The sequence below is a fragment of the Arctopsyche grandis genome, chromosome 8, assembly GCF_051622035.1.
Source record: "Arctopsyche grandis isolate Sample6627 chromosome 8, ASM5162203v2, whole genome shotgun sequence".
NCBI classification, from domain to species: Eukaryota; Metazoa; Arthropoda; class Insecta; order Trichoptera; family Hydropsychidae; genus Arctopsyche; species Arctopsyche grandis.
This window is the reverse complement of record NC_135362.1, coordinates 29,715,810-29,859,988: the sequence shown is the minus strand read 5'-3', so window position 1 is coordinate 29,859,988 and position 144,179 is coordinate 29,715,810. Positions and strand designations below refer to the sequence as shown.

The 144,179-nt window shown below is 32.7% G+C and overlaps 16 protein-coding genes and 1 pseudogene across 21 annotated transcripts in view; 12 read left to right on the top strand and 5 right to left on the bottom strand.

The window, feature by feature from the left end:
- The window catches only part of LOC143916090 (uncharacterized), a 19,265-nt gene extending 14,321 nt beyond the window's left edge, over nt 1-4,944 (bottom strand). Inside the window, exon 1 of one of the 2 annotated variants that reach the window (XM_077436988.1) lies at nt 4,789-4,944. In XM_077436988.1, coding sequence (XP_077293114.1) covers nt 4,789-4,815 — 27 coding nt within the window. In that variant the 5' untranslated portion in view covers nt 4,816-4,944. Of the gene's footprint in view, nt 1-4,691 lie in introns of both variants that reach the window. The other variant, XM_077436990.1, reaches the window with a different exon arrangement.
- Nucleotides 1-6,095, bottom strand: part of LOC143916109 (uncharacterized) — a 373,187-nt gene extending 367,092 nt beyond the window's left edge. The window contains exon 1 of the mRNA XM_077437025.1: nt 5,942-6,095. The gene's annotated coding sequence lies outside the window, so the exon portion shown is untranslated. The remainder of the gene's footprint in view (nt 1-5,941) is intronic.
- Nucleotides 6,096-8,010: 1,915 nt separating this feature from the next.
- Nucleotides 8,011-18,445, top strand: LOC143915244 (general odorant-binding protein 28a-like). Its single transcript, XM_077435795.1, has 6 exons — nt 8,011-8,169; nt 16,377-16,586; nt 16,659-16,820; nt 17,948-18,068; nt 18,143-18,222; nt 18,298-18,445. The coding sequence occupies exons 2-6, from the start codon at nt 16,530-16,532 to the stop codon at nt 18,319-18,321; spliced, it is 444 nt and encodes a 147-aa protein (XP_077291921.1). The 5' UTR covers nt 8,011-8,169; nt 16,377-16,529; the 3' UTR covers nt 18,322-18,445.
- A 2,537-nt stretch (nt 18,446-20,982) lies between these two features.
- Nucleotides 20,983-23,161, top strand: LOC143915243 (cdc42 homolog). Its single transcript, XM_077435794.1, has 6 exons — nt 20,983-21,026; nt 21,117-21,206; nt 21,289-22,526; nt 22,598-22,707; nt 22,804-23,004; nt 23,075-23,161. The coding sequence occupies exons 3-6, from the start codon at nt 22,343-22,345 to the stop codon at nt 23,159-23,161; spliced, it is 582 nt and encodes a 193-aa protein (XP_077291920.1). The 5' UTR covers nt 20,983-21,026; nt 21,117-21,206; nt 21,289-22,342.
- A 4,654-nt stretch (nt 23,162-27,815) lies between these two features.
- Nucleotides 27,816-28,612, top strand: LOC143915935 (cell division control protein 42 homolog). The gene is made up of 4 exons (XM_077436755.1): nt 27,816-27,999; nt 28,070-28,179; nt 28,257-28,454; nt 28,523-28,612. The coding sequence occupies exons 1-4, from the start codon at nt 27,816-27,818 to the stop codon at nt 28,610-28,612; spliced, it is 582 nt and encodes a 193-aa protein (XP_077292881.1).
- A 413-nt stretch (nt 28,613-29,025) lies between these two features.
- On the bottom strand, nt 29,026-29,746 carry LOC143915934 (cell division control protein 42 homolog). The gene is made up of 4 exons (XM_077436753.1): nt 29,738-29,746; nt 29,433-29,664; nt 29,264-29,373; nt 29,026-29,172 (listed from the first exon to the last, which is right to left on the bottom strand). Exons 1-4 carry the CDS (start codon nt 29,744-29,746, stop codon nt 29,026-29,028), a joined length of 498 nt encoding a protein of 165 aa, XP_077292879.1.
- A 580-nt stretch (nt 29,747-30,326) lies between these two features.
- Nucleotides 30,327-31,150, top strand: LOC143915933 (cdc42 homolog). The gene is made up of 4 exons (XM_077436752.1): nt 30,327-30,510; nt 30,571-30,680; nt 30,786-30,983; nt 31,064-31,150. The coding sequence occupies exons 1-4, from the start codon at nt 30,327-30,329 to the stop codon at nt 31,148-31,150; spliced, it is 579 nt and encodes a 192-aa protein (XP_077292878.1).
- Nucleotides 31,151-41,031: 9,881 nt separating this feature from the next.
- Nucleotides 41,032-41,991, top strand: LOC143915932 (cell division control protein 42 homolog). Its single transcript, XM_077436751.1, has 5 exons — nt 41,032-41,053; nt 41,139-41,369; nt 41,429-41,538; nt 41,623-41,820; nt 41,905-41,991. The coding sequence occupies exons 1-5, from the start codon at nt 41,032-41,034 to the stop codon at nt 41,989-41,991; spliced, it is 648 nt and encodes a 215-aa protein (XP_077292877.1).
- A 7,314-nt stretch (nt 41,992-49,305) lies between these two features.
- LOC143915931 (cdc42 homolog) lies at nt 49,306-50,119 on the top strand. The gene is made up of 4 exons (XM_077436750.1): nt 49,306-49,489; nt 49,552-49,661; nt 49,752-49,949; nt 50,033-50,119. Exons 1-4 carry the CDS (start codon nt 49,306-49,308, stop codon nt 50,117-50,119), a joined length of 579 nt encoding a protein of 192 aa, XP_077292876.1.
- Nucleotides 50,120-53,529: 3,410 nt separating this feature from the next.
- Nucleotides 53,530-54,354, top strand: LOC143915930 (cell division control protein 42 homolog). The gene is made up of 4 exons (XM_077436749.1): nt 53,530-53,713; nt 53,774-53,883; nt 53,987-54,184; nt 54,268-54,354. The coding sequence occupies exons 1-4, from the start codon at nt 53,530-53,532 to the stop codon at nt 54,352-54,354; spliced, it is 579 nt and encodes a 192-aa protein (XP_077292875.1).
- Nucleotides 54,355-57,410: 3,056 nt separating this feature from the next.
- Nucleotides 57,411-58,221, top strand: LOC143915929 (cdc42 homolog). Its single transcript, XM_077436748.1, has 4 exons — nt 57,411-57,594; nt 57,657-57,766; nt 57,857-58,054; nt 58,135-58,221. The coding sequence occupies exons 1-4, from the start codon at nt 57,411-57,413 to the stop codon at nt 58,219-58,221; spliced, it is 579 nt and encodes a 192-aa protein (XP_077292874.1).
- Nucleotides 58,222-61,670: 3,449 nt separating this feature from the next.
- Nucleotides 61,671-62,496, top strand: LOC143915928 (cell division control protein 42 homolog). Its single transcript, XM_077436746.1, has 4 exons — nt 61,671-61,854; nt 61,915-62,024; nt 62,128-62,325; nt 62,410-62,496. Exons 1-4 carry the CDS (start codon nt 61,671-61,673, stop codon nt 62,494-62,496), a joined length of 579 nt encoding a protein of 192 aa, XP_077292872.1.
- Nucleotides 62,497-66,393: 3,897 nt separating this feature from the next.
- Nucleotides 66,394-67,205, top strand: LOC143916105 (cdc42 homolog). Its single transcript, XM_077437018.1, has 4 exons — nt 66,394-66,577; nt 66,640-66,749; nt 66,841-67,038; nt 67,119-67,205. The coding sequence occupies exons 1-4, from the start codon at nt 66,394-66,396 to the stop codon at nt 67,203-67,205; spliced, it is 579 nt and encodes a 192-aa protein (XP_077293144.1).
- Nucleotides 67,206-71,938: 4,733 nt separating this feature from the next.
- Nucleotides 71,939-72,745, top strand: LOC143915927 (cdc42 homolog; annotated as a pseudogene).
- A 5,374-nt stretch (nt 72,746-78,119) lies between these two features.
- Nf1 (neurofibromin 1) lies at nt 78,120-126,672 on the bottom strand. The gene is made up of 63 exons (XM_077436955.1): nt 126,345-126,672; nt 121,377-121,520; nt 121,114-121,303; nt 120,910-121,028; nt 119,065-119,164; nt 118,732-118,982; nt 118,517-118,616; nt 116,659-116,801; nt 116,364-116,557; nt 116,181-116,289; nt 115,948-116,109; nt 115,682-115,875; nt 114,266-114,449; nt 114,003-114,189; nt 113,477-113,521; nt 113,240-113,339; nt 108,721-108,850; nt 108,491-108,644; nt 108,343-108,415; nt 108,092-108,263; nt 107,873-108,015; nt 107,682-107,790; nt 107,493-107,599; nt 107,304-107,420; nt 107,050-107,234; nt 106,854-106,968; nt 106,589-106,775; nt 106,332-106,513; nt 106,024-106,250; nt 105,776-105,950; nt 105,573-105,687; nt 105,377-105,501; nt 105,115-105,306; nt 104,916-105,038; nt 104,702-104,840; nt 104,464-104,628; nt 104,153-104,392; nt 103,899-104,079; nt 103,718-103,824; nt 103,566-103,642; nt 103,295-103,488; nt 93,883-93,986; nt 93,738-93,788; nt 93,520-93,606; nt 93,272-93,443; nt 93,060-93,198; nt 92,833-92,991; nt 92,680-92,759; nt 92,472-92,605; nt 92,256-92,396; nt 92,090-92,169; nt 91,840-92,018; nt 91,644-91,768; nt 91,403-91,571; nt 91,260-91,321; nt 88,759-88,833; nt 86,955-87,035; nt 86,748-86,874; nt 86,590-86,665; nt 86,417-86,504; nt 86,244-86,342; nt 78,851-79,028; nt 78,120-78,774 (listed from the first exon to the last, which is right to left on the bottom strand). The coding sequence occupies exons 1-63, from the start codon at nt 126,402-126,404 to the stop codon at nt 78,704-78,706; spliced, it is 8,493 nt and encodes a 2,830-aa protein (XP_077293081.1). The 5' UTR covers nt 126,405-126,672; the 3' UTR covers nt 78,120-78,703.
- On the top strand, nt 81,640-84,750 carry LOC143915118 (cdc42 homolog). Of its 5 annotated transcripts, none has more exons than XM_077435553.1 (5): nt 81,640-81,858; nt 82,644-82,888; nt 82,965-83,074; nt 84,077-84,274; nt 84,520-84,747. In XM_077435553.1, exons 2-5 carry the CDS (start codon nt 82,705-82,707, stop codon nt 84,604-84,606), a joined length of 579 nt encoding a protein of 192 aa, XP_077291679.1. In that variant the 5' UTR covers nt 81,640-81,858; nt 82,644-82,704; the 3' UTR covers nt 84,607-84,747. The 5 variants fall into 5 exon arrangements, with proteins under 5 accessions (XP_077291679.1, XP_077291678.1, XP_077291682.1 ...); XM_077435552.1 differs by having other exon boundaries at nt 81,747-81,862; nt 82,652-82,888; nt 84,520-84,746; XM_077435556.1 differs by lacking the exon at nt 81,640-81,858 and adding an exon at nt 82,273-82,375 and having other exon boundaries at nt 84,520-84,750.
- Nucleotides 126,673-130,599: 3,927 nt separating the features above from the next.
- Nucleotides 130,600-131,272, bottom strand: pen-2 (presenilin enhancer, gamma-secretase subunit). Its single transcript, XM_077436375.1, has 3 exons — nt 131,156-131,272; nt 130,967-131,071; nt 130,600-130,889 (listed from the first exon to the last, which is right to left on the bottom strand). Exons 1-3 carry the CDS (start codon nt 131,214-131,216, stop codon nt 130,750-130,752), a joined length of 306 nt encoding a protein of 101 aa, XP_077292501.1. The 5' UTR covers nt 131,217-131,272; the 3' UTR covers nt 130,600-130,749.
- Between the last annotated feature and the right edge of the window lie 12,907 nt (nt 131,273-144,179).

Here is a 144,179-nt window from a genome sequence, read left to right as displayed (position 1 = left end):
CACGCGAAACCGAATTCATCTTTTTCTTTTTAAGATTAAGCCAATCAGTTTTGTTCTCATTCAGCATGTTCACTTTGATATTGTATTAGTAAATGAACAAAATGAACAGAAAATTAAAAAATCCTAGTTGAAGAAAAAATTCAAATATGGTCATAGAATTGTGAATAGGTTTTTGAGCTATTTTTCCTATTATGCTGTACATTAACATTAGAATAATATAATACTATGATTACTAACCAAATTAAATTAAATTTTAAAATAGAAAATGATCAGTAGATCAGTAGCTATTAAAATATATATAAGATGTATTGTGAACATAATTTCGTAACAATTAAAAGCATTTAAAAATCAAAAAAAAAATGTGGTCATAATTTATTTTAATCGATACTGTATACTAAATTTTTTTGTTAGTCTTGACGTCAAGTCGTACGAGGAGTTCATAACTACATAGGTATGAGAATTGTTCTTATGCCTTTTTTTGTAGTTATTTATTAAAAAAAATTCGTATGTATGGTTTATTTTGTTTACACGAATTGAAAAGCATTTGTGAATGTTTTTATCAATCCAGGATACATTTTATTTAGCAGTTGCAAACATGTTTCGTTACAAATTTATCAACGCAAAAAGCAGACGAGTTTCCATTACTCAATTATATAACTACACATCGAAAATGAAAGTCAAAAATTATCATTTTATATTATTATTAAATAATCGCTCAATATATTTTAATATTTAATAAAAAATGAAATTTTGACCTTTAGCGTGTATCTGAATTATGCAAGATTTTTTCCGACACATTCATTTTCATTCGTTCGACTCTCGAATAACTTTTTCTTTCATACAATAATAATAATAAGTAATACTCAATTTTAAAATTTAAATTTATATTGATAAAAAGTATTAAATGATAAAAACAAATGTAAGAAAATTTGCTTTTCAATTGTTTTCGAAATAATATTTCAAAACACAAATATGTACATCAGTGGCGTAACTAGAAAAAATATTATATTTTATAATGAAAACTTCTGTCAACTGCAACTATAGAAAAAAACGGCCAATAAGCATGCAAATGTTAGCAAAAGGCGCCCCTTCAGTTCTTTTTGCTCGCTTTCAAAGTCACAAATTCAGCAATTATATCTTACAAAGACATTTTTGAAGCTTCTTCATGTTCAATCTATATTATATCTAATTCACTGAGCCTGAGTTGACTCAGCGAATTACTTTTATAGTCTTTTATTAATTTGAAAAAAAACTATAGTAAATCACGTTATCGAATATTTGATTTAAAATAAAATAATTATCCGAAAATTTCAAACGATATCAACTACGAGAATGTGACTCACAATACACAAATGAAACCAAAATATTTCATTAAACATTATTTTTTTAATTTAACATCGGGTTTATAAATCATTGCAGACAATTATTATTACTGTACTGTATTATTTTCCATAATGGAAAACTATTAAACGTCGTGAGAAGGAGTACAAAATCGTCAAAATTTGGCACGCAATTTGGAGAATAAACTTTTGACTAGTGCTTTCATTAGTCTTATGAATAATTTTAAGAAAATCTTTACGATTTTTATTTGAAAAATGAGTAGTATTTTAATTTTAAACCCTTTTGTGCCCCTAAAGCTAAAAGGCCCGCATGCACCGCATGCCTTTGCGGGGTCTACCTCACGGCACCGAAAGTGAAAAGGTCAAAAAAACAAATATCAGAAGGCAAAGATCGAAAATCGAAAGATCTTAAGTCGAAAGATCAAAAAAAAAGGGTGCATGGTAAACGGTACTACAATAATAAATCGCCGTTTTAAAATCATACACATGAATTCAATCAATTCTATAGAACGATTAAAAGTCATAAACCTTTTATTGGGTCAAAATAAATTTCCATTATGTCAAAAGCTACCAATAGCACGCCACAGTATGCATGTATATATGTATGTAGTATGTACATTTGTAATAAAACTAGTGGAGTATATAAATATAGTCTGAAAAAACACGCAGCGCAAGATATACCATATTTTTTATCGGTTTCAATTTTTATTTTTATTAAAATTCAACAGGAAGTAATGAGTGGACCACATATGAAGGTCACCCACTCTATATACAAGTGAACTTAATCACATTACGATGTTTCAATTTGCGTTGCAAGTAGCAACATTGCTACAAGATGACGTTGACCTGATTGCTTGTGCATTTTCTTTTCGATCACAATTTTGTCAATGCAAATGCTTCAAACATTTGCTTGCGCCACATCGATCATTGGGTCACGGACATGGTAATTCTAGCTCTTGGATATCGAACCCATGGTAATAATTGCGATGTTAAACCATCATTCAGTAAACGAGCCGACCAAGCTTATTATCATAAGAGCTACTCATGCGAAGGACGAACCGACTGAGCTACATTGCACTAGAATTCTACCAGCAAGTGCTGGTAGAATTGTAATACTGTCGGTGAAATTATAGTAACCTCATTGAAGAGGATGTGACTGAGGAGTTGAATTAAACGATGATTAAAATTACTATTTTTAGATGGGAAAGAAAAGCGTATATTCTAGTTGAAGCATTGGCACAAGATTCATAGATAGACGTATTACATATGTATGTCACTAGTAGGTGTTTTTATGTGAAAATATGTGACACATATTGAGAAATGTAATCAAGGATTTGAAAATTCGAGTATTTTAAATAGTCCTTCACACTTTTCTTGACATACTATGAGGTCACTCTAACATCCTATCGGAATTGGAACCATCATATGTATACATATACATATATAATAGGTTGTGGCTATTTGCAGGTACCATATATGTGAATTATTGGCTATTTGCAGGTACTATATCTGCGACAGGCGCAAAGCCTTCTGCGCATGCGCGTTAGAACTTTAGACCGATTATAATTTCTTACATTGAATGTATGCTAGACTTGTCTAATCAATCCTTCATTATACATGAGGCAATTAAATTTCGCACGTTATTATAATAGATTTATATCATTTAGCTAGTTCGCGGCTTGTACTTGTATGTAGGTATTATACGTTGTATATGATAATATTTTTCTAACAATTAATAATATTAACTAATTTGGATTATATTTTTTACTCTACGTCACTTTACGAGTTCGAACTAAATTTTAAGAGGCTTAAAACAAAATTTTAACAGTAAACACGCTGACAGTGACAGTTCACGCGCATGCGCAGAAGGCTTTGCGTCTGTCGCAGATATAGTACCTGCAAATAGCCACAACCTATATAATATCACTATTCTGTGTATCTGTGTAAGATAACGCTCGCCGTACTATAATAGTCGTTTCGATTCGACATACATATGTACGTTACAGCTAAAACATTGCCAACAAAACTTACAATATAATATACGAATGTAATAACGAAAGAAAAAAAAGGTCTATATATATATATATATATATATATATATATATATATATATATATATATATATATATATATATATATATATATATACTGTTTGCTACCAATGTTTCTCCTAGACTAATATACAGCGCTAAGTCTCTGAGCATGGGTCTGGGTCACTGCATCGAAAGTGACTTGAACGAAAGTCGAAAGATCGAAAATAATATATGCATGGTAAATGGACCAGAGACTTTCAGACATCGTCATAAAAATCGCGAAAAAATTCGATTTTTCGACATTCGTTCAAGTCACTTTCGATGCAGTGACGGTCACCGCTAGGTGGTTTTTACCTTTTTTTCATATTAAACAATTAAACATAAATATATTCAAAAGGAATTTGAAAAAAATTCGACCGCGTGCGGATCGAACACAGGACCGACACACTTATTTTATTTATTTTTTATTTAATAACTTAATATGCCAACACCCATGCAATGATATTTCGGTTCGGTGATTACTGGTCACAAATTACTCGTCACAAAGTCACTAAAATCTCTATAACGGAACATCTGGCAGCCGAAAAGTCCATCATACTAACGATAACTATCATAATAACGAGAACTTGAGTGCCAAATATTGTGTATTCGCGATTTTCATGGCAAAAATTGTCTTTGTGACCACCCCAATGTGACGAATAGTCCAATTACCGATATTTCATCGGGTACAACACTAGTAAACAATAATTGTATCACAAAACACTAATGATATTTATTAATTGGCATATTTGACTGTAACTAGTTAATGAATTGATCTTGTGGATGAAAAGGAAAGCTAAGAAAATAGGGAAAACATATTTTGCAAACGACAAGACGTTTAAATTTATGTAAAAAAAACTACTAAATACCCTAATTAGTGTAGACATGCTTTGGATACCTTTGTGCTGGTTCCATTTTTGTCACCATTTAATGCATTTTTGGAAAACAATGAACAGATTTCGTCAAAACTCAAGCAAAATTACACAGCGACTTAAAAAACCTCTCACTATCGTATACATTCACAAACGATACACTAAGAGAATGGTTACATTAACAAAAAACAAGATGCCAATACTATGCTTGATCTATAGAAAAACTTTTGTAGAAATATCACAAGCCACATTTCGTTCACTAAAATAGTATTTAAACATTGTATGTTTGTATGTGAGTAATATTTTGCACTCGAATGTTAAGTATTACAACTCTTCACTTAGCACTTGTTACACAATCGAAAAATAGGGTATATAAATATTGGAAAGTGTCATTGGAATTGAAATACCTTTTAAAATGAGCGAAAATGCGTAAATGAATGTGCGATAAATGAGTCGCGTGTATGTTTAGTATTCTGGTCTCGGCGCGAAAGTGAAAGCACTCACCGCTGAGCGAAGTGTCCGAGGGTCCATCGGTGTTTGCCGAGGACAGGTAAGTCTCAGGCCCCCATCTTCGGGCTCCAAAGAGTAGAGGGGACCCCCCTCTCTCCTCAGCACCTGCTCGGGGAGTTTCAAGGTGCTGGCTCCCCCCCAGGCGACCCATGATCCTCGTAACCGTTGACCAATCGCCAAGTTCACCGAACTTGTTGTCACGGTTAATGTTGTGTAATTTTCATCAATCGTTGATAATATCATAGATTTTTATTTGTGTTATAGGGGATGAACGAATGAGACGACTGGCATGTTAATGCACGTGTTTATTATATGACAGCTGAAGACGGAGTTGGTAGCAGCTCTCCGAACCCAGCCGGGTTGGTCCCCACTCGCAGGAAGGCAACCAAACTCGACCATGTCGTATAAGCGAGCCGCCACATCACTCCCCCCCCAGCATCAGCGATACCAAAATTACAAAGAAACAAATTTTACAAAAGAAAAAAATTATTGTTACACAAAGAGAAAAAATTATTACGTGGGGAGAAAAAAAATTGTTGACGTGGGTCATCCGCTGTGTACATAGGTGTACCGCCCTGAATGGTCGGTAGATTCGAGGGCGGTGACGTCGCGAGCAGGACGGTGGGTGGTCCGATGGTCGCGCCGATCAATGCGATGCTGCGGCGGCGCCGCTCTTCCGAGGCTGATGTCGGTTGGTGGGGCGGCGGGGGCGGCAGGGGTGGCAGGGGCATCGATGTGGTTAATGATACTCCGAGCTGGACTGTGAGTCGTTGTGGCTCGTGGAGGTGTTGTAGCGCTACCGCCCGTCTCGGCGTGACGACGCTCGTGGGGACGGACGGGGCCTTGATGATGATGATGATGATGATGGTGCTGAGGTGGTGTATGTCTTGTGGTGCTGGATGACCGTTCTATGTGTAGTGGATCGCGCATGACTCCACATCCAGCTGTCAAGATCGTCGTCTCATTCGCTCCCCCATTTTTTAAAAACACCTGTCGTCGACGTTGTGGCTGGACTCCAGTCGATAGGTAGATAGGTAGGTAGCCGTGTCTGCTCGTTTATTGTCACCCGCGGGCCGCGACGCGTGTTGATGGCGATGGGGGCGCGGCGGGTAGCTTCCCCGCCTGGCTCGGCGAGGCAGGGATGAGCGGCATGTTGAAATTGATCGAGGCTGCGTGGCTCGATGTCGGGGGTCACCAGTATAGGGGATGAACGAATGAGACGACTGGCATGTTAATGCACGTGTTTATTATATGACAGCTGAAGACGGAGTTGGTAGCAGCTCTCCGAACCCAGCCGGGTTGGTCCCCACTCGCAGGAAGGCAACCAAACTCGACCATGTCGTATAAGCGAGCCGCCACAGTGTGATCTTTAAAATTTGAATTTTGAAGTTGTGAATAAAATCCATTGAGGATTATAAAAGGGAACTTACAAAATTTTTAGCATTTAGTTTGTTTCTTTTGAATACTATTGTTAGTGCATATATATTTTTTTATTTAAAAAACTCAATACCAAGGTATAATATAAATATACATAAATAAAAATATATAAAGCATGTAAGAAATATGTATAATAAAAATTATATCGTACCTTGAAGTAGGATGTGTTCGACCAACTCAACACCACTGGCATTGAAGAGATTCAAGGAATGTGCCAGTAAGCTAAGGAGTTGAACAGCTCTCGAGAGGAGCGAGTTCATGAGCATGTTTGTTCTAGCCCTAGGGGGCAACAAGATATCAGGTTTTCGTAAAATCATGATTTTCCGTGGCCAAAAGTTTTAGCTTCTCCAGGATAGGGGGATTGTGAATCTTTCCTGTTAATAATTTTATGAAATGCTTTCCAAGAAATAAATCTCTTCTCTTTGCTTAGAAGCTAAACCCCATTATATAGATAAGTCATCATCAGCAAGTTAAATGAAGCCTCTCCGACACGCTTCTATTCGTCTTTGTTTGTAGCAATTTTCATCCTTCTTACACATACATTTTTCTAATTTCATCCACCCATCTCCCTTGTAGCTTTCCATTTTATATTCTTAATGAAGTACCATTCAAGCACTTCCTAAGTTCTTTATTCTACGAGTGGCTGCGTGACCTGTCTATTGCGATTTAAATATCTTCACTCTCGCCAACTACTACAACTATCAACTGCTCTTCTCATACTTTTCACTCACATATTCCATTTCCTATATCTCCCCATTATGCCGAGCATACAGCGTTCCATACTTCTTAGAGAGCAATATAGATAAATAGCGCTAAGAGTAAAACTTAAGAATCATCCTTTGTTGTATAAAAACCTCTCCACAATACGTCCATTCGTCTTTGTTATGAGTAGTGGCCGGATCCACAGCGCGCCGTTTATTGTTCAATTGTTGTAAATGCTATTGTTCAATTGTTGTAAAAGGTTCACCCAACCTTTTTTTTGTATTCTAGCTTTTTAAATAGAGCTAAACCGCTTCGATTTCTGGAAAAAGCACGGTCTCTATCCGCAGTCTAGTTGTGAGCAACTTTCATCCATGCTATTCGACACATTTTTTCCCAATTTTTGTCTACCCATCTCTCTTGTTAACTATGTTACACTCTTTTACATTATCTTGGGTACCATTCAAACACTTATCATGTCCACCTTTTGTACATTCTTGTAGCTATTACATGCTGCTGTGTTTCAGTTTAAAATAATCACAATTTACTAGAAAAAGTTTGAGTTTTTCAACAATAAATTTAGATATTTGTGATAGTGTATAAATAGTAAATAAATTATGAATATGTAAAAACTCTATTAGAGGCCAAACTTTGCAAAATGGCATAATTTTAAAACGATCGGAACAATGTGGGAAATATTACCTGACCCAATAGCGAAGTAAAACGTAATAAAATCTTGTCAAAAATTCAAATGATACGGAATCATTGGAAAGCTTACAAAAATATTTTTTGACTTATTTCAATTAATATTTAGAATTTATGAGGATTTGGAAGTCTTTGCTACATTTCTAATGGTAATTGGACCATTCGTCACATTGGGGTGGTCACAAAGACAATTTTTGCCATGAAAATCGCGAATACACAATATTTGGCACTCAAGTTCTCGTTACTATGATAGTTATCGTTAGTTTGATGGACTTTTCGGCTGCCAGATGTTCCGTTATAGAGATTTTAGTGAATTTGTGACGAGTAATTTGTGACCAGTAATCACCGAACCATTTGTAATGCGTTGTTGGTAGTCTGACATTATTTTAGGTTGGTAGCTGTAAAGTGAGGTTATGAATTGTGGTAAATGTCATCTTGTATTTGTAAACAAATGTCAATATGTCAGATATTACCAGATTTTATTGCATTTTCAAAACTTAACACACCAATAGATCCTACGCCATTTTTTTAAATGTAAGTTAATCGATTTTATTTTTTAATTCAAACTCGCTTAATGATTTATATTATTTGGTCAGGTTTTCGAAATGTGAGTGCGATTTTACTTTATCTATGTACGTAGTAACAATAGATGAAGTTTTGTGATCATGCGAAAATTCGAACTCGAGATTTTGACTGATTCGAACTCAGAATCGATTACTGATCACGTTTTCATGATCTAGAAAAAATGTGTGTGTGTGTGTGTGTGTGTGTGTCTGTGTATTTTGTGGATTTTTTGAACACCGTTAGTTCTATCGAACTGAAACTTAATATCGGCTACTGAAATTCTTATCGATTCGACGTAAGTTTTTTTCAAATTTTTAAGTTGACCGGAAATGGTACCTCCCCTTATAGGTATCCTCTTTTTTTCTCAAGTTTTTGAATTCAATTATCTCCCAAACCGCTAACTGAATCGGACTGAAACGTTTTTTACATATAATAGAAATAATAATCTTTATAAATTTATTTTTTGAAATATTTTTATCTGAACCGAAAGTAGTACTTTTGCTCTAGAGAATCGATGTTTTTTTATGTTTTTCTCAGAAACCTATTTATTTAGTAAAAGTAACTATTTATACTAAAATTTTCTCCGTAGTAAGTATTTATTTGACTAATTTTAGACCTTAAAACATTTACAAGGATAGTGCTCTTTGTCATGGAATCTTTGCATGATCAAACTTGACCCGAATTAAAGCTTTTGTACTTTTGTATGTAAAATCACATTTACTATGTTTGACATCGTGTACAATTTTACCAAGTGGCCGATTCTCTAAAATATTTTAACATACGCCACCAGATGACGGGTAAAACATAAAATATATACATGCATATACGTACGTGTATTCTCCTTTAAAAATCAAATGAAAATTAATTGAATTTTCATTTGTTGAAGATTAATTGAATTATTGTTATGAAGATTAAGTGTCTTTTAGAAAATATGAAAAAAAATAATACAAATCAAATATAATTTGTATTTAATTGCAACCGAATCAAGGATGAGATACTTTTCAGTTGACTATAGTTTGTAGTGTTTATTTAGCCTTTTCGCCTCATTATGTTTGTACCATACTATGGATAGTAATTTAATTTTTTATTACAATAACGTATTATTGTATTGTTTGACAACACAATTACACCTTATTATAATACAGCATTGTAACTACGTATATGCTATATTATATTTTAATATATAAACGCCAGTTGTGCAACATTACGAAGATCCAACATTGATTAGGCACTCTTGCTTTGTATATAATTAGTTATTGCAAAAAAATTCAAATAAAATATAAACGAAACCCAAACTGTCATTTAAATACAGTTTAGTACTTGTCTATTTATAAATAAATTCATGCTCTATCAGATATTACAACAAAACGATCATATTATACGCGACATGTTTTTTTTAATAAATGTGTCGAATCATTGCTGAGCGATTTTGGTTTTTTTTTTTATATATACATACATATACCTATATATTGTTCCTATTATTATCAATTGCTGACAAAATCAACGAAGCGATGGCAATGCGATGCCAACAAACCGTGTTATATATATATTATTTATTTGTAAATTACCATCAGCAGCGAATTTTGTCCAATTGTGGATTTCCCATTGACAATGAAATGATGACCTTCCTGTACATGTATCAGTTGCAATGTCCTTGAAATCCATTATTTCCATCAGATACGACGAAAATTCTGAAAGAATCATTACAATGCTTGGGTCAAATTGATGAACTGTTCTTGACACGTGTTCTGTATTGTCATTCTATTGGTTTCCGTGGGTTTCTGGAAATCTGTTGTTCAAAGTCAAAAGTTTCCGGGCACCCGTTGTTTGGTATACAAATGTTTAAATAACTTCGAAAATATTCATAGTCGAGTACATAGCAGTTATAAGGAAGGACCTTCTTTTCCGTTATGCACTAGCAAAATTAGCTGTTAGCCATTCAATGTGAACTGCACGGCTGCACTCGATATCATTCTGAGTAAAAACTCATAATCTTTGTTGTCTAGACCTGGAAATATCCAAAGGAAGCTGAAAAATTGTCATTTTTTTCAAACTCACAAACTTTCAGTATCTCCCAGTTTGGCATATTCTTCGATTCAAAAAGTATTTTTATTTCGGTTTTACTCGATTGAATTTTTATAATTTATTTTTATTTATATATACTAGTGTTGTACCCGATGAAATATTATCGCATGGGTGTTGGCATATTAAGTTATTAAATAAATAAAAAAAAACACTAGCAAAAAAAAAGTTTTTTAAAAACAAGGCTCTTCTATGTTTTGTATATAAAAATATTAAGACAGTATATTAAAAAAATATATATTATATATAAAAAAAAAAAAATTATATACATATGTACATATATATGTATATAAAATGTACTAAAATATAAAAAATAAAAAGAAAATTGAAACAATACATCAATAAGAAATGTACGAAAATACGATGATTAGGAGTTCAATTAAAAGTATGACCCCGGCTTAAATTAGTGTAATTAAATATATTAATTAAAACCTTGGGTCGCGTAAGTATGGAATGATATAAAGCTTATGACGCACGTGGTCGAATTTTTTCCAAATACATTTAAATATATTTAATTGTTAATATGAAAAAAATTGTAAAAACCACCTATCTACATACATATGTATAAACAACATAAAACACCAATAGAAAAATGAATTAATTAAATAAATTTTCAATAGATAGCGGTAAATGCTCAAAGACTAATTTGCCTAGAGGAAACATTGGCAGCAAATAGTATATATAGAAGTTTTTTCTTTTTAATTTATTCGTACGTTTTTTGACAGTGTTTTAGCTGTGACGTGTTTACATATGTATGTATGTCGAATTGAAACGACTATTATAGTACGGTGAGCGTTATCTTACACAGACACACAGAATAACGATATTAGATATATGATATGATGATATTTAAGTTTATAGATTTAGACTTAGATTTAAATTTGATGTAAAACTTAAGAGGTTCAATTTTTTTAATCTTTAATACTTGTATGGACTGATCTCCCGTGTCTTTTGATGGCAACGTGGTTCGTTTTATGGTTTACTTTAATTCTTATTCTTAATTCTTATTCATATACTGCACGTGTTGCTTGTTTTATGTCAATCAATAGACACGGCAGAATTATTAAAAGTAATTATTTTGATTGTATATGTATATTAGCATGTAGAAATCATAGCCTTGACAGTTAATTTTACGGACGAAGCATTTTGTAGTTTTATTTATTTATATCCTTGTCCTAATTTTATAATGGAAACAGCCTCAATATTGTCAAATTATAACGTATTAACTACGAATATTCATCATTGTCGGGGGAAAAGTTAGTGGTCGTAATACGCATATCAATTGTGGAGAATTCTAGTGAATTTCTACAATAAAATATTGAAAGCGATATATTTTCAATGGTTATTACGGATGGTGTCAATTAAAAATGATCAGATAAGGCGACCATATTTACTGTGGATACATTAAATGACTCACATGTGATGGTAAAACAACAAACTAATTTCCAATGGGAAGCAGTTTATTTTATTCAATAAATTTTTATTTTTCATTTGCGTTTAGTTTTATTCGAATATTGCTACCCATCAAATTATGTTTTTTATAGTTTTTATTTAATAAATTTTAATTTGAAATTTTTTTTATGTATCCTCCAATGCTTATATGATATTATGTATTTTCATATTTTCTATGCATCATCGTCATATATATATACATATATATATATATATATATATATATATATATATATATATATATATATATATATATATATATATATATATAAATATATGTATGGATAATGCTCGTCGTATGATATCGAAAAAAAACTTCTATATATATACTGTTTGCTATAGACGGCGCTAAGTCTCTGATGATTTGCCGCCATCTATTGAAGATTTATTTAATTAATTTATTTATCTATTTGTGTTTTATATTGTTTATATGTAGTTAGGTAGGTAGTTAATATTAAATTAAATGTATTTGGAAGTTGTTCGAATAAAATACGACCGCATGCAGATCGAACACAGCACCGACACATTTCTTTTAATTTAATAACTTAATATGCCATAATCCATGCGATGATATTCATCGGGTACTACACTAGTGTATAAAATATCGCTATTCTGTCTGTGTGTGTATCTGCGATAACGCTCGCCGTACTATAAGGACGAAAACACACAGCGGTGAACGGCACATCGTGTGCATGGTTCCTCGTTGTGGGTGGTCTCCTACATTTCTTCAAATATGGGATACACCGTTATCGATCACTGTCAAGCAAGGATAAATACAAGCATACAATTTTAGCGAAAAAGGTCCAGAGGGTCATTTTGGGGCGAGGTGTGCCGGGCGTTCCATGAACCTGTGCATTTTTTTCACATGTTTAAAAGTATCTAATAATCGTAAGTGAAACGTAAAGGAGGTTTGTGAAAAAACCACGTGCCACATTCATCACTGTGTGTTTTCGCCCTAATTTTTATTTTATTTTATTTTTATTTTTATTTTTTACATACAAATATACCAGGAAGGCTTAACAGGTAAACCCCAAATGCGCCTTCCTGGTCCACATAATTATTACATAGATACATGTAAATCTAATGCAAGTAATAGTTGTTTCGATTCGACATACATATGTATGTACGTCACAGCTAAAACACTGACAACAAAATGAACGAATATAATAACGAAAGAACATATGTATATGTTACAGTGAAAGCGTATTTCAAGTGAAAATATATTTTCACCAATTCAAGCAGTGAAAATGTATCAAGCAATGAATTTACAACGTTTAACTGTATAAATTTAACCCTAACAACCCAATCTTGAATTAATAGGGCCAACCCTTACTTAACCTAACCTATCCTAACCCTTAAATAATACCAAACCTAACAATCTAATCTTTAATGAATAAAACCAACCCTGAAATGATGAAAAACAACCCTGAAACTGGTTATGATTTCATTGAAACGTCAGTGAAAATCTATTTTCACTTGAAATATAATTTCACTGTGACATATATACTATTTGCTACCAATGTTTCTCCTAGGCAAGTCTCTGAGCGTTTAGCGCCATCTATTGAAAATTTATTTAATTAATTTTTCTATTGGTATTAAAATATTGTTTATATGTAGGTAGGTAGGTAGTTTTTACCAGTTTTTTCACATTAAATATAAATATTAAATTAAATATATGTAAAAGGTATTTGAAAAATATACGACTGCCTGACGACCTACATATTTCTTTCAGTTTTTTTTTTTTAATTACTAGCCATAACCCATGCGATGATATTTCATCGGGCACAACACTAGTTTATTGTAATTTTGTACTTCAGTTATGTCACAATGATAAAATTAGATGTGTTGTAATAAAAAATAAAACTTATTTAAATCCAAAAACATATAGTTTGTTTATTATTTCTTATATGCGAGCACACTACATACCATACAGTATTTATTATTTAAACGTATAATTACAATGATATATTATACGTAGATCACAAACTACACAACGTGAACCTACGTAATTATATATCATAATAAATTATTATCTGTGCATGTACTTCTTCAAATTAGAAGATTGATTTAAGAACTATTATCAACTCGTATGCCACATTAGAAGTTACATTGTGGTGACTTTTACGTTGAATATTAATAAAAACGAAGTGCATGCCTAATCCGAAAATGTTATAAATATGAATTCTTTCCCACCCAAAAACATGTTAAACAAATCATTATTTCAAATGAATATGCTGTTGATCTAATGCGAATCGTGACTACAACATTGTTGATTGAACGTAAAACACATAATTTGCTGTTTGAACCTTGAGATTTTGTACGACAATGTGATGATTTACAGATTTTGTATTGTAAAGTGGTGTTTTGTTGTCTCAACCGGTGATGATTGTAGTCGGACGAACTCATTTGCCATCCGCAGATGATTATCAAGCCCAGAATTATGAAAAATATACATACTAATCGGAAACGGGACATCGCAAGTAGCATTTCTATTTTACGACACAATATGTATGTGAGCATTAAAATGCGGAAATTTCGACCAGCTTAGTGAACTTTTTATGTGACCGGGTTTTTTCAATGATATTTTATAACTGGAATCACTTATTGTTAAATTAGCACATAATGAAATGAAATTGTCGTTGACAATGATTTTAAAAGAGATAAGTTCGAACTTTAGGTTACCGAACCCTGATGTTTTAAATCTACGTCATATACGTATACTAAAGTATATAATAAGCGTGTATGTGATTCAATTTTGCTTGCGTTCAAATTTAAACAAAATTGATTATTATTTTACACATGGTTGTAATCTGAAATACAAATCTGTCACACCGATATTTTTATGGCAGGGAAATATGAACCTTGATAAACATATACCAAAAGTAAGGCATATTTTTCTTCTTCTTTTTGTGCCTTATCTGTATTGGACAATACTGTATATATATATATATATATATATATATATATATATATATATAGATATATAGAGCAAAGATGAAGATAGATCTTCTAACCCTTTATATCAGTAATGCACAGCCTTTGTGACATCTGGTCAAATTTATCTAATTTTGATTTTATATTCAGACAGAGTCAGATTTAGATGAAGAAATACTCTAGGCTAATGTTTATATACATATACATACGAGCAAACTTAGGCTGTGGGAAAACAATAAGTAATGTAGGGGGCTTCTTTTAGAAATTTGAAAATATAATATGCCCCCTTGTAAAAATACTTAAAAGTTAGGTAAAGTTTTTGAAGCAAAGTTGATTTTTGATTATAAATAATAAAAAGCTTGTAAAAAATAAGCATTCTAAAATTATATTTAAATTATATTTAGCGAGCAGGGCCTGCTCAAAGGAGCAGCATACTAGGCACGTGTCTAGGGGCGCCATAGACAAAGGGCGCTGCGAGGCGCCCCCATTTTTGTTTTTGATTATTAAATTGAAAAAATAATTTGGTTTTCTTTGAACTTATAAAACATTTTATATTCAACTTAATTTTTCTACTCGAAGTAGCAATACTTGTAAAATATAGTCTACGAGGAACGCAGGAAGTTGACTCTAAAATATCAAATATTTTTATACACGAGCAAACTTGGGTTGTGGGGGTACAATAAGTCTAGAGGGGAAAATAATAAGTAATGGAGGGGACTTTTTTTAGAAATTTGAAAATATAATATCCCCCTTGTAAAAATACTTAGGTAAATTCAAATTAATAAATTAGGCTAGGCAAAATTTTTTTTTATTTTTATACATAAAACGTGCCTATTTTGAATAAAAATTCTAAATAAAATGTTTCGTTTTTCTCTTAATATATTTTTCTTCAACATAAAATTTCTAGAACTTTCATGAAATTTATTGTTTGAAATTTTAGGGAGGGGGGGGGGCTGTAAACCAATCTGTCTAGGGGCGCCATATACCCTCGGGCCGGGCCTGCCAGCGAGTATACATAGATTCACTATTTGCTCTTGAAAAGTTCTATCTTCTTCGATTTTCATTTGTGTATTAATGTTTACTACCATTATAAATAAACAGGTAGAAATTTAGTTCAGTTTACTGGTATATCGGTATTGCCAGAGAAATATAATATTAACATTTCTCTGGGTATTGCAATCCCTAGTGCTAACAGGGATTGCAATTTTCCCTGAGAGTCGACATTAAAACGTAGGGCAAATTTGTAGAAGACCAAGATGGTATTCGTACCGTCATAATTTATTACAACCTGATACAATACCTGACCTACTGATCTCTACATCATATTTTTATTCCTCGCTACGGTTTACCTTACCCATCGCTAAATATATAGTAATTATGAAATAGTGTGTTTTGTTAGTTGCGGCTTATCCTATAATTTTATAATACGTAGTTTATATGTATTTTATCGTTGATGCTTTCAGCAATACTGTTCCAAGTGTGAGTGTGCTAATATATATTTAATTGAACGGCCACAATTGAATGAAGTCTGTGCGAGCGTGTGTGTACGGTATACATTTGTTTTATATAATTTTGTATAATTTATATTCACTGTGTCACAAAAATTGCATTATAATTGCGCTCGTCTTATCATTCAAATAATTGTTTTGCCATCTCGAATTGTCTACGGACTTCAGTCGTGGGTGACCAATAATTTGCTATGCCCACAGTTGACTTTTCCATCTGACCACTTTTTAATGGTGTTAGTGTAATGGATAGTGGATATACGGCGTATATAAGCGGCGTTCGATGGAAAAATGTAGTTAGTTTACTGCGGACATCCTTCCAGTTAAATTAGCAGTTCGGTAACGGTGGGTTCAATCATGAATAAGGTTTCGATTGTAGCACTTTGCCTAGTGGCAGCAGCTTTACCGGCTGTGGTGGGTTTGAACTCTTTTTGAATATTTATATAATATTGTTTCATGTTAACTAACAATTCTGGTCTGTTTCAGAATGGAATATTCGACAAGGACAAGTTCATGGCGATCGGGGCAAAGTGTAAGGAAGAAAATAAGACGCCCGACGAAGAAGTGCAGAAAATCTTGAACAAAGAGCCGGCAACTACTCCTGAAGCCAAATGCATGATGGCTTGCATCTTCAAGGAGATGGGAATTGTAAGTTATATCAAAGTATTTTAGAGTTAATACAATTAAATATTTTTCTTATTTTTATAAAAACTATAAAGTATTATAAGTGATATAAATTGAAATTTATTTTTTTATTTCTTCAAATTGTAGTAATTAATTATTGGAATATTTTAAAATTCAATAGTGGTTCAAATTTTGACTTGATAATAACTAATTATTATTATTTTTTTTATTTATAATCAATTTTTATATATTTTTCTATAATTTTTATAATCAATGTATATATATATATATATATATATATATATATATATATATATATATATATATATATATATATATATATATATATATATATATATATATATATATATATATTATATTATATAATATAAACCACGGACTTATTATTCAATATTGTAATTGAAAAAACATATATGGGCATATTTAGATTCACAGGTCTAAGATTTTTATCGACTCTCTAAATATAATATAAGTACATTCAAAACCTATTATTCCTAATGTATAAAATATGTACATATATCGATTTTATTTTTATTTATAATTTTTGATGAGTTGTTGCTAAAACCTTTTTATAAATATTTAATAGATCTTTCAATTTATTAAAATGCAATCATTGTCATGATAAAAGACAATTCTTCTTCTTATATATAATATAAACATACACAGCAAGGGCGTCATTTCAGCTTTTCACAGGGAGGGGCAAAATTTTTTGACCGAAGTTTATAGGGGAGGGGGGGTGTATTATATTAAAAAAATGAGTGTATATAAATTTTAACTATGTATTTTATTTAATCATTTTTTATTTATATATTTTTATCACTAAAATTAATGGTGAGATAATTTTAAAGGATAAACGATTATTTCAAATATCTTTCGAAGCAAGACAAACAACAAAACAAAATATATTTGGGTTAACAGTTTTTTTTTTGGGAAAAATCGACGTGTTTATAATTGAGAGAGCCGGCCCTGTACATATGTATATAAGTAACTCAATAATAAACAAAAGACAAAACATATTATAAAAAAGACACTTATTTAAAAAATTATCAAATCATATTCGAAGAGCGTTTTATTATTATTAATATCATTTTGTAAGACTATGATCTTGATATAAAATTCATGATTTTCAGTTGACAGCTGATGGTAAATTCGACGCTGAAGCCAACGAGAAAGCCGCACAAGAAGCATTCAAAAATGACGAAAAGAAAGTCAATCGCGCTAAAGAATTTTCAGACTATTGTAAAGACAGAGGTAACGATTCAATATGTTTTTAAATAATATGAAGTTTTCATATAATATTAACTTGACTATCGTAATATATGTAGTGAATGCTGTGGAAGATGATGAGAAGGGATGCGAACGTGCTGGAGTTATGCATGCTTGCGCCATGGAAAAAGTTAAAGAGGTACATGCAAATAATAAATATATAATATTTAAATTAATACAATTTTAATCAATTTAATTATGTATTATATTTCAGCTGGGTCTTAGTGGTCCGAATTAAATACAGTAGAACAGATTTATTATCTACACATCCAACGAATTTTAAAATTGTAGATATTTTCAAAATATGAAATACTGATTTATATTTGGTCTATATTAATAAAACTAGCACTTTTTTTTAATTTAATTTAATTTTATTTTAATCTTTAATTTATACCAGGAAGGCTAACAGGTAACCCCACTGCGCCTTTCTGGCTAGAAACATTGTACATTTGATACAAATATTATATTATTAGTATTATACAAAGTACATAAATACATATCAATAAATAAATACAATCAGTACATAAATACAATACATAAATAATATTTAATATTAAAAATGCTGCAAATTTACAAATTTGACCATAGATGTCTCATCTATGGTCAAATTTGTAAATTTGCAGCATTTTATACAATTCAGATAAATTCAAGATTGCTGAAAACTCGAGGTTTGGCGAGAAAATGGGTAAGGTTGTCAATTTGTTTGAACTGTTTCAATGAAAATCAGATTAATTAGCAAACTCTGGTAGAAAAGGATCGAACTGGAGTCACAAATCCAAGATCTGGCCAGCAGCAACTGGAGGGAATTTCAGGCAATAACTCTCAAGACCTTATAACATCTTTTGAAAAAAGAATTATAATTTTCTTTGAAAATGCCTTACATTTATGACATACTTATAGAATAAATTACGAAACTATTAAAATTATTTGTTTCTGCAAATAATAAACGATATTTTGCCTTTTAAAAGGAATATTTTTTACTAAATTTACTAAAAATAGCAACAACAAAAATTCTTATAAGATTTTTATTAGAAGATCGCCATAAATAAGATGACAAGTAGCTCCCAATCTCAAAAAGGTTAGATACCCTTGCTCTATAGGAACATTTTTTACAATTACACAATATAAAAGGTCTGGCCAGCAGAAACCAGTGGGATTTGAACCCATGACCACTCTGTTCAAAGCATTATATGTTAACTACTAGTTTGTTCTGCTGGTTGTTTTTTTTATGTTTATAAATGTTTTTATTATCTTTATTTTCAATGCACGAATAAAGAGCATGAAAATGTATGATACGTTTTTCTTTCTCCTTTGTATATTTTTATATACTATTTTAATTTTGTTCAGTGTAAACAAAGAATGGGATTTATGGATTTTATTTTTAATTTTTACACTTTTGTTATTTTTTTTTTCTCTCTGAATGATGTATTATTTTCCTTTTGTTACTTTTTTTTTATTATTTTATTTTACCATGTTTTCTGCTTTTGCTTTTTTTCCTTTATTTACAGTTTACTTGTTTTTTATATCATGTTTTTAGGTTCTTCCTGTAATGCCACAATGGTCCAAAACTATTAAATAAATAAATAAACATCATTTAGGATTAGCGGTGTATCCCAAAAATACACATGTACACATTTTTTAAAAACCATAGAATACAGGAGGTCCACGCGCAGCCAGCGCTCCTTCCAGAATGATCTGATATGAAGTACCTCCTTAAAAAGGTACAGCTTCACTCACTACAGCTTCCCTGATTCGTTTGTTTCTCCATTGTATAGGCACGTAAAGTTTTAAGTGAGTCTCATGCTCTCGCGGTTTAACGCTCTTAGGGTTTTAGGAATTCTACCGACCACTTAGAGTCCCGCTAGGCCAATTCGGGGATCTTCATTGCTAGCCCTCGAATACACTTTAGGCAGCGGCTAATACCCATAATGTTCCCACGTTACAATACCATAATACTTTATCTGTTGATTCTTCGCATATATGTACATATGTATGCAGATAAAGTAAAAAAATGTACCGAAGATTCTAAGTCTGATAATAAATAACACAAAATTTACTATGTACATGCACGTGTACATATGTAGTATGTGGTGCTTAGCACAATCATAGATTAATTGAAAACTATTTTGTCCATCGATAAGTAATCAACATGATAAGATAAATGGATTAGTTATAACTATTATTTCTAGGTTGTCCAAGTTTCTTTGAGACAAAAACAGGACATCGAGATGTTAAAAATGGAATGGGGGTCAAAAAATTAAAAAAAATGATTGCATAGAGACCGGTCACTTTGAATTAAACTAATCATAATCGACTCATTTAAATTGCAATACCATTTTGCAATTGCAATGACTGTTGATCGCTTTTTTGAAATAGTAAAAAACTCAAATCATTCTCAAAAATAAAAAAGGATTTTTTTTCAAATTGTTTAAGATCGATGAAACATTTTATTTAATGTTACTTCGATATGGAACATATATTAACTTTATCTGTATTCTTCATTCAAGCTATTATTTGAAGTCAATGACAGCTCATCCTTGCAGTATAAAATGAATGTACACATGTTTTACTATATATACATATGTCACCAGTACGTTGATTTAAGACACACATGGATTTCATTAATCATCAATGAACATAAAAATTAAAGAATGGCAATTAATAACACTTCAAACAAAATTTATTTTGTAATTTGAAGCGCAATCATAGATTATAACATATTTATATGGTGAGTAATTTTTTCCCACCGATAAAAAGATAAAAAAATATGATAAGATAATTAAACATGCTTAATCTATTGTTTCACACGTTTTAAATTATAAAATTTGATAAAACAGCATCAGTAACAAAAATGACACTGTAATAATACATAGACTAGAGTAAAATCAATGAAACAATCAAACACACTGATATATTGTATTTGACATTTACATATATTTACCTGTAAGATCTCTTCTATGCATATATCATACCTTCATATAATATATGTATATATGTATGTATTGTTAAATTACTTTATAATTCTGGGTGCAGTGGATATTATTTGGTTTCATCTGTGAACGATTGGAGATAGCAACTCTCCGCGGCTGTAGCAACCTGAATTCCACTCAACAGTATTACAATGTATGTATATATAAGAGTTACTTTGTAATTAAAAATCATTTGGATACATTAAAATTGCAAGTTGATGCTTCGTAATGCATAGTCAAGATGTGCATGCAGGTACAAGCGGCGCAGGTCTTCAATGAGGGATGATTAAAACCTTTTCACCATAGATATAGAATACCATAGATACGCCCTTACGCTCTAAGCCAATCACCCTGTTGGACCATGCACACACAAAAAAAATTACAGATCATGAACACTCTCTCTCTCAGTAGCTAGTTAGCTTCTAAGTAGGAAGGTCGATTGACATTTTTCGAAAATGCCAACGTGTTCAGTGAAATTGTGTTACAATTACTCAAGAAAACATAAAAAGGCGGATGGCATCACATATCATATGTAAGAATTAATATATAATGTCTTCAATTATAGTAGTATTTTAACATTAATGAAATATCGGCGCGATTCTATGCACTGATGGAACAGTGGTCGACAACCTCTGCCACAGGTATCTTGTTGGCACTGAAGGAAATTCAGAAATCGACATTAAGTTTAAAACTACAAACAATGAACTAAATATTAAAGTGTCAGCTTTAAAATTGATCCTTGTGGAAGTTACTAATGTTTAAATATTGTAATAGTTAATGATGGTTTTATTAGAGTAACATACATTTGTAGTTTAATATAGTGTTTATAGCTAAATATTTTTTTCTTAATATGGCTTTATTAGTTTGGTTTACTGTCACGCGGAGTGTCCAATAAAATAAAGTTATAAATAAAATAAAACTTCAGTGCATGTACATATGTATATAAACTGGTTGCTGACCACTGCGTTCTTTCCTTTTTTCACCACTTCCCCGCTAGTTAAACCCCCTTCACCCCTCAGTTAGTGGCGACAAGATCTCCAACGAAATTTGTATGTAATGGCATATCTAGGTTATTCTACATCTATGCTTTTCACCAATTGAAAATTGCTTGGATGTCAATGAAGGCTATGTTGAAAAATAGTTTAAGATACAAGTTCATAAAAAAACAGGAATTTTGAGTGGAAATAACGATTCTCATTAAAAAAAATAGGGGTAAAAATTTGTTTTCAGTATGATTTCATAATAATTCCAGAATATTATCAACATAATCTCGAACAACACTGTTGAAATATGTCGAATAAAACAATCAAATGCGTGGTGATAGGAGATGGAGCTGTCGGCAAAACGTCGCTTTTGATGAGTTATACTACAAATGTATTTCCAAAAGAGTATTTACCAACGATATTTGACAGCTTCTCCGCAACGATTCAGGCCGAAGGAAATTCTTACACTTTATACTTATTCGATACAGCAGGTACGATCAGATTTGACTCTCGAATTTAAATTTAAACCAAACCAAATATTGAAATTTTATTCACACTCCAGGACAAGAAGGCTATGAAAAGATACGACCGTTGATTTATCCAGGCGTAGATGTGTTTCTGGTCTGCTTCAGTGTCGTTTATCCAGATTCGTTACAAAATGTTAAATCTACTGTAAGCGTTCACATATGATATTTGTATGTATAGGTACATGTGTAAAAGTTTAAATTATTTGAAGTTAAATATAATAATTTCTTATCTGTGGCCCAGTGGGTGCCAGAGATCAATCATCACAAAAAGAACACTCCGTTTTTATTAGTTGGCACTAAGACGGATCAAAGGAATGATGAACAAGTTATAAAAAAATTAGCGATGAAAAAGAAACAAAAGGTTATCCAGCCCGAACAAGGAGTAAAGATGGCTAAAGAAGTGAAAGCCGTGAAATATGTTGAATGCTCGGCTCTGACACAGGTTAATTTCTTTTTAATAACATGTATTTGTAAATGAATTTTATTAAAATATAGTTGATATTTTTTTTTAGGATGGTATACCTGATGTATTTGACCAAGCAATTCTGGCCACTTTAGTTAAACCGAAAGTCACCAAAAAGAAATGCAGTATTTTATGATATTTACTTCTTAATATATAATTTGATGTAAAATATAAATAATTTGTATATAAAGTTATTATTTTGAATAAAAACACCAATATTTTTTTTACTACCGCCATCTATGTATAAAATTAATGACTACCAACTGTCACCGAGATTAAAAATCTTCGGACCTGAAATGCTTCTTATACGATATTTTATCTCTATCGTAATGGCGGAGGCTCCATTTACTTATATTGATGACCAAAATGAGCAATATGGCAAAGTATGAAAACGATCGGATAAGAGGTAAACTTTTTCCTGAATTGTAATCGTAAGTGAAACGTAAAGGAGGTATGTAATAAAAAATCATTAAAATTGACAATGTTTATACACTATTTAATTAATAATGAAAATTGACAAATTTTTATTACATCAAAATTTTGATTCCTCCTAATCATTTTGATATTTTAAAATAAATGTTAGAATATCGTATATTTATTTTATTTTTCAATTAATCATGCACACTTGCCTAACAGATTGCTCCAAAGCGGCGAGTGTCAGAGTGTGCTAAACAGATTAAGACTCGAGAAATTATATATTACATATATTGAATACATAATTATTACATACATATGTACACATGCAAATCGAAACAACACCTCTCATCTATGGTCAGACTTTTTACATTCAATAATCATCCACAGAGACATCTATGGAGAGAAATCTGGCGAAACCTGAGATATAACAATAACTCAAGGTTTGCAATAGAAAATTGGAGAGGAAAAGCCAATTTTACAGGAACCGTTTCAATGAAAATTAGAAAAAAATTCTGATAAAAAACGATCGATCTCGACAAACCAAGGTCTGGCCAACAACGAGACTCTGGTGGGAATCGAACCCGTGACCCCTTGCATGAAAGAATACAACACTCACCGCTAGACCACGCTGCTGGTTTATTTATTTTTAATGCACATATTGATTTTATAACGAACAACCCAAATCAATTTGATTTTAAAAAATTAATAATAGATAGGGTGAAAACACACAGCAAGGAACGTAGTTTTTTGGTTTAACACATGTTTTTTTTTAAATACTTTTAAACATGCGAAAAAAATGTGGCATGCCCAGCACATATTCATGGCGCGCCCAGAACACACCATCCCAAAATCACCCCCTGGAGTGTTTTCAGTAAAATTGTATCGTTGTATTTATCCTTGCTTGACAGGGATCGATAACGACGTATCCCAGATTTGAAGAAATGTATGGGAACCCCCACAGCGGGGAGCCAAGCACACGACGTGCCGTTCTTCCCTGTGTGATTTCGCCCATAGCAGTTTCATAAGAATTTTTCAACTATATATTTTATTATTTTAAGGCATTAGCGACTCATCCATAGGGGCTATGTTCCAGGATAGAATTAAAGTTTTTATTGTACATAATATGCCGTCAAAAATAAAAACACATTTTATACTGAAGGAGCTCCAGCTTTGCACAGCTGCCACGATTTGAATATCATAATGCCATTTTAATCACAAATATCTACATATATTAATATGGGAGTTTTCTAGATAGATAATTTAGTACCAATAGCTAATGTTAATTGATGCATTAATAAAAGTAAAAACCCGTATTTAACCCTACTGAAAAAAAATTATAAATAACAAAAAAAACTTAGCTCGAAATACACTGATCTGAAAATAATTTTCAAAATTCCCAAGACAAAATTTATCATGTAACTTAGAGCCCAATTAATTGTTGATTGTAGAGAAGTTTCATCTATCGATAAGATTAAAAAAAATATAGCATGCTTTTTTTTAACTATTATTTTACACGTTTTAAAGTGATAACTGTGATAATAGGGCATACGTCACAACAATCTTTTTGTTACTGTTCATCAAATATTGGAGAATTCATCGTAAAAATATATAGATTACTAGTGTTTTACCCGATGACATATCATCGCATGGGGTGTTGGCATTTACATAAGTTATTAAATAATAAAAAATAAAAGAAATGTGTCGTTGGTCATGTGTTCGATCCCCACGCGGTCAAATTTTTTTCAAATACCTATTAAATATATTTATATTTAATTGTTTAATATGAAAAAAAAAATGGTAAAAACTACATATAAACAATATGAAACCGATAGAAAAATTAATTAATTAAATACATTTTCAATAGATGCCAGTAAATTCTCTGCCAAGCGGAAATATTAGTAGCGATCAGTATATATAGAAGTTTTTTCTTTTGTTATTATATTCGTATATATATTTTGAAAGTGGTTTAGCTGTGACGTACATATTTATGTATGTCGAATTGAAACGACTATTATAGTACGGCGAGCGTTATCTCAGACAGACAGACATAATAACGATATTATTTCGCTTAAAGAATTTTTCTATTTTAATATGTGTACTGTATTTTCCTCCGAATGAATCTCCTCCGAATTATAAATTCATTTTTTTCAAATTTTCAAAATAATTTTAATGTTTTGGCTGGCAGGAAAGTCATGATCTTGGATGATTTTAATCCTAGGAGTTTGAATTTTGTTCCTAATGAATTAATTTTTATGTCAGAACTATTTAATATGAGTCAATTGAACTCAATAACTAATTGTAATGATTTATGTGTTTATGTGTATATGCATGTATAATGTTTGTAAATAAAATAAAAAAATAAAAAACTTCTTAACTTCTTGGTGTAAATAAAATAAAAAAATAAAAAATAGAAATAAATAAAATATTATTATATATGATGATGTGTAAAATAAATGAAGCAATGTAATGACTTTTATATGTATCTGTAAAATATGATAAAAAATGTGTCATTTACAGTACACTCTCGATTATCCGGGCTAATTCTGGGGAGGAAGGGCACGGATAATTGGAAAAACACGGATAATCCGAATCATCAAATTTTGACTTGGTTTCGAATATAATATCAGATTTATAACACAATTTTTTTTCATAATTTTAATACTCATTATTTATTTAAAAAAACGCTCATAGTTAAGCAGAAGAGGCCGTAAGTAGTAAGTACTAGTGTTATTCCGTTTTGAATGACTAATGTAACCACCGGTATCGGACCCAGACCCCTTCTTCATTTATAGTGTCACGGGAAGATTTTTCGGGAAGTTGACGGGAAAATTTTTCATTTCAGTTCCCTTAAAAAAACAAGATCTCTTTGCTTTCCCAATCATCAAAAGTTTCATTTCACGAGTTCCTGATGCGTTTCCGAAACACATGACAGTTTTCTTTGGACGATTTATGCCCAGGAGCGGACTTTTCTCTCATTGAAGCCAGCGTTTTTGTCGGCAAGCACTTCCAGTACAGGCCTGTTTCATCTGCATTATATGTAGATTTGATCGGGTTGCAAATATTCTCGAAATTCGGTGCAGAATTCATCAGCAATTGAAAATAATTAAACATAACACGGATAATCCGCGCTCGGATAATCGAGAGTTTTTTATCTATATATTGAAAATTACTTTTCAATTATGGGTCTAATATATAGTATTTGGTTTTATCTGCAATACGGATTTTAGAATATTAGAGATACTGTGAATGATTAGATATAGCGACTCTCCGTAAACATGCCAGTCTGAGTTGGCAATCTCCACACTGTATAACAATATATGAGAGTTGTTTTTTAATTAGAAATCGTTTCGGTAAATTCATTGTAAGTTCGGAAGGCAACCTTAATTCCTCTAGTCATAATGGGCATTAAGGAATAATCGGTGTAGTTCTTTGACGAGGGATTATTAAACCCTCACGAATTCAAATATGTTTGAATCTCAACTAGTGTTACATTGAAATATATTTTCACATGTAATTTCATTATTAGAGCAAGAATTTTGTGTTATGTGGGCTCTTCACTCGCCCGTGAAAATCGCGCCGCGACTCGATGAGTGTGTTGACATGTTTTTACTACTTCTTACTAACCCATTAGCGCCAGTGGCGTAGCTAGAAATTTTGGGCCATGATGCAAAAATTTCTCCCCACTTCCTGGCCAGTTTGTTCGCTCCAGATTTTATTTCTTCATATGAATTTCGTAATTTACTAGCATTCTCATATATACGATTCAACATCAAAGTGGTTTCGTCTAAACTTTAAAGTAAGATTTTGTTTCTGAAATGTTTTCGCAGTCGAGCGGCTCCACGCCTGATTTGTTATTGACTCTCCTACTTAGCTTATACGCAAGTGTATAACAGTGGCGTACGGTGAAATTGTTTCAAATCGAACGTGGGCCGTGATGGTTTGCATCATTCTGTGAAATAGGTAACTACTCCACTGGACTTCGCACAGATTTCCCCGCCAATAACGGGGAACGTAGCAAACCGGTATTCGACAGCTCAGCGACAAAAGATTCACGTTTTCACCGTGTGTGTGAGTCGAAATGTGAGTGTGTGCGTTTCGCTTCGTCGTCGTGACGCGCCCCTTCGTCGCGAAAAAAAATACGGGGAACGCCACAACGCGCGAAACTTTGAACACTCACATTTCGACTCACACACACTGTGTTCGCGGCCAAACACGATGCGAGTGAAGAGCCCGCTATAAAAATAATTGTTATTAGTTTATGACAAAACCATTCTTATTTAAAAATAAAATTAAAGTTTGAAATTTGTTTTTAGTATGATTTCATATCAACTCCAGATTATAATCAACACAATCCCTTACAACACCATTGAAAAATGACGAATATAGTAATAAAATGCGTGGTGGTAGGAGACGGAGCTGTCGGAAAAACATCGCTTTTGATAAGTTATACTTCAGATGAATTTCCAGAATACTGTTCACCAACGGTATTCGATAGCTACACTATGCAGGTGGATTTCAAAAAAGATACTTACAATTTAGGCTTATTTGACACGGCAGGTATGATCATGTTTGATTCACAAACACCAGTATAAATTAATAAAATACTAAAATCTAATTTACATTCCAGGAAATGAAGGGTATGAAAGGATAAGGGCGGTGATGTATCCAAGCACAGACGTGTTTTTAATCTGCTTCAGTGTCGTTTATCCAGATTCGTTGGAAAATGTTAAAGAAGTTGTAAGTACTCATAGATAAATGCATACAATTTTTAAATGTCTATATTCAAAACTTATAATCTCTTACCCGTGACTCAGTGGGTGCCGGAGATCTTAAATTTCAACAAAGACATTCCGTTTTTATTGGTCGGCACTAGGATAGATGAAAGGAACGATCCAAAAATTATCAATAAACTAGCGGAAAGAAGACAGAAAGTTATTGAACCTGAGCAAGGGAAAAGGGTCGCTAAAGAACTGAAAGCCGTTAATTATGTTGAGTGTTCGGCTCTGACAAAGGTAAGTCTGTTTTAGTAACATGTATTTTTAAATTAATTTTATTTTAATGTATTTGTTTTTAATTTTAGGAAGGTTTAAAGAATGTTTTCAACCAAGCAATCCAGGCTACTTTAGTTAAACCGAAAGTCTCCCAAAGATGCAGATGCAGTATTATGTGATTTTACTTTATAATTGTTATATTATATTTGATGTGAAATATAAAGAATTCATTAAAATTGAGAAGATATATATATTTATATATATATATATATATATATATATATATATATATATTTTTTTTTTTTTTTGTCATGTTATAGCTTTTATTCTTTTCTTTTTCATTTGTTTATATTGTATTTATCTTTTTCATTTAATTTTCTTTGTAAAAATCTGTAATTGGACTCGGATGTTATATATATGATATATATATATATATATATATATATATATATATATATATATATATATATATATATATATATATATATATATATATATATATATATATATATATATATAAATATTATATTCATGTTGAAAAAATAAATAAATATTATTTTTACTTTACTAATAATGCACTCAAAGAAAAAGATCACATAAGACTGCATAACTTTTTACTAGTTTTCCGTTTTATATTCCCTAATTCATTGATAATTTTGGGATCGTCCCTTTGATCTATCTTAGTGCCGACTAATAAAAACGGAGTTTGCTTATTGAAACGGGCGATCTTTGGCATCCACTGCACCACAGAATAAGAAATTAAAATATTCTTATTAAAATTATTGATAATTTTGCACGTCTATAATATATGTATGTATGGGAATGCTTACATACGATTTAACTCTTTCAAACGAATATGGATCAACGACACTGAAACAGGCCAGAAACACATCTGTGTTTGAATAAACCAACGACCTTAACCTTTCGTAGTCTTCCTGTCCTGGAATATAAATTTTATTTTATTTTATTCAGTATAAATAAAATCAAATACGATCATACCTGCAGTATCGAATAAGCAGAGATCGTGCTGTTCTCGTCCAATATTCAACACTACTATATCGTTGATAAAGAGGTTCGGGTCGTATTCTGTCGGAAATTTATTAGTAGAATAGGTCATCAACAGTGTCGTTTTGCCGACTACGGTATCTCCTACCACCACGCATTTTTTTTCTTTTATTCGCCATTTTTCTATTCTGTTGTGAGGGATTGTGTTTGTTGGATTGATTATATTCTGGAATTATTATGAAATATTATATATTTATTCTTTGTTTTTATGCATGTCTACATCTTGTTGTTCCCCCCACCTCCACCATTTCCTGGATCCGCTAGTGTAACTTATAGTCCAATTAATTATATATATATAAATGATAGCATCTCTAATTCACAAGGAATTTCTAATATCGACAAGACAGATAATAAGATAAGATAAATTAAAACATTTTAATCTATCGTTTTACACATTTTAACTATCATAACGTGAAAACCGGCATCAGACACGACAATATTTCTGTAGTTCATCACATATTGAACAGTTAATTGTTAGAGTATATATAAAACATAGATTAAGTGTAAAATAAATGAAGTAATCAAACACAATAATAAAATATATTGATGTGACTATTATAAAATATTATATTAACTAAAATATTTCATGTATTGTAGAATTACTTTACAATTATGGGCCCAGTATATATTATTTGGTTTTATCTACAATGTAAAGGCAATGATTGGAGATAGCGAGTTGGCAATTTTCACACAATTGTATAGCTATTTTTAAATTAAACTCTAAATAAAAATAAAATGATAGTTAAAAATATGTTTTGAATGTGATTTCATAATAATTCCAGAATATAATCAATACAACAAACACAATCCTCACAACAGCATAGAAAAATGTTGAATCCGACAATAAAATGCGTGTTGGTAGGAGATGGTGCAGTCGGCAAAACGACAATGTTGATGAGTTATGCTAATAATAAATTTCCAGAAGAATACATCCCGACCATGTGTGACAGCTATGTAACAATGGTGCTTATTGGAGGAGAACCACACGATTTCAGCTTATTCGATACAGCAGGTATTATCATATTCGATTCAATGTACTGAATAAAATATTTAAATTATATTTATATTCCAGGACAGGAAGAATACGATAGGTTGAGGCCGTTGAATTATCCAAACACTAACGTGTTTCTGGTCTGTTTTAGTGTTGTTTATCCAGATTCGTTTGAAAATGTTAAATCTAAAGTAAGCATTCATATGCATATATACATATGTACATATAGATATTATAGGCTTGAAATTATCAATAATTTGAATAAAATTATTTTAATTTCTTATTCTGTGGTGCAGTGGGTGCCAGAGATCGCTCATTTCAATAATGAAACTCCGTTTTTATTGGTCGGCACTCAGATAGATCAAAGGGACTATCCAGAAATTATCCATCAATTATGGAAACTAAAACAGAGTGTTATTCAGCCTAAGCAAGGGGAAAAGTTGGCTAAAGAACTGAAAGCCGTTAAATATGTTGAATGTTCGGCTCTGACACGGGTCAGTTGGATTTAATAAAATGTATTTTTAAATGATTTATTTATAAAAAATATTGAAATGTAATTTTTATTCGCTTTTAGGAAGGTTTACAGGACGTATTTGAAGAAGCAATCTTGACCACTTTTACAAATGGGAAAACCACTAAAAAGTTGTGCAATTTAATGTGATTTTTTTCTTTTTAATATATTATTAACACGAACATAAATATATTCAATTCTAATATCGATAAGATAGATAATGCGATAAGATTAAATAAAACATTTTAAACTCTCATTTTTCAATCTTTAAATATCATAACGTGATAAATCGGCATCAGAAACGACATTCTTTCTGTAGTTCATCACATATTGAACAGTTATTTGTAAGAGTATATATGTATAATACATAGATTAAGTTAAAGTAATCAAAGACAATAATATAATATATGAATGTGACTATTATATTATATTACATTAACATGTTAAACAATATTAAAATATTTCATATGTATGTAATGGTGGCGGATCGTCCTAATGGGCTGCCGGGCTGCAACCCTCCTATAAAATTCTAAAATATATGTTTAATAATACATTTAATATTTTATTTATTAATGAAATTATTTTTATTAGTTGGATGGACGAACTATTGGGGCCTTTGACAGAGTAAATATTACTTACAATATTACCCGTATGCAAAAGGGTGATATTGTAAGTAATATTGACTGTGTTGAAGACCCTTCTAACTTGTATGGTGACAGATGCATTAAAGGGGTTTGGTGCAAGCGCTCGACAATCACTAGACAGACTGAACGACAGATAAACTGGATGGCAGCTTTAAACGCAATTCTCGTCTTCTCGAATGATAGATTGCACATCAGATGACGAGTAACCTTTCGATGTGCACAGATGCAATTATTAAAATGGTAATTATTTAAATTGAGTTGGATCTTTCTGGCGAGTTTAATAAGGCAATATTCGATAAATTCTGAATCTTTCCTTATTAAACTCGCCAGAAAGATCCAACTCAATTTTAATAATTACCATTTTAATAATTGCATCTGTGCACATCGAAAGGTTACTCGTCATCTGATGTGCAATCTATCATTCGAGAAGACGAGAATTGCGTTTAAAGCTGCCATCCAGTTTATCTGTCGTTCAGTCTGTCTAGTGATTGTCGAGCGCTTGCACCGCACCGGAATTAAAGTGCTGTTGCACTGGCTGTACAGTGTTACAGCGCCGCCCTGGAACACCGCATAGTCCAGAGTGAACGAGACACACGTTTTCAACTGCAGATAGCTCTTTCTCTTTCACTCACATACGTTAATCTTTGCCAGTTCATCGCCTCTGGGCTGAGTTTATTTCCAACCTCACCGCAAATAGAGCAAAATCGGCAGCACTATCGACATTCACCTGTCAGTTTGTCTAATGGTGCGTACGCACCAAGCCAACGAACGGCCCACAGGCCAACTTTTAAAACCAGTAGCGTACAAAATATCGAAATAAAAATTAAATTTATAAATTGAAATTAAATATCAAAATTAAAACTATTATTATTATATTAAAATTAAATTCATGTATCAAAATAAAATTATAATCATTATATTAAAATTAAAATTAAATATTGAAAGTTAAAACAGAACATGCACAATTTAAATAAATTTTCGAGATTGCCCTAAAATTAGACCATCAACAATCACATACAGGTAATCCTCGACTTAAGATGTTTTAACTTACGAAGATACGCACTAAGATCGAAAAAAAATCAAAGAATTATTATTTTTACTTCCCCGTAAAGCACAGCTACTGAGAATATATGGGTGATCCAACGATTTTTGTTAACCCGGGGTGTTGTCGGTCACATCAAACGGATTTTTTTATTCTTCAATTGTTTCTCTCGTCGAAATAAATCAAGTAATTAAATCATTTCAGAGGTAAAATTTATCGGATAATGTGTGATTATTAATTTTATTTCGACAAAAGAAAAAAAACCCTTTGACAAATCACCGACAACCGACACAGCGTTTTTTTATGAATTTTTATCGATCATCGACGTCGAAATACAGTAAACATCGTGACGACTTTAAAAAATTATATCAAGATTTTTTTTCGCTCGTAAGCAGAGAAATTATAATATTTCTCTGGTTTTAAATGCGTATCGTCGTAATTCAAAACATTGTTGTAATTCAAAACATCAACGATGATCTAATTTTAGCTCAATCTCGCTCTTTAGCTTAATTTTGATATTTAATTTCAATTTTTTAATTTAATTTTTATTTCAATATTTTGTACGCTACTGGTTTTATCCTGCTGATTAAAAAAGTTGGCCCAAAATCGTCGTTGGTTTAAGCACCATAAGATTTCGCGCGCTCAATCTTTCATTTGATTCGTTGGGTCGTACGATCACACCTTTATTCGTTTCTTTTATACATTTTCGTTACTCTTAATTGATTGTGTCCTCATCAAATCTCATCAAATCCTCGGTGAGTTGGTTTTTTCTGTCTTAAAAATAATTGTCACAACTCCATAATGACCCGGTCTTCGTGACGACCCAGAATGTTAAATTACAGAAAACGCAAATATCGGAAGGCAAAGATCGAAAATCGAAAGATCAAAAAAAAAAGGGTGCATGGTAAACGGTACATACTCACTTAATTTGCTCGAGCAGGATACAACAGGAACAAGAGAAACATGCTTTTCCTCCCGTATTAATGTGCGCGCGCAGAATACGGGAGGAAAAGCCTGTTCCTCTTGTTCCTGTTGTACCCTGCTCTCGCAAATTAAGTGAGTATGTACCGTTTACCATGCACCCTTTTTTTTATCTTTCGACTTAAAATATTTCGATTTTCGATCTTTGCCTTCCGATATTTGTGTTTTCTGTAATTTAACATTCTGGCTCGTCACGTAGACCCATAATGACCACAGCAAAACCGGAAAGATGTTTTTCAGCTCTTAATAGAATTAAATCGTTTTTGAGAAATTCTATGGGGTAGGATAGATTAACCGCATTGGCTATGATTAGCATAGAAAAATAAATGATTGGGGAAATACCGGACTTAAATAAAAAAAGTTATTGAAAAATTTGTGGAACTTAAAAACCGAAGAATGGAATTTAATTTTAAATAGAAGCTTTTTTTCAATTTTTCACCACCCCTTTAATGGGTGGTGAATTTTGCTTGGTTTTTTTTCAGTAATACTTAAATCCACATGTAAGTGGTCGTATGCCAAAAGCTGTGCTTATTTTGTTCTGTTATGACATGATAGAACAATCATGGTGACATTTTTTAGACATTTTTTCAGTGCAGCCCCGCCACTAAAAATTATCACGAGCCGCCACTGATGTAATGTAGAATTACTTAACAATTATGTGCCCAGTATATTACATGTTTGGTTTTATCTATGTACAACTAGCTGAACCCGGCATGCGTTGCAATGACACAATAACGCATGCAATTCCCGTTCCCGTTCCCATTTGTCGGAAAAACGCAGGCAATTTGAAATTATTCAATTGTTTATTTATTTTACCCTAACAACGCAGGTAGAGACGCGAAAACATTTGAAATTATTGCGTTGCAATGCCACTCATTCCCGTTTTTCCCGTTTCCGTTCCCGTTTTTGGGGGATTTTTTTTTACAGAAACCATTGTGGACATGCACACACTAACTCTTGTAAGTTTTATCACTATCAGTTGAATGGTATAGAAACGCATACGCAGTGCCGGCCTTACACCCCATGGCGCCCTCGGACAATTTTTTTCTATGCGCCCCTAGAAAAAATATTACTAAAGATATCAGATTTTGAATTCGTGGCGAGCTTAATTTGAAGATCGGCACAATATTTACAAAGTTCGTTTCTTTCCGGTAGATTGTTTACAAAATACAAAAAACCCCACGTCTTTGAATATTCGTTCAACTGCTCGAATCTTTCTTTCAACATCACAAAAGCTAAGGATTCAAAAACTCGACCTCTAACTATTTCTCATGACAAATGATTCGTTTGTGTATTTGAACCTAACTCGTTTTGTGTATTTTCGTCAAATTGCCGTTTCACTTTTTAATCGTTACTTTATTTAAATACCGACTCTATTTGTACTTCCACTGCTAAATCTTTAGCTCAAAAATGACTGTTTTCGCTTCCCATCATGTGTCAAATTATTTTTTTAAGGAATATAACTGCACGTGATCAGTTAGAATCTTAAAGTGATATATTAAAGCTGAAAATATGGTAAAAAAACTTTGGAGAATACATTTGTGATGTTACAGAAGATTTCTCAGCGTCATATAACACAAGATTTAAATTGTGGATGCCACAGTGAAATGTGAAACAAATTTTTTTGATAAGCATAATATAAAGCAATAGCATAACATAATATATTTTTCAAGAGAATAGACAACCGAAATGATGCTTTGGCCCTACAAGATGATTTGTTCAGACTAGAGGCTTATTGCAGCATAAATAAGTTGGAAATTAATGTAGCAAAATGCTCCTGCATAACCTTCACCAGAAAACTATGTCCAGTTGACTTTCCTCATTCAATTAACGGACATAGACTCACAAGTGTATCGGAAATTAGGGATTTGGGAGTCTTTTTAAACTCTGATCTATCCTTTAGTAAACATATTGACAATGTTGTAGCTCGAGCGTCGAAGGCCCTCGGGTTCGTCATCCGGTCCTCCAAATGCTTTACTTCTATAAAATCATACAAAATACTATATTGTGCATACGTAAGAAGTATTGTTGAGTTTGCATCCCAAGTTTGGAACCCAGATTACTCTGGTGCAAGAGACAGATTGGAGCGCATTCAGAAGAGATTCCTGAGGTACGTCAGTAGCCGTTTTGGATTAACCTATACTTCCTATGAAGATGCTTGTAGGTGTCAGCATCTACTTCCTCTTGTCAAAAGAAGGGAGATAGCTGACATCTCAACAATTTTGAACATCCTTAACGGCTCGATTGACTGTCCTCAATTATTGAGCAGACTATCATTGCGTGTACCAAATAGAATGACTAGATGTAATGAGCTCCTTTACATACCTAATACTTTTTCTAATTATGGAAGAAGCTCATTCATCTGGCGTGCAAGCTCCACCGTCAACACACTAATCTTAACAATTTCTATGTTTGACTTATTTAATATTAATGCTATACAAGCTAGAGTAATTATTGCAAATTTGTTTTTCGATGATTAATTTTAATGAAAGTTTATGATTATGATTATGAATTTTTATTTTGATGTATTTATTTTGTCTTTTTGTTTTTTGTTATATATTATATTTTTTATATTATTTCATAATTTTTATCATATTATTATTCTTATTATTCTGATATTTTTATTATACTGTTATTTCTATTTTTTTTCTTTTTTTGTTTTCTTTAACTATCTTACTCTGTTATCATTTTTGTTTCTTATTTTAAATGTTTGAGCTTTTCTTTTTTTACCTATATGTGAAAATTATTAATGGTTTACTTAACATAATTATATTTTTTTTACTATCAATCTAATAAACTGTAAACTGTAAATTTTCCAAATAAATAAAATAAATAAAATAATATAAAAGGGAGTGGGCCTTCGCCCAATGAATAGAATTTGCCGAGTACAAATGTTTGAACTAAGAACATAGAGGCACATTTAGCGCTCTGATCTAAAATTTTGTAGCGCCTTCGGTGCCCTAATTTTAAATTTTTAAGTGCCTTCGGCGGCATCAAGTGGCACCCTAAAATCGGTAATGCGCATACGTGACAGACAAACAGACAAACATTGATTTATAAATATACATATATATATATATATATATATATATATATATATATATATATATATATATATATATATATATATATATATATATATATATATATATATATATATATATATATATATATATATATATATATATATATATATATATATATATATATATATATATATATATATATATATATATATATATATATATATATATATATATATATATATATATATAAATATATGTATATATATATATATATATATATATATATATATATATATATATATATATATATATATGGAGTTCGGTCTTTCGTGTCATGTGAGGAGGACGTGCTTCTGCGTTCCTCCCGCTATTACTCGCTTAAACCCGGCTATTGCACGAAATTTAACTTAACCATCTAATCACTTATTTTACTAATTGCATCCTAGTATAATTTAAGTGTAAAAATAAACAGCAAATCGGTCGTAAAAAGCGGTTTTATATCAGTTATTTCGAAAAATATTGTGCTAATTTTTGTGTCAAATCGGTGTCAAACGAGATACATCTCCCTACCTGAATACAAAAAAAGGGTCCTTCGCCAGCCAAGTCGGTCCCACAGAAGCAATAAATCTTCCACATAATTGCTTCCAGCCAAAAATCTTTAACGAACTTTACTTAATAGCAAACAGAAACGGTGTTTCCCAACTGTCTATCAGTTCTTTTTCATATTTAAATTATATTAAAGTAATTCGTGTAATTTTATATACTTTACTAAAGTTATTATTAAAATATTAAATTGCAAACCGCACTCACATATATAAATCCGTTGTCTCCAAAGAGGCGTCTCACGATAAAGATCTGTAAAAAAGTAGTATAACAATTGCTAATCTATTATTATCATAACTAACTACTTTCACTTACAAAGTAACCCTGTTAAATGGCATGTAATAACTCATAAGTGATCCAAGTGATACCTAGGATGACTATATGTCAAAGCTGACCACAGAGAAGAGTTTATGGCGGTAAGAACTCACTCCTTGAATGGAAATCTCTCTCAAGTACCGCCTTTTTCTCAACACATCTTGGATAAATGCGAGAAAAATAATATCCAAACCTCCAACAAGGTAAGAGTGACGATGGATGATAGCTTAGCTAATAGAAACCTGTATTTAGCCACGTACAATGTAAGAACGTTATCGAGTGAAGGAAGTGTGCTTGCATTAGAGAATGAACTAGAAAGTATCAAATGGGATTTAGTAGGACTTAGCGAAGTAAGACGAAAACAGGAAAACCAAATAATCCTAAAAAGTGGTAACTGTCTCTACTGGAGAGGGCTACCAAATGGTAGAATAGGAGGAGTAGGGTTTCTTATCAATAAGAGAATAGAAAGAAATATTATAGAAATAAACGACATATCGGAACGTATATGCTATGTAGTATTAAGAATCTCGAGCAGGTACACTTGTCAAATCTTCCAAGTGTACGCCCCCACATCTAGCCACCCAGACGAGGAAATAGAAGACTTCTACGAAAAACTACAGGGCGCATACGATAATAGCCGCCACCACTTTAAAATAATCATGGGCGACTTTAACGCAAAAATAGGACAAAAGGCAAACACAGAAAGAGCAGTAGGCAATTTTGGTACCGGCCAAAGAAACGACAGAGGCGATCGCCTCATAGAATTCGCAGAACACAACAGGCTCTTCATCACTAATTCATTTTTCAGGAAAAACACCAACAATAAGTGGACTTGGGAGAGTCCTAAAGGAGACAGAAACGAGATCGATTTCATCCTAACAAATGCCCTGCACTCCGTTAAAGACGTTAGTGTTCTAAGTAAAGTAGATATAGGCAGCGATCACAGATTAGTCCGTGCCAAGATGGCCATTAATATAAATTGCGAACGTAGGAAATTAATAAAAGGATGCAGTAACTCTCCAGATTTCGCTCAACTAAGGTCTAGGAAAAAGGAATTCGAACTCGAACTTGGAAATCGATACGGGAAATTAAACCCAGAAGCAGACATCGAGGAATTGAACACTGTAATTAGTTCGGTTCTAACCTCAACAGGTAAGAAATTAGGTGGTTTCAGGAAACAGATTAAATTAAGCAAAATTTCAGCGGAAACAAAAAACCTAATTAAGCATAAAAGGAATTTAGATAGGGATAATAATAAGCAAGAATACAATCTAGTAAATAAGGAAATTAAGAAGAGAATAGTCAGGGATGTCAGGGATTTTAACAGCAAGCTAATAGAAAATACCATTAAGAATAACCGTAGCCTGAAAAAGTGCAAACAGGATCTTTTCTTAGGCAAAAACCAAATGATCGCAATCAGATCAGAGAGCGGAGTAATAATTAGGAATAGAGAAGAAATCATAGACAGAGTTTACACGTTCTATGCAAAACTATACGAGAACGACAACGGCCAATTCCCCACTCTGGAATCGACACACGGCCAAAGGGTTCCTGCAGTATTGCCTAGCGAAGTAGAGGCCGCGCTAAAAACTGCAAAGAATGGTAAAACCCCAGGGGAAGATAATATTCCCATCGACTTACTAAAATGTGGCGGCCCCCCCCTAATTAATATCTTAGCTAGGCTTTTCAGCAAATGCATCCAGAACCAAGCTATACCAGAAGGATGGAATAACGCAACTATCATTTTAATACACAAAAAAGGCGACAAAAGCGATATCAAGAACTACCGACCCATTAGTCTACTTTCAGCGGTCTACAAGCTCTTCACGAAGGTTATTACAGAAAGGCTGAAGAATATCCTCGACGAGAACCAACCTATAGAGCAGGCAGGGTTTAGGGCAAATTTCAGCACAATGGACCACCTCCAAGTAGTTGGCGAACTAATCGAGCGCGCCAACGAATATCAACGGCCACTGTGCCTAGGTTTCGTCGATTATGAGAAAGCCTTCGATACAGTTAGTCATAATGCAGTACTTAACGCTCTAAAAACACAGGGAGTGCCGGAACCCTATGTGGGACTGTTAGCTACAATATATAAGAATGCCACAGCTTCAGTTAAAATTTTTTCAGGTACAGATAGATTTAGCATAGGAAAAGGAGTAAGACAAGGAGATACAATCTCGCCCAAGTTATTCAATGCGGTGCTTGAGGGAGTTTTCAGGAAATTGGATTGGGATACAGCCGGAGTAAGCATCAATGGTCGCTTTTTGAGTCACCTTCGGTTCGCAGACGATATAGTTTTAGTAGCTCGTGATTCAGCTGACCTACTTATCAGACTAACACAGCTGGACAGGGAAAGTAGAAAAGTAGGATTAAAAATTAACGTAGATAAGACTAAACTAATGTTCAATAGTTATTGCATGCCTGATAGCATCCCCTTAGATGATAAACCAGTAGAAGTAGTAAATAATTATTTATATTTAGGTCAAATAATTGACATGTCTGGTAGTAAAAATGAAGAGATAAAGAGACGTATGAAACTGGGGTGGAGTGCATTTGGACGGATGAATGCTGTTTTTAAATCAAAAATGCCACTCTGCCTGAAGAAAAGGATCTTTGATCAATGCGTTTTGCCAGTGATGACGTATGGATGTGAAACTTGGACACTGAACGCCAAGATGCAAAATAAAATCCAATGCACTCAAAGAAGTATGGAACGCTGTATGCTTGGCATAACGAGGAAAGACAGGAAGCGGAACACGTGGGTGAGAAATATGACAAGGGTAGTGGACATAGTGGATAGAGTGAAGAGATTGAAATGGCAATGGGCGGGTCACGTAGCTAGGAGGATGGACGAAAGGTGGACAAAAGAAGTGCTTGAATGGTACCCGAGAGAAGGCAAAAGAGTAAAAGGAAGACCGCAAGGAAGATGGGTGAACGAAATTAGGAAAATGTGCGGAATGAGATGGATGAGTGTTGCGCAAAACAGAGACGAGTGGAAGCGTGTTGGAGAGGCCTTCATCCAGCAGTGGATGGCGAATGGCTGTAAATGATGATGATGATGATGATATATATATATATATATATATATATATATATATATATATATATATGTATATATATATGTAGAGTTCGAAGATATAGGGAGGATTGCGGGAGATATAATCAAAGGCGATGTTGGTCCATCAATGTACTTTTATTGTACATTAAGTATACACACGTGCGCATATGCACCTACCGGTGGCCGTCCGGCCAGCGGCTCTACTACCAACTGTCAGTTGGCGTCACACTTCTGCCAACTCCCAAACAGTGTACACTCATATGTACCACTGTTTGTACATCACTCCTCAACATTACTCATTACATAATTCACTCACACACATAAAATCCCACATATGTATATATATAGATGTAAGGGCAATGAAGACGTGGTTTATCGCCCGTGAGAATTGTTCCCTATCATTGGCTTAGCTTAGCAACTCTAAATAAAATAAAATGTTTTGAGTATGATTTCATAATAATTCCAGAATATAATCAATCCAACAAACACAATCCCTCACAACAGCATAGAAAAATGGCGAATAAAAGAAAAAAATGCGTGGTGGTTGGAGATACCGTAGTCGGCAAAACGACACTGTTGATGACCTATTCTACTAATAAATTTCCGACAGAATACGACCCGAACCTCTTTATCAACGATATAGTAGTGTTGAATATTGGACGAGAACAGCACGATCTCTGCTTATTCGATACTGCAGGTATGATCGTATTTGATTCTATTTATACTGAATAAAATAAAATAAAATTTATATTCCAGGACAGGAAGACTACGAAAGGTTAAGGTCGTTGGTTTATTCAAACACAGATGTTTTTCTAGCCTGTTTCAGTGTCGTTGATCCATATTCGTTTGAAAGGGTTAAATCGTATGTAAGCATTCCCATACATACATATATTATAGAAATTGTCAATAATTTTAATTCAAATATTTTAATTTCTTATTCTGTGGTGCAGTGGATTCCAGAGATCGCCCGTTTCAATAAGCAAACTCCGTTTTTATTAGTCGGCACTAAGATAGATCAAAGGGACGATCCCAAAATTATCAATGAATTAGGGAATATAAGAGAGAAAGTTATTCAGCCCCAAGAAGGGAAAAATTTGGCTGAAGAACTGAAAGCTGTTAAATATGTTGAATGTTCGGCTCTGACACGGGTTGGCTGTATTTAATAATTTGCATTTTTAAATGATGTATGTATTTAATAAAAATAATGAAATGCAATTATTATTCGATTGTAGGAAGGTTTAAAGAACGTATTTGACGAAGCAATCATGACCACTTTTATAAAACGGAAAACTAGTAAAAAGTTATGCAGTCTTATGTGATCTTTTCCTTTGAGTGTATTATTAAATGTAATATATTTACATATATATTCAATGTATACAAATATAAAGTAAAAATAATATTTATTTATTTTATTTCTCGGGAAATTGGAATGAAATGACAGGTGAATAAAAGTCACGTACATACATATAATGCATGAATGCATGAATGAAAATGTATATTTTTCAACATGAATATAATATATATAATATAATATAATATAATATAATTCATTTGTATACATATGTCTATGCTTACCTACGCATGTAGGCTTATACGTCTATCTTTACGCACTCTATCAATTCTGCCCATATATTATGGTTTTTGTTTTCATTATTAATTATTGGTTCTTTCTTATATTTCTAAACGCACTTTATTTTCAATTCTATCATCAATTGTCATCTAAATCATTGTTTATTATTATATTATGAACAAATACTTGCCAAAAAACTATATAATTCGCTTTATTAATTTTATTTTAACTCAATTGGTATCACGAGTGATGGTTTGCTCGGTAATTCCGTATCGCTTCTATGGATGCAAGTTTGTATGTGTATGTATATTTATATTCATATACACATAACTGCTGATATTTATGCTTCTGGATATCTACACGTCTATCACTACGTACTCATCAATTGCCAATTCTATTTACGTTTTACAATTTATCTTATTTTTATTACATTGCTATATTTTATCCTGTGTACTTTCCATGTTCCTTATTTCCATATGCTTTATCTTCCTACTCTATTGATCCGTTTCATATTTTTGTATGTATTCATATGGACATGTGTATTTTCGTGTATAATTGTATATATGTGTATATGTGTTTATATGCATTTGTATACACATATATATATGTGTACCTTTTTTTTATTATTTTTCTGAGACTACTTAATGGATTCTATTAATTTATATTATCAAAATGTACGTGGTCTCCGTACAAAAACTGATATTTTTTTACTAAATATAAACATGTCCAATTATGATATTATTTTGCTTACTGAAACTTGGTTGATGGACACTATAAGTGATCAGGAACTCTTTGATGAAAGATATATAGTGTGGCGAAGAGATCGTAATTATGTTAGCTTAAACCAAAAACGTGGTGGTGGTTGCCTTGTGGCAACTAAGCGTGAACTTGGAGTTGTTTCACGTCCAGAGTGGCACTCTTCTGCGGAGGATATCTGGATATCTCTCACTTTACGCAGCACCACTAATCATCGCAAACTTCTCAAATTTCATATATGTGTATTGTATTTATGTTCTGAGAACATAGGTAATTCTTTTAATACTCAACTTACTAATTTTCTTGAAAACATGTCTACTATTTCAACTAACTACCCGGATGATAGATTTTTAATCGTTGGAGATTTCAATCTAAGTAACATCCAATGGTCCCAGGATATCTCCAGAGGAGGACTTATACCTATCAATTCGTTAAGAAGCACCGAAATGACTCTTATTGATGCATTACATTTTTGTAATTTTAAAAAATATAATGGAGTACTTAGCTTATTCGGCCGTATTCTTGATCTAGTTTTATCAAATGAACATTTGGTAGTAGATGCCTGTTTAGATCCTCTCGTTCCTGAGGATCCTTATCATAAATCTCTTTTAATTACTGCTGATCTAACTTTTTATCGATCACTTAGATCTAAACCTTATACTAGATTCCTTTTTGATCTTGGTAACTATAACGAGATTCAAAATGAATTAAACTCTGTTTCTTGGTCTTATTTACATACTGTTTCTCTTGATGATGCTGTAAATTCATTTTATAATCTTATATATAATTTAAGGGATAAATATATCCCACAGAAACATGTTCAAAGTAGAAAATTTCCCGCTTGGTATACTGCACCCCTAAAAAAAGTCCTGAAGGAAAAGTACAAATTTTTTAAGAAATTCAAAAATTATAACAACCTGGCTGACCATCATACCTTTGTACTATTACGCAATCGGGCAAAAACTTTAGAGAAAGAATGTTTCAAAAATTATATGACTATAGTAGAAAACGACATTTCCTTGAATCCCAAAGCATTCTGGTCCTACATTAAATCAAGGAACAAAAACAACGTCCTACCTCATATTCTGTATCATGGTGACATTACTGCTGGTACGGGGGTGGACATTTGTAATTTGTTTTCTTCCTTCTTTTACTCGACGTTTCTTAAACCGGTCTCTAATCAATCGACTTCCTCTTATCCCTTACCAACCAACGTCTGTTCTGTCACATCTTCCTCTGAAATTGGATCAATTGAAATTCGAAGTGAAAAAGTATTAAATATTTTGAAATCAACTGATATTCATAAATCAGCAGGCCCAGATTTAATTTCTCCAATTTTTATCTCAAAATGTGCTGAAAGCCTAACTTTACCACTAACCATTATCTATAAAAGATCTATTAGTGAGGGCCTTGTACCTTGTATCCGGAAATCAGCATTCATATCTCCTGTACATAAGAAAGGAAAAAAAAACGAAATTTCCAATTACAGGCCTATATCAAAGCTATGTATATTTGCTAAGATACTAGAAAAATTAGTGTACGACCAACTTTTTCCAGCTATCTCGCAATCTCTTAGTATGCAACAACATGGTTTTCAGAAAGGACGCTCAGTTACAACAAATTTACTACTATTTAATGATTTCGTTACTAATGCCATGAACGATCGGTCTCAGGTTGATACTATATATACAGATTATAGTAAGGCATTTGACAGGATTGATCACGATATTCTCCTTGAAAAACTTTTACAGATCGGTATTCATGGGGCTATAGATGGTTCACCTCATACATTACACGTCGATCACAGGCTGTCTTATTAAATGGATTTATATCGAAATGGATGAATATTCCTTCTGGTGTTCCACAAGGCTCCCTCTTGGGACCTCTATTATTCAATATTTTCATCTTCGATATTGAAAATTGTTTCCAGAATTCAAATGTACTATTATTTGCTGATGATATGAAGATTTTCAAGAGAATAGACAACCGAAATGATGCTTTGGCCCTACAAGATGATTTGTTCAGGCTAGAGGCTTATTGCAGCATAAATAAGTTGGAAATTAATGTAGCAAAATGCTCCTGCATAACCTTCACCAGAAAACTATGTCCAGTAGACTTTCCTCATTCAATCAACGGACATAGACTAACAAGGGTATCAGAAATTAGGGATTTGGGAGTCTTTTTAAACTCTGATCTATCCTTTAGTAAACATATTGACAATGTTGTGGCTCGAGCGTCGAAGGCCCTCGGGTTCGTCATCCGGTCCTCCAAATGCTTTACTTCTATAAAGATTCTTGAGGTACGTCAGTAGCCGTTTTGGATTAACCTATACTTCCTATGAAGATGCTTGTAGGTGTCAGCATCTACTTCCTCTTGTCAAAAGAAGGGAGATAGCTGACATCTCAACAATTTTGAACATCCTTAACGGCTCGATCGACTGTCCTCAATTATTGAGCAGACTATCATTGCGTGTACCAAATAGAATGACTAGATGTAATGAGCTCCTTTACATACCTAATACTTTTTCTAATTATGGAAGAAGCTCATTCATCTGGCGTGCAAGCTCCACCGTCAACACACTAATCTTAACAATTTCTATGTTTGACTTATTTAATATTAATGCTATACAAGCTAGAGTAATTATTGCAAATTTGTTTTTCGATGATTAATTTTAATGAAAATTTACGATTGTGATTATGAATTTTTATTTTGATGTATTTATTTTGTCTTTTTGTTTTTTGTTATATATTATATTTTTTTTATTATTTCATAATTTTTATCATATTATTATTCTTATTATTTTGATATTTTTATTATACTGTTATTTCTATTTTTGTTTTCTTTAACTATCTTACTCTATTATCATTTTTGTTTCTTATTTTAAATGTTTGAGCTTTTCTTTTTTTTTACCTATATGTGAAAATTATTAATGGTTTACTTAACATAATTATATTTTTTTTACTATCAATCTATGTAACTTAATAAACTGTAAATTTTCCAAATAAATAAATAAATAAATATATATATATATATATATATATATATATATATATATATATATATATATATATATATATATATATTTATTTATTTATTAAATATATTATATATATTATCAACATGAATATATATAATATATTTAATACAAAACTCTCAAAATTGTACAAAAATATAATTTACATTATACATCACATGCATGATGTACAAACCAATAACAATAATGTCTGCAAAAATAAAATAAATATATTCAGGGCCGTAGAGAGAAAATCCGCCCCCCCCCCTTGACCCATTTTAGTAAAAAAAAAATTTTAAATATGTAAAAAAAAAAGTGATGTCGGTATTTCAATTAATATTGTTGTTAATTAATAAAAATATATTTCATATTAATTTATATATATATAAATTCAATACAGTGAAACAAATGAAATTAATTAAATACAACAATAAACTGTAACAACACATAAAATAAAAATTAAATAATTAAAACATACAGTATACACAACGTTAAAAATAGTTTCATTTTAAAAAAATAATGCAGTCGTACATGAAATAAAAATGACCACTTAAACGAAAGCCATGTGAAGCGTATAAGAGGTTAGTAAAAATTAAACATAACATAAAAGAACCGTAAAATATCAACTTTTGTTTTGCGCAAGTTTCCATACATTTCCGCTCAATTTGTATCGCTGTCATACAAGCTATTAGTATTTCATAATCTGTATGTGCGGTTCAATATCAAATTTTGTTTTATAACCTTCTTATATACCTCAAATACATAGACAAAGGGGTTTGGTGCAAACGATCGAAAAGCCCCAGACAGATTGAACCACAGATTAACTGGATGGCTGCTTTAAACGCAATTCTCGACTTCACGAATGATAGATTGCACATCAGATGACGAGTAACCTTTCGATGTGCACAGATGCAATTATTAAAATGGTAATTATTAAAATTGTGTTGGGTCTTTCTGGCGAGTTTTTAATAATTTAATAGGGAAAAATTCGGAACTAAAGTATCAGAAGCACCGAACGTATACAGGGTAAGTATGTCGGGACTTCGGGTAGATTTCGCTTAGTGTAAGTGCGAGCAGTGCGCACGCATAAGGTACACTTGTCGTTAATCTGTGGTTCAGTCTGTCTGGCGCTTTTCGATCGTTTGCACCGCATCGAGATAAAGTCATGGGTTGGTCACACCCGATTTTTTTTTGAATGTGAAAGTAGATTTTTATATTCAATATTAGCAAAATCACAGAAATCTTTTAGTCTTTCTGTTCTGACAGTGTATATTCCAAGTGTGAGAAAATTATCGATTCAAGATAAATTGATTGATGCCTGATACACATTTTTATCTCCCTTCTACACATAGTTCTCCAGAAAGTATAAGACAAATAGTTCATTGTTGAATATTGTTGCAGTGTTGTACCAGACTGTTAGGTCCAGACATCGATTTTTTGTTTATAGTTTATGCTAATTCCGAGTTTAAAACTTCTGTAGTTATTTAAAAAGTAGTAAACCGGGACATTTGGGCGTCCCGAGAGGTTTGTTCGGGACAACGGGACACGAGACATAAAATTGGTGACAATCCCGATTAATCGGGACGCCTGACAACCCTAATTATGTATAATATTAGCAATAATTTACAATATAATATGTGTGTATAAAATCTCAATACATCTGTTGATAGCAAATTATAATTACCCCTATCGGTAGGACTTGGCAATCTCGTATACTTACTCATTTATATTATTGGATTCGAATAAACCTAAAATCAAATAACTCGCTTTAATATATTTATAAGAATTTTAAAACACGTCGAAAAACCTCACTTAAATAAATATTCTTCTTCTCTACCGAACGAAGACGAAAGTCGTCATTAATATGTTTTCGGAAATGCGTACGTGCTTGCATAAACCCTCCATTGACTTTTATTATCGTCTGCGATATTTTGACAAAATACTAAAAGTAAAACGTTATTTGCATACCAAGTTCAAGCCCAGGATGCTGACATTCTTGCTATAAATAAGTACTGGCCAATAATTGCAAATATGGAGCTTTTCAGAAATGTGATGCGTTTATTTAATGCTGATTTATTTAACGCTGATCTGATAGTAAATTTCAACTATCCTTAAGATTGAAAATTTTATATACATAACTTATAGTCCAATTAATTATATAACTGATAGCATCTCTAATTCACAAGGTATTTCTAATATCGACAAGACAGATAATAAGATAAGATAAATTAAAACATTTTAATCTATCGTTTTACACGTTTTAACCATCATAACGTGAAAAACCGGCATCAGACACGACAATAGTTCTGTAGTTCATCACAAATTCGACAGTTAAGAGTAAGAGTACATATATATAAAACATAGATTAAGTGTAAAATAAATTAAGTAATCAAACACAATAACAAAATATATTGATGTGACTATTATAAAATATTATATTGACTAAAATATTTCATGTAGGTATATGTATTGTAGAATTACTTTACAATTATGGGCCCAGTATATATTATTTGGTTTTATCTACAATGTAAAGGCAATGATTCGAGATAGCGAGTTAGCAATTTCCACGCAATTGTATAGCTATTTTTTTTTAAATTTAAAGTTGCTTGAATACATTAAAATTGCAAAGTAATGCTTCGGAATCAGGGCCGTACCCACCATACGTACATATGTGTGTAACGCACACAGGCAAAACGATTGTCTTGTTGAATACTTGTGGATTGCTGTTGCAAGTTACAACTTGTGACACACGCGAACTATAATTCGGGGAAATAACGGGATAGCAGGTATACTTAGCTTCGGTCCGCACAGAGTTAGGTATTTTATGCTACATATATTATCTCTGCGACTGACATTGCCATTGACTTTAAGGATGTTGAGTATTGATTGGTCATCGAAAGAACAATTTCCTAGATGTGGGATTGGGGGTAAAAACACGAATGAACTTGAAAATGTTCAGCCTCTCTAGTCATCTGGTCCTGTTCAGAACTAAATGTTTTGGTTTTCTGGTTATTTTTTATTGTAAAAATTTTCAACACCAGACCCAGAATTAATATGATTTATACTAATGCTAATAAAATCAAAGTGCGGCCGATTTAAGTTGCACACAGGCGGCTGAACTCCAAGGCGCGGCCCTGTTCGGAACGAAACCTCGAAGTTAACTTAGAAAAAATTAGCTTAGCAACTCTAAATAAAAATAAAATGACAGTTGAAAATATGTTTTGAATGTGATTTCATAATAATTCCAGAATATAATCAATACAACAAACACAATCCTCACAACAGCATAGAAAAATGTCGAAGCCATTAATAAAATGCGTGGTGGTAGGAGATGGTGCAGTCGGCAAAACGTCAATGTTGATGAGTTATGCTAATAATAAATTTCCAGTAGAATACGTCCCGACCGTATTTGACACCTATGTAGCAGTGGTGCTTATTAGAGGAGAACCACACGATTTCAGCTTATTCGATACAGCAGGTATTATCATATTCAATTAAATTTATACTAAATAAAATATTTAAATTATATTTATATTCCAGGACAGGAAGATTACGATAGGTTGAGGCCATTGAGTTATCCAAACACTAACGTGTTTCTGGTCTGTTTTAGTGTTGTTTATCCAGATTCGTTTGAAAATGTTAAATTTAAAGTAAGCATTCATATACATACATATATTATAGGCGTGGAAATTATCAATAATTTGAATACAAATATTTTAATTTCTTATTCTGTGGTGCAGTGGGTGCCAGAGATCGCTCATTTCAATAACAAACCTCAGTTTTTATTGGTCGGCACTCGGATAGATCAAAGGGACGATACAGAAATTATCAATAAATTACAGAAACAAAAACAGAGAGTTATTCAGCGTAAGCAAGGGGAAAAGTTGGCTAAAGAACTGAAAGCCGTTAAATATGTTGAATGTTCGGCTCTGACACGGGTCAGTTTTATTTAATAATATGTATGTTTAAATGATGTATTTTTTATAAAAATATTGAAATGTATTTTTTTTTTCGATTTTAGGAAGGTCTAAATGACGTATTTGACGAAGCAATCATGGCCACTATTATCAAACGGAAAAGCACTAAAAAGTTATGCAGTGTTATGTGACCTTTTCTTTTTAATGTATTATTAAATTTAATATATTTATATACACAAAAATTCACTTGTATACAATTAAGTTATTAAAATTATTGAATTTGAACTGAAATTCTTTTTAATTTATGACAATTTTATTAGAAATGTTTGATTTTCTTATATGAATTAATTTTTTACACAAATATCGTTTACATTATAAATCAAAACTAAAAGTGTTTTGAATTACATAAATTAAAATATCATGTATGATTACAATTAATTATAGGATATCGTCTACAAAAATGTTAAAATATGAAGAAGAAAATCCAACGATCGATTACAATGAAGAAATAACAATAAACAATCACAATCGATCGATTTCAACAAATTTTAACAATTTAATAGTAAATCATTTATTAGTTATTACTTATCACAGATATGGAAGTACACAATTCAAAATCAACAAAAATATATAGTATGTACTTTTTACTTTTAAGTAAAAGTATCAGAAAAGTATAAAAGTATTAAACGTTTTATCATCTGGGTTTTTTATCGTCTGGATCACTTATCAGGTGGACATTTGGTCGGGTGGATCTTCTTTCGTGGCACCTTTATCGTTGGATCTTATATCATTGGACCTTACGTCGTGGATCCCAAATTATAATGACCTCTATCGGTAGAACTCGGCAATGCTAAGCTTCCAAGACATCCACCTAGATGTGAACCGAGAGCAGCCGAAGGTTTTTCTCAGAAAATAGCTTTCTGTACTATAACATGCGAGCTATTGACGATTTTAAACAATCTTAAAATTGTTGATAATTTTTCCTAATTCATGAAGTTTCGCAGGACAGCACTTTGTAACGATTACTCTTTTTTTCTTCTAAATCTTTGAATTTTTTAATAAAAAGCCTTTCGGTGTTTTCTCTTATTATCTCGTGTAGATGCTTTCTAATATAAATAAAGAATGAAAATAAGTAGAAAATTGGAGTTCCACAATACGCTTATTTATTATTGATTATTTTTTTAAAGTGCAATTCATGCAAACTTTATTTTACTAAAATGAAAGAAGAGATCCTAAAGTTTCATATCACATAAATTTTATTCGTCTAAAATAAGTACAGTACGCTTAAAAACATTAATTTGTTCAAAAAAGTAAAGAAAATCTGAGTGAAAATAGTAGGGTTTGTTGACAGGTCGAACATGTAAAATAAAATTTTAAAATGTATGTACATATGTGCATCGCTTCTAAGCAATTCACAAACAGCTCTGAACTCTCTGCCGTACAATTACGCTGAAAAGGAATATAGGACAAACACTATACTACTAGGCTTTTTATTCTCATTTATATTATTGAATTCGAATAAACCTAAAATCAAATAACTTGCTTTAATATATTTGTAACAATTTTAAAACACGTCGGAAAAACCTCACTTACATAAATCTTTATTTTCAAAGCTGAAAAACATACAAAAAAGGTTAAGTATTTTGTGGGTAGCTTTCTTTATGAGCTTCTGTCGTGGTCACATTTTTCTATCTAGATTTTCATTTGCAGTTTTATCGAGTGGCAGATTTACTTCGCTAGGAGCCGAAGGCATTACAAAAAATGGGTCTTCTCTACCGAATGAAGAAGAAAGTCGTATTTAATGCATTTTCGAAAATGCGGACGTGCTCGCATAAACCCTCCATTGACTTTTATTATCGGCTGCGATATTTTGAGAAAATACTGCAGCTTTATATACATAGTTGCCATGGTTTAAATCACATTGTGAGAGGTTTCCCTTAGCTGATGCATTAACGAACGCAAAATACACTGATCTAATAGTAAATTTCAACTATCCTTAAGACTGAAAATTTTATATACATAACTTGTAGTCCAATTAATTATAAATATATATGTTAGCATCTTTAATCCACAAGGAATTTCTAATGTTGATTAGAAAAATAATACGATAAGATAAAATAAAATATTTTAAACTATCATTTTACACGTTTTTAACTACATATCAACCATGGCGAGATAAACTGACATCAGACCCGACAATCTTTCTATAGTTCATCACATATTAGGCAGTTAATTGTAAGGTATATATAATACATATATTAAGTGCAAAATAAATGAAGCAATCAATTACAATAATAAAATATATTTATGTAACTATTATATAATATTATATTATATTAACATGTGTTGATAACACTAAATATTAAAATATTTCATGTATTGTAGAATTACTTTACAATTATGGGCCCAGTATATATAATTTGGTTTTATCACCCCGACTATAATTTGGGGAAATAACGGGATAGCAGGTATAGCTTCGGTCCGCATAGATTTATGTCTTTTATGTTATATTATCTTTGCGACTGACATTGCCATTGACTTTAAGGACGTTGAGTATTGATTGGTCATCGAAAGAACAATTTCCTAGATGTGGGATTGGGGGTAAAAACCAGAGAAATGTTATAATAATAGAAGTGGCTTTAGGCGTCATATTGTTGTCAAGTGACGATTATCCACAGACAATCTTAAATAATTTTAGCATCAGTTGTATTTGATGCTTGGTGCTCGACGTATGTCCGATAAAAACTGATCTGTTCGTTTATATTACTCGTAAGATGGGCAAGCATCGTTAAAAATTGCACAGTGCATTCAAAAACACACAATAAACAACATGGGATATATTTTTATAAGTAAATTGATCCGATTGTATTCCGTGCGTTGTAGCGTATTTATAGAGACGTACCGCGTAATATTGACAACAATTATTTATTCGTAAGGGCCCTTCTATTATTATAACATTTCTCTGGTAAAAACACTATTTTTTCATGGATGAACTTGAAAACGTTCAGTCTCTCTCGTCATCTGGTCCTGTTCAGAACTAAATGTTTTGGTTTTATTTCTGTTTTTCTGGTTAATTTAAACAGTGATTAAAATTGTCAACACTAGACCCCGAATTAATATGATTTATACAAATGCTGATAAAATTTAAGTTTGCACTCCTAGGCGCGGCCCTGTTCGGAGAGCAGCCTCGAAACTTAAAAAATTAGCTTAACAACTCTAAATAAAAATAAAATGATAGTAAAAAATATGTTTTGAGTGTGTAAGTTTGAACGCAACCTCGAAGTTAACTTAGAAAAAATAGCTTAGCAACTCTAAAAGTCTGACCGCACTATGCGTCTGCGACACGAACGGCAGCGTGCGGCCAAATATTGTTTGTATGAAATTGTATGAGATATAACGCACTACGCGTCACGCGACAGAGTTTCCTTTTGTATCAACTTTGCCGTGTTGTGTCGTGCTGCAGCAGTCGACGGCCGTATAGTGCGGTCAGACCTTGAATAAAAATAAAATGATAGTTAAAAATATGTTTTGAATGTGATTTCATAATAATTCCAGAATATAATCAACACAACAAACACAATCCTCACAACAGCATAGAAAAATGTCGAAGCCATTAATAAAATGCGTGGTGGTAGGAGATGGTGCAGTCGGCAAAACGACAATGTTGATGAGTTATGCTAATAATAAATTTCCAGAAGAATACATCCCGACCATGTTTGACAGCTATGTAACAATGGTGCTTATTGGAGGAGAGCCACACGATTTCAGCTTATTCGATACAGCAGGTATTATCATATTCGATTCAATGTACTGAATAAAATATTTAAATTATATTTATATTCCAGGACAGGAAGATTTCGATAGGTTACGGCCATTGAGTTATCCAAACACTAACGTGTTTCTGGTCTGTTTTAGTGTTGTTTATCCAGATTCGTTTGACAATGTTAAATTTAAAGTAAGCATTCGTATACATATGTTATAAACATACATATATTATAGGCGTGAACATTATCAATAATGTGAATACAAATATTTTAATTTCTTATTCTTTGGTGCAGTGGGTGCCAGAGATCGCTCATTTCAATAAGAAAACTCCGTTTTTATTGGTCGGCACTCGGATAGATCAAAGGGACGATCCAAAAATTATCAATGAATTAGGGAATATAAGAGAGAAAGTTATTCAGCCTGAAGAAGGGGAAAAGTTGGCTAAAGAACTGAAAGCCGTTAAATATGTTGAATGTTCGGCTCTGACACGGGTCAGTTTTATTTAATAATTTGTATGTTTAAATTATGTATTTTTTATAAAAATATTGAAATGTATTTTTTTTTTCGATTTTAGGAAGGTCTAAATGACGTATTTGACGAAGCAATCATGGCCACTTTTATCAAACGGAAAAGCACTAAAAATTTATGCAGTGTTATGTGACCTTTTCTTTTTAATGTATTATTGAATTTTTGATATATTTATATACTCAAAAATTCAATTGTATACAATTAAGTTAATAAAATTATTGAATTTGAACTGAAATTCTTTTTAATTTATGACAATTTTACTAGAAATGTTTTGATTTTCTAATATGAATTATTTTTATACACAAATATCGATTGCATTATAAATCAAAACTAAAAATGTTTTGAATTACATAAATTAAAATATCATGTATGATTACAATAAATTATAGGATAGCGTCTACAAAACTTTCTTATACGTAGTTCGCTTTGTTAAAATATGAAGAAGAAAATCCAACGATCGATTACAATGAAGAAATAACAATAAACAATCACATTTTGGTTGATCGATTTCAACAAATTTTAACAATTTCATAGTAAATCATTTATAAATTATTATTTATCACAGATATGGAAGTACACAATTCAAAATCAACAAAAATATATAGTATGTACTTTTTACTTTTAAGTAAAAGTATCAGAAAAGTATAAAAGTATTAAACGTTTTATCATCTGGGTTTTTTATCGTCTGGATCACTTATCAGGTGGACATTTGGTCGGGTGGATCTTCTTTCGTGGCACCTTTATCGTTGGATCTTATATCATTGGACCTTACGTCGTGGATCCCAAATTATAATGACCTCTATCGGTAGAACTCGGCAATGCTAAGCTTCCAAGACATCCACCTAGATGTGAACCGAGAGCAGCCGAAGGTTTTTCTCAGAAAATAGCTTTCTGTACTATAACATGCGAGTTATTGACGATTTTAAACAATCTTAAAATTGTTGATAATTTTTCCTAATTCATGAAGTTTCGCAGGACAGCACTTTGTAACGATTACTCTTTTTTTTCTTCTAAATCTTTGAATTTTTTAATAAAAAGCCTTTCGGTGTTTTCTCTTATTATCTCGTGTAGATGCTTTCCGGTTCATAGACATGACAGAATCCTCAGATACTGGAATATAAATAAAGAATGAAAATAAGTAGAAAATTGCAGTTCCACAGTACGCTTAATTATTATTGATTATTTTTTTAAAGTGCAATTCATGCAAACTTTATTTTACTAAAATGAAAGTAGAGATCCTAAAGTTTCATATCACATAAATTTTATTCGTCTAAAATAAGTACAGTACGCTTAAAAACATCAATTTGTTCAAAAAAGTAAAGAAAATCTGAGTGAAAATAGTTATGAATGTATGTGCATCGCTTCTAAGCAATTCACGAACAGCTCTGAACTCTCTGCCGTACAATTACACTGAAAAGGAACATAGGACAAACAATATACTGCTAGGCTTTTTATTCTCATTTATATTATTGAATTCGAATAAACCTAAAATCAAATAACTTGCTTTAATATATTTGTAACAATTTTAAAACACGTCGGAAAAACCTCACTTACATAAATATTTATTTTCAAAGCTGAAAAACATACAAAAAGGTTTATTATTTTATTTGGATTTTTCTTTGTGAGCTTCTTTCGTGGTCACATTTATCTAGATTTTCATTTGCAGTTTTATCGAGTGGCAGATTTACTTTGCTAGGAGCCGAAGGCATTACAAAAAAGGGGTCTTCTCTACCGAAAAGAGACGAAAGTCGTCTTTAATGCATTTTCAAAAATGCGTACGTGCTCGCATAAACCCTCCATTGACTTTTATTATCGTCTGCGATATTTTGAGAAAATACTAAAAGTAAAACGTTATTTGCATACCAAGTTCAAGCCCAGGATGCTGACATTCTTGCTATAAATAAGTACTGGCCAATAATTGCAAATATGGAGCTTTTCAGAAATGTGATGCGTTTATTTAATGCTGATTTATTTAACGCTGATCTGATAGTAAATTTCAACTATCCTTAAGATTGAAAATTTTATATACATAACTTATAGTCCAATTAATTATATAACTGATAGCATCTCTAATTCACAAGGTATTTCTAATATCGACAAGACAGATAATAAGATAAGATAAATTAAAACATTTTAATCTATCGTTTTACACGTTTTAACCATCATAACGTGAAAAACCGGCATCAGACACGACAATAGTTCTGTAGTTCATCACAAATTCGACAGTTAAGAGTAAGAGTACATATATATAAAACATAGATTAAGTGTAAAATAAATTAAGTAATCAAACACAATAACAAAATATATTGATGTGACTATTATAAAATATTATATTGACTAAAATATTTCATGTAGGTATATGTATTGTAGAATTACTTTACAATTATGGGCCCAGTATATATTATTTGGTTTTATCTACAATGTAAAGGCAATGATTCGAGATAGCGAGTTAGCAATTTCCACGCAATTGTATAGCTATTTTTTTTTTAATTTAAAGTTGCTTGAATACATTAAAATTGCAAAGTAATGCTTCGGAATCAGGGCCGTACCCACCATACGTACATATGTGTGTAACGCACACAGGCAAAACGATTGTCTTGTTGAATACTTGTGGATTGCTGTTGCAAGTTACAACTTGTGACACACGCGAACTATAATTCGGGGAAATAACGGGATAGCAGGTATACTTAGCTTCGGTCCGCACAGAGTTAGGTATTTTATGCTACATATATTATTTCTGCGACTGACATTGCCATTGACTTTAAGGATGTTGAGTATTGATTGGTCATCGAAAGAACAATTTCCTAGATGTGGGATTGGGGGTAAAAACACGAATGAACTTGAAAATGTTCAGCCTCTCTAGTCATCTGGTCCTGTTCAGAACTAAATGTTTTGGTTTTCTGGTTATTTTTTATTGTAAAAATTTTCAACACCAGACCCAGAATTAATATGATTTATACTAATGCTAATAAAATCAAAGTGCGGCCGATTTAAGTTGCACACAGGCGGCTGAACTCCAAGGCGCGGCCCTGTTCGGAACGAAACCTCGAAGTTAACTTAGAAAAAATTAGCTTACCAACTCTAAATAAAAATAAAATGACAGTTGAAAATATGTTTTGAATGTGATTTCATAATAATTCCAGAATATAATCAATACAACAAACACAATCCTCACAACAGCATAGAAAAATGTCGAAGCCATTAATAAAATGCGTGGTGGTAGGAGATGGTGCAGTCGGCAAAACGTCAATGTTGATGAGTTATGCTAATAATAAATTTCCAGTAGAATACGTCCCGACCGTATTTGACACCTATGTAGCAGTGGTGCTTATTAGAGGAGAACCACACGATTTGAGCTTATTTGATACAGCAGGTATTATCATATTCAATTAAATTTATACTGAATAAAATATTTAAATTATATTTATATTCCAGGACAGGAAGAATACGATAGGTTGAGGCCGTTGAGTTATCCAAACACTAACGTGTTTCTGGTCTGTTTTAGTGTTGTTTATCCAGATTCGTTTGCAAATGTTAAATTTAAAGTAAGCATTCATATACATACATATATTATAGGCGTGGAAATTATCAATAATTTGAATACAAATATTTTAATTTCTTATTCTGTGGTGCAGTGGGTGCCAGAGATCGCTCATTTCAATAAAAAACCTCAGTTTTTATTGGTCGGCACTCGGATAGATCAAAGGGACGATACAGAAATTATCAATAAATTACAGAAACAAAATCAGAGAGTTATTCAGCCTAAGCAAGGGGAAAAGTTGGCTAAAGAACTGGAAGCCGTTAAATATGTTGAATGTTCGGCTCTAACACGGGTCAGTTTTATTTCATAATATGTATTTTTAACTGATGTATTTAATAAAAATATTGAAATGTATTCTTTTTTCGATTTTAGGAAGGTTTAAATAACGTATTTGCCGAAGCAATCATGGCCACTTTTATGATATCGAAAAGAACTAAAAAGTTATGCAGTGTTATGTGACCTTTTCTTTTTAATGTATTATTAAATTTAATATATTTATATACACAAAAATTCACTTGTATACAATTAAGTTATTAAAATTATTGAATTTGAACTGAAATTCTTTTTAATTTATGACAATTTTATTAGAAATGTTTGATTTTCTTATATGAATTAATTTTTTACACAAATATCGTTTACATTATAAATCAAAACTAAAAGTGTTTTGAATTACATAAATTAAAATATCATGTATGATTACAATTAATTATAGGATATCGTCTACAAAAATGTTAAAATATGAAGAAGAAAATCCAACGATCGATTACAATGAAGAAATAACAATAAACAATCACAATCGATCGATTTCAACAAATTTTAACAATTTAATAGTAAATCATTTATAAGTTATTACTTATCACAGATATGGAAGTACACAATTCAAAATCAACAAAAATATATAGTATGTACTTTTTACTTTTAAGTAAAAGTATCAGAAAAGTATAAAAGAATTAAACGTTTTATCATCTGGGTTTTTTATCGTCTGGATCACTTATCAGGTGGACATTTGGTCGGGTGGATCTTCTTTCGTGGCACCTTTATCGTTGGATCTTATATCATTGGACCTTACGTCGTGGATCCCAAATTATAATGACCTCTATCGGTAGAACTCGGCAATGCTAAGCTTCCAAGACATCCACCTAGATGTGAACCGAGAGCAGCCGAAGGTTTTTCTCAGAAAATAGCTTTCTGTACTATAACATGCGAGCTATTGACGATTTTAAACAATCTTAAAATTGTTGATAATTTTTCCTAATTCATGAAGTTTCGCAGGACAGCACTTTGTAACGATTACTCTTTTTTTCTTCTAAATCTTTGAATTTTTTAATAAAAAGCCTTTCGGTGTTTTCTCTTATTATCTCGTGTAGATGCTTTCTAATATAAATAAAGAATGAAAATAAGTAGAAAATTGGAGTTCCACAATACGCTTATTTATTATTGATTATTTTTTTAAAGTGCAATTCATGCAAACTTTATTTTACTAAAATGAAAGAAGAGATCCTAAAGTTTCATATCACATAAATTTTATTCGTCTAAAATAAGTACAGTACGCTTAAAAACATTAATTTGTTCAAAAAAGTAAAGAAAATCTGAGTGAAAATAGTAGGGTTTGTTGACAGGTCGAACATGTAAAATAAAATTTTAAAATGTATGTATGTGCATCGCTTCTAAGCAATTCACAAACAGCTCTGAACTCTCTGCCGTACAATTACGCTGAAAAGGAACATAGGACAAACACTATACTGCTAGGCTTTTTATTCTCATTTATATTATTGAATTCGAATAAACCTAAAATCAAATAACTTGCTTTAATATATTTGTAACAATTTTAAAACACGTCGGAAAAACCTCACTTACATAAATCTTTATTTTCAAAGCTGAAAAACATACAAAAAAGGTTAAGTATTTTGTGGGTAGCTTTCTTTATGAGCTTCTGTCGTGGTCACATTTTTCTATCTAGATTTTCATTTGCAGTTTTATCGAGTGGCAGATTTACTTCGCTAGGAGCCGAAGGCATTACAAAAAATGGGTCTTCTCTACCGAATGAAGAAGAAAGTCGTATTTAATGCATTTTCGAAAATGCGGACGTGCTCGCATAAACCCTCCATTGACTTTTATTATCGGCTGCGATATTTTGAGAAAATACTGCAGCTTTATATACATAGTTGCCATGGTTTAAATCACATTGTGAGAGGTTTCCCTTAGCTGATGCATTAACGAACGCAAAATACACTGATCTAATAGTAAATTTCAACTATCCTTAAGACTGAAAATTTTATATACATAACTTGTAGTCCAATTAATTATAAATATATATGTTAGCATCTTTAATCCACAAGGAATTTCTAATGTTGATTAGAAAAATAATACGATAAGATAAAATAAAATATTTTAAACTATCATTTTACACGTTTTTAACTACATATCAACCATGGCGAGATAAACTGACATCAGACCCGACAATCTTTCTATAGTTCATCACATATTAGGCAGTTAATTGTAAGGTATATATAATACATATATTAAGTGCAAAATAAATGAAGCAATCAATTACAATAATAAAATATATTTATGTAACTATTATATAATATTATATTATATTAACATGTGTTGATAACACTAAATATTAAAATATTTCATGTATTGTAGAATTACTTTACAATTATGGGCCCAGTATATATAATTTGGTTTTATCTACAATGTAATGGCAATGATTAATAAAGGAGATGATTTAACACACCCGAACTATAATTTGGGGAAATAACGGGATAGCAGGTATAGCTTCGGTCCGCATAGATTTATGTCTTTTATGTTATATTATCTTTGCGACTGACATTGCCATTGACTTTAAGGACGTTGAGTATTGATTGGTCATCGAAAGAACAATTTCCTAGATGTGGGATTGGGGGTAAAAACCAGAGAAATGTTATAATAATAGAAGTGGCTTTAGGCGTCATATTGTTGTCAAGTGACGATTATCCACAGACAATCTTAAATAATTTTAGCATCAGTTGTATTTGATGCTTGGTGCTCGACGTATGTCCGATAAAAACTGATCTGTTCGTTTATATTACTCGTAAGATGGGCAAGCATCGTTAAAAATTGCACAGTGCATTCAAAAACACACAATAAACAACATGGGATATATTTTTATAAGTAAATTGATCCGATTGTATTCCGTGCGTTGTAGCGTATTTATAGAGACGTGCCGCGTAATATTGACAACAATTATTTATTCGAAAGGGCTATTCTATTATTATAACATTTCTCTGATAAAAACACTATTTCTTCATGGATGAACTTGAAAACGTTCAGTCTCTCTTGTCATCTGGTCCTGTTCAGAACTAAATGTTTTGGTTTTCTGTCTGTTTTTCTGGTTAATTTTAACTGTGATTAAAATTGTCAACACTAGACCCCGAATTAATATGATTTATAAAAATGCTGATTAAATTTAAGTTTGCACTCCTAGGCGCGGCCCTGTTCGGAGAGCAGCCTCGAAACTTAAAAAAATAGCTTAACAACTCTAAATAAAAATAAAATGATAGTAAAAAATATGTTTTGAGTGTGTAAGTTTGAACGCAACCTCGAAGTTAACTTAGAAAAAATAGCTTAGCAACTCTAAAGGTCTGACCGCACTATGCGTCTGCGACACGAACGGCAGCGTGCGGCCAAATATTGTTTGTATGAAATTGTATGAGATATAACGCACTACGCGTCACGCGACAGAGTTTCCTTTTGTATCAACTTTGCCGTGTTGTGTCGTGCTGCAGCAGTCGACGGCCGTATAGTGCGGTCAGACCTTGAATAAAAATAAAATGATAGTTAAAAATATGTTTTGAATGTGATTTCATAATAATTCCAGAATATAATCAACACAACAAACACAATCCTCACAACAGCATAGAAAAATGTCGAAGCCATTAATAAAATGCGTGGTGGTAGGAGATGGTGCAGTCGGCAAAACGACAATGTTGATGAGTTATGCTAATAATAAATTTCCAGAAGAATACATCCCGACCATGTTTGACAGCTATGTAACAATGGTGCTTATTGGAGGAGAGCCACACGATTTCAGCTTATTCGATACAGCAGGTATTATCATATTCGATTCAATGTACTGAATAAAATATTTAAATTATATTTATATTCCAGGACAGGAAGATTTCGATAGGTTACGGCCATTGAGTTATCCAAACACTAACGTGTTTCTGGTCTGTTTTAGTGTTGTTCATCCAGATTCGTTTGACAATGTTAAATTTAAAGTAAGCATTCGTATACATATGTTATAAACATACTTATATTATAGGCGTGAACATTATCAATAATGTGAATACAAATATTTTAATTTCTTATTCTTTGGTGCAGTGGGTGCCAGAGATCGCTCATTTCAATAAGAAAACTCCGTTTTTATTGGTCGGCACTCGGATAGATCAAAGGGACGATCCAAAAATTATCAATGAATTAGGGAATATAAAAGAGAAAGTTATTCAGCCTGAAGAAGGGGAAAAGTTGGCTAAAGAACTGAAATCCGTTAAATATGTTGAATGTTCGGCTCTGACACGGGTCAGTTTTATTTTATAATATGTATGTTTAAATGATGTATTTTTTATAAAAATATTGAAATGTATTTTTTTTTTTCGATTTTAGGAAGGTCTAAATGACGTATTTGACGAAGCAATCATGGCCACTTTTATCAAACGGAAAAGCACTAAAAATTTATGCAGTGTTATGTGACCTTTTCTTTTTAATGTATTATTGAATTTTTGATATATTTATATACTCAAAAATTCAATTGTATACAATTAAGTTAATAAAATTATTGAATTTGAACTGAAATTCTTTTTAATTTATGACAATTTTACTAGAAATGTTTTGATTTTCTAATATGAATTATTTTTTTACACAAATATCGATTGCATTACAAATCAAAACTAAAAATGTTTTGAATTACATAAATTAAAATATCATGTATGATTACAATAAATTATAGGATAGCGTCTACAAAACTTTCTTATACGTAGTTCGCTTTGTTAAAATATGAAGAAGAAAATCCAACGATCGATTACAATGAAGAAATAACAATAAACAATCACATTTTGGTTGATCGATTTCAACAAATTTTAACAATTTCATAGTAAATCATTTATAAATTATTATTTATCACAGATATGGAAGTACACAATTCAAAATCAACAAAAATATATAGTATGTACTTTTTACTTTTAAGTAAAAGTATCAGAAAAGTATAAAAGTATTAAACGTTTTATCATCTGGGTTTTTTATCGTCTGGATCACTTATCAGGTGGACATTTGGTCGGGTGGATCTTCTTTCGTGGAACCTTTATCGCTGGATCTTATATCATTGGACCTTACGTCGTGGATCCCAAATTATAATGACCTCTATCGGTAGAACTCGGCAATACTAAGCTTCCAAGACATCCACCTAGATGTGAACCGAGAGCAGCCGAAGGTTTTTCCCAGAAAATAGCTTTCTGTACTATAACATGCGAGTTATTGACGATTTTAAACAATCTTAAAATTGTTGATAATTTTTCCTAATTCATGAAGTTTCGCAGGACAGCACTTTGTAACGATTACTCTTTTTTTTCTTCTAAATCTTTGAATTTTTTAATAAAAAGCCTTTCGGTGTTTTCTCTTATTATCTCGTGTAGATGCTTTCCGGTTCATAGACATGACAGAATCCTCAGATACTGGAATATAAATAAAGAATGAAAATAAGTAGAAAATTGCAGTTCCACAGTACGCTTAATTATTATTGATTATTTTTTTAAATTGCAATTCATGCAAACTTTATTTTACTAAAATGAAAGTAGAGATCCTAAAGTTTCATATCACATAAATTTTATTCGTCTAAAATAAGTACAATACGCTTAAAAACATCAATTTGTTCAAAAAAGTAAAGAAAATCTGAGTGAAAATAGTTATGAATGTATGTGCATCGCTTCTAAGCAATTCACGAACAGCTCTGAACTCTCTGCCGTACAATTACACTGAAAAGGAACATAGGACAAACAATATACTGCTAGGCTTTTTATTCTCATTTATATTATTGAATTCGAATAAACCTAAAATCAAATAACTTGCTTTAATATATTTGTAACAATTTTAAAACACGTCGGAAAAACCTCACTTACATAAATATTTATTTTCAAAGCTGAAAAACATACAAAAAGGTTTATTATTTTATTTGGATTTTTCTTTGTGAGCTTCTTTCGTGGTCACATTTATCTAGATTTTCATTTGCAGTTTTATCGAGTGGCAGATTTACTTTGCTAGGAGCCGAAGGCATTACAAAAAAGGGGTCTTCTCTACCGAAAAGAGACGAAAGTCGTCTTTAATGCATTTTCGAAAATGCGTACGTGCTCGCATAAAGCCTCCATTGACTTTTATTATCGGCTGCGATATTTTGAGAAAATACTAAAAGTAAAACATTATTTGCATACCAGGTTCAAGCCCAAGTATAAATAAGTTATGGCCGATAAGTACAAATATGGAGCTTTTCGGAAATCTGATGCGTTTAGTAAAATAACGAACGCTTTTTTTTTTCAGAAAGTGATTCAATTATCCAGTTTTAAATGAATATGTATATTGATGAATATGTATATTAATGCCCTTAAACTTAAACTTCGTTTGTGCGTCTGTTTAAAAGCACACTGTACGAATTTCATCAATATAAATATTTAACAACGCCAACAATTAAACAGGTAAATTCATTTTATACTGGAGAAGCTGCAGCTTTATATAGTTGCCATGGTTTAAATCACATTGTGAGAGGTTTCCCTTAGCTGATGCATTAACGAACGCAAAATACACTGATCTGATAGTAAATTTCAACTATCCTTAAGATTGAAAATTTTATACACATAACTTATAGTCCAATTAATTATAAATATATATGATAATATCTTTAATCCACAAGGAATTTCTAATATTGATTAGACAAATAATACGATAAGATAAAATAAAATATTTTAAACTATCATTTTACACGTTTTAACTACATAGCACAACGTGATCAACCAGCATCAGTCCCGACAATCTTTCTATAATTCATCACATATTGGGCAGTTAATTGTAAGAGTATATACATATAATACATAGATTAAGTGTAAAATAAATTAAGTAATCAAACCATTGATGTATAATACACTAGATGGGCCCTGACGTGTGATTTTGGTCGGAGATCTTGTCTTCACTAACTGAGGGGTGCGGGGGGTTTAAGTAGCGGGGAAGTTGGGGAAAAAAACGTTTTTTTCCCTACGACGCAGCGGTACCTACCTACCTACTGAGAGAAACTGTGCATGCGCCAAAAAGGAGACCAGTATATAGCGTGAGGGCGGATCTAGTGTATTATACATCAATGAATCAAACACAATAATAAAATATATTGATGTAACTATTATATAATATTATATTATATTAACATGTGTTATACTAAATATTAAAATATTTCATGTATTGTACATAGAATTACTTATGGGCCCAGAATATATTATTTGGTTTTATCTACAATGTAAAGGCAATGATTAGAGATAGCGAGTTGGAAATTTCCACACAATTGTATAGCTATTTTTTAATTAAAAGTTGCTGGAATTCATTAAAATTGCAAGTTAATTCTTTGGAATCGGGGCCGCGCCCACCATACGTACAAATGTGATTCGATTGTCTTGTTGTATACTTGTGGATTACTGTTGCAAGTTACAACCTGTAACACACCTGAACTATAATTCGGGGAAATAACGGGATAGCAGGTATACATAGCTTCGATCCACATAGAGTTATGTCTTTTATGTTATATTATCTTTGCGACTGACATTGCCATTGACTAAGGATGTTGAGTATTGATTGGTAATCGAAAGAAAAATTTCCTAGATGTGGGATTGGGGGGTGAAAACCAGAGAAATGTTATAATAATAGAAGTGGCTTTAGGCGTCATATTGTTGTCAAGTGACGATTATCCACAGACAATCCTAAATAATTTTAGCATCAGTTGTATTTGATGCTTGGTGCTCGACGTATGTCCGATAAAAACTGATCTGTTCGTTTATATTACTCGTAAGATGGGCAAGCATCGTTAAAAATTGCACAGTGCATTCAAAAACACACAATAAACAACATGGGATATATTTTTATAAGTAAATTGATCCGATTGTATTCCGTGCGTTGTAGCGTATTTATAGAGACGTGCCGCGTAATATTGACAACAATTATTTATTCGAAAGGGCTATTCTATTATTATAACATTTCTCTGATAAAAACACTATTTCTTCATGGATGAACTTGAAAACGTTCAGTCTCTCTTGTCATCTGGTCCTGTTCAGAACTAAATGTTTTGGTTTTCTGTCTGTTTTTCTGGTTAATTTTAACTGTGATTAAAATTGTCAACACTAGACCCCGAATTAATATGATTTATAAAAATGCTGATTAAATTTAAGTTTGCACTCCTAGGCGCGGCCCTGTTCGGAGAGCAACCTCGAACTTAAAAAAAAAGCTTAACAACTCTAAATAAAAATAAAATAAAAGTAAAAAATATGTTTTGAGTGTGATTTCATAATGATTCCAGAATATAATCAACACAAAAAACACAATCCCTCACAACACCGTGGAAAAATGGCGAATAAAACAATAAAATGTGTGATAGTAGGAGATGGTGCAGTCGGCAAAACGGCACTGGTGATGAGTTATGCTAATAATGAATTTCCAGTAGACTGCGTCCCGCGGGGCTTTGACAACTGTAAAGTAGTGGTGAATATTGGACAAGAACCTCACGATATTTGCTTATTCGATACAGCAGGTATTATCATATTCAATTAAATTTATACTGAATAAAATATTTAAATTATATTTATATTCCAGGACAGGAAGATTACGATAGGATGAGGCCATTGACTTATCCAAACACTAACGTGTTTCTGGTCTGTTTTAGTGTCGTTTATCGAGAATCGTTTGAAAATGTTAAATTTAAAGTAAGCATTCCCATACATGCAAATATTATAGACGTGCAAAATTATCAATAGTTTTAATTCAAATATTTTAATTTCTTATTCTGTGGTGCAGTGGGTGCCAGAGATCGCTCATTTCAATAAGAAAACTCCGTTTTTATTGGTCGGCACTCAGATAGATCAAAGGGACGATCCAAAAATTATCAATGAATTAGGGAAAATAAGAGAGAAAGTTATTCAGCCTGAAGAAGGGGAAAAGTTGGCTAAAGAACTGAAAGCCGTTAAATATGTTGAATGTTCGGCTCTGACACGGGTCAGTTTTATTTCATAATATGTATTTTTAAATGATGTATTTAATAAAAATATTGAAATGTATTCTTTTTTCGATTTTAGGAAGGTTTAAATAACGTATTTGCCGAAGCAATCATGGCCACTTTTATGATATCGAAAAGAACTAAAAAGTTATGCAGTGTTATGTGACCTTTTCTTTTTAATGTATTATTAAATTTAATATATTTATATTCACAAAAATTCACTTGTATACAATTACGTTATTAAAATTATTGAATTTGAACTGAAATTCTTTTTAATTTATGACAATTTTACTAGAAATGTTTGATTTTCTTATATGAATTAATTTTTTACACAAATATCGATTACATTATAAATCAAAACTAAAAGTGTTTTAAATTACATATATTAAAATATCATGTATGATTACAATAAATTATAGAATAGCGTCTACAAAAATGTTAAAATATGAAGAAGAAAATCCAACAATCGATTACAATGAAGAAATAACAATAAACTATCACAATTGATCGATTTCAACAAATTTTAACAATTTCATAGTAAATCATTTATTAATTATTACTTATCACAGATATGGAATTACACGATTCACAATCTACAAAAATATATAGTATTGTTACGTACGCCGTGGATTGAGCGAATTGTACTTAGACCAACGGATATCTGTTATCGGTTAACTAAATGCATGCACTTACTTCCAAAGATTATATCTGGACTCTAAGTGCATTTAGGCTAAACATTGACCGTTATTAGTTATTTCTCAGAATCGGTACGGGAAGATCCAATGTCTTGGAAATACATATCCGAATACGTGACTATACAACAGGTAAACAGATTAGGCGTCCTGAGAGATCTACCCTTTATAAGGCGGTACGTAGGCGATATAATTCATTCTGGACGGAGCAGTGACAGTGTGTGTAACTCCTTAATCATCAATAAATGCTGTGAAACGACTGTTGGCCTTTTCTTGGATCCTCCACCCACCCCTACGCAACAGTATGTACAATTTTCTTTAAAAAAAAAAAAGTTTTAAAAGTATTAGAGTTATGCTTATAGTATTAGAGTTATGCTTATAAACGTTTTATCATCTGGGTTTTTTATCGTCTGGATCACTTATCAGGTGGACATTTGGTCGGGTGGATCTTCTTTCGTGGAACCTTTATCGCTGGATCTTATATCATTGGACCTTCTTATATCATTGGAGCAGCCGAAGGTTTTTCCCAGAAAATAGCTTTCTGTACGAGTTATTGACGATTTTAAACAATCTTAAAATTGTTGAAGGTTTATTATTTTATTTGGATTTTTCTTTGTGAGCTTCTTTCGTGGTCACATTTTTCTATCTAGATTTTCATTTGCAGTTTTATCGAGTGGCAGATTTACTTCGCTAGGAGCCGAAGGCATTACAAAAAAGGGGTCTTCTCTACCGAATGAAGAAGAAAGTCGTCTTTAATGCATTTTCGAAAATGCGCACGTGCTCGCATAAACCCTCCATTGACATTTATTATCGGCTGCGATATTTTGAGAAAATACTAAAAGTAAAACATTATTTGCATACCAAGTTCAAGCCCAAGTATAAATAGACCGGTGTGACGCTTTGGGGTAACCTGTCAGGTCACACTGGTCATTTTATTGTTGTTATTATTTTAAAATAATAAATAAATAAAAATAAAGGTATGGCCGATATGTACAAATATGGCAAAAAAGCACACTGTACAAATTTCATCAATATAAATATTTAAGAACGCCAAAAATTAAACAGGTAAATTTATTTTAAACTGGAGAAGCTGCAGCTTTATACATATACATAGTTGCCATGGTTTGAATCACATAGTGAATGGTTTCCCTTAGCTGATGCATTAACGAACGCAAAATACACTGATCTAATAGTAAATTTCAACCATCCGTAAAATTGAAAATTTTATATACATAACTTATATTTATTTTTTTATTTTTATTTATATATATTTTAGCTATCAAGCTAATTTAAAAAAAAAAATACATCTTAATTATTATACTTAACTCTAAAATTTATAATTAACTTATATGTACTGTCCCTCACAGAGGTGTCTCTTCGCACCTCGCAGGAATGCATCCATGTTTTTAGCAGACCTGACGCACTCAGGGAGGGCATTATACATGAGCACACCCCTGTGAAAAACACCCCCAGCCGTCTTATTCTTTCTTACTCTACTTACAACTAGTTTGTCCTTATTTCTAGTATAAAAACTATGTTTATCTCTATTCCTTATTATATAATCATCAAAATACTTAGGTAATAACTTATGATCTAACTTATAAACAAAAGACAATGTACTAATATTTAGACTAATTCTAATACTCATCCATCCTAATTCATCTAACATACTTCCAATACTCTTAAATCTACTCACATTCAAAATAGCTCTCATAGCTTTATTCTGTATTTTTTGCATTTTTTCTAAATCTTGGCCACTAAACAAATTAAGCACAGTGGCACAATAAACCACATGTGGCAAGACAATTGAATTAAACACTAAAATTTTACTTTTTTTACTTAAAATATTTCTTAATCTACATAATACACCAACTTTTCTAGCCATTTTTTTTATTATATAGTCAGCGTGCATTTTAAAATTTAGTCCTGAATCTATGTATACACCTAAGTATTTTATATTTTCAACTTTTTCAATTAACTTATCATCAATTCTAATTTCATTCAATATATTTTTATTTTTACCATTCAACCACATCATTTTTGTTTTATTCACATTCAACTTTAATTTATTTTCACACAACCAGTCATTCACATAATTTAATTCTATATTTAAAATCTCAGACATTACATCAACATTCTTTCCAATTATATATATCAATGTATCATCTGCAAACAAATGTATTTTACACATCTTAATTACCTTAACAATATCGTTTATATATAATATAAATAATAAGGGTCCCAATTTGGACCCTTGCGGCACTCCATGAGGTGTTACAAATTCAGAGGATAACACCTTATCAATTTTTACTCTTTGCCTTCTATTATTTAAGTATGATTGAAGCCACTTTAATACTATACCATTTATTCCTAACTTATATAATTTTTGTAATAAAATATTCCTATCTACTGTCTCGAACGCTCGCTTAAAATCTAGAAAAACTGCTCCAACAACCATGCTAGATTCATCCATCGTCTCCATCCAATCAGAAACCACCAATTGGATAGCGGTTTCTGTTGAATGTTTCACTCTAAATCCAGACTGTTCCACAACCAAACAATCATTTATACTAATGAACTCTTTCAATTGAATCATAACGATTTCCTCCAGCATCTTCTCAACAATTGGTAACATATTGATGGGCCTCATTTCACTGGCTTTATGGCTTATAGTCCAATTAATTATAAATATATATGTTAGCATTTTTAATCCACAAGATAATATTGATTAGACAAATAATACGATAAGATCCACTATCATTTTTCACTTTTTTAACTACATATCATATATATGTACGTGATCAACCGGCATCAGACTTGGCATCATCTTTCTATAGTTCATCACATATTGGCCAGTTAATTGTAAGAGTATATATAATACATGTATTAAGTGTAAAATAAATGAAGCAATCATTTATTATATAATATTATATTATATTAACATGTTTTATACTAAATATTAAAATATTTCATGTATTGTAGAATTACTTTACTATTATGGGCCCAGTATATATAATTTGGTTTTATCTACAATGTAAAGGCAATGATTGGAGATAGCGAGTTGGCAATTTCCACACAATTGTATAGCTATTTTTTAATTAAAAGTTGCTGGAATTCATTAAAATTGCAAGTTAATTCTTTGGAATCGGGGCCGCGCCCACCATACGTACAAATGTGTGTAACACACACAGGCGGCTGAAATATAAAGGCGGTCGAAAGAAATTAGAGTCGATAAAATGATATTCCTTAAAATAACAAGACATCGTACTTTTTAAAATGCATTTAGATTGTCTTGTTGTAAACTTGTGGATTACTGTTGCAAGTTACAACCTGTAACACACCTGAACTATAATTCGGGGAAATAACGGGATAGCAGGTATACATAGCTTCGATCCACATAGAGTTATGTCTTTTATGTTATATTATCTTTGTGACTGACATTGCCATTGACTTTAAGGATGTTGAGTATTGATTGGTCATCGAAAAAACAATTTCCTATATGTGGGATTGGGGGTGAAAACCAGAGAAATTTTATAATAATAGAAGTGGCTTTAGGCGTCATATTGTTGTCAAGTGACGATTATCCACAGAAAATCCTAAATAATTTTAGCATCAGTTGTATTTGATGCTTGGTGCTTGACGTATGTCCGATAAAAACTGATCTGTTTGTTTATATTACTCGTAAGATGGGCAAGCATCGTTAAAAATTGCACAGTGCATTCAAAAACACACAATAAACAACATGGGATATATTTTTATAAGTAAATTGATCCGATTGTATTCCGTGCGTTGTAGCGTATTTAATTCGTAATTCGTAAGGGCTATTCTATTATTATAACATTTCTCTGGTAAAAACACTATTTTTTCATGGATGAACTTGAAAACGTTCAGTCTCTCTCGTCATCTGGTCCTGTTCAGAACTAAATGTTTTGGTTTTCTGTCTGTTTTTCTGGTAAATTTTAACTGTGATTAAAATTGTCAACACTAGACCCCGAATTAATATGATTTATACAAATGCTGATAAAATTTAAGTTTGCACTCCTAGGCGCGGCCCTGTTCGGAGAGCAGCCTCGAATTAAAAAAATTAGCTTAACAACTCTAAATAAAAATAAAATGATAGTAAAAAATATGTTTTGAGTGCGATTTCATAATAATTCCAGAATATAATCAACACAACAAACACAATCCCTCACAGCACCGTGGAAAAATGGCGAATAAAACAATAAAATGTGTGATAGTAGGAGATGGTGCAGTCGGCAAAACGACAATGGTGATGAGTTATGCTAATAATGAATTTCCAGTAGACTACGTCCCGCAGGGCTTTGACAACTGTAAAGTAGTGGTGAATATTGGACGAGAACCTCACGATATTTGCTTATTCGACACAGCAGGTATAATCATATTCGATTTAATGTATACTGAATAAAATATTTAAATTATGTATTTTTATATTCCAGGACAGGAAGAATTCGATGGGTTAAGGTTGTTGGTTTATTCATACACAGATGTGTTTCTGGCCTGTTTCAGTGTCGTTAATCCATATTCGTTTGAAAGAGTTAACTCGTATGTAAGCATTCGCATACATAATAGACGTGCAAAATTATCAATAATTTTAATTCAAATATTTTAATTTCTTATTCTGTGGTGCATTGGATTCCAGAGATCGCCCGTTTCAATAAGCAAACTCCGTTTTTATTAGTCGGCACTAAGATAGATCAAAGAGACGATCCCAAATTATCAATGAATTAGGGAATATAAGAGAGAAAGTTATTCAGTCCGAAGAAGGGAAAAATTTGGCTGAAGAACTGAAAGCTGTTAAATATGTTGAATGTTCGGCTCTGACACGGGTTGGTTGTATTTAACAATTTGTATTTTTAAATGATGTATTTAATAAAAATATTGAAAAGTAATTATTATCCCATTGTATGAAGGTTTAAAGGACGTATTTGACGAAGCAATCATGGCCACTTTTATAAAACGGAAAACTATTAAAAAGTTATGCAGTCTTATGTGATCTTTTCTTCTTAGTGTATTATTAAATGTAATCTATATTCAAAAATTCACTTGCATATTATTCAGTTAATAGAATTAAAGAACTGAAATTCTTTCTAGTTTATGAACATTTTACCAGAAAAGTTTGGATTTTCATATATGGATTAATTTTTTACACAAATATCGATTACTTTATAAATCAGAACTGAACGTGTTTTGAAAATGTATTTTTGTTTAAATTAATTGCATTTGTTTTCAAAATGTAAAAAATAAACTTCACATATCCATTTGCCAATTAAATATCGATTTTGTAAGAAGTTTTTAACTGTATCTCAATCATTATTCATATTATTATTGCATGTGTAAAAAATATCAGACATAATTTCAATTGAAAAAATTATAGCTCGCTCATCTGCATATTTATTTTCTCGTTCAGTTGGCTTAAAATATTCAACTACTTTATACCTTTTAGTCGGGGAAAATCCCTCATTGAAATGACTCGTTCATTTACCTTTTCCCAACATTATGGTCTGTCCAATTTAACACTCCATAAGATTAACGGTGTTTGAATAATCTCCAAAATACACCCGAAACGTCATCACACACATCAGTGATAGATTCCGAGTTCAAATGCAGAGAAATGTTATAATAATATAAGTGGCTTTAGGCATTATATTTTTGTCAAGTGACGATTGTCCACAGACAATCCTGAATAATTTTAACATCAGTCTTATTTTATGCTTGGTGGTCGACGTATGTCCGATAAAAACTTCTCTGGGCAAGGGCAATGGGCAAGTGCATCGTTAAAAATTGCACAATGCATTCAAAAACACATCATAAACAACATGGGGTATATTTTATAAGTAAATTGATCATTTAAGTAACATATTATTCAATAAACATCGTAGTTTGACAGTTTTTAAAAGTGTCATGGCGATCGCCCGCATTCTACATAACATTTCAGTGGTGGCACCAGAGAAATGTAATAATATTTTTAAATACATGTAAAAACATTTCTCTTGGTGGCGCCGAATACTCAATTATATTAATGACCAATTACACTGAGCAACAAAAAAAAAAACCAGAGCGGAGACTAGCCAATCTTTACTAAGTTTGACCCACTGAATTCGAATATGATATTGATTTTTGTTGGTGGGTGATCGTTTACGAGATATGAGCGTTTAAAAAAATCCGCGATTTTTACAGTTTTTTGGCTTTTGCGGTCTTTAACTCAAAATTTAGGATTTTTACGCTGAAAGTGAGTATTGGAATCAATAGTCAGATATTTTTCCTATTAATTGTTATATTTATGTTATGCTTTAAAATAATATCCGTCCTATTTTTCATTTATTTGGCAAATTTTTTATTTCACCACGTTTATAAGGATTGGTTTTCTATCTCAATATTTTTTTTTATCTTAGTTCTGTAGGAATATAGTACAACTTGTGCTATTACGAATCAAAACCAGTCATCTCATCATCGATCCTGTACAAACATGCATAACTCAAGGGCAACGTCCCCTTTGACAATTCCAGAAGAAAGAGTTCATCGCTCGATCGTAAAACGAACGAAACCCAACAGTTGTCATCAGGCAACCGTAACACATGTCTTGAAAAGTCGTTTACACGTGGCACACAACCGCATTCTCAAACGAACGTCGTCCTGGCGCTGACCCCATAGCTATAACAAACGTGCCTCGAAAACAGGTCAACACGTGTCCTGGAAACGAAGACAAAGCATCTCCACACGGCACGCTTCAAGCCAGAACGTATATAAAGTGACGCACCAGCTCCCAACACCAGAGTGAACCTCCGGAGTTCAACCAGCTCACTTCTTCGAAGCTCAACCTCTTCGTACATACAATAACCATTGTAACAATTGAACAAAAATTAACGATCCTCTTCCAAACTCAACTGAGTTTCCATAGGCCGGGAAACGGTCGAAACCTTTAACCCGCCCTATAGTTCCCAAGGACAGACAAATAAAAAAAAGTGGATAAAAATAATCCGTCAACTGAGAAAAGAAACGGATTGGCCACCAACGCCCAACACCACCATATACTCAAATTGTAAAAAATCTATATCAAAATACAACTCTAATTTCTGTAGTGAATAAGTTATGACCCTGATTGTATTCCATGCGTTTTAGCGTAGTTATGGAGACGTACCGCGTAATATTGAAACAATGTATTTATTCGTAAAGGCGTTTCTATTAATATTGTTGCGTAGGGGTGGGTGGAGGATCCAAGTAAAAGGCCAACAGTCGTTTCACATCATTTATTGATGATTAAGGAGATACGCGCACTGGCAGTGCTCAGTCCAGAATGACATGATATCGCCTAAGTATCGCCTTATAAGGGATAGATCTCTCAGGACGTCTAATCTGTTTACCTATTGTTATGGTCACGTACGGATATGTCTTCCCCCGACATTCGCTCCCACGGTACAGGTCAATTCTGCGAAAGGACCAATACGCCATCGCCATTGTTTAGCCTACACGCACTTAGCTTGTCGCTAATCCTTAAAACCACTTACACCGGTCACACGGTCTCTCAGGACGCTACCCAGCCTAATCCGTTCGCAATTACTCGGCGGCTCTTTTTAGTATACGTAACAATATAATAACATTTCTCTGTTCAAATGAGTCAAAATCTTCAGTCGAATTTTATCAAAACAGCAAAACTTCATCTATGATAAAGTAAAAATAATATTTATTTATTTTATTTCTCGGGAAATTGGATTGAAATGACAGGTGAATAAAAGTCACATATAATGCATGAATAAGCATGACGATGTATTTTTTTCAACATGAATATAAATATATTAAATACAAATAATTGTGTGTACACATATTCAGTGTAAGTGGGAAACACATTTCACATGTCTATTTGGCATCCTCAAATTTGTACAAAAATATCATTTACATTATACATCACATGCATGATGTACAAAGACAATAATAATAATGTCCGCATAAATATACATATACATATATATATATATATATATATATATATATATATATATATATATATATATATATATATATATATATATATATATATATATGTGTATTTAATATAGACAGAGCTGCAGCTATTCAAGACATTCAGTTCACATCGCACGATAGCTTCCGCTCTGCGGTGAAATATGTAAGTATATTCACGAGGATCATCATCATCATCATTGATTCATATATTTGTGAGCTCGCGGACAACGTTCGAGGATGACCTCTCTACATCACAGCTTTGTAGATTCAATACATACACATAATAAATAAATATTTCATATATAAATTAGCTGGCAAGGTTTCAATCACAAGTTATAAAAAAAATCAACGCTGGTTTTTGTACGATAAAATAATAAATAACATGTCTATAGAAAAAGATGAAGTCTTACACTATTAATGTTATGTTTGACATACATGTACATATATAAATACGTATAATTTTTCCACAATCCTTATAATATCTATTGGTGTTCATTAATGAATCGTACAACAATGAATATATCAACTAAATGTATATGTCGCCGTTAAAACACCAATTTAACATTTAATTTCACTGAATACTGTTTGTGTTTTTTTTCATAAAATACAAAAATAATATGAAAAGAGTTTTTTTTATCAACGAAAAGTCGTACAAGTTACATTAAAATCATAGTCGAATATACTATTTTTCGTTTTCAATGCTATGTATGCATTATATATGTATATCAAAGTTTTTCTTTGTGAGATTAATTACACAAATTAAAGTAGCTCGTGGCTATTTGCAGGTACTATATATATATATATATATATATATGCGAATTATTTGCTATTTGCAGGTACTATATCTGTGAATTATTGGCTAATTGCAGGTACTATATCTGCGAATTATTGGCTATTTGCAGGTACTATACTTATATCTGCGAACTATTGGCTATATGTAGGTATTATACGTTGTATATGATCATAATTTTCTAACAATTAGTAATATTGTTACGTATACTAAAAAGAGCCGCCGAGTAATTGCGATCGGATTAGACCGTGTGACCGGCGTAAGTGGTTTTAAGGATTAGCGATAAGCTAAGTGCATGAAAGCTAAACAATGATTGCACTTCTCATACCGTGGGAATACATATCCGAATACGTGACTATACAGTAGGTAAACAGATTAGACGTCCTGAGAGATCTACCCCTTTAAATGGCGGTACATAGGCGATATCATGTCATTCTGGACTGAGCACTGCCAGTGCGTGTATCTCCTTAATCATAAATAAATGCTGTGAGACGACTGTTGGCCTTTTACTTGGATCCTCCACCCACCCCTACGCAACAATATTAACTAATTTGGATTATATATTTTACTCTACGTCACTTTACGGGTTCGAACAAAATTTTAAACAGTAAACACGCTGACAGTGACAGTTCACGCGCATGCGCAGAAGACTTTGCGCCTGTCGCAGATATAGTACCTGCAAATAGCCACAACCTAAATTAAAATATCATGTTTGATTACAATGAAGTAAACGACAGCGTCTACAAAACTTTCTTATACGTAGTACGCTTTTTTAGAATGTGAAGAAGAAAATCCAACGATCGATTACAATGAAGAAATAACAATAAACGATCACAATTTGGTTGATCGATTTCAACAAATTTTAACAATTTCATAGTAAATCATTTATTAATTATTATTTATCACAGATATGGAAGTACACAATTCAAAATCAACAAAAATATATAGTATGTACTTTTTTCTTTTAAGTTTTAAAAGTATTAGAGTTGTGCTTATACTTTCTTTTCACTACGCATAAGAAAGGAAATAAGTATACAGTAGTAATAAAGGTCATTTCATATCAATGAAATGTATGTATAATAAATATAATATTTGCCGTTTTTGAAAATATAATATTACTACATACATACATAAGTAGTTTCTTGAATAAAAATTATCTATAAAAATATAGAATGAAGTATTAAAAAATATTAATATGAAACCTAAAGTGTAATTGATACGATTTCGTTACCTAATGTGTGATCAAATTACCATCTATAAACTTAATAATAATAATTTCATTAAATTTGACAACACAACAGCGAAAAAAATCACAACATTAATTCTCTTGATGTTTTCCCCAAATTTTAATTTACGTTACAAAACATCACATTATTATTTTTAAACGTACAGCAATTCATACACACGAATCCATTGATTATATAATAAAGTGTGTACGCTTCCAAAATTAACATCTACAAATATAGTTTACGAATGATTTCAAAATGTACCATTATTATGTATAATATATGTTAACAATAATTTACAATTATAATATGTGCGTACATTCGAACACTCATTTCTTAAAAATACATAATACAAATAAAGCTTTTAAGTTTTATCCTTTTATTTACTTTTTATAAATACATAAAACTAGACATGAAAATACTATAAAAAAATTACTCTATATGGTCGGATTAGGAGATTCACTGGATTTAAGTTATCAGCACAAATTAATTCATAAAATAATATCGTAATACTGTTCAGCAATTTTGTACACAAATTATACATCGAAAAAACAAAGCTATTCATTTTTTTTATCATTAATCTTTCTCGATTCCATCGCTTTGAATATCGACAAAAAATTATATAATAATAATAAACATAAAAATAAGTATCACATTGAGAATGATTTAACATTACGCGAAATTTAATACACTTTCGAAATCAATAAATAAATGATACTTAAAAAATTTAAAATATAATGCGCTACTTAAAATAACATACTACATAGTGTAATTCGGGATCAATTTGTTCTATTTTGAATCACAATTATCTCTGAAATTATATCTAAAAAAATGTTAAGCAATATATTATGATAATAAATAAAATTTCTGCGATTTGAACAAGCCAATATCAGAGATCTAATATGATTCAAATTTGGAGGTAGGTGGGTTATATTCGGGTCGGGAGAAATCATCGGTAACGGAAAGCTTACAAAATTTATTTACTAACGCCTCCATTTAACCGATGCACTGAAGAAGGTGACGCGTAGCATTCTTCAGAAGAAAACTCTGAAATTAAAAATAAATATATATAAATTTTAAATATAAAATCTCAATACATCTGCTGATGGCAAATTATAATTACCTCTATCGGTAGGACTCGGCAATGCTAAGCTTCCAAGACTTCCACCTAGATGTGAACCGAGAGCAGCCGAAGGTCTCACAGCTTCACCTGTTTCTCCCTCTTCAACCGGCAGACAAGTTTCGACCATCGCTTCTAAGCAATTCACGAACAGCTCTGAACTCTCTGCCGTACAATTACACTGAAAAGCAACATAGGGCAAAAACTATAGTGCTAAGTTTTTTATTCTCATTTATACATATTATTGGATTTTAATAAACTTAAAATCAAATACATTTGTAAAAATTTTAAAACACATCGAAAGACGAGTGTCTCAAAATAGGGTCGAGTAAGACACCAGTATTTTTTGATCAAAATACAGTTTTTCTCAATACAAATGGGTTCAATATATATCTTATTAATCATTTTATAGATTAACATAAAAAAAGTTTTAGTCATATAGCATGTTTTTGACTATTTTTGTATTAAAAGATAACGACAGCCATCGATATGCAAACGCACATAGGTAAGGCCAACAGGCGACTGCATGACTCAATAGCCACGCGCCAAAAGCGAAACAATATAGCTGTCTCTTTCTTTTGCATTGATTCATCGATCAACAAGAATATGCAAGCGAACAGTCAAAAACATGACTTATCGCTACCGCCTTTAAAGGTACACTTTGGAACGTATAAATGTATTTTTTTACGATGTACCCCTTTTCTAAATCATACAAAATCTATTAAAATAAATTTCTTGTAGTTCATTCTAGGAATACAAGAAATATAGGGTGTATAGCTTTGAAAACCGGTTCGGCGATTACTAGTCATATGTGAACCGGTCACAGGACAACCGGTCGCTCTAGATCGGTCACAGGACAACCGGTCGCTCTAGATCGGTCACACGTGATTACCCGTCACACTAAAACTGGTCACGAGAAAACTGGTCACACCCTAAAATCGGTTAACCAGTTTTATCGTGACCGATTTTAGGGGGTGACCAGTTTTAGTGTGACGGGTGATCACGTGTGACCGATCTAGAGCGACAGGTTGTCCTCTGACTGGTTCACATATGACTAGTAGTCCGTTTACCTTAAAAACCACATAGTTATTACGAAAAACGTAAAAATTGGGGCACTTGCATACCCCACTTCGGTGAGGGGGGGTTGAATAAATCTTTATTTTCAAAGCTAAAAAATATACAAAAAAGTTTTAGTATTTTGTGTGGATTTTTCTTTATGAGCTTCTTTCATGGTTACATTTTTCTATCTAGATTTTCATTTGCAGTTTCATCCAGTAGCAGATTTAGGGCGAAAACACACTGAGTAGTATGGGACGTCACGTTCGTCTTTTTTGCACGACTGTAAACAATCGATATTCCCCAAACCGAATCTGGGTATAGTTGCACGTGCAGAATGCATATGTTTGGTAGGGCGCACGTGTATGCATATCTATATGCAACCGACAAGTTTCTCCTACATTTCTTCAAATATGGGTTGCACCGTTTCGATCACTGTCAAACAAGGATAAAATATCACCGAAAACACTCCAGACTGTGTACCATGTAGTATGTGGACATGGGGTGCTGCATTTTTTTCGCATGTTTGAAAGTATCTAAAAAAACACTTCCCACTCGTGTGTATCAGTGTGTTTTCGCCCGTACTTCGCTAGGAGCCTGAGGCATCACAATAAAAAAGGGTCTCTTCAACCGAACGAAGACTAATGTCGTCCTTAATGCATTTTCGGAAATGTGTACGTGCTCGCATAAACGCTCCATTGAATTTTATTACCGACATTTTGAGAAAACAATAAAAGTAAAACGTTATTTGCATACCAAGTTCAAGTCGAGGATGTTGACATTCCTGCTATAAATAAGTTCTGGTCAATAAGTGCAAGAATGGAGCTGTTCAGAAATGTGATGCGTTTAGTAAAATAACGAACGCTTTTTTTTCTTCAGAAAGTGATTCAACTTTAACGATGTCGTAATGGACTGGTATAGAAAAACTAATAATTCATTAATTATGTATTGTTTAACCCTCCCTCACCGAAGTGGGGTATGCAAGTGCCCCAATTTTTACGTTTTTCGTAATAACTACATATGTGGTTTTCAAAGCTATACACCCTATATTTTTGTATTCCTAGAATGAACTACAAGAAATTTATTTGAATAGATTTTGTATGATTTAGAAAAGGGGTACATCGTAAAAAACTACATTCATACATTTCTACGTTCCAAAGTATGATTTAAAGGCGGTAGCGATAAGTCATGTTTTTGACTGTTCGCTTGCATATACTTGTTGATCGATGATTCAATGCGAGAGAAAGAGACAGCTATATTTTCGTAAGCTATTGTTTTCGTCGCTTTTGGCGCGTGGCTATTAAGTCATGCAGTCGCCTGTTGGCCTTACTTATGTGCGTTTGCATGTCGATGTTTGTCGTTATTTTTTTAATAAAAAATAGTTAAAAACATGCTATAGGACTAAAACTTTTTTATGTTGATGTACATATAAAATGATTAATAAGATATATATTGAACCCATTTATATTGAGAAAAGCTGTATTTTGATTAAAAAATACTGGGGTTTTACTCGACGCTCCGTCCTTCAAAGGTTAAAAATGCAATGCCTGTGGGTAAATCCACCACTGGTTTTATCATACAACCTAAAATAAATATTCTCATCCTTTTAGTTGGCTATGATCAATGATTAGTAAATTTGCGCAATTCTTGTATAGGCACTGAGGTACTGCAGTACCTCAACCGAAACGGTTTTTGTTTGAAGAAACTACATGTATACAGGTACATGCAGTACCGGCAAAAACGTATTTCACGAGCCACCACTGGAATTATTCGCATTTCTGCGCATGCGTTTCGCATGTACATAAGTTAAACAAATAAAACAAAACTCGACATACTCTCCAATACCTTCCTGTAAACGTCTCTATCGATGATTCATCATCACAAAGCGTCCAGCCATCGCTTCGCCTGCCAGAACGAGTTCGACGCGTCAAAATTATAAGCACATGGCATTACAAGTGAGTACAAATGCAATCGCAATAGCTTTAGCACAACAATCCAAACAAAACCATTGTAATTCAAAAGAAATACATTTGAGACATAACCTTTCAATACCCGTTTGCTTTCAAATTGAATCACAGAATGATTGAATCATGCTTAGAATTGTTAAAAATGCGAGTTCAACAATTAAAGTAATACGACTCTTTGGTATAGGGCCCAAAAACATTATTGCTATCAATTACCATCAATGACACGAAAAGTTCACAGCAATGATACAGATTTCTTATTATTGTTTATTTATTTTTTGACTTTTTGTAATCCAAGGGTCTAGGAACTATAATATAATCAAATGCTGTATTACTTATAATGACATTTAACATAATCAATTTTACATAAAAATGCGTAATGTTAGTCATACAGGAAAACAATACGATAAGATTAATGACACGCTTATAAACCAATGTTGCACAAGCATCAAATTTCATTGTGTAACAATAATAATACACCATTAACAACAAGAACCATCTGTCACTGGTTAGTAATGCAGTTGAATACTTGCCAAATTACTGTAAGAGCACATCATCATCGATTATATTTATAAAATTAAAGAAACGATCAAACTTCCAACTATAGTATTGTTCGGAACTTCTTACCATACATATTGCAAATTTTATCATGCCAAAGCATCATATGAAATGTGTATTATTTGAATTCATAAACCGAACTTGAATACATTTTAGTATATAAAATTGCAATATAGATCCCGTTTTGCATGTAACATGTCAATTCAAATCAATTCCAGAACATAAGTACATACAAACAACTCAGGAAACGTAACCTCAAAGTGCCGACACCGTTGAAAAATGTCGACGCAGACTATTAAATGCGTGGTAGTAGGAGACGGTGCAGTCGGCAAAACGACGCTGTTGATGAGTTATACCACGAATAAATTTCCGGCAGAGTACGTCCCGACCGTGTTCGACAACTATGCCGTAACGGTGATGATCGGAGGAGAGCCCTACACTCTCGGCTTGTTCGATACAGCAGGTATGATCGTATTCGATTACCAGATCTACATAACCCAAGCTCGACAATACTATTAAATTATATATTCACATTTCAGGACAAGAAGACTACGACAGATTGCGGCCTTTGAGCTATCCGCACACGGACGTGTTTCTGATCTGCTTCAGTGTCGTTTATCCGATTTCATTTGAAAATGTTAAAACTAAGGTATATATACATCATTATCTACAACCAATCGTCTCTGTTTTGCGCAACTCTCATCCATCAGACCGCACACATTTTCCTCATTTCGTCAACCCATCTTCCCTGCGGTCTTCCTTTTGCCCTTTTGCATTCTCTCGGGTACTATTCTAGCTCTTCTTTTGTCCACCTTTCGTCCAATCTTCTAGCCACGTAGCCTGCCCGTTGCCATTTCAATCTCTTTACTCTATCCTCGTCATACTTCTCACCCACATGTTCCGCTTCCTGTCTTTCTTCGTTACGCCGGTTCTTCTTACTTCTTTGAGTGCATTGAACTTTGTGTAGTATCTTGACGTTCAATGTCCAAGTTTCACTTCCATACGTCAAAACGCATTGATCAAAGATCTTTTTCTTCAGGCAGAGGGGCATTTTTGATTTAAAAACAACATTCATTCGTCCAAATGTACTCCATATGTCTTTCCTCGTTATGTAGAGCATACAGCGTTCCATATTTCTTTGAGTGCATTGGACTTTGTTTATATTATTTTTAACATGTTAGCCAAAGTCACATTATAGAGTAATAATAATAACCTTAATCATAATAATAACAACCTGTTATATCTCGATGGAAAAATCATTGACATTTATAATTGATAAAATCAACCACTGGCGTTGCTCAACAACCACTCAACCCGTTTAGGACAGTTTACATTGAAGAGGTCAATGTCATCAGCAACCCGATTGAGCAGATATATCACTCTAGATATTGGAGACGTGGCCAGCATATTTGTGCGAGCCACAGGAGGAGAAAACAAATCATTTTGTGTAGCATCTTGGCGTTCAATGTCCAAGTTTCACGTTCATACGTCATCACTGGCAAAACGCATCGATCAAAGATCTTTTTCTTCAGGCAGTGGCATTTTTTTTAATTTAAAAACAACATTCATTCGTCCAAATGCACTCCGTCCTAATTTCTATGTAAGTTTTTAATGTCATATTGAACGTTGTAATTTGTTATCTGTGGCGAAGTGGGTGCCCGAGATTGTCCACCATTGCTCCAAAACTCCGTTCATAATAGTCGGCACTCAGACGGATTTGAGGACCGACGTAGACACCAAAGAGAAATTGGCCAAGAGCAGACAGAGAATTATTCAACCCGAACAAGGAGAGAAGTTGGCTAAAGATTTGAAAGCTGTCAAATATGTTGAATGTTCAGCTTTGACGCAGGTCAGTTTTTTTTAAGTAACATACATATGTACATACGTTAAATGAATTCACTAAATCTCCATCACCGAATATCTGGCACTCGAGTTCTCGTTAGTACGATATTTCGCGTGGGTGGTCGCGCTTTCGATTGATGGAGTTTTTGGGTGCCAGATGTTCCGTGATCGAGATTTTAGTGTGAATTACCGAACTCATACATAACATTCTAAAATGAATTCTAATTAAATATAGTTTTTATTCGATTTTAGCGAGGTTTAAAAAACGTTTTCGACGAAGCAATCCTGGCCGCTTTAATCGAACCGGAAAAAGTTAAAAAGAAATGTAGCATTATGTGATTTTTTTCAATGTTATTCATTACCAAATATGATTTTACAACAATGACTATTAAAGTTATTCACTCAATACAAGATAAGTTTCACGTATAATATGATGTGTATATTATGTAAATTTCCAATAAATATTTAATACTTTTTATAATGACAAAGTTTTATTTTTTAAGAATTGAAATTCTTTTATAGTGCATCTTGTGACCATAGACCGGAATATAGACTTTACGTTGCAGTTACACGAGGCCAATTGTTAAGACATTCCACTAAGTCAAGCCAATATTGGCCTCGGGACAATACACACACAAGGGCGAAAACACACTGAGTGGTACGTGTTTTTTTTTAGATACTTTTAAACATGCGAAAAAAACGCAGTATCCCTAGCCCATATACATGGTACACATGGTCCCAAAAATCACCCCCTGGAGTGTTTTCGCTGATATTTTATATTTGCTTGACAGTGGTCTTGTGTATTGTATCGAGGCTAATATTCACTTGACTTAGTGGAATGACTTAACAATTGGCCTCGTGTAAATGCAGCATAAGGGCGAAAACACACGGAGTGGTGCGTGGTACGTGTATTTTTTTAAATACTTTTAAACCTGCGAAAAAAACTCAGCCCATATACATGGTACACAGTCCCAAAAATCGCCCCCTGGAGTGTTTTCGGTGATATTTTATCCTTGATTGACAGTGATCGATAACGGTGAATCCCATATTTGAAGAAATGCAGGAGAAACTTATGCACTCTGTACGTGCAACTACACCCGAATTCGTTTTGAGGAACACCCACTGTCACAGCATGGAGCCAAGGACGTGACTTTCTGTACTATTCAGTGTGTTTTCACCCTTAGGGCGAAATCACACAGGAAGGAACGCGACACGTGGTTTTTTTTTTAGATACTTTAAAAAATGTGGCATGCCTTGCACATATTCATGGCACGCCCAACACACACCGTCCCAAAATCACCCCCTGGAGTGTTTTCGGTTAATTTTATCCTAGCTTGACAGTAATCGATAACAGTGTACTTGTATACAGTGTATTGAAGAAATGTACGAGGACCCCCACAGCGGGCAGCCAAGCACACGACGTGCCATACTTCCCTGTGTGATTTCACCCTTATGCTCTACCTATACTCTGAATGATTTGTTAATACTATGTATTTTACACATCTTTAAGCGTTTTTTCTCTTTAACAAGCGTTCTACTTCAATATTCCTAATACTGTCAACTTGCATTCGTCTACATATATATCCACAAAAACGATATTTTCATAAGAATATTTCTATAAATCGAGACAGTATTATGGGGAAGATACAGCATCAGACCATTTGCAGCTTCAAGTTAAAATTCAAGATTTAAATCTTTAAAAAGAATTACATATTTCGTCTTCGTGAATTTTACATTCTATACAAAATTTTATTTTTCGTTCGCAGTTCCAGTACTCGTATTAACTTCTGTATTAAAACAATTGAATTTTTATTCAATTTAAATAATTATTCATTATGGAAAATAAATGAACACATCTGTTAGCATGTAATTACACAAATGCATCATGTTTTTGGAACATTTAACTGTTTCCAGATGCAAATGGACATTTGTTGTGTATTTATAAAATGATATTGTCTCATCGTATGAAAATTTACCTTTGTGAACGGTCCGGCGAATCTCCACAAACCTCCAAAGCCGCAACTTTGCATATAATGTAGCTGCTGTTGACTAGCGTCCTCCGACGATATCATGTTCTAAAAATCAAAGTTTCAAAATATAATCAACCGACAAAAACAACCAAACTATGCCACCACCGTTTCAACGATACCTGAATGACGCTTTGAACGGCACTGAGAATCACCTGATCGTGGCAAAATGTCAACACGTGATTGATCTTCATATCCAAGAGACTGTGTCTGTACAAGAGACGACAATCGACAAAAACACATATCAACACTGCATATAAATACATACACAACAATAATAACGTTCAATACATACATAACGGGAAAAACTTTCGGGAATACGACCGATCCTTCGGCCAAATATTGGTACAGTATCCTCGTTTCAGATTCGTCTGGAGAACAAAATTTTATAATCACACACACAAGCGCCTACAAACAATACAAAAAAATTGAGTAATATTCAAACTATCTAACCGGTCGCGTATTTTACTAGGGTGGCTATCACAGTCAGTACCAAAGCCTGCGTCGTAAAATCGCCGAGGACTTCCGGATCCAATAAGATATTATTTTCATTCGACACCGACACACCTGCACTTCGGTCCTGTAATGACGATATTGTTTCATAATATATTTGTACACATGATTACATATTACATTCAAAAGTTAGGATGTATTTATTACCTTTGTATCGGGATCATCACTGTCCTGTGCAGCTTCTGCTATGCTTCCAGGAGAAGCTGGACCGTCGTCTTCTATTACCTGCTAACAAAAATTGACATTTTTATTTCCTCTCGACTACCATTCGAGCACTTCTTTCGTCCTGGCTTCCAGCTACGTGACCTGCTCATCGCTATTTCAGTCTCTTTATTCTAATTATTCTTCTTTTATAAATACAGCCAGCGGTATTGCTCGGTGGTTGCGTTTATGTTTAGCACCGAAAAGTTACCGGGTTCGATCCCGTGCTAATCTTTAATACTGCTGGTCAGACTTGGATATTTGTGACTCCAAGTCGATCGTTTCTTATCAGAGTTTGCCAATTTATCTGATTTCATTGTTGAAACGGTTCCTCTATCAAATTGGCAATAATCAACCTACCCGATATGACACAAATATCTGATTTTAATTTATGTACAATATGTAAAAATTTATGTACAAGTCTAAATCCATAGATGTCTCTATGGATTTATTCATTAATTTGTTAATTTAGTGTTCTTCAGCGATTTATGTAATAAAAATGCTGCAATTTTTGTAATTACTTGTCTAGGAAGGCGCATTGGGGTCTACTTGTTAGGCCTTCCTGGTATATATCTATGTAAAAATAAAATAAAAATAAATAAACGTACTTAAATATTTTTTAATTTATATTTTACCATGATGCCATTATAGGTTTTACACCTAAGCGACACCTATGATATTAAACTTGTTCATATATAAATTCATTATAAGATTATGAATTTGAAATCATATTCAAATAGTGGTGACAAGTAGTAAATTTTGCCAATTCGATTAGAGACCGTTTCAACAATGAAATCAGATAAATTGGCAAATTCTGATAGGGAACGATCGACTTGGAGTCACAAATATCAAAGTCGGACAAGCAGCAATGCAGAAATACTCCGAATAAATTCTCTTCAAGCGAGCTTGACCCCGGGAACCTCTCGGTGGTTAGCATTAATACAACCACCGAGATATACTGCTGGCTAATGAATGTTATGTAATGTGGGAACATGAGAGAGAGTGTCCACTGTCTAAGTGCATTCGTGGGTGAACAATAGAGACCCCTGATGAGGCTAACATGACTCAGTAAGTGCCCGAACAAAGAATACGCTGGAGTTCTCACAGACCTGGGCGAGTGCGTGCGTAAAAAATGACTCACCAGGATATACCTTTAAGTGCCTAGCCAACAGACACATTAATGGATCACTTATAAGGAGGTACACACGGTAGATCTGATTATTTTGGAGTGAGCGGATTATCCGCTTTCTAAAGTGCATGCGGGGGTTAACAATGGAGACCCCCGAATTGGCCTAACGGGACTCTTTAAGTAGTCGGTAGAATTCCTAGAGTGCGAGAGCGTGAGACTCACTTAAAACTGTACGTGTCTAGACAATAGAGACATAAACGGATCGGGGAAGCTGCGGTGAGCAACTTGTCTTTTATAAGGAGGTACTTAGGTCATTCTGGAGTAACGCTAGCTGCGCGTGGACCTCTTGAATCGTTTGAATAAATGCTGTGAAGCGACTTTGGCCTTTCATTTGGATCATGAACCCACCCCTACGCAACAGTATAGTCAAAAACTGCTGCAGATAATGGAACTTAACCATAAAAGAAAGCGGAGATTTTTACCTAGACTAAGTGCAGTTTTATTGTGAATAAGGATACTGAATAGAAGTAGTGTCACTACGAATGGACAATCTGTTTAGCAATCTTGGGTATATAGTAGTCTTCAAAATGCCTCAACAATTCAAAGGTACAATATAATTACCTCAAAGCCACTGTCGCCATCCGTGGACATGGTTGAATTTTCAGCATGACTCGTTGATGTCGGGAGTTCCGGATCCTATAAAACAAAAAATATACATATTCAGGGCTGAAGAAATACGTATAGTATTATAGTACAGTGAAAGCTGTACATTTATTTACATTGCAATGAATTATTTCTTCTAAAACAATATACACAATATGTATATAAATATAAAATTGTACTTCCAAAAACCAATTGTCAGTATAATTAAAGCAATTTGAATTAAAAATAACTAACATCGACATAAAATATCCAAACAGACAGACTTTAAGTATAGCGTATAAGAAAATAGAACATGTTGATTACTAAAAGACGGCTAAAATACAAGGCAAAATTTTACTCAAATATACAAATCGCACTGTAAATCAACAATTTAACGAAACAAATAGTTTTAATATTGAAATATCTACTACCAAACGTTGCAAATTTATTCACTACACTAAAAGCAATCTTAATCTTCAACCACGGATATCATAAACAGTTACATTTTACACACACACATATGTATCCCGATGAAAGTTTTACACAATTTGGTAATACACACTTAAAAATTAACACTCGGTCATATAGTAATCATAATATACATATATTACATGAGAATAAAATGAAATAATCTCTCACATTGTGTAATTATTTCCACATACAGCAAAACCTCGATTCGACGGTAACCATATATAAATCAATCAGTGTTTCTATCAAACATTATATTTAGTAATTGAGGTTTAACTGTATGTAATATTTAGAATATAAAAGCAAAACGTCGTGACATTTCACACATATGTACATATATTTAAATGAAAGGTTTTCATTTGCAATGAAAGCAATGTATAGATTGGCCAGTTTTAGATTTAGATAATTATTCAAAGCGTTAGCGAGGTGAAATAGTAGTGATACGGCCAGGGGAGACTCGTTCATACAGGTCACAATATATGTAAAGCCATAGTTCATTTGAAACATATAAAAGTTAATTGTAAGATTCAGGTGTAGGGCCGCCCCTGGTTTCGGTGCAGAAAAGCCATACATAGTATTCTTATATAAATAATTCAAAATTAATTAATTATAAAATTGAAAAAGACTTTTTTCCTATTGTGTATAGTTAAAAGTCTAATTCAATCTGCTTACACACAATCTTATTAAATATTTTTAACAATAGTTATAAAATTGAAAATGTGTACAGTTTTGATTATGTATAAAATGTGTACATTAAAATTCAGTGTTTTGATCAGCGATACATTGAAGTTCTGCAATTTTTATTAAAAAATCTTAGCACACCACTCATCTATGATAATATCTAGCGTTGATAACTAAATAGCGAATAGTATTTACTCAAAAGAAAATGTATCAACTAGTTAAAGTGCTTCAGTATTTAAAATAATCAAGAGAAACTTTGAACGAAAAGAATTCAATGAGTGAGATAAAATCAAAATAAATAAATGGCGATAAGAGAACGGCGTTGTGCAAAAGTACTTACTGAAATAAATAAATAGATGTGTTTAAATATAGTAAGAAGGAAAAGTTAAGTCATCGCACTAAAGAAAATGTATAAAAATCAACTTTTACCAATTTAAATATGTAACTGTAATTAGTTTGCTAAAGCATAACTTCAAAAATACTTTTTTTTAACTAAATATGGTATTACAAAGTCATATATTGTTCACTAATTTATAACAATAATAAAAAGTATAAGCACATATTTAATATATATGTGAAATTTATTTGTAAGTCAGCCAAAAGTTTCTACAGATCCTATAAAAATACTTATGGTTTTATTATTTTTCAATATAACTGTACTTGAGAATTTTCAGTAGCGATTTTTCCTCGACATTTTAATCGAATTTCAACATTTTAAACTATATACATATACACAATATATTTATTTAAATAAACGATAAATCTAATATTTCATTCATAAGTATTTTTAGTGATTACAGCTCTTTTTAGATAGAATTAAGTGCGTAGTGAAATATAAAAAATAAAATAATTACATATATAATAATGGAAAGCATTATGGTCTATACAATCTATGAAAGTTAAAATCTTCTACAGCTTATTCTTTCGAAAACACGTATCCGAAAAACGCTATAATATAATATAATAATAATAAAAAACTATCGATATACATATTAGTTTTAAATTAAGACAGACAAACCTGACTGTCAATGGAAGATCCCGATTCTTTAGATATAGGCACAGAAAAGGAACGTTGTGCTTTGTAAATCAATCTTGCATTGAACTATAAAACCATTAACAAATGTAACATTTTCACAGCCGACCTTATTCATTATATTACACCTATGTATGTATTATAATTATAGAATACAGAATTACACCAATACAATATAATAATATTTTACGAATCGAACCTTATATGTAGATAGATATTATATAAAAAAAACAATTTGATTATTATAAACAATATAGACAAATTACAAATTAGGACAGAATATAATAAAACACAATACCTGAGCAGTGCAACTGTTACTTGATTTTTCGCTAAACGTTTGAGAATTTGTCGTTGACTTGCCTAAAACATAATACAACCATTCATTATTATAATGCTGTATTATGAAATAAAGAAGTAGATTTACTGAAATAAATTAAATACCCCCATACGCTGAGCTTATCGCTGCTTGATCAAGTATATCCCAAGACTTTTGACGTCTGCTATTCGTAGATGAAAACGATGATTGATTAGAGGACAATAATAAATGAGCTGAACTATTATATCCCATTGACAAGCCTGATGTTGACATCTGAACCGGTTGAGAATATAACTATAATATCGACAATATTAAAAAGAAACTACAACAATACAAGTACAAAGAATAAACAAAAATTATAACTACCTGGCTCTGATTCGCTTGGTTATCAGGTAATAGTCCTTGGTCAGTAACAGAGTCGGGCAACCATCGTGGAAGGGAATGCTTCACATGACACCTAGATCTGACCTCCTCGGAGACACACACTAGTGCTGTACATCACAATAGACCAATTAGAATACGAATAATATTAAATAATAATAAAAATGTCGTACAAAATAACCTGTTAGATATGCAATAGTTTCTCTAGTAACATGGAATTTATCATGTCCGCGATGACCAGCTACGATGGAGAGCAGAACGGCAAGCACCCGACTAGTTCTAGAAACTGTAGCACCAGACGGATGATGAAAGCCTTTCAAAAGATGACCAACGAGTGCAAAATGGAAATTCGATTTGAAACTACAAAATGAAAACGGCGTTAAATACAATATAAAATGTTAGAAAGCATCAAAAATTTATACCAAATTTACCTCAATCCGACAGCATGATCCAATTGCTTGAAATGCCATTCAAGTGGTTCCCTAGTCGTCATCATTACTTGTTCCAAAGACTAAAATATGAATTATAAATATAAATAAAAAAAAAATATTTATATAAAAACATAAACAATATATATATATATATTGATGTACAAACCTGTGCTTCAAACTGTCCCTGTGAATCCAAAGTATGCAGATTTTGCTCAAGCAGAGCGAGACCGGCGGCATACAAAGCAGCTTCATCTAATTGCAGTACTGAAATCGCTACCCAGAATAGAGCTTTGTGAATCGGTGACTCCTGCATAAGCAAAATATAAATTATATCATATAAAATATTAACCAAAAACAAAATGACATGATAGTTTATACATACAGGTCTTAAAAGAGGCTGCAGTCGAGTTAGACACATCACAATAGCCTCCAATAACACCATATCGTTGAACGATTCCAAAGCTTTAACCAAAATTCGCAGCAACTGTTTAATATCTTGATCGGTGATGCTTTTACCTGATCAAAATTTTGGTCATTTAATATAAAATCAATTGAAAATTAAGAAGAAAAAAAAGGAAATCAATACTAACTGATACATCCAAAGACGATCAAAGCACGAGGTTGTAACGCAGGATTGAAGCAAAATGCAAAACTTTTAGCTAACGATGTCCTACAAATATAATTCATGTTTAATATAATATTAAATTATTTATAATGCTAAAAAATTAAAATGAAAATCATACCATGTATGAAGCCAATCACAATTAGGTATATCTCTCATACAAGCTTCCATAATTTCAAGCAGAGCATCGGTAATCACTTCCAAAGAGGTCAACGATAGGCTTTCACGATCTGTGTTTGTACTGGCGGTTGAAGCGAATGCGCGCTCGTTTCCAAAACGGCTACAAATAAACTGACTTGAGTAAAATAAAGTTCATTTCAATCCACAAAAGCAGTATATGTGACTAACCATCGATCATTCGGGTGACGGTAACTACTCCTGAATGCCGTCACAGCAGCAGATTTGACTTTAGAGATTCCAAACAGCAGATAGAACTTGGGTAGGGAAAATTCATCGAGCGACAAACGAAGCACCCGCTGTGTTTCCTCTGAAATTATACAGATAACCATCAGATTGAATACAAACTACGATGTGGTTTAAAAATATGTATAATATTATACCTGAAAAGCTTGGTTTAGTGCACGTGCATAGAGAATGTATGACGTTGATGACTAAGCCGTGCGTCGAAGCTCTCATGCTTAATGATCCAGAGCAGACGAGGAATGTGACCGCATGGAACAAGTATGGAAGGTGTCTCGCTACGTCCAGACAATTGTTGAAGGACAACATCAACTGGAATAAATTCAAATTATTAATATCTATGTTTACAGGTGCGAAGAGTAGATCATGTGCTGTATTATATTCATACCAAATATCTTGCTAGAATTGCAATATCGTCCCACATCATGTGTTGCTCCAACATAGCCGTCGGAGCGTGGCAAGTCTTATCGACAACCTAAAAATGTATCATACATACATAATTTTATTTTAATTACATTATATATAACTAAATGATTGATTTAAAGCTGAAAAAATCATATAATGAAACGAAAAACAGTATGAAAATAAAATAAAATAAAAACTCACACAACTACAACCAATAGAAGTAAATGTTTGAGATGGTAACTTCGATAATGCCTAGATTAAATAATAAAATAAATAAATAAATGGAAAAAAAATAAAGAAAACAAATCATAAATAAGAAAATAAAAACCATATTAAAAATTCTTACTCTACACATTCTTCCAATAATTTTCTTAGCTACTAATTGTACATTAGCTGATGCTAAAGCTACTGCAGTATCCGCCATTATTTCAACCATAGGAGATCCTAAGCCTGCAATGAAATAATATATATAATACATTTTATTAGTTTTTTACTTATCGGAGCGGAGACTTATTAATTTTAACTAAGTTTGACCCACTGAGTTCGAACATGATAATGATGTTTATTAGTTTCTTCTCTTTTTTAGGAGATATGAGCGTTGAAAAAATGCCCAATTTTTATACATTTCTGGCTTAAACTCATAATCTACTATTGCTGTGCAAAAAGTGAGTATTGGAATCAATAGTCAGATGTTTTTTCTATTGATTGTGATTTTTGATTGCTTTAAAATACTTATCTAGCAAATTTTAAAAGTAAAAAATAACTTTTTACCGTCCTATTATGCATTAATTGAGCCAGTTTTATATTTCACTACGATTACAAGGATTGATTCTAACTTGAGCTAATTCAGAAACTACATAATTCGAGTGGTAAATGATTTTAAATTATGTTATGAGATGTTCAAGGTGCGCCCCGCTCATCACTCGCTCTTGAATGGATCAAACTCAGTGAAAATTGATTAGTCTCTGCTTCGGTAATTGTTTTGTTGCTCAATGCTATCAATTATGACCATAGTTATACATTTGCTAGACCTCACAGTAGATGATAGACATTAGATTGACAGTTAGCTGACACAATTTCCAATTTGACACATCTACGCGTAGGTCTACCAAACGGTTACACGACAATTGGTGCAAGTCTAAAATGTTCAACGACAAAATGTACCCGAAAATTAGTGCACTGACAAAATGTACCCGCGACAAAATGTAAACGGAAAAAATGTTCAAAATGTTCAACCGTATCCAATATTTTCTTATTTAAATTGAAAAAAAAAAACTTTCCGAGCGTATGAACTGCAGATTACATTGCATTAGTTTATATGGCAGGGCTTCTCAACCGTCTCCAAAATTTTCTTTATTTCAAATAAATAATTTACTTTTTATCGTACACATCGCGGGCGTTATTAAATTAGTATAAATGACAGGGGTTCTCAACCGTATCCAATATTTACGTATTTAAATTGAAAAAAAAAAACTTTCTGAGCGTATGAACTGCAGATTACATTGCATTAGTTTATATGGCAGGGCTTCTCAACCGTCTCCAAAATTTTCTTTATTTCAAATGAATAATTTACTTTTTATCGTACACATCGCGGGCGTTATTAAATTAGTATAAATGACAGGGGTTCTCAACCGTATCCAATATTTACGTATTTAAATTGAAAAAAAAAAACTTTCTGAGCGTATGAACTGCAGATTACATTGCATTAGTTTATATGGCAGGGCTTCTCAACCGTCTCCAAAATTTTCTTTATTTCAAATGAATAATTTACTTTTTATCGTACACATCGCGGGCGTTATTAAATTAGTATAAATGACAGGGGTTCTCAACCGTATCCAATATTTACGTATTTAAATTGAAAAAAAAAAACTTTCTGAGCGTATGAACTGCAGATTACATTGCATTAGTTTATATGGCAGGGCTTCTCAACCGTCTCCAAAATTTTCTTTATTTCAAATGAATAATTTACTTTTTATCGTACACATCGCGGGCGTTATTAAATTAGTATAAATGACAGGGGTTCTCAACCGTATCCAATATTTACGTATTTAAATTGAAAAAAAAAAACTTTCTGAGCGTATGAACTACAGATTACATTGCATTAGTTTATATGGCAGGGCTTCTCAACCGTCTCCAAAATTTTCTTTATTTCAAATGAATAATTTACTTTTTATCGTACACATCGCGGGCGTTATTAAATTAGTATAAATGACAGGGGTTCTCAACCGTATCCAATATTTACGTATTTAAATTGAAAAAAAAAACTTTCCGAGCGTATGAACTGCAAATTACATTGCATTAGTTTATATGGCAGGGCTTCTCAACCGTCTCCAAAATTTTCTTTATTTCAAATGAATAATTTACTTTTTATCGTACACATCGCGGGCGTTATTAAATTAGTATAAATGACAGGGGTTCTCAACCGTATCCAATATTTACGTATTTAAATTTAAAAAAAAACTTTCCGAGCGTATGAACTGCAGATTACATTGCATTAGTTTATATGGCAGGGCTTCTCAACCGTAATATAAAATCTTGTAATGAAAATAAATAAATAAAAGCCAAAATTACAAATCTTTTCTTCATATGAAATAAGTTGTATTCAGTTGAAAACAAAACAAAAATCATTTAAACATAATATGAGCATACAAAATAGATAAAGAAAAAAGATCATCATTTGACATGTATTTTTAAAATCATTTTTAAATTTATTACTTAATTTTGTAATAATATTTATTTTAATTAATAAACAATATTCAATTAAAATAATACATCATTAATTGTAAGATTAAAAGTGATCTGCTCTCAAATAATGGAATCATCATAGTTCGAACTGTTGAAATGCACATGTCATTAAATTTAAAACATTAAAACACAAAATTTATCAATTTTCAGATTAAAACAATAATTGTTAAATTAAAAATTTAAAATACCTAACATCAGTGACAAATTTAGTTATAATATAATTGCTTATCAACAGCTACCGCTGCATAAAAAATATTGATGTCATTTAAAAAATTTGAGTATATTATGTCTTAATTTATACATTCTTAAATAATAAGAAATAAATAAGCAAAAAGTTGTGCATTTGATGGAATATCGATAATAAGAGGAAGCTTTTATAAAAAAAAGATACAAAAAATGTACTGAAAGGAAATAAAAATATTGTATATAATATTAAAAAATCCATAATTAGTAATATTAAAAAATGGTATGACAGTATTTAAATAATGTAGATACATACATATGTACATTAAAAGGAATTTAATATTTTTCATATTAAATAAGTTTAGTTTATTTTTAAAATACAAGGATTTAAAATTAATAACTAAATATAATATACATAAGTATGTGACTAGATATATAAACTAGAACCCTGGTCGCCCTTGCCTTGGCGAGAAAAATATCCTGTGTACGCACCTGAAAATGAATGTTATATATTATTTTATATACAAAATTTTAACGAAATAATATTTTAGGATAAAAACTAACGTGCTTAAAAATTATACGATATTCCTCTTAGGTATGTCTCCAAACTTTGTCGATTAGCCCAATTGGCTGTGACGTTTTTTATCCTCTCTGCCAATTGTACGTATTTCGGCCGCTGTTGTCTTCCCATAACTCCGGAGTTTAGTTCTTCTACTAACTTCTCGGTCTCGGCTTGGAGACCTTGAAGGGCTTTCAAAAATTTCCACAGGTTTGGAGATTGGGCTCCAATTGTATAGCCAACTTTCATATGGAAGCCTTCCACTTCGTTATCTGCTTTTCCATAATTATGTATTATTCGGTCTCGAACATTCCATATGTCTATGGAAGCTACCCGAGGTTCACGTCTGACATTCGCTATGATTTTCCCAATATAATTAACCTCAAAATAAATGAGGAAATCATCGACCTTTTGTTGGATTTCTCGCTCTTGTTCCAATAGCCATGGGTTGAGAATTTGGAGGAGTTCCTCCCAGCTTTCGACTACATTTTCTGGAGGAACAAATGCTAAAGCCAACACCATTTTAAATTTAATTGCATTTTCCTGATTATCGTAAAATTCAGATAATCCCAATTCCTGGATTTTTCTATAGATACTTTGGGACAGATGGAAAAAGCAACCCGTTACTTGCGCATTTGGCCATTGGTTTTGAACGGCATTGATGGCTGCCCTCTCGAAATCCATCATTACCCTATTAGGTTCCCAATCTTGAATATACATTTTTAATTGACTTAAGAGTCTATTATATGTGGTTCCACTTTTATCTGGAAGCAGACAAAATATTAAGGGAACCGCCTTCCCCGGCTTTTGGTCAGTGCCCTCCAGTCGCGTGCCATGTATAGAATATAGCTGCGTGAATAGTGGTGGAGCAGTCTTGAATGTACCGTCCATTAGTATGCTCTGGCAACTTTTTAAAAATTCTAAATTCTTTCTCGTTGTGAACATTAAAATTCTTTCTTCAGAACCAGAGCCTGAATCCCAAAATAAAAATTGCTCCGGTGTAGTTGTGCTACCTGTTATTTGATACTCTGTAGGTACATCTATGTCGCTCCTTGTTATTGGTAGAGGAAGTGGTACTTGTGCTTCATTCCTCTGCCTTTGTGCAACTGCAAAAATGCAACTAAACTCTTTGTACAAATACAAAATTCATTAACCAACCCTAACTACATAAAAAATGTTAAGATTCCTAGAAAAAGATTTGGTCGAAGCATATGCGTTTCAATACTTCGAAGACAATAGGTTATTTTGAGCTGAAAAATAAAATTCGATTTACAATCATTTCATTTTAACCATGCATTTTTTTTCTCAACGTGTGAATTTGATTAGCAAAAAGTTGAATTTGATTTACAAAAGAGTGAATACGTAATAAATAATAAATGTAATTATTTAAAAATTCATCATTATCAGTATATAATAAAAAATAAGACAGTAGACCTTTCCATGTTTTAATATTCATATAAATTATTGATATATTGATTGTCTATTAACATATGCACAGTCCATCCTAAAATGCCGATGTAACACCAAACCGGACTACGGAATGACTTTAAAAACAAAATTAATTATGGTTGAAAATTATAATACATTGCTTGAAAGATAGTCTTCTTGGTAAATATTGTGGTTCTAGCTTATTTGCCATAATTTTAAAGCCTATAAAATAATTTTTCGTAAACTGGTCAAGTACGGTTTGCATATTGCAAGATAAGGTTTTTACTATATTCATTGAAGCTCAGGTATTATCAGTGGTGCTGTTAGTGCTAAATTAAAAAGAACCAGGTCGGTGTTTAATTTTTACGACCCCCCCTCGCTTTTTTCCTTACTAAAAATTAATTGTATCCTAATATTGGTAGTTCAAATATTTATTAAAAAAATCAAATAATAATAAATATTCTCATTTGTTGAAATTATGATGTATTCTCTTATATTTTATAAAAACTTCCATAATGCATCCTCTTCAGCATCTTTGATTTTGCAAAACCCGTGTTCGTGTGTCAACAGCAACATTTCCTTTTAGCAATTCTAAATCCATGTACATATGTATGTCAAAAAACTATCAAATTTTAACATGTGAATTTAGAGATCACTATTCATTTAAGCTGATTTCCCTCATTTTATGTATCCTCAAGTGTGTATGGTCAATAGTTCAAAGAATGTTTTCTTTCGAAGTTTTGGGTGGTTTTAGATAAAAAAAGCCAATAAATTTCACTAAACGTCTTTTAAGTTTTGAATGTGCTCAGATTACAATTCGAGTGTTAGAACGAGATTCTGCTCACAATATTTGGAATACAAAATTTTATGTGAAATTTTAGTCAAAATATTTTTTAATTGTACTCGAAAAACAATGTTTATATCAATCAAAGTGCCAGGGTGGCGATTTGATTTAAAAGTTATATTATTAAAATTTCTAGTCATAACAATAAAACAATAACAACAAAATATTTCTTAACAATAACAATAAAACTTGACTCTTTGTTGTTTTCGAGAAAGTTACAACCAACAGCTGCAATATTTCGGGGTAAGTTTAAGAAATAAATACTCATTTGAAACGACATATGCCATTCATAAATAAACAGACAAAGCTGTTTTTTGCGTAAAGGGCTGTAGTGCACACAATATTGACTGTGACTAATTACTACTTTTTATGTACGTACGTATCTTAGGGTTGCCATAATTGTCGGACCACCGAAGGGGACTTCCCCCCCAAAAAAAAAACCCCTCATAGCTTTCATAGCTTTATACACTCGAAATTCATAGCTTTGTTATAAAAAATTGTGCAATCTTTTAAAACAATGCATCTGTACCAAATCTAAAATCAAACAATATAGATTAATAGGCGATTCAATTTAATAAAACCAAATAGAACCTTACCTTAACATTTTAATTCATACGTTCTTCTCTCGCCTTTACTCTTCTTTGAATTGGGCGACTTCATGTTTTCGTTTTTTGGAGCAGCTCTTTTTCCCCTTTTATATAATTATATAGTTCAATGCACGACATTTTATAATACATACACTTTTTTATAACACGCTTTTCACTGTGTCAATATAATGCGAATTGCGCTCATCTGTCCAGTGAGCTTTATGTAATTAATGAGAACACACGTTCAACATAGGCATTTTGCGGTGGGATGGTGAACAAGTATTGTTAACTTGATAACCTTATTAGAACTTTATAATACCAGAGAAATTATAAATTTATTACATAGATATATGTATATTTTTCTATAATAAATGTGATCGAGCTTATCAACTGTGAATAGCTAAAAATTATTATTCTAATGCTACAAACCGAAGTTGAAGAGGACATTGAAGAGATTTCGAACCCACCATTTGCCTATTGTCCTAGGGTTTTACGCAAAGAAAAAAATGCATTCAATAGCCTCTAACATGAGGGTAGTAAAATGTTATAACCCATTTGTCTTTTTACATATTTTCGTCCATTTGTGTAGACAATTCATCTGTCAATCATAGAACTAATTTCAAAATATATTATTGTTTTGCCATCTCTATTCAACGCGCGTGATTTTTTTTACATTTACATTTTAATTGCATTTTACATCAATCGTGTGTCTTTTACATGTCAAAATTAAATTTTGTATGCAACCCTTACGCATAATAGTTAGTTGTAAATGATGCAATATTAATGTGAAACATAAAGGAGGTATATAGCTCGTGCAGCGAAAGCTGGCACGTACCAATACAAGCACGTATATTGTGTAGGTGAAGATATGAATAAGATTTTTTGTATCTGTTTTCTAGGACAATCAGTTGGTCCCTTTCATACGCACCCACTTTCCGAGCATGACAGAAACAACAATTATCTTTTGTATTGTTCAAAGTGTGCACTACAGGGTGATTTTTTCCAGTTTCACTGGTCAGTCACCGATCAACCCCCACACACTGACGTAACGCGTTTTTATATTGTTTGCTAATTGGTTAATTGAAGTTAGTTCATTAGAATTAGTGGATTAGTAATAAAATGCTTTGCAATAAAATTGGTTCTGGGAAAACACTAACGGGACAATCTCGCGAAATTGTGTATAATGTTTTCAACTATTTCATGCATCGTATAGTGAATAGTGAAAGTGACGAAAGAAATAGTTTTATGAAAAATTTATATGCTTCAACTGCGGAAGCGACTGGTGTTTCCAAAAGAAGTGTTCAGCGAATTGTTTGTGAAGTACGAAATCAATTTGTGGTGGCTAACTGCCACCGCCAACATCGCAACCTTCAATATCGGAGCCATCAACGAAACAACCTATATCTTCAGAGTCATATCTTCCTATATCTTCAGAGTCAAACAACCTATATCTTCATCAGATCCAGCAGCATCCACATCTTCATCGACTGTGCGAGTTGTTTTAAGGACACCGGGCAAAAATCGTGTAAGGTTATCAAAAATAACTACAGTGGATAGTTTTGATCAAGAGGTCATCAGGCGAACTATCTACGATTTTCATCTAGTTCATAAGACATTTCCGACCCTACAAAAGTTATTAGAAGTTTTGAAAGATAGTTTAAAATTTAAAGGTGCAATTTCTTAGTTAAGAGTTATCGTTCGTAGGCTAGGTTTCAAATGGAGAAAGATGAAAAATAATAAACAAATACTTATTGAAAAAAGTGTAATTCGACTGAAGAGATCCATATATCTTTCCAAATTAGAAGAGTATAGATTGCAAGGCCGCCCTATAGTTTACACGGATGAATCCTATATAAATAGCTCACATACGATGCCAAAATCATGGTCCGATGAAACTAGCAAAGGTTGCAGAGTACCGATATAAGGGTAATATGCTAATAATAGTTCACGCCTGTTTTGAAAAAGGGTTTATTCCAAATGCTTATATATCCATCTAAAATTAAAACCGGAGATTATCATAATAATATGAACGCGATTAATTACCAAAAATGGATTAAAGAAAAGCTTGTTCCAAATTTACAACCCCAATCTGTAATTGTTATTGATAATGCGTCGTACCATAATGTCATGTCAGAACCTATGCCCACATCTCATTCGTACGTACGTACGTTTGTTTTACTTATAATTAAAAAAAATGCTATTTATCATTTTATTCGTGGCACGTATTCAAATATTAAATAAATATGCCATCCAAATTATATCATAGATCTTAAAAACATTACACGATCGGTTGAAATAAAATATATAAATATTAGCGTGTTTCTTTCAACAGCCTGTATATGAAAAATGCATTTGTGTGAGTACTGTGTACGCGCCTTCTGTAGCTAATATACCTATATGTAAAAATAATTTTAGCTGGGGACTAAGGAACCTGTTGCCCAAAAAAAAAAGGTTGACTATTGTAAATTTCTAATGTCTGCCTTTTTTACATACCTCCTTTTTTCTCCAATACAATGTCCGATTCATACATTTGTTTTTTGTTAAACACTAAGTAAAATCTCTCCATCATAAATCCTAATAGTCGTAATTCGAGACTTGATTGTAAAATAATACATTAAATTTATCTAAATTAATATTTGATATTCTTGCCTTATAATTGTATAATGAAATATTAAGTTTAAAAAAAACTTTCATTTTACATATAGCTTGCGAATGTACACTAGAAGACTTATTTGCAGAAGAAATAAAATAATTGCATTTTTAAACAAAATTTTGGAAAAAAATTATGTGAATTTGATTTAGAGACGCCGTAAAGGTCACATTCAATGTTAAAACTCGAAGTACACGTGACCGCTGGCTGAAAACTGTTTTATCAAAATAAAACGTGGCGATCAACGTTTATTTATTTATATATTATCTTAGCTATCAAGCTAATTTTAAAAATACTTCTTAATTACTTAACTCTAAAATTTATAATTATCTTATATGTACTGTCCCTCACAGAGGTCTTCGCACCTATGTGAGGGTGTTAAACTAATTCAATGACATACGCTTAAAAACTAAATTATGATGTGTACGATAAAAAGTAAATTATTCATTTGAAATAAAGTCAATTTTGGAGACGGTTGAGAAGCCCTGCCATATAAACTAATGCAATGTAATCTGCAGTTCATACGCTCAGAAAGTTTTTTTTTTCAATTTAAATAAGAAAATATTGGATACGGTTGAACATTTTGAACATTTTTGAACATTTTGTCGCTTGAACATTTTTTCCGTTTACATTTTGTCGCGGGTACATTTTGTCAGTGCACTAATTTTCGGGTACATTTTGTCGTTGAACATTTTGGACTTGCACCAATTGTCGCGTCCCCCTACCAAACAACTTCGCATTAAACCCATATATTTAACTAACCTGAACTGACACTACGTTGAATGAAATTGTCGAGAACCATATCGATGAGTTCCGGAACTTGTCCGATCGAGCCCCATATTTTAGCCTGAATAGATGGATACATTTCGACTTCTTCAATAGTCAGAATTATCAACTTTTCTAGAATTTGTGCGACTTGTTTCTGACGTTTCGACTCATCGGAAGGCTTGCAAAATCTAAATATGAAAATATAATTACAACAAATAAAATACCCCAAATATGTAAAACACATAATTACAGTTTAACTACATACCGTACTAAATTGGCCAACCATGGCGTCATATACTCCAAACATAAATGCTTCAATTCTATCGTCGAACCACGGAATCCCTACAATAAAAATAAAATACAATATTTTCAATACAACTTGCATAAATATTCCAATAGAAATAAACAAACGCGCACCTGAATGCATTCTTCCAAAAATTCCAAAGTCAAATGAGGCTCATTAGTTGCCAACTTTTCACTGACTGATTTGATAAATATGGTATTATTAGACGGGATACACAATCCTGCAATTTCAACGTGAAACTTACAACTCCTTAAATTATAAATCAATAAACCATCATTTCAACCCAGCACATACCTGACGTCTCTAACAATTGCCCTTCAATTTTCAAATCAAAGGTGGCCGTCAAAGCACATAGTTGATTATAAGCAGCCGTCCTGAGGCTGGGATCGGCCGAGCCCAGATTGAGCAGTGCCATGTTCAACAGAGTTCCGGGTACGTCTTTGGGTCGTATTTTTTGATGTACCGTAACTGAATCCTAAGTTGCAAGTATAAATTAATACAGTCTTCGTTTTTCGTGAACATGCGTAAACAATCCCTGGATTACATACCGGTTGACTGAGTTCCCATCTGTTTCTTATGTGAATCACCGACTGAACGATACTATCGCAATCGTTGTGTATGAAGCTCAACGGTCCACTCTCGTTAGCTATGGTCAGAGTGAATTGATTATCATCGACGAGACAGACTTCTTCAATCTCGGAAGCGTAGTAAACGTCATTCAATAGCACCGAGTGTGATAGGACTTTCGTTTTCTCGGAAGACGTGATTTGAATAGCAGTAGGACCCACCTAGCGTGTATAAGATCACTTTAAGTAGATCAATATTAAACAATACAGTGTTAATATTGAGCAATTTATACCTTTATAGCAACTTTTGTATCCTTGTGTGATAATTTTAACGCACTATTGAAAACTTTCAAGTCCTCGTCTAAAGACAAAGTCGCTCCGGGAAGCTTTTGCTGATCCGTTTCTATAATATCGTTTAATTTTTCTTTGTTGTCTATGAAGACGAGTTTTCGATTACCCTAAAAAATAAACAAAAAATATTATTTAAAGTTCATTATTATTTCATACATTTATCAAATGTCTTTTATATACTTTTATAGGTGCCAGCATTCTGTCGTGAAATTTGGTATATTCTCGTACCCAACTATTACAATTGTAAATATAACAAGCATGTATATTTTCGTATGCAACCTCCGGTAATACATAAAACCATTTTTGTAAGAATTCAGTTCTAAAACAACAGTGAAAATTATATATATAAAATAAATCCTTTCATTTCAAAGATCATATGTATGATTCAACATACCGAAACCGATTATCAGAACATGTGTGTGTAAAATCTACAACCAATTCAAACGGCGAGTGACAAAATGGCTTTAGCGTGAGAATTACATGATAAATTAGCAAATCGCCATTTGTTTCTCCAATTCTAAAACATTTTAAACAACGAAATTAATAAATCATCCATCATATGGTACAATATTTACATGTAGAAGACGGCTCACTTGTATCGTCTGGCAATGTAGTAGAAAACAGGGTATCCTTGCTTGGATGTACCAGCTTGATAGAATATGTTCAAGCTTTTTATACTTTTAAATTCTTCCTTTTCGTGCATGTTGTGTTTAACCATGATTTCTTCAAAATTTGTCGCTGACATGTCAATAGAAGACCATCGAGCATACGAAGAAAACAATAAACTAGAAAATTTAAATATATAATTAAACAAAACCCAACATTTGAACAATGCAAATGTGAAGTTATACATACTGTGAATCGACCGGTTTGTGTTCTGGTGGTCCTAGATAGGCTAACAGAGTTGCCATTTTATCAAACGGTCGACGGCCGACAGCTTTGTGATCTCGACTAGACGATAGATAATCTCCGATTCTTTCCTGTACATTAAATAATGTTAAAAATACACTTTTTATCAATGCTTACAAGTTTGAGATGTTTAAAAGCTAACCTGATGACTCCAAAGCAACCGATGAAGAGCAAGAACGTTAGCGTCACTGATAAAAGACATCGAATGCGAAGTTTGGTCGACAGTTTCGCAATCGGAAGCGACTTGAATGAAGAATCTGTGAATTTTTTTTTTTTATTAATAAAGCACTTTATATATGTTTTCAAGTTACATTGGTCGACTAGCTGGATTGAAAAATACTATACCTTCGTGCAATTTCAAAGTTGGCGCGCAAAAAGTCATTGAAAGGAAGCATGTGTTGTTCTTTCGAAAATTCAACGTGATTTGCAATGTTTTGCAAGATTTTCGACATTAACATCAGACCGCGTTTAATACTTACCGGAACCTGTTTAGATACGATACCCATCTCTTGCGGGGATACTGCAAATAAAAATTATTGTTTAATATGATTGTTATTTAACACAATATGATACTTTTGATCAGTGAAAAGTACCTATGGCTGGATTGATGAATCGTAAAAATAGAACCGTTCCTACAGCACCTATGCTAGTTTGTGGAAATTGTGCAAATCTCTTACTCAACACTTGATATAAACAATGGCACATACTCCTCAACTGCGGAGGAAATTTGTCCGCAGAACTTACGATGGCATCGAAAACCTTTTGCGTAAGAGCAATCAAATTTTTTCTATTCACTTCTATATCATCGGAAGGATCCAATCTGAAAACAGTTACAATTCAAATTAAATTTCAATACATATTGTATATATGAACTAAATTTTATAACTAAATAAAGCATTACCTAGCAGGATCGACTTCAAAGCTTAGCCGTTGATCCGACCCATCAACCTTTTCCAACAAAGGACTGACTAACGGTTCTAAAAGGCTTTGTAAATAAGACGCTCCGTATATTTTAAAACAGAATGCCATTATTTTGGAGCCGAGAGAGTTCCCTCTGAATAGAGTTTGCATACAATCAGACACCTAAAACAATATAAAAACGTAGTTTAACAATCACAAGCTTCAACACACTATTCGTAGTAACGAAATGGTTCATACTTCTACTTCTCTATAAAACATATTCCATAGCAACGGCGAAAGAAGATGTTTGGCATCGAACAAAGTGACGAATACTCTTGCAAGTTCGTCCATTTGAGAAGTTGTGACGACGTTAGCCAACGCCATTGCTATCGGTAGCTCACCTTTGTCCGAAATCATAGTAACCAGTTGCACAAGCTGTTCAAACCTTTCAGAATTAAATCGAATACACGTCAATTACATGAGAAATCATATTGATAAGAGTTAGAATGAATATAAAACAAACCTATCGGCAAGAACGGTTTCAGCAAGTGTATCAAACTCAGTTCCTTGTTGAAGTATCTTTGTTAGAACTTCCATGAATGCAGCTCTCGTTTGTAAATCTCGATTATAACCGAGGTCTGAAAAATAAAATAGCATTATATTTAAATAAAAGCAAACGAAGCAATCGAATAATAATAAATAAATAATTAGATACAAACCTATACTATGCATTAAACCTGAATCGATATTAGCACTGAGCAAATTAGACATTGCTTGAATAGTAGCGTTTCGTAAAGTGTTCAACTTTACATTCCTTTGACGCGGATATGAGGGATTTTCTTCAATTGCATTGCATTCTGCTTCATTACAATCATTCAACAAATTCATGAACAGTGTGAAATATCTAAAAATTAAAAGACATTAAAAATGATTCATATATAAAAAAATTCAATGTATTCAGTATTAAGTATACTTCAAGAATAGTTGACTTTTCGCCTCCATAAGATCTCCTCGATCAGATTCTTCCGGTTGAAGCGGAAGACCTCTCAACAAAGATGCTACAGCTTCCATACAAGCCTGGTCCAATTCTCTAAAAACGATAATATAAAGTAGTTACATGCAATTGCGCATTACATTACAATAAGTGCCTAGTAATTTATACCTAGTTATAGCAGTAACATCTCCGAAAACAGGCGGGGCAATTTGATGACTTGTTCCCAACACCCAATCAGTAAGATACTCCACTAATTTATTCCTGAATTTCATTTCCTACAGAACAAAATAACCCAATTTAATCATTAGAACAATAATTTGATTAATAATTAACTATGATAATATATATTTCTAATACTTGTCTAAAAGCGAGATCATCACGTCTCCGCATCATAGCTTCAACTACTTGACACAATTTAGTCTTTATATGAACAGACAACACGGTCATATCTAAATGTCTCACATATCTAAAAAAAAAACACACAAATTTAAAACAAAGCAAGGCATATTTGATTGGCTTAAATTGAATTCGGATAAATATTACCGTACCTTACAATAGCGAGCATCATACCCTCAATAGAAGTAACGCTCAAATGTTCAGCCGGTTGTTCATTTTTATTATCATCAAGTATATTTTTCATTATGAAGATTGTATGTTCTACAAATTGCGTATTCAACTCGGTCAACATAACCTATAAAGTATAGAACTTCTCAATATGGAAACTGTACAAATAAATATATTCAAATTGAATAAAGAATATTACGTACTTGCTGTTGTGTATCGAAGAATTTCTCGATTATTGAACGTATTTGATCGAACAGTATCGGATAGAGAGCAGAAGACATTTCATATCCGATCAATTCTTTAACGTGTTTTTGAATCTGCGGACCAAATTTTTCATTTCCGCACACCAAAAGCCTCAAAAGTTGGCCGACAAATCTAACAAGGAAAAAAATTATACATCGTATAGTAGGAATGTAAGATGTGAACCAAAACAATTTTTATTTAATGAGCTTACTGAGTTACGGGACAATATTGTACATCTTGAGAACTATTAGCCAGGACGCTGCACTTCCTTGTGTCCAACAAACCTTCGGTAACAAAAAAATAAACACAATTAAAACACGTAAATCCATGAAAATATATAGAAAAGTTTACAAACTAACCACCGTGTAAAGAGGTAACACTGGATAAAGTAAGACAACTCAACGTAGAAGTATGAGTTTGAACGATAGGTCGACTGCTAGATTTTCTCTGTAAGCATACACCGCCGAGTGCACACAAAAATGAAGTCATATTTGCCCATTCGTTGATTTGATCCTAAAAAAAAAACAGCAAATTCAACATATTCTATACAATATGCAATATAGACATTAATACCTAACTATTAAAATACCTCAAGATCGTGTTCACTGCTCTGATGAGAGGAACGTCTTTTACCGGTCATGCGTGGTAAAGATTCCAGCGGACACTCTTCGCCTCCTTTGCCTTTAGGATATGATTGGAGAAGTTTGCACATTGAATCCCTTAAATTTGACGATAAAATGATGTTATATATAATACATATATACATTTGAAACATTTTATTTCTTACATATGTATTTTAAAAAACCTCGTTAATTCTAAGCCGAGGGGGATCAAAATATAAAACAATAGGCGTGTATTTAATTGATCAGTAATTTATTCAGCTTTTGATTTCTAAATTATCAGTGAGTATTCTAAATGATCAGTACGCTGTGATCAGTTGTCATATACTCAGTTATTAAACTAACCCAACCCTAACTTAACCTAACCTAACCTGACCCTTAAATAAATAAGTGTTGGCTGCTAAGATGTTATTTTTGTGAAAATATTGATGAAATAAAACTTTAAAAAAAAAGATATTACGGTGTGTGGACCATGAGGAGAGTGGGAATGGACAGTAGCGGGGCGACGCGCTGTCATCCAAATGTCAAAAATTATAATTTCACTGATAGAAAATCCTTCTTGATCAGTATTTAAATAAAATAAAATACTGATCAAAAAAGATTTATTTACTGATAAAAAAATTACTATTTACTGAACAAAAATGAATAATTTATAGATCGTTTATTATATTGAAACTGATCGTTTAGAATAAGTTACTGATCGAGTTTATAATTAATTACTGATACATTTTAAATTTTTTTACTGACCACTTTTGTAATTATAAACTAACCGAATAATTTGTTGCCAAAACAATATACGAGTGGATACGTAAAGAAATCAAGTGGGGAAGATATACATCTGAATGTTCTTCAGAATAGAGATGAGCGAAAGTCTGCTGGAGAAGTCTTCATATGGCAATAGGTGCAAATTATGATGATATTGTAGCGTGGACATGTAGAGGGGTTTCCGAGATCGGAATGAAAGATGCAGCGAGTAGTGGTAGAGGCAGTTAATTGCTGTTCCATCGACAAGCCAGCTCCGAATGAAGCACTGAACAAAACAGCTGAATGGTATATGCACAGCGTGTACTCTCAGAACAGAGAGTTCATTGGTCGATGGGTCGCAAGACCTTATTGGCTGTTGTATACAGCTTGTTCATACGTCGAGGCCTTTTTGGCGCGAACGCGCGATTGGTTATAAAAATAATTCAATATCACTAATTATGCATATTTACAAATACATGTATAAACACATTTATTTATTTATTTTAATTTTTTTAAAAGTCATTAATCTTATTTTGTATTTTATTACTTTATTATATTACGCGTACTATATTTATTATGCATCTAATAAATAGATGCTTCGTCATAACCGGATGTGTTTTATTTTTGGGTAATGCGAGTATTACACATGTCTATTATTTCATCGAATGCATATAACAAATCTTTTGAGATTTCGAGTCTCTCAATCAAACATGGTCGTATGGAAATCAAAGATTTCAAGACATCTTTTTTGGATAGCTGCGGTGACTCGGGACCTTTTTCATTATCTTCGATGATAATTACATCATTAGTGAGATCTATTTTTGATGAAGCATTCGTTTTCGGCATTGTTTTATTACAAACCTCCTTTGCGTTTTTTTCATTGTCATTTACTAAATCAACTATAGGGATGGACGTTGTTAAATTATTATCATAAATTTTTTCAACCTCCATATTTATTGGTGAATCCTTTATCGACAAAAATGCATTGAAACATTCCATTATAGTGTCGGGTGCTATTTGTTTCCACAATAATGCAATCATCCGACAAGCATCTACAATAGACCACCTTTTTACGTCGCCGATAGTTCGATCATGATGCATTTGCGATAAATATGAAGATAGTAATTTATACTCGTACACTAAATTTAGACGATCCGTGATGCCTTTGTGTAATGGCTGTAGTTTACTAGTGTTTTGTGGAAAATAAAGTAACTCCACATTCGGAATTTTCACTTCCGGCACACAATACTCAAGAGAACTATCTAACAATAGCAATATTTTTCTACCGCGATCTTCCATTCTCCGTTGGAGACACGTAAGCCAAGACTTTAATAATTCACTCGTTATCCACGATGTTTGATTGAACTTGTATTCAACAGATATGTTGAGATTTTCAAAACCTACTGGCTTTATTTTTCCGAGTACCATCGGTGTTAATTTGTCAGAGCCATCCATGTTTACAGCGAGAACGATGGTGATACGTTCCAAGCTTCCATTTCGACACTTGAGGGCCAAAACTTCATCATGCAAAAAATTGTAAAACATTACCGTCTCTGCCATACTATATATATCCCTCGGTTGGTATATTTCCAAATTATACTTGTGTTTTTCCAACCAACTGGACATTTCTTCCGTCATTTCTTAATCTTTGGGAGGAGGTTTTGACTCTTTAATTCTTTGTATTTGTTGATGGTTGATAATATATTTTTTTATTCACAAACGATATTACTCTTCTTCTTTAGAAACACTGAAATGATCACTTAGCATGTAAATGTCACCATCACGAAAGTTTTTAAAGACTGAATTTATAAAAATTGACAAAATACAACAGGATTTAACACAAAACTTAAGAATAAACCTCACTAAACACTCGTCACGATAATATTATATGATACAAAAGCCGCTATTGCTCAAAACGTTCACGTTGAAGCGAATACGAAATGAACTACCCACTGCAAATGTTCACAATATACTGAATACTAACAGTCTTCAGGTAAATAAAAAGGGATTAAGTTATTTAGGAAATCCCAGGGTTGGTTTTTACAGCGATTAAAATTTTTAGTTTTCATAAAAAAATCTAGTGCAGTGGTCAACAATCTTTTCGATGAATAAGATACATTTTAACTAAATATTGTACTTTTTTGGCAGACGAGGGTGATAGAAAACCAATTTAAACAATGAATTTTCAATTATTATTAGTCACAACTTTAAAAAAGTCGAAGCTAAACGAGATTTACAAAGTGCAGCTGATGGGGTTGAATTAAACACATAAAATAAAGTTTCTATGAATTGAGGTCAGCTTTTATGAGTCAGAGTTGTGTCAGAGTCGGAATCGTGTTTATTTAGCTACTCCCCAGCCTTGATTATTCTTCTTCTTCTAATGTCAAATCCATATTCAAACGTATGCGACTATCATGGGCAGATATCGTTTACGACCCGTGTGAATTCCTCGCTATCATGAGCAAGCCGAAACAATTTTTCGAGTCCGAGTCCCATCCATGACCTGATGTTACGGAGCCAAGAGAGCTTCTTTCTCCCAACCCACCGTTTGCCTTCTATTTTCCCCTTTATGATTGTATGTAGAAGGCGATATTTGGGGCCACGAATAACGTGGCCAAAATATTCCATCTTACAGCACTTTACCGTGTCAAGAAGCTCTCTCTTTTTATGAAGAAGCTGGAGGACCGTTTTATTCTTCACATGCTCCTTTCATGAGATCTTTAACATCCTCCGGTAACACCACACTTCAAAGGACTCTATCCAGATCAGGCTTGCCACTAACAACGTCCACGTTTCGCATCCATACAGCAACACCGACCATACATACGAGCGCAGGATTCTTAAGCGCAATTTCATAGACAATCTTTGACAACACAAAACATTTTTCATGCTGCCAAAGGCATTTCTCGCTATTTCGATCATTCTTATCTCCGTTTCGGAAATGACGTCCGTATTGATCATTGCTCCTAGGTATTTGTAGTGTTCGACCTGTTCAATCATTTATCGCGCACACTCAGGTTCAATGGATCCGTCTTTTCTTTGCATATAATCATTGATATTGTCTTTTCAATATCAATAGACAGGCCCTATTTTTGACATGCTTGGTCGATTGCGATCAATAACGATTGCAGGTCTTTGGCACTCTCAGTCAATATTGCCATATCAACAGCGAAATGGATATTATAAATAATTTCACCACCTATTGGCACTCTTATTAGGCTATTGACTGCCCGGTTGATCACCATTTCCGAATACATATTGAAGAGCATGGGCGACAACACACATTCCTGCCGCACCCCTCGACGAATTTCTACTTTTTCCAAGTCTTTAACCTTTGCGACAGCAGATTGATTCCAGTATAAGTTCTTCAAAAGAGCGATATCCTTTGCATCTATCCCAGTTAGGTTTAGTGGATTGATTAATCTGTCATGTTCCACTCTATCCAATGCCTTTTCGAAGTCGATGAAACAGACGTATATCCTCCTTTTGAATTCCCTGAACTTTTGCAAGATTATGTTCATGCAGAACAACGCTTCTCTTGTTCCCAACCCCCCTTGATTATAATCGCAACGAAATGATAATTGCGAATTAAAGGAAGAATTTTGTAGAAAAGTCATATTTCGAGGTAAAAAATTACACTGAATTTCAACTTCTACATCAAGTACACCGAACTTCAAATTAAAAATACTGAATTTAGCGAGGTTTTATCGTAATTCGTTTAAATTAAAATTCAAAAATAATAACCAATTCCTGAAAGTTTCTTCCCATGCGGGTTGTACGCCGTTGACGCAATGTTCAATCTTTCTTAGTAGGGCCATTATTCTTTCTTGTAAAACGGGACGACCTGAAACAATCATTGATTCAGTAAAATTTTCGGTTAAATTAAAAGCTACGATATTTACAGTTCATAAAGACAGGTTACAAAGAGCACAAAATTTAAAACAAAGTAAGAATTATTAGTGTAAAATAGTCTATATTTACCTTGATTTTTTTCATAGAAAGACGACCGGGAAACGTCCTGGCTGGCTGTAGTGCAAAATGCAAATTTGATAATCTCATTACAAAGTTAAGAACACATACACGAAAACATTTCTATCCTTAAAAACCATATGCCAAAACTGCCATTGATTTATTTATACAATTGTTATTTATCTCTCTCCAAAACTATATGAATCCGATGATTAAAATGAACATATTTTTACAAATGAGGTTTGAATCTAAAAAAAAAATAAAATCCAACCCAATTGTTTAAAAAACCTATTTTGACATTCATGATATCATGACATATAATTTTAAAGAATTTACGTACAAATTCAACATACAAAAATAAAAACATGCTACTTCGAGTTAATCAAATACGCATTAAAGTAGCTGAAATGTTAAAACAGACAGACAACAAAGTTAATATAAAAAAAATAAGTTACATCCTGAAATATAATAAAAATAAACACAAAACGAAACCAAGCGCACAATTTCAATAAAACATTTGACAATGAAAGATATTAACCGGTGGCCAAAACGGTGCTGGCGTGTGCGATTTCTTGAAACAGATGATAATTAGGCAACAGACACGTGACGGTCACTTCATCAGTTCCGCAACGTATGTCAGCCTCTTGACATAGCAATGCGAAACAAGACATAGCAATGAGCACTGCGTCCATATCGATAGACCACAAGTACATGAAGAACACCACCTGAAAGACAAATCACACATTTCAAACAGCACTAAATATAACACATATAAAATACTATATGTAATTAAAAAAATACCTCTAATTTAATATGAGCCTGCTTGCAAATAGCAATCTGACTACCGACATTAGCATAATCTTTATGTCGCAGGAGGAATGCATTCCGGCACTTGAGGATTTCGCGCAACCACCTCAATATATCCGTGTAGTTCATAATTTGATGCTGAATCAACTTTTGACTTATGCTAAATAGCACTTGAGAGCTGTAAAATAAAATTCACATGAAATAACCGTCTAATTCAATCAGGGTTGCCAGATTTCCAAAATCACAAATCGGGAAATTGGATCGATCAAATAAATAAAAGAAATAAGGAAAAAATATATAATTTGTAAGTCATTACAATTTTATCATTATCAAAATTTTATTTCATCATTAATTCAGCTTCTATGGTTTTTGATAATAATCCGTTTCTCTCCTTTCTCCAGGCTGCACTCATTAGACTAAATATTCTTTCGCAAATTGCATTGGAATGTGGAATTGAAAGGATGTGGGCCACAATTTCATACAAATTAATGCCAGCGGAATGATCTTTAAAAAAATGCTATGCATTTCTCATACATTGTTTACATACTTCAGTTATATTAAGTAAAAAAATGTTAAATAAAGAAGGTCAATATCGCAAGTAATTGTTTTGTTAATTCTCCAATTGACGAAAATTCGATTTTCATGTTTGGTTTTAAGGACAAAACTTATGATTGAAATTTGTTACTTTTGAAATGGAATTAACCCTTTGCCCGCGGTAATAAATATAGCGAACAAGCCCTGTACGCGGCACCTTTTTCGCGAATTTGGCAATCGAGTTTTCGACCTTAAATACAGATTTTAATATTTACTCAAGTAACCAGATATGTTAATTAACACATAAAGTATTATTTTAAACAATAAAATACATAATATATCTCGAAGTTTTGTCTTAATTGTCAAATAATCATTCTTCATACAATTGAGACGTATCGTCGCCATTGTTCAACAGACGTGACGTCACATAAACGAGGTTTCAGTATGGTTCCACAAAAAACTAATTTTGACTGGTATATATAAATTGAATAGATGGCATTCAACTCTCAGTAATATATTCAACCAATTTTGAACCTTAAAACAGTTGAAATAGACGCATATAAAGCTCAAAATCCCGTACAAAGTTCAGAAATTCTATGGAAGACAGCTGCGCTACAGACTTGTCGCGCAAAGCTTCCATAGAAGACGGCCGCGGGCAAACGGTTAAGTGGAATACTGTACAAAAATTAAGCGAGCCTCTTTAACAATATACGTAAGTTTTTGTACATATACAAATTTTGTTAAGTTGGGATTTTCAAAGGCAATGCAGGACTTGAGATTTGCCTGTTGAACTCAGGACAGTCCCGCTCAAATAGGTTCATCTGGCAACCCTGAATACAATACAAAACTATGGTAAACGGCAATCTTCGGCCGAACCTTATATCCCAGAAAGTGTTGACGGGTGCTTCGGGATTCCACATGTGAATCCTATCAGGTCTATGAAGAGCCAACAGCGCTTCCATAGCCTCTTGTGCGACTTCGCCCATAGCACCTTGGTGTACGAGAGATACGAGACCGTTAATGAGCTCCAACGTCGAACTTTGTACTTCGTGTCCTGACTTTCCTTGATTCTAAAAATAATATCAATTGAAATAGAAACATAAATTCATATACAGAACCGATAAAAAGACATGTTTAAATACATTAAGCATCAGCATAGGATCGGCGTGAATTAATTTGACTAAACATAACAAAAGATTCCTGTAAACGGGCATTTCTTCAGAGCGGTTCATTTTTGACTGAACGTCCCTTGATTTCAGAGTCAAAGATGTGATCATTTTCAACGGGGTGTGTGCTATATATCCCTAAAAATAAAATATAATTAAAAAATATGTAGATATTACATTAAGTAAATTATAATATGAAACATACGTACTTGAGTGGCCTTATTGAGTGTGTCTGTAAACATAGCACGCAGTTCTCCAGATCTGCTATAGAGTAATTCTACTTGTGGCCACCAGTTCAAGCGTGGTTGTGTTATAATTCTAAAAAATAAAACAAAAGTTACATATTTTTGCATAGACTGATTGTATTATTTAGAGTTTGTCGGTACAAATACCTTAAAAGTGAAGTGACGAGAACGTAATGGTAAGCGATGGGACTATTCAGATTAAGGCATACTTTGAGCGCTTCGTTGTTGTGCGGCATTATTCGAAAACATGAGACGAAGCAATCTATCATCAGATCTATATCGCTGTAAGAATAATACGACTGACCGCGAGGGTACGGTTTTAACGGGTTGAATAGGAGTGCCTAAAATATCAAAATTAAGGTTGTTAAAATCAATAATGTACAATGAAATTGTTATTATACTATTATATATATATATATATGTAAATGTGTAAGATATTCACTTTGAGGTCGTTGATTACGCTTTGGACTAGTGCAAACGTAACGTTACTAGAGTCTGATATGTTGATATATGTGGATGCTTTACACAGTTTTACACAAGTGACTACGGCCGCTTCCGTCAATTGTTTTGAGTTTGCTTGAGGTCCTATTGTAATAAAGATTTAACAAAACAAAAAGCATATATATATTGGAAAAAATATAGATACATACAGTGACGGTCACTGAAAACGGAACGACTCAAATTTTACGAATTTCGGGTAATAAAACCTATAATCGTTAAATATTAGGGTTTTTTACTACTTAATTATTTAAATACACATCCTTTCTTCGATTCTAGCTCATTTTCGTTTGTGATTTCGAAGTGGAAACAATATAATTTGAAGAAACATACCGCAGAACAGAAAAACACGTACAAAGTGTAGCTAATTAAATCGAATATGGTGAGTTGTAGAGAAATTTCCTTTCATTATTTGGAGAAATTTCCGCTAGAATAGGATGTTTCAAATCCACTGTCTTCAGAATATTGAAGAATGAACCGAAATTTGGAACGTTGCAACGAAAAAAGGGAACTGGACCGAAAATACAGACTTCCAGGAGGGAAGATCGTTTATTGACACGCGAATCATTACACAGCAGATTCAAAGCTGCTACAGAAATTAGACGAGATGCTCCTGAAAGGTTTTCAATCGACATTAGTATGGAAACTGTACGTTGACACCTTAGAGATAGTGGACTTTTCGCAAGGAGACCGGCGAAGAAACAGCTCCTCACGGTGGAAATTAAGCGTGCACGCTTGGAATGGGCCAAAACACATCAAATTTGGATTGAAATGGATTGGTGAAGAGTCATATTCTCGAATGAATCCAAATTCAACATGGTTGGCTCGGGTGGGTTGCAGAATTTCCGGCGTAAATGTGGAGTAAGCTACAAAAAAAATTGCACCCGGAATACAGCAAAGCACCCTTAGAGTATAATCATCTGGGAATGTTTTTTTATTATGGAGTTGGAAAAATTACATTTATGAAAGAGTTCGTGAATGGAGAAATTTACAAAAATATTTTAAAAGAGCAGCTCATACCATCAATATAAAAACACCTTTCTAAGTGTCATGACGTCACTTTCAGGACAAAAATCGTGCAAAACTGCTATTTTTTTTTCTTTATTTTATGCATTTGAATGTGTATAATAATAATAAAGACAAAAAAAATGTGATATTTGAATTAGTTTTTCAAAGGTGAAGACTTATTTACAACAAGTCGGAGTACCAACATTAACTTGGTCTGGAAAAAGCCCCGATTTGAACCCCATCGAGAACCTGTGGAGTATTATTAAACGAAAAATCAGCAAAAATATCATTCCAAACCATCAATCATTACAAAATACTATCCAAAAAATATGATTTGAGGAATTCCCATTAACAATCCTCGAGGAATTCGTAAATTCCATGCTTTGTGGAATTTTCGCATTCATTAAAATAAAAGGGGAGCAACTAAATATTAAATATTTTATTATCTTATTTTTATGTGTCGATATGTTGTTGTTCAATTAAAAAAATGTTCAAAAGAGTTGGGGTTTATTTTCTACAGCAATAATGCGTGAAGAAGACATCTGGTCGTAAAATATCCTTCACGCTTAATTTGTCCTAGTTCGTTTTTTTACATTTTTCTAACATACATATTAACCCAAAATTAACTACAATGATTTTAACCATCATTTTAAATCATTTGGGCGTGACTTTAAGTCCAAATAAATGCGTAAAATCGTTTTTTCGTGTTTTTGTAAGTCATTCCGTTTTCAGTGACCGGCACTGTATATATCCATATATACTGGAGCAAAATATAATATATGTACTTGGAATACCTAATCCACGTTTGACAGCGTCTATAAAATGTTTTTTTTTGTTATGACGAGGACTACATGGTGCACCACTATCAGCGTTGACGATTTCTTCTAATACTTTCTACATAAAAGAAAATTACAACGAAATTACATAACGAATTGTATAGAAAAATGCTAGAAGTAACATTAACATGCAACTCAAATGGCACAGTTCTAATTAAAAGTTATAAACTAACAGGACTAAGAATCAGAAGCATGATCTGCAATGGCCACATGGCCACCCGAGACTTTTTATTATCGGAGAAACCATCGTAAAGCATGTCGAATAGTGTATCGCAACAACGGGCCAGATCTTCACTAGGCTGTCGTTGAATCTCGGCGAACTCGCGAGGATACGTATCCAGCCAATTCCAAACAGCACGCTCTAAAGAAGCCACCAATACGATGTGAACAGATTTCTTCAACAATCTGAATTTTTGAATGGATTCTATAAAACAAACAAAACAAAAAAGAACCTGTATACATACATACATACATGTAGATTATTATAAAAATAATTTGAAATTCACCAGTGAAAAGCCTCGTCAATCTTATAACATCTACATTAATGTATTGAATCAGTTCTATATCCGAATAATCAGGATTTTCTTCAGATGATGCAGATAGTTCCTGAAAAGTTAATACTCATTAGTTTTGAGAAATGTTATATATGTAATATTAACTCATTAAGGACTGTCTGAATTTTTCGAAAACTCTCTGTGAGAGTCTGTGTACTTTTCGCAAAAATAATAGGTAATAATTTCTATGAATTAATTAAAAATTGGAATGCAGCTTCTTTACAGTCGTCTTCGACTGCATGAATGATCAGATCAGCATTTCTCAAACTGTGGTGATTCAATTTGGTATAAATTACATATATATATATATTTAACACTTTGCAAGCGGGTCACGAGAATTCTCGTGTTTATGTAGTCTGTGCTCAGACTGCGGGTCCCGAGAAAACTCGTGTGCTTATAATATTTTCAATTAAAGACATCTCTGTAGTCTCTGTGGAACTATTTAAAATCAAAACATGTCTTTGGCATATGTCACACCCGTTTTTTTCAATCTTTCCCGTGTTTTTTCCTATTTCAACCCAAAATTAAATCCAGATCTAGTTTTTCATGAGACGTCCAACTTTTCGGTACTTTTGGTTGCTTTCGTGAATTTCAATTTTAATTAATCCCATACGAATTTTAGTGAGTATCAAAAGTATTCCGCGAGATCTCGAAAATATGCCGCGAGATCTGGAAACGCTTGCAAAGTGTTAAATATATTTTCAAGTAATAAACGATCATTGATCTATAAGATAGATCAGTGTGTTATTCATTTAAATGAAAGATTCAATTTGAGAAGTATGTATGCTAAAATAACAAGTCAATTTCGATATCTGGGTATTTTAAATCTTTTCTGAATATTATCGATAAATTCCATGGTAAAAAAGTGAAGATTTTAAACCATAGAAATATATATATATATATATATATATATATATATATATATATATATATATATATAAATATATATATATATATATATATATATATATATATATATATATATTTTTTTTTTTTTTTTTTTTTTTTAATTTATTTATCAATATTTTGGTTTTGAAAATAAATCTTCTAAGTAATATTTTTTTTCATATGCTTCTACGTAATATTTTTTTATATGAAGTTAGAAGGATTTAAAAACACAAGCACTGTATTGACAGCCTTTGAATGAACTATACAGTGTATGTGTTTACGGCCCATTATTTTTATTTAATTTATTCATATACATATATTTACAGGATATAATGTTTATTTCAAAGTTGGACATGTATTCCTTATCAGATAAGAGTAGCTCTTGTGCCTGATAAGGGAGCTACGATTCTATTATAAATTCTTAAAATCTATTATAATATTTTTTATATAAAAATTACATTAAAATTTTTCAGTGTAAGTTTTTTTTGAAAAAGTGTTTAATTTTTTTTACTTGTTCTGTTTGGTTAACAATACAGCGCAATTCAGAAGGGAGATTATTATAGTTATTTATGGCTTGGAAAATATAATGGTTTTGCATTTGTGTCGTTTTAAAATTTGGTGTGATAAATTGGTTTCCATTTCTCATTAGTTTATAAAATTCTTGATATTCTTTGTTATTTTTTTCTTTACACATTTTTATAATGGAAGCTTGCTTAAATATGTCATCGATATTTGGTACTGGAAATAGTTTAAAAAGCGATTTTGTCGAGAAAGTAGAGTTTTTTTTAAGTATTACTTTTATAATAATTTTTTGCGAAACTTTTACTGAATTTAGATTGCTTTTGTAGGATCCTCCCCAACCTATAATTCCATATTGAGTTAATATACATATATATGCGCGGTTTATACCTGAAGCCTTGCAGATATTCTATTGAAGACAGCGTTGAAGAAATTTAAACTGAGAGCAAACAAAACTTTACTGGCTAGTGGTTTTAGCATGAAGAGATTTTGATTTTCAGTAGGTCCATCTAAAACAATATATTTTTTTAATAAAGCACATACACATACATACACAAAGGAGTAATGATATCATTGTAATGTTCAAAATGTTACCGATAAACTGGCAGATCTCTCTCAGAAGCAATTTGACGTTCATCGCTTCGTCGTACTTTGTCGTATCTTTCGGTTGTGAACTCAAACATTTTTCCAAAGTGTCCAATACTATTATGAGGCTTTCATAAAAGGATCGTTCCACCTCGGAAAATTGCGGCCTTCCGACGTTTCCACTGCATGCTGACAAAAACTAAAACGAAACATTGAAATAAAAGTATGCAGTATCGAAAAACCTTTTGTAATATTGATTTAAATGTCATTACCCCTTCGTTCACCCTCTGCAGAATCTTAGTCAGACCGGATATTACGAGTGAAAATCTGTGCCGGCTGATTTGTATCAAGCATACTTTACACTGCTCTTCGTTGATACGGGAATGGGTGTTCTGATGTCCAGTCCGACATGGTAACTAAAGAAAATAGTGTTTAATACAATAAAAAACAGGTACTGAAGGAAATCGAATAGAATTTTGCACATTTTAAATATTTCTATCAAAAGAATCAACAATTTGATTATTTATTTATTTATTTATTACAGTTAAGCTATAGTGACATTACATATATACTCCAGAGCGTCAATATAGTTGGGTATATATATATTTACATGAAAAAACAAGATGCAAAAATAAAAATAAAATATCAAAATGTAATAAAACATATGTAAGAAAATAATGTAAAGTAATGAAGAAATAATGTAAAGTAACGAAAAAATAAAATGAAGAGTGTTAGTGGTGTCATTAATAAAAACAGCAACAAATCAATGTATTTGAAAAACAAAAATGGAAAATTTGCAAGCAATACGGCTGAAAAATGTAACATTTGGAAGGAATATATAGAAGAAAATTTTCAAACACAACGTACTGAACCAGAAATAAGGGAAGGATTTCAAACATCAAGTCTGAGTATATTACAATCTGAGGTTGAAAATGCAATCAAAAAGGCCAAAAATAAAAATGCTCCAGGAAAGGATTCTATTCCTGTAGAATTATTAAAATTATTGGATGAAGAAGGCATTCGAATACTGACGAAACTTTTCAATCAAATATATGAAACTGGTAAAATCCCGCAAGAATGGTTAGTCAACATTTATTCCCTTACAAAAGTGTAGGGATTTCAAAAAGAGGATATACGTCTGTTTCATCGACTTTGAAAAGGCATTTGATAGAGTGGATTTGACTGAGGTTGAAAATGCAATCAAAAAGGCCAAAAATAAAAATGCTCCAGGAAAGGATTCTATTCCTGTAGAATTATTAAAATTATTGGATGAAGAAGGCATTCGAATACTGACGAAACTTTTCAATCAAATATATGAAACTGGTAAAATCCCGCAAGAATGGTTAGTCAACATTTATTCCCTTACAAAAGTGTAGGGATTTCAAAAAGAGGATATACGTCTGTTTCATCGACTTTGAAAAGGCATTTGATAGAGTGGATTTGACTGAGGTTGAAAATGCAATCAAAAAGGCCAAAAATAAAAATGCTCCAGGAAAGGATTCTATTCCTGTAGAATTATTAAAATTATTGGATGAAGAAGGCATTCGAATACTGACGAAACTTTTCAATCAAATATATGAAACTGGTAAAATCCCGCAAGAATGGTTAGTCAACATTTATTCCCTTACAAAAGTGTAGGGATTTCAAAAAGAGGATATACGTCTGTTTCATCGACTTTGAAAAGGCATTTGATAGAGTGGATTTGACTGAGGTTGAAAATGCAATCAAAAAGGCCAAAAATAAAAATGCTCCAGGAAAGGATTCTATTCCTGTAGAATTATTAAAATTATTGGATGAAGAAGGCATTCGAATACTGACGAAACTTTTCAATCAAATATATGAAACTGGTAAAATCCCGCAAGAATGGTTAGTCAACATTTATTCCCTTACAAAAGTGTAGGGATTTCAAAAAGAGGATATACGTCTGTTTCATCGACTTTGAAAAGGCATTTGATAGAGTGGAACATGACAAATTAATCCATGCACTATACCAAACTGGGATAGATGCAAAGGATATCGCCCTTTTGAAGAACCTATATTGGAACCAATCTGCTGTCGTGAAGGTTGAAGACTTGGAAACTGAAAAAGTAGAAATTAGTCGAGGGGTACGGCAGGGATGTGTATTGTCGCCCATGCTCTTCAATCTGTATTCGGAAATTGTGTTCAACCAGGCAGTCGATAGTCGAATAGGAGTAAAAATTGGCAGCGACATTATAAATAATATCCATTTCGCTGATGATACGGCAATATTGACTGAGAGTGCAGAAGACCTGCAATCGTTATTGATCGCAATTGATCATTCATGTCAAAAATGGGGTCTGTCTATTAATATATGGTCATATGTAAAGAAAAAACGGATCCATTAAACCTGAGTGTGCGCGGACAAATGATTGAACAGGTCAAACAATACAAATACTTAGGAGCAATGATCAATACGGACGTCAGTTCCGAAATGGAGATAAGAAGAAGGATCGAAATAGCAAGAAATGCCTTCGGCAGCATGAAAAATGTTTTGTGTTGTCGAAGGTTGTCTATGAAATTGCGCTTAAGAGTCCTGCACTCTTATGTTTGGTCAGTTTTGCTGTACGGATGCGAAACGTGGACGCTGTTAGTGGCATCTATGAACAGGATAGAGTCCTTTGAAATGTGGTGTTACCGGAGGATGCTAAAGATCTCGTGGAAGGAGCATGTAAGAAACGAAACAGTCCTCCAGCTTCTTCATAAAAAGAGAGAGCTTCTTGACACGGTGAAGCGCCGTAAGATGGAATACTTTGGCCACATTATTTGCGGCCCTAAATATCGCCTTCTACAAACAATCATAGAAGGGAAAATAGAAGGCAAACGGTGGCTTGGGAGAAAGAAGCTCTCTTGGCTCCGGAACATCAGGTCATGGATGGGACTCGGTAAGTTATTTCGGCTTGCCCATGATAGGGAAGAATTCGCACGGGCCATAAACGATGTCTGCCCATGGTAGTCTGAATACGGAGTCGGCATTAGAAGAAGAAGAAGAATGAAGAAAAATAATAGAAAATTAAAGAAATATGAACAATCAAACGTGGGAACACATTTACATTGCTCACCAAACCAACCAGTAATTTATAAAAATGTTCCCCCAAATATACTCTATGCCGTGACTCTAGGGAATTATAACATAGTGCTCCCAGTAGGTACGCACTTGGATAGAGCCAAGATAGCAACCGTAGACCATCATGTAGGTATATCTGAGAAACCTTCTCAGTACTCTCTCGATTCTCAAGCAATGGACCCTATCACTAGGGCTCCATATAATAGATGAAAACTCAAGAATGCTTCGTACTAGCGAATTATGTATGTAGGAATGTATGTTTATTACCTAGTAACTATAGATGAGACACTTGCCTTATGGCATGCCTGATGACTAGAGACGCGTATTTTGGGCATTTTGCTATTAATTGATGCTAACATTCGGAATAGATGCTTAATTCGTAAAATATACAAATAGATGCTAAAATAACAGACAAAAGTGAAATTTGCATAATTTTTTTAAAATTAATAAACAATTAAGAAGGGTCTTCCTATCCCTTTGCCCATTTATTATGTGAAGAAATTGAGGGGATAAAACAGAGCTTGCAGTTTACCATAGACGGTGTTTTTCCTGTCAAAACCAATCAACTGCTTTCGTCTACTACTGTAAACAAAAGAAGACAGTTGGAGCTGTGTATCCAAAAGGCTGCTCAAAAAAGTGTCTTAAAACTAGACTCGCACTCAATACTAAATGAGACAAAACTATTCCTCCAAACATTGAGTAAACTATTCAATCCATCTGTGGCAAATACAAAATCTAATATTAATGTTAAAGAAACAGTTTTGTTTTTTAGAAACCTGACATTTTTTAATGTATTAAAATTTTTCTATTATTTTTTAATTGTTGTGTTGTCTTTAAATTGAATATATTTATGTATATAAATTTTATTAAAATTCATCGAAATTTTTTATTATTTAAAATTAAACTCTTCATAAAAATAGATGCTAAAATTGAACAATTGACCTAAAACGCTAACATGCAAAATCAAAATGCTAAAATAGCAAATAGAAAATGCTTGACAAAAATAGATGGCCAAAATACGTGTCTCTAATGATGACGTTTAATAAACAGTCTGATCTGGTGTCACGACAAATTGCTCACGGACCTAACACTCAACAACATAACACGCACGACAAATCGCTCACGAAAATTACACTCACAGATAAATCGCTCACGGGACAAAGCGCTAACGCGACAAATCGCTCACGGAATTATTCATATGTACAAAAACGTTATTTTTTACAAAATAATTATTTCAAAACTCAATTAAACGTATCGTGACGAATAAACACACTATCCTATCAGAGATAAATAAATAAAATATATACAAACCAGTTTAATCTGAATTTATTCACAAAGTAAAGAGTTTATCATAAGATTTTTTTAATTATTCGTATTAATAAAGATTTTCGTTCAGTTACAATTATTTTTTTAATTGGTGTTAATTATAAATTTTTTTATATGTAAAATAATCAACAGGGCTATATGGTATTATCTTTTTGTAGTTAATATATGTTCAATTCATCATCCAAAACTTTGTTGTATTTTTAATTATTTTATCAACAGTACTATTATAAAACGATGATATATTGGATTGGTTGGAAAATATCAATATGATAATGAATCTTCTTATCATTGAAAATATTTCAATCTATAAAGCCATGTTTTTATTCTTAGACGTTGTAGTGAAATTTCCGTACATATGCTAATAAATAACAATATATTAACATTATTTGCTCGTATTTATCAAAATTAGTAACTTGTTGCCTTACGGTTCAATTAGTATGTAAGCTTCGTAATTCTAAATATAGTCATAATAATAAATATAAGTACGAAAAATTCACGTTTACGTAATTATACACCCATATTTGTGCTTTAAACGTCGCATTATATATAAAAAGAAACAACAACACAAACTAGACTATATGTATTATATCTGAAAAACATCAAAGATTGCTGAAACAAAATCCTTCGCATGCATTTCAAAAGACTGAAATGTTTAAGATAAATATTGACACTTTTTTTTGAAAAATTTGCACAACGCAAAAAGTGGTGTTCCCAGATTTGAGCGTGGACGAGATGAGAGACGAGAGGCGTGCGAGTGGACGATAGGTGGATGTGGATGTGGATGTGGATGAGGATGAGAGTGAGGGTGAGGGTGAGGGTGTACCTGTACCTGGTCCTCGAACCTGCTGATGAGCGAGTTGGCCCATTCGCTGGGTTTTTGAATAGCCATCGTCGAGGATGGCGGCCACCGGAGCGCCAGTTGGGGGCGCTGCTCTCGTCACGGGGTCTCCTGAAACAGCGGCGCCGACGGCCAGTGACGACAACGGCCAGTGGGTAACGGCCAATGTCCGGCAGCCGTCACCCGTCGGCCGAGAAACATCGGCCGCTACTGAGCGCTGACAGAGTGACAGCCGCCGCCCTCACTCACCCACACACCCGCCCGCTCCCCGTACATCGCACACACGCACGCTCTCACACACTCAACGCACGATCGTTACCAATGCCGCCCCAAGCGTTGCGGTCGCGGCCATCTCCACTACTGTCAAATCGTGCTAATTTATTTTACTAAATTATTCAAATAATGTATTGTGCGCGCTATAATTGGCCGCTTATCTCAAAAATAGTGAAAGATAAAAAATTCTAATTTACAACATTAAAATATCCGACGGACATCGACTTTGATGAAAAATTTTTATCGGGGGCCAAACCTAGCAAGTTGGCAATGGATGGAGAGTTCAGGAAGGGATTGTATGAATCTCGTCACCGCAATCGAAACATCTATTTCGACATTTCTCACGCTCAACCATTGACGTCATCTCGAGTCGAGATACTTCCACCCCAACAAATCAAGCGGAACGACGCAAAGTCGAAGAACACCTGCATCCATTAAGAGGGCTGTACACCCGAAACCTTAATTTTGTTACCGTTCCTTTCTTCGATATATACATATGTGGGAATCTCGTCACCATCATCAAGACATTTACTGCGACGCAGAATACATTCCCAAACATTCCAGAAAGCTCCACCCCTACCAGTCGAGTGGAACCAAACCGGTCGAAGCACACCGCAGCCATTAAACTACATCGAGCGGAACGGTGCCAATCGTTCCAGAAAATTCTACCCCATCGACAAAAACACATTCCTCGCATACGCATAAACACTAGCTGCAACGGGTCACGTGATGCCCAAAAACAATATAAAAGGAGGTCCAACCCAAACAACGCCAGTCAACACTATAATTCACAATGACCTAAACATTGACCACCTTGACAAACACGTACACAAACTTGCCGTGAACTACTTCAAGTCTCTCGGCAAGATAGACAACCCTCTTATAAATTCCCTCGGTGAGACCAAACTCACGATCAATCAAAGGCCCATCGACATCTTGAAGATCGGTATAGGCTAAACTAGGATAGATAGAATTAATCTGTAAATATATATTATGACAACAGTAACCATAAGTTAAGTTAACTAAACCACTAACATAATACTATAGCCTCTAAATATAAAACTAACCATACTAACCGTAACAGTATCCCATAGTTAATGCACTAACCTATGCTTAGTGTTCTAGCCATCCAAATCAGCAATGCGAGCAGCCGCCAGCCCGCACCACAACATCACCGCGAATCGGATCCCAGATAATTCGCTAGATCGATAGGCATGGAGTAAACTCCATGGAACTATCTATAAAATATTACCCACTACAACGCCAGTCGACATCCAGCTTCTGACCTGCCACCACTACACTACGCTGACTTGGAGGATCAACCAGCCGAACGAGCCAGCAACACACTGCCGTATCCAGAGACTTGCCGAACACAGCCGAACGAGCCAGCAACACACTGCCGTATCTAGAGACTTGCTGAACATAGCCGAATGCCGAGCCAGCGACACTCTACCATATCCAGAGACCGCTGAACGACATACTTATACCACTTATAATTATACACGTGTATACGTTGTTATATAAAAATAAATACTTTATACTTACATATAGCAGTATTTACTACCGAAACACAGACGAACCTGTCTATAACACATGGCGGACTGGTGGCGAAGAACACCTTCACAACTAGATTAGTCCCCATACATATATTGAGTGTATGTATATATTGAGTGAATGTGACAATATATATCAATATATATATTGAATGAATGCGACAGTTGCGCTTCGACCAGATAAAACGTGTTTTAAATTGACAAAATCAAGGTTTCGTATTATACTATATTCTCCTCCAAAACTGGACCAATTTTTAAAAAAAATTCATCATCGGTATGAGAAAGATATTTTCTGTGCATCTATCGCCGTATTTTTTTTAAATCGACCGTTAAATAACCACGCTAGACTCTTTTCGTGGGTGTAAAAAAGAGGCGATTTTATAGATGTTTGGCGGCTCTTAGCTCCTATAAAAAATAATTAATCAAAAAAATAAAACGATAGATGCACCCTAATGGTGGATATCCATAGCATATTAAAAAATAATTTCTCTAGTGCGATAATTGAGCTAGGGAGAAGTATAGTACGTTTGTATGGACAAGGTGCTGCTGTCCAGCCCTCTTAAGGTTCGGTGATTACTGGTCACAAATTACTCGTCACAAAGTCACTAAAATCTCTATAACGGAACATCTGGCAGCCGAAAAGTCTATCATACTATGGGGGATGAACGAATGAGACGACTGGCATGTTGATGCACGTGTTTTATTTATGACAGCTGAAGGCAGAGTGAGGTAGCTACTCTGAACACAGCCGAGTTGGTCCCCACTCGCAGGAAGGTGACGAAACTCGACCATGTCGTATAGCGAGCCGCCACAAAAGTTTAAAAAACTTCTAAAATATTGTGTTATTCGTGGTCGAATACATAGCAGGTATAAGGAAGGGCCTTTTTTGCTGTTATGCACTAGCAAAATTAACTGTTAGCCATTCAATGTGAACTGCGCGGTAAACGGAATATTGCGCAAATTGCGATCGCGCGCACATTTTTTTTTCAAACTTTTTGCATTTCAGTTTGACATATTCTTTGATTCAAAACGGACGTATTTGTATATCGGTTTTATTTGATTAAATTGTTAGACTTTATTTTCATTTAAATATATTAAAGTTTATAAATTTAGATACAATTTAAGAGGTAAATTTTTTAAATCTTTAATACTTGTATGGACTGATTTCTCGTGTCTTTTGATGGTAACTGTCGAATTAATTTTTTCGTTTTATGACTTATATATATATATATATATATATATATATATATCGGAAAAACCAGAAATCGGAACACGGACTCTAGAAAAACAATAATTCTGGATCTTATGTGGAGGGACGACGACGACGATGACTTATTTTAGAATTTTTGAAAATAACATGTTCTCCTTTTTCGATATGTTGAAAAAGGAGAACATTTTTTTTTGTATACTTGTATGTGTAATATATGAGAAATATTGTGATCATTTATAGATTTTTAAGCTATAACTGGATATCTTTCTTATAATTGTCTCTGAATGACTAAATACAGGTTTTCACATATTTGTTTTTATTTATTTATTTATTCAAATAGCAAAACTGCTAATACATACAATACAAAATAACAACAAAAAATTATAAATCATCTTCCACAAAGGTATCCATTAACACCTTTCAAGAAAGCAGTTGATGAAAATTTGGCTAACTTCTTGGCCAATGGAGGTTGTAATATGATTTAATTGCATTTACTGAGACATGGATTAGCGATTCAATCCTAAACGGTGAGCTTTTCAATGAGAGATATATAGTTTTTCGGAGGGATCGTTGCAGCAGAGGCGGGGTAATTCTTCTGGCTGTGCGAGCTGCCAGTATTTAATCTGTTCGCCTTTTTGATCAGCTTAATACCATCGGAGAACATCTTTAGGTTCATCTTCGCCTAAATTATTTTTCCCTGTTAATTTGCGTTTTATATTTTACTCCGAATGAATCCCGTCATATAATTAATTCATTTTTTTCAAACATGCAAAGAAAGGGTCATAAAGTGAACATAAACATGAACGGGTCATGAAGTGTTAAATGTTTTTACTGGCAAGAGGGTTATGATCTTGGGTGACTTTAATTCTATGAGTTTGAGTTGTATTCATAGTGAATTAATTTTTATCTGAATTATTTAATGTGTCAATTGATCTCCGTAGCTTATTAATGATTATTACTTTTTTTGTAATTGCCCAGAAAAGCGCATTGGCTTACCTGTTGGACCTTCCTGGTATATATAATATGTATTAATACAATAAAATAAAATAAAAATATACACATATTTTCTATCCTTTGCAGTAGTGAATAAACCGGCATATTGTATAACACCATTACATTACATATATCCACCTGGATTGTTATATATGTACATACATATTGTTTTTTAATATAAACATCAACGAGCAATTGAATTAAAAAGAATATTGTTCCAAATATGTGGAATGATTTATTTATCAATTAGATTACATTATTATATTTATAAAATTAAATTATTTATTCTAGTTAAGTTATTATGTGATCGATATTAGTCTATTATTATAAAAAAAAAGTCATGAGAACTAAATGAAAAATATTCGGGTTAAGCTCTACCCAAAGGAATAATAAAGCTTAAATCGTCGCCAACTTCTCCCCATAGCGCTCGATTTAATTGGAAGGTAACGATCCAAGTCACAATGATAATGGCCCAAAGTAATGTCCCGATACCGGACCAAATTACATCTAAAACACACATAACAAACAATTAAAAAACACATATGTACATGATGGATTCACTATCGGCAAGTATTAACACATACAGTTTTTTATTTGTTTCTGTTCATCATATGGTGGTTTTTTAAATGCTTCAGAGAAGAACCAACAGGTGTTCACGGCCCATACGAACGGCAAGAATAAGAAACCAACTAAAAAGTCAAGAGAAACCATATATAACACAAATATACATAATATATTAAAACATATGACTATTTTATGTAACTTTTACTAACCTTTAAAGTAAAATCGACATAAAAACAGTTTTTGATCGTTCGGTACACGATTTAAATCCATTTTTGTTCGGCAGAGACGCACCACTGACAGCTGTCACCGTGACGTTTATTTGGTCTAAAGCCGTGAGTCATCTCTACCATAACTTTTACTTATTCTAAAACTAAGAAACGTTTAAAATATTATATATGGGTAGTTAGGTTGATAAATATCTTCAAAAAATTAACTACGTATTTTTATTGTTGGATAAATTCATTTTGAATTTTATTAATCATATTTGGCGATTATTGAAATGTATATTCATATAAATTCCACTATTTATTGAAATGTTAGAATATGAAATACAAACTACATTCTCTACTGAATGCCTATATTAAAATTACTTCTAATTTATTCTATTATTAAAAAAAATTGAATAATTTTAATTTTTGTAATGCCAATTGTTAAATTTAAAATAAAAAAATACACTATCACTACTATTATGTGTGTTTGTGTAAAATAACGCTCGCCGTACTATAATAGTCGTTTAGATTCGACATAGATACGTACATCATAGTTAAAACACTGTTAACAAAATGTACGAATATAATAACAAAAGAAACAACTTCTACATATACTGTTTGCCACCAATTTTTCCTCTAAGGAAAGTCTCTGAGGATTTAGCGCCATCTATTTTTTTAATTAATAAATTATTTTTTTATTGGTGTATTATATTGTTTACATGTAGGTAGTTTTTACCTTTTTTTACATATTACACAATTAAATATAAGTATATTTACAGGGTATTTGAAAAAAATACGACCGCGTGCGGATCGAACACAGGACCGACACATTTCTTTTAATTTTATTTTTATTTTATAACTTAATATGCCAACGCCCATGCGATGATATTTCATCGGGTACAACACTAGTATATTATATTCTTTAAATGAGTTTGATTTTTAAATGCTTTTTATTATTACGAAATTATGTTCACAATACATCTCATATCTATTTTAATAGCTACTGATCTGATGATCATTTTCTATTTTACAATTTAATTTAATTTGGTTAGTAATCATAGTATTATATTATTCTAATGTTAATCTACAGCATAATAGGAAAAAGAGCTCAAAAACCTATTTACAATCCTTATAAATGCTCATAATACATCTATTACATAATATTAATTAAAGACCCACTAAAGTCGATGACCTAAAGCAGATTGTGTTTAGGTAATCTGTGTGTTATACCTGAAGGGTATAGACATTCTGTTGTAATCACCGAGACTCTTCAGAAGTGTGTTAGTATGGTTATTAGTGAGTCTGTCATAGAATCTACTGGTTAGTTTGTTAGTAATGTCTGTAAAAATATTCTTTAAGAATGGTATTAAATGTATTGGTTTGTTTTGTTAAGCTTAGAGAGAACTTTTTAGCGGTCTGCACTGATTTTAAATAAAAAATGTATTGCTTAACGACTGTTAAAGCTTTAATTCTAAATGTGTATAAACATTAAGCATTAATTAGAATCGATAAAAACCAGAGTTTGCCAAAAGGCTTGGTGCACTTCTTCAACACTGGACGGTCTCTTCGTCCCTTAAACGAATTCTGATCGTACGTTTTGACTTGAGAATTCGCTCTCGCATTTTAATTATCAACTTTTTGCACCACACAGCGGCCATCTTTGCTCTCCCGTTGAACTTTAATTATCTCCAACCATATTTGTTTTGTTGTGTCGAAAATGATAACGCGCATCGACTCTATATATACATACATATGCACATAAGTATTTACTACACCCACGAGAGCTTTTATATAAAGCGTTTCGTATAATAATGTAAGTGGGCTATGAATGATACAGTTGATTCGGTCTGTTCTCACGTGGTCGGTCGCATCACATTCTGACACCTTCGATGACTCTCAACGATTCATTAGCGACTCATTGTGAGTTTTTTTTTAATCGGTCCGTTTACCCTCGTGAACGAGATTTCAATAACAAATGGAATGCACCTATCATAAAGTTTCGACTGGAAAAAAATGTATTTCAATAACCGACAGCTATATCAACAAGTTTACAGATATTTGCTTTTTTTCTAATAGACTCGTCGGATGAACCATTTGAAGTAAAAATGAAATAGACATTAGAAAAAATGTGGAAAATTCAATTTCATCTACAATTATACACACGTGCCTTTTTTGTCGGTCTCCGTGATTTGACAGAATGTTAAATTACAGAAAACGCAAATATCAGAATGCAAAGATCGAAAATCGAAAGATCTTAAGTCGAAAGATCAAAAAAAAAATGGTGCATGGTAAACGGTACATACTCACGTACATACTCACTTAATTTGCGCGAGCAGGACACAACAGGAACAAGAGGAACATGCTTTTCCTCCCGTGTTAATGTGCGCGCGCAGAATACGGGAGGAAAAGCATGTTCCTCTTGTTCCTGTTGTATCCTGCTCGCGCAAATTAAGTGAGTATGTACCGTTTACCATGCACCATTTTTTTTTGATCTTTCGACTTAAGATCTTTCGATTTTCGATCTTTGCCTTCCGATATTTGCGTTTTCTGTAATTTAACATTCTGTCAAGTCATGTAGACCCCTTTTTTGTATATACATATGTACATCCGTAAGTGTATATGGTGGTGTGAATAATTGTAATTAAAGCTGTCCTTAAATAACAATACATTAATATAACTCATTATCATCTACAGCCGTTCACCATCTACTGCTGGATGAAGGCCTCTCCAACTCGGTTCCACTCGTCTCTGTTTTGCACAACTCTCATCCATCTCACCTCACATATTTTTTCCTAATTTCGTCTACCCAACTGTCCATCTTCCCTGCGGTCTTCCTTTTACCCTTTTGCGTTCTCTCGGGTACCATTCAAGCACTTTTTTGTCCACCTTTCGTCCATTCTTCTAGCCACGTGGCCCTTCCATTGCCATTTCAATCTCTTTACTCTATCCACTATGTCCACTACCTTTGTCATACTTCTCACCCACGTATTCCGCTTCCTGTCTTTCCTCGTTATGCCGAGCATACAGTGTCCCGTGCTTCTTTGAATACATTGGACTTTGTGTAGCATCTTGGTGTTCAGTGCCCAAGTTTCACATCCATACATCATCACTGGTAAAACAATGTGATCGATAAGAATTTAAGTAAGTGTATCGATAAGAATTTCAATAACCGATACTAAGTTTCAGTTCGATAGGACTAACGGTGTTCAAAAAATGTCCAAAATACACAGACACACACATACACATTTTTTCTAGATCTAGAATTCGAATCAGTCAAAATCTCGAGTTCGAATTTTCGCATGATCACAAAACTTCATCTATTGTTACTACGTATATATGTACATAGATAAAGTAAAAAGAAATGGATCAAAGTACAAACGATGTGCATTGTTTGCCATCTGATGGCAAATAGGCAAGCTTATGATGATCTGCTGTGAATTTCAGCTCTTTCTGACGAAGGCCACCAGGAAATTCCTTCAAGTTGAGGGTCACTGTTGCGCATTACTATATTATTTATTGGTTTTCGGTTTCCCAATTTCGGTTCAATTGAAATCGCATTGTAACGGCACACCACAACATAATCATATTTATATATATATATATATATATATATATATATATATATATATATATATATATATATATATATATATATATATATATATATATATATATATATATATGTATATATTAAAAACAAAAGTTTTTTCTCTTTATCTGCTATGTAATCGAACTGTAACCTTTTCGAAGTTGTAACCGTCGAAAAAAAATTTTCAAGATTTGTATAATTTTTGACAAAAATTATATGAATTTTTAGGGTTTCGGAAACTTTTGTTTTTTTACAATGGGTTTCCTCAAATCAATGGAAACCACCAGGGTGACGCCACTAGTTCTATCTCATACAATTTCATACAAACTATATGTGGCCGCGCACTGTCGTGTCGCGTCGCGGCCGCATAGTGCGGTCTGGCCTTAATACTGCTAATATCACAGAATAGATTGAACTTTAACAGTTTCAATGACGTTTTACTCATCTTTTCAGTGGTTTCAATCCACTTCTACTCTCCTCCTAAGTATTCAAGAAGTTAAGGCACTGTCATATTGTAGCTTTGAATGATTTTAGACGAGTTTAATTCCACCTTTCCAGGATTTCCGTTATCGCTGGTGTACATACATACTATCGAGCTCTTTACATCTAGCGAATGCGGCGGAACTGAATCGATTGTCTTCCACGGAGACATCTCAATTTCAGTGGTGTGTAAGTTGTGTAAATATTATGAAACACGAGTGCAGCAGGCGCTACGGTGTTCTTTTCTTTGTGTATGGTTCTGCGTGTGACACATCAGAACCGGTGGTGTGTGCCTGAACAAACATGTCCTATGTCAACCGTTGACACAACTGCAACACGAGGAAATACCACCATGTTGAACATCGTGTAAACGTCCACAGCACACTTTTCAAAAGTTGCCCAGCTCCTGTGACTAAAATGTGTGCTTTAAAATGTATCGTTTTGCTGGTGCTTTGACAGTCGAATATTAATTGCATCCTAAAATAACAACCTCTTTGTGAAGTATGCATCAGGGTTTTTTAGCCCCTTGAGTGTCTTCGACGTCTTTTCTGTTGAAAGCCCTCCACGCTGAAAATTTCGGCAACATTTCCAACTAGAATTATTTAGAATCCAATAGAAAGCAAGTATAAAAATTGTAACTAATCCAAACAAATCCTAGATAACTACCGCCGAGGATTTCGAGTTTTGTTAAAGGTGTGTTTAGACTCTCTAATATAAAATAAACAAAATAAGTCTATTAATTATTGTATTTTTCCAAAACTAGTTCCATATTCTTCATCGTTGTTAAAATGTAATGCTCATAATCTAAATGTCAAGCCACAATCTAAAATACTTTATAAACATTGACACGGATTAAACGATCCATGTTCAATGCATTTTTACTTTATCTATGTGCGTAGTAACAATAGATGAAGTTTTGTGATCATGCGAAAATTCGAACTAGAGATTTTGACTGATTCGAACTCAGAATCGATTACTGACCACGTTTTCATGATCTAGAAAAAAATGTGTGTGTGTGTCTGTGTATTTTGGGAATTTTTTTTCAATGCTACCTGGATAGGCTTAGTGGGTAGTAGTTCTTGTTTACTTTACATGCTTAAATTACAACGTCTATCGACGTTTTTCAGGCTCATGGATTTGGTGGCTAAACGCTAAAGGTTAAAACGCAAAGGCTAAACGCTCTAAATATAGAATAATCTGATAATATTGCATAGCTTAATAAAAATTTGTGCAATTTATGAAATTGGTTCTGAAAAAAAAAGATTTTCTAGAGGGTAATTGTCTGAAAAGGATAAACTTTTCATTTTAGTTTCTTCTAATTTGCTTTAATTTTCTCTTAACAATAACAACCCAATACGATATTCATATAAGCCAGCAGCATAGCTCGGTTGTTAAGCTTCTGCTTAGCGTCGTGAGGTGCCGGGTTCGATCGCAGGAAGGGCCTCGAGTGAAAATGAATTTTTCATAGTATGCTGCTAGTTAGACCTGGATTTGTGACTCCAGGTTGATCGTTTCCTATGAAAATTTGTCAATTTTCTCTGATTTCATTGTTGAAACGGTTCCCGGTAAAAATTGGCCAAAAATCCTTCTTATATATACAATATGTCACCATAAATTTGTGTTTGATTAATGTGCAATAGATAAGTTTGTGTACGATTTGATAGATGACTCATTGATTTGCGAGTTTTTCAGTGTCTCGTAATTCAGTTACTTATATAATTAAAAATGCTGCAATATTTGTAATGCCTTCCTGGTATGTGTTGTCATAAATAAATAAATAAATATAAGCCACAGTGTATGTAGATCTTGGTGGTTCTTAAAAAAAGATCGACCGTCTCCTGCTAGACTTTTCCTATTTGTTTAGTTTAATCGTTGTGACGGATCAAATAAATCGGTATCCTCCCTCCAGTTTCTTTCAAATTCGAGTTTGTAGTATTTCAAATTTGTTGATTCTTATAAAAATATGCTACCTATATACTTTGTAAAAGTTTGTTGATTTTACCATAGATGTCTCCATTGTATTAGTCAGCAGTATGGCTCGGTGGTGGCGTTTATATTTAGCACCTAGAGGTTACCGGGTTCGATGCCGTGCTAATATTTAATACTGCTGGTCAGACTTGGATATTTGTGACTGCAAGTCGATCGTTTCATATCAATCATAGTTTCCAATTTATCTGATTTCATTGTTGTAACGGTTCCTCCATCAAATTGGCAAAATCTCATCCTACCCGCTATGTCACAAATATCTGAATTTGATTTATGTGCAATATGTAAAATTAGTAATGTATCCATAGATGTCACTAGGAATTAATTAATTTTTAATTTCATGTTCTCTAGTTTCTCGAAATACAGCGATTTATGTAATAAAAAATGCTGCAATGTTTGTATTTAATTATCTAAGAAGGCGCTTTGGGATTTACCTGTTAGGCCTTCTTGGTTTATATCTTTATATTTAAAATAAAATATATAATTGTACTGTAATGTTTGAAATTGTTAGTACTATTTTTTTATGTATGGGAAAACCTGTTGTAATTAAAAACAAAATTCTTTTGTTTGAATTTTTCAAACTGCTATTTGTTTCTTCAATATGAAAAAAGAGTATACTTGAAACTAATATTATATGTAAATTCGTGTTAATTTTTATTTACATAAAAATATCTATTTAAATTTAGTCTTGTAGAAAATTGTAAGACAAACAATTCTCCAAATGGTTTCAAAAACAAATGGTTTCACATCGGATATTGTTTTATTTGTCACTTAAACTAAGCCGAAGGAAAAAAAAACAATCCAAAATTTCACATATTCATTCTGGCGTGTATACGCGATCTTTCCGAAGTCCATCGTACCTTAACAAGATACCGGGAAACGTTTACGGTCTCTCCCCTCGCACAGAACAAACATATTTGTCTTGGCGAGGCACCGCTAATTTCATGGGAAAACACTCTCATACCATAAGACAGGACATTCTCATCACATGAAGTAGGGGGGCGAGACGAAGAGGCGATCATCTACCATCATTTCATCGACGAAGCGTTCTAATTGCTCGGCACCATCGGGATTTTCCGATTGGTAGTTTTCCACGGACAATTTCCACGTCCATAGTCTGATGTCCCTCCTCGTCCCCATTTAGGGCCACAGTGCCCGCCTTCCGACGGCCATTTTGGGGCATGGCCAATTGTACTCACCGTTCGCTAAATTAATTTGGCAATTCAGTGCCGTAGTGTGCTACTCAAAAATTAAACTCGAGTATTTAATATTTTATTTTTATTTTATTTTATTTTATTAATTGAAAAATCAACAGACAGGATGTACATAGATATGTATAAAAAAACAAATAGTAAATAAATAATATATGTAACATCCGAGTCCAATAATAGATTTTTACATAAATAAAAAAGATAAATATAAGGAAAACAAATTAAAAAGTAAATAATAAAGGCATGACAAAATATGTAGAACAATGCATAATTAAACTATAGAATTAAAATATTTGGAAAAGGTTATAAAATAGAATATAAGAAGAAATTGAAATTTACAAATATAAAACAAATGAAAAAGGTAAATACAAAATAAACAAATGAAAAGGAAAAGAATGAAAGCTATAATATGATTAAATAGCACATTACATAACTAAACTAAAGTATAAAAATATTGGAAATATTGGAAAAATAGAATAGGAGAAGAAATGAATCGATCGGTCAAGATTCTCTTGATGTTAGACCTGAATTGATGTAGGGAAATACCAAATAGATCAACCTCATTCAGCTCTCCGTTAAACATACGATAAACGCGCTGCAGATAAAAATTTTTGGGAATTAGTATTGAAAGGATCAAGTGAAAAGAGTGCAACGCGTCTAGAGTACCGAACTGGGATTCTGAAATTAACCTTATTCAGTAAATCAGAACAATCAAGGAAACCATTTATGAGCTTAAAGAAGAATATAGCATCAGTATGTCGTCGCCTGACAGAAAGATTGTTAAAAGAAATGATTTTTAAAATGTCGGAAACAGTAGAATGGGTATAGGTAGGAAAAAGGTAGCGTAAGGATTTAATAAATTTAAGTTGAACTTTCTCAATACAATTAATATGGGATAAATAAAAAGGTGACCAGATAATTGAGGCAAATTCAAGGTGAGACCTTACAAATATAAGACTAAATAACGCGTAGGACATATTATACATATAAACAGATACAAATACATTATGATTTGCGATTGTATAATATACCTATAGAAGATGATGGATTTTTGTATCAAATCATTCTTCATAGCTATTTAGTGTAACTGTAATAGATAAAAATAAGCGTTACTTAGGTACATACATATGTATAGTTAAAAGCTGAAATTGACTGTTTTATCTCCCAATTGGTACTAGTAAAAGGGTTATATCGAAAAATGTCTGCTTTACCCTTTGAATGCTGACCAACGCCCATCGGCGTTTTGCTGACAAGTCCATGGGCCTGTAAAACGCCGATAGGCTTTGTAAATTTTGCGTGTACAAAGTAAACAAGAATACTGCCTGCTAAGCCTTTAATGGTAGCATTGGAAAAAATACATTGAACATTGGTCGTGTAATCCGTGTCATTCATTTGTCAATGTTTATTAAAACTCGCTTACACCGCAATTTCTGAATTTATAACCATAGCAGGACTACCCGATGGAAATTTCTAACTGCCGAGTATTTTAGATTGTGGCTTGGCATTTAGATTGTGAGCATTACATTTGAACAATAAAGAAGAAGATGGAACTAGTTTTGGAAAAATACATTCATCAGTAGACTTACATATTTTGTTTATTTTATATTGTTGCAAGATATATTAGAGAGTCTAAACACACCTTTACAAAAGTCGAAATCCTCGGCGGTAGTTATCTAGGGTTTGTTTGGATGAGCTACAATTTTTATACCTGCTTTCTATTGGATTTCTAAATAATTCCAGTTGGAAATTTTCAGCAGGGCAGACTTTCAACAGAAAAAACATCTGCACTCAAAGAGTTAACTCAAAATCTAATATTGCTGTGCCAAAAGTCAGTATTGGAATCCATAGTCTGATGTTTTTCGTATTTATTGTGATTTTTTATTGTTTTAAAATACTAAAAACTAATTGAATATTAAGCATGTACAAAAGACGAGATATTCATTGGGTTGCGCAGATGAAATTTCGATGTGCATTGATGATTGGCAATTATTAAAATTGTGTTGGATCTTTCTGGCAAGTTTAAAAAGGCAAAAATTGAGACAAAAGTATTCTGAAAGAGAGCACTACGGTTAATTTTAATTCGCTTTACAAATGTCAATAGTATTAGGTATTATAGTATTAATACAGAGAATTAAATCATATTTACTACGTTTTATATATTCTTCTTTCTCTGGATAAATTGTAATGATCTATTTAAAACCTCACTTCTGACATTAACTTTCAGATGGTAGATGTGTACGTACCAAATAAGGCAATTGATCTATTGAAAGATCAATTCTGAATTAAAATTCCTATAAGAAGATTCTACCCACTTTATCTTTTCATCGAATTTGGAACTTTTAACAAAGAAGAATCCGATTCATTTTAAATTTCAGTACAAAATTGATCTATATAGTAAATAAGATGCGTCGAAAGATTCTTCTTTGTATGTAGAAGTATTGGAAAGTTGAAATTATCATATTAACTTATACGTTAGACTCAGATAAAATATCAAAAATTCAAACCACACAATTAAGCTCAATAATTACAGATTCTCCTTAGAAGCTTCCGATGAGGCAATGATATTTTTGGGTTTGCTACAAATCGAAAATTTGACGTCTCGACGAAATTCGCGACTGTTTAATTTAAGCATGTACAAAAGACGAGATAGTCATTGGGCTGCGCAGATGACATTTTATGTGCATTGATGATTGGCAATTATTAACATTGAGTTGGATCTTTCTGGCAAGTTTAAAAATGCTAAAATCGAGACAAAAGTATGAAAAAAGGAGGTTTTTAATGAACATGCAGCCGCGTTGTTTGTAGCGATTTGTAGCGGAGCGATACACAGGGGCGGCTCGCGACTTTAAAAGCTAGGAGACTAAAGCTGCCTTCCCTTACACATTTTTTTTCCAAACAAATTAACTCAATATGAGATAAATAGCCAGCAGCAAGGCTCGGTGGTTAGGCTTTTACCTAGAACCGAGAGGTCGCCGGGTTCGGGATTGAAAATAATTTATTTTGAGTATATTATCTGTAATGCTGCAGGTCAGATTTGGATATTTCATTCAAGTCGATCATTTCATTGTTGAAACGGTTCCTCCATTAAATTGCCTAAAAAAACCATCCTACCCACTATGTCACCACTGTTTGAATATGATTTATGTAAAATAAAATTTGTATAAAAGTTAAAATTCATAGATGTGTCGTAATTTAGCGACTTGTGTAATAAAAATGCTGCAATGTTTTTAATTAATTATCTAGGAAGGCGCATTGGAGTCTACCTGGCAGGTCTTCCTGGTATATATCGTGTATATGTAAAAAATAAAGCCAGCAGTATAGCTTAATGGTAGCGTGTATGTTTAGCATCAAGTGATCAGTGGGTTCGATCCGCCATGCTACTGGTTAGATTTGGGGAGTATTTGTGACTCCAAATCGATCGTTTCTTATCAGAGTTTGCCAATTTTATCTGATTCGGTTCCTCAAAATTGGCAAAAAATCATCTTTCTTGCTGTCACAAATCTTCTGTATCTATTGTGTGTATAATTTGTAAAAATTATGTACAAAAATCTAAATCCATAAATGTCTCAATGGATTAATTCTGTAATTAATTGCTATTTCGTGTTCTTCAGCTTCTGGAAATACAGTGATTTATGTTATAATACAATGCTGCATTATTTGTAATTAATTGTCCAGGAAGACGTATTGGGGTCTTCCTGTTAAGCCTTCCTGGTATGTATATATCTATGTAAAATAAAATAAAATAAATAAAACACCAATATTCGTAAAGAAATCGATCTATACATAGAAAATGGCTGATTTTGTCACATTTGACATTGTTGATTAGTCACACACACTGTTCGTGACGCCTGCGCTGATGTAATATTTTATTTTTTCTTTCGTTTTTGTAATTTTCTTGAACGTCACAATATCATGCAGCTCGTTGTATAAGTTTTAATGAATGAATGAATTATCCATCTATGGATTTAGACTTGTACATAAATTTTTACATATTGTACATAAATCAAATTCAGATATTCGTGACAGCGGGTAGGATGATTTTTGCCAATTTGGTGGAGGAACCGTTTCAACAATGAAAATCAGATAAATTGATAAGAAACTCTGATAAGAAACGATCGACTTGGAGTCACAAATATCCAAGTCTGACCAGCAGTATTAAAGATTAGCACGGGATCGAACCCAGTAATCTCTCGGTGCTAAACATAAACGCAACCACCGAGCCATACTGCTGGCTAATGAAATTTCTTTCAAATTAAATAAAATTTTAATAAAAAGTTCAATTAGTTTTTGAGGTGTCACGGGACGCCACTGTTCTTATTGTCAATGTTGGGTGTCGGGTGGGCGGCATAGCGGTGCGTCCTGCCCCCCCTCCCCCTATTCGCAAAAACTCTAATTAGCCGCCACTGGCTAATGTATGTGAGGGCACGTCCCGCCGCCGCCACTGGAATCCGACCCAGCAGCCTCTTTTTGCACAATGCGCCGCTACTGAATACTTTGCATGGCGGAGTTTCAGCTACGCCCTGTCGATTTCGAGCAAAAGCATCGCTGAAACTCACACACGTTCATAATGGTTGTATTCATCCTATCCACAAACCACTTCCCGTTTCATTATTTACAAAATATAACGGGCGGCCACTGGAGAATACTCCTCAGAATAGGCAACAATAGAAACAGGCTACAAAAACCCATGCAATTTGATATTTACATAGCTTTGTGACTACATGCAGTTATAATACGATCAATAGCTTGTGCTATTTTATTGTGCAGAGGAAATGATCCTGAATAAATAATAAGTTAAATAATAAGAAAAAATATTTTTTTATTTAAAATATGATATATCATCAATTTTATATGCAATTATTCTGATTTGTCATATAAAAGAAATTTATTTATGCTATTTTTAATTTTGAATCATAGATGTCTCTATAAAGATTTTTCTTCGGTTTAAATATTGGCTAAATTATTTCAATGTTCATTTGTTTTTTTTTCTTGAACATCCGTAGAACAAAAGTGAATATTTTTATTTGAATTAAATATATTTAAATTGTTGTGTCTTTTATTGATTTTTTAATAATTATATAGAAGTATATGTGTGTATTTGTGAACTTTTGAATGTCTCGTGCTGCTCGTTCGAAGCAATTAATTATAAAATACCTATTCTAATATTGGATTTCATTCTGGTCACAAACTTAAAAGTAACAATATAATGTTGTCATGGTTGAAAATCACGATTGCTCGAAATCGACCCCATAAACTTTAACAAATGACCAGTCGATCACGATCGACAACTCGAGGACTATCGCTCTAACTATTTTATAATACACTATTATTATTATTCGTGACTGTTTATTTTCGAAAGGACATTTTTTCCCCTTATCTAAGCACAGTTCAGCGGCGTACCTATTATACTTTACATAAAAAAATACTATTACATTGCACATTCTTTATTGCATAACAAACATACAACAAGACATTTTTTATCTAATGGAGTAAATATATATACTATTTATTGTGAAAATCGTCCTTTTTCAATACATACCAAGAGAGAGCTGAGAGGCTAAAATTTACAGATAAATCGTCTCTTATATTTGACATAGCATACATAATAAAATATAGCCACATACATTCAGAAGCGATTGTTTTGAAAGCTTGTTTAGTTGGTCAACTGGGCCATTTTAAGAAAATATCTAACCATGATACAGTATTGAACCTACCTATATAAATCGAATTATTCAGCAAATGGTTGTTTTATATTATA

Bases quoted from the DNA above. Each gene is read 5' to 3' on its own strand.
- LOC143915244 (XM_077435795.1), top strand. From the start codon at position 16,530: ATGAATAAGGTTTCGATTGTAGCACTTTGCCTAGTGGCAGCAGCTTTA. The intron at 16,587-16,658 runs GTGGGTTTGAAC...GGTCTGTTTCAG, and splicing joins CAGCAGCTTTACCGGCTGTG to AATGGAATATTCGACAAGGA. The intron at 18,223-18,297 runs GTACATGCAAAT...ATTATATTTCAG, and splicing joins CCATGGAAAAAGTTAAAGAG to CTGGGTCTTAGTGGTCCGAA.
- LOC143915243 (XM_077435794.1), top strand. From the start codon at position 22,343: ATGTCGAATAAAACAATCAAATGCGTGGTGATAGGAGATGGAGCTGTC. The intron at 22,708-22,803 runs GTAAGCGTTCAC...TCTGTGGCCCAG, and splicing joins TACAAAATGTTAAATCTACT to TGGGTGCCAGAGATCAATCA. The intron at 23,005-23,074 runs GTTAATTTCTTT...ATTTTTTTTTAG, and splicing joins AATGCTCGGCTCTGACACAG to GATGGTATACCTGATGTATT.
- LOC143915935 (XM_077436755.1), top strand. From the start codon at position 27,816: ATGACGAATATAGTAATAAAATGCGTGGTGGTAGGAGACGGAGCTGTC. The intron at 28,000-28,069 runs GTATGATCATGT...TTTACATTCCAG, and splicing joins AGGCTTATTTGACACGGCAG to GAAATGAAGGGTATGAAAGG. The intron at 28,180-28,256 runs GTAAGTACTCAT...CCCGTGACTCAG, and splicing joins TGGAAAATGTTAAAGAAGTT to TGGGTGCCGGAGATCTTAAA.
- LOC143915934 (XM_077436753.1), bottom strand. The intron at 29,374-29,432 runs GTATGATCGTAT...TTTATATTCCAG, and splicing joins CTGCTTATTCGATACTGCAG to GACAGGAAGACTACGAAAGG. The intron at 29,173-29,263 runs GTAAGCATTCCC...TCTGTGGTGCAG, and splicing joins TTGAAAGAGTTAAATCGTAT to TGGATGCCAAAGATCGCCCG.
- LOC143915933 (XM_077436752.1), top strand. From the start codon at position 30,327: ATGTTGAATCCGACAATAAAATGCGTGTTGGTAGGAGATGGTGCAGTC. The intron at 30,681-30,785 runs GTAAGCATTCAT...TCTGTGGTGCAG, and splicing joins TTGAAAATGTTAAATCTAAA to TGGGTGCCAGAGATCGCTCA. The intron at 30,984-31,063 runs GTCAGTTGGATT...ATTCGCTTTTAG, and splicing joins AATGTTCGGCTCTGACACGG to GAAGGTTTACAGGACGTATT.
- LOC143915932 (XM_077436751.1), top strand. From the start codon at position 41,032: ATGAAGACGTGGTTTATCGCCC. The intron at 41,054-41,138 runs GTGAGAATTGTT...TAATAATTCCAG, and splicing joins GAAGACGTGGTTTATCGCCC to AATATAATCAATCCAACAAA. The intron at 41,539-41,622 runs GTAAGCATTCCC...TCTGTGGTGCAG, and splicing joins TTGAAAGGGTTAAATCGTAT to TGGATTCCAGAGATCGCCCG.
- LOC143915931 (XM_077436750.1), top strand. From the start codon at position 49,306: ATGTCGAAGCCATTAATAAAATGCGTGGTGGTAGGAGATGGTGCAGTC. The intron at 49,662-49,751 runs GTAAGCATTCAT...TCTGTGGTGCAG, and splicing joins TTGAAAATGTTAAATTTAAA to TGGGTGCCAGAGATCGCTCA. The intron at 49,950-50,032 runs GTCAGTTTTATT...TTTCGATTTTAG, and splicing joins AATGTTCGGCTCTGACACGG to GAAGGTCTAAATGACGTATT.
- LOC143915930 (XM_077436749.1), top strand. From the start codon at position 53,530: ATGTCGAAGCCATTAATAAAATGCGTGGTGGTAGGAGATGGTGCAGTC. The intron at 53,884-53,986 runs GTAAGCATTCGT...TCTTTGGTGCAG, and splicing joins TTGACAATGTTAAATTTAAA to TGGGTGCCAGAGATCGCTCA. The intron at 54,185-54,267 runs GTCAGTTTTATT...TTTCGATTTTAG, and splicing joins AATGTTCGGCTCTGACACGG to GAAGGTCTAAATGACGTATT.
- LOC143915929 (XM_077436748.1), top strand. From the start codon at position 57,411: ATGTCGAAGCCATTAATAAAATGCGTGGTGGTAGGAGATGGTGCAGTC. The intron at 57,595-57,656 runs GTATTATCATAT...TTTATATTCCAG, and splicing joins GAGCTTATTTGATACAGCAG to GACAGGAAGAATACGATAGG. The intron at 58,055-58,134 runs GTCAGTTTTATT...TTTCGATTTTAG, and splicing joins AATGTTCGGCTCTAACACGG to GAAGGTTTAAATAACGTATT.
- LOC143915928 (XM_077436746.1), top strand. From the start codon at position 61,671: ATGTCGAAGCCATTAATAAAATGCGTGGTGGTAGGAGATGGTGCAGTC. The intron at 62,025-62,127 runs GTAAGCATTCGT...TCTTTGGTGCAG, and splicing joins TTGACAATGTTAAATTTAAA to TGGGTGCCAGAGATCGCTCA. The intron at 62,326-62,409 runs GTCAGTTTTATT...TTTCGATTTTAG, and splicing joins AATGTTCGGCTCTGACACGG to GAAGGTCTAAATGACGTATT.
- LOC143916105 (XM_077437018.1), top strand. From the start codon at position 66,394: ATGGCGAATAAAACAATAAAATGTGTGATAGTAGGAGATGGTGCAGTC. The intron at 66,578-66,639 runs GTATTATCATAT...TTTATATTCCAG, and splicing joins TTGCTTATTCGATACAGCAG to GACAGGAAGATTACGATAGG. The intron at 66,750-66,840 runs GTAAGCATTCCC...TCTGTGGTGCAG, and splicing joins TTGAAAATGTTAAATTTAAA to TGGGTGCCAGAGATCGCTCA.
- LOC143915118 (XM_077435556.1), top strand. From the start codon at position 82,705: ATGTCGACGCAGACTATTAAATGCGTGGTAGTAGGAGACGGTGCAGTC. The intron at 82,889-82,964 runs GTATGATCGTAT...TTCACATTTCAG, and splicing joins CGGCTTGTTCGATACAGCAG to GACAAGAAGACTACGACAGA. The intron at 83,075-84,076 runs GTATATATACAT...TCTGTGGCGAAG, and splicing joins TTGAAAATGTTAAAACTAAG to TGGGTGCCCGAGATTGTCCA.
- Nf1 (XM_077436955.1), bottom strand. From the start codon at position 126,404: ATGGCTATTCAAAAACCCAGCGAATGGGCCAACTCGCTCATCAGCAGG. The intron at 121,521-126,344 runs GTACAGGTACAC...TATTTTCTTTAG, and splicing joins TCAGCAGGTTCGAGGACCAG to TTACCATGTCGGACTGGACA. The intron at 91,572-91,643 runs GTAGTTATAATT...TCGATATTATAG, and splicing joins ACCAAGCGAATCAGAGCCAG to TTATATTCTCAACCGGTTCA.
- pen-2 (XM_077436375.1), bottom strand. From the start codon at position 131,216: ATGGATTTAAATCGTGTACCGAACGATCAAAAACTGTTTTTATGTCGA. The intron at 131,072-131,155 runs GTTAGTAAAAGT...TTGACTTTTTAG, and splicing joins ATGTCGATTTTACTTTAAAG to TTGGTTTCTTATTCTTGCCG. The intron at 130,890-130,966 runs GTATGTGTTAAT...TGTGTGTTTTAG, and splicing joins ACAGAAACAAATAAAAAACT to ATGTAATTTGGTCCGGTATC.